Source organism: Trachypithecus francoisi, unplaced genomic scaffold (assembly GCF_009764315.1).
Source record: "Trachypithecus francoisi isolate TF-2019V2 unplaced genomic scaffold, Tfra_2.0 Lachesis_group15, whole genome shotgun sequence".
Lineage (NCBI taxonomy): Eukaryota > Metazoa > Chordata > Mammalia > Primates > Cercopithecidae > Trachypithecus > Trachypithecus francoisi.
In genome coordinates this window covers 636061-780239 of record NW_022681460.1, presented here as the reverse complement: position 1 = coordinate 780239, position 144179 = coordinate 636061, and the positions used below count along the sequence as shown (strand labels likewise).

The following is a 144179-nucleotide window of genomic DNA, read 5'->3' as shown; positions in this document are numbered from 1 at the left end:
CAAATGTCCATCAATGTCAGACTGGATTAAGAAAATGTGGCACATATACACCATGGCATACTATACAGCCATAAAAAAGGATGAGTTCATATCCTTTGTAGGGACATGGTAGCAGCTGGAAACCATCATTCTCAGCAAACTATCGCAAGGACAGAAAACCAAACACCACATGTTCTCACTCATAGGTGGGAAATGAATAGTGAGATCACTTGGACACAGGAAGGGGAACATCACACACAGGGGCCTGTTGTGTGAGGGGAGGGGGAAAGGATAGCATTACGAGATATACCTAATGTAAATGACGAGTTAATGGGTGCAGCACGCCAACTTGGAACATGTATACATATGTAGCAAACCTGCACATTGTGCTCATGCACCCTAGAACATAAAGTTTAATAAACAAACAAAAAAAAGCAAATCAACAACAAAGATAACTTTCAAAACTGTATAAATACATAGAAATTAAACAATATGCCCTTGAATAGCCAATGGGTCAATGAAGAAATTAAGAAGAAAAATTTAAAAATTTCTTGAAATAATTGAAAACAGAAACACAACATATCAAAGCCTATGGTATACAGCAAAAGCAGTATTAAGAGGAAAGTTTATAACAATAAACTCCTACATTTAAAAAACAGGTTTAAAATAAACAACCTAACAATGAACTGCAATGAGCTAGAAGAGCAAGAACAAATCAAATCCAAAAGGAGTAGAAGAAAAAAAAAAAATCAAAGAGGAAGTAAATAATATTGAAACTAACAAATATGAAAGATGAAGAAAAAAATGTTGGTTTTTTGAAAAGATAAATAAAATAGACAAACCATTAGCAACACTAAGAAAAAGAAAGAAATCCCAAATAAATAAAATTAGAAACAGAAAAGGAGAATTACATTTGATACCACAGAAATACAAGGGATCATTAGAGACTATATTTAACAACTGTATGTCGACAGATTGGAAAACCTAGAGGAAATGGATCAATTCCTGGACATGTACAACTTACCAAGATGGAACCAAGAAGAAACGGAAATCCTAAACAGACCAATAATGAGTAACATGTATGACTATGTAATAATAAAAAGTCTCCCAACAAAGAAAATCCCGGAACTAGGTGGCTTCACAGTTGAATTATACAAATTTTTATTTCAATTCTTCTCAAACTATTCCAAAAATATTGAAGAGGAGGGAATTCTGCCAAGTTCATTCTTCAAGGCCAGCATTACCCTGATACCAAAATAAGACAAGGACACAATAAAAACAGAAAACTATACGTCACTACCCCTGATGAACACAGATGCAAAAATCCTCAACAAAATACTAACAAACTGAATGCAACAGGAAATCAATAAGATTATACACCATGATCAAGTGGGATTTACCCCAGGATGCAAGGATGGCTCAATAAACACAAATCAATAGACACACTACATCACATCAACAGAATTAAGGACAAAAACGATATCATTTCGATAGATACAGAAAAAGCATTTGATAAAATTCAACGCTGCTTCATGATAAAAAGTCTCAACAAACTAGGCACTGAAGGAAACAAACCTCAACACAATAAAGGCTATATGTGACAAACCCACAGCTAACATAATGGTGAATGGGGAAACACTAAGAGCTTTTTCTCTGACATCTGTAACAAGACAAGGACACCCACTTGTGCCACTCCTATCCAACACAGCACTGAACGTCCTAGTCAAGAGCAGTTAGGCAAGAGAAAGAAACCAAGGGCACCCAAAGTGGAAAGGAGGAACTCTAATTGTCTGTTTTCAGACAATATGCTCTTATATATTTTTTTTTAAAAAAAAGACTCCAGCAAAAATCCCTTTGAACCGATAAACAAATTCAGTAAAGTTACAGAATACAAAATAAACATATAAAACTCAGTAACATTTCTACAGACTAACAATGAGCCCGTGGAAAAAGAAATCAAGAAAGCAATCCGATTTAGCTACAAAAATATCAAATAAAAATAAAAATACCTCAGAAGAAGTCTAACCAAGAGGGTTAAAGATCTCTATGAGGAAAATGATATTCTACCCTCTGAAGGTAGAACAGTGGAATCTAGAGACAGGAAAGGGTGGCGGGAAGGCAGAAAGGGAGAGGTTGGCTTATGGATCCAAAATTACATCTAGATAGTAAAAATGAGGTTTAGTGTGCTATAGCCTTGTAGGGTGACTATAGTTTATAATTTATTGTATATTTTCAAGCAGCTCGAAGAGAGGATTTTAAATATTCCCAGCATTCAGAAATCACAAATGTTTGAGAAGATGGACATGCTAATTACCCTCATTTGCTAATTACACATGATAAACATGTATTGAAATATCACACTGTATCCCATGGATATGTACCATAACGTGTCCATTAAAAACAATAGTTGTTAAAAACCCAAGGGCCATTTCTCATTTGTCCTATGTCAATGTCGTGGTCCATTGGTGGAGACCTAGCCATTTGCAAGTAAGACTATAGTCACCTGAGTTGAAAGCAAATGAATCGTCACAAAAACTACCACTGGCACCAAGTCTTCTTTCCAGAATTTCCTGCCCACAGCACTGCCACAGTCACTGTGGGCAGGAAAGACACACTAGCAACCAAGTTTCAACCCCAGCACAGTGGATGCTTTTATTTCTCTGATTTGGAATAAGTGCGTGTTCATAACTTACATTTACTCCAACTGTCCCCTTGCTTAAATAGTTCCTTAAGGATGACTTCCTGTTACTAAACTCCAACAGCTTCTGAGCATCTGTTATATTCTCCAAAGTAAATAAAAAGAGAAAATGTGTTGAAAGCCTGATAATGTTCACTTAAGAATCCAGCACGATGTACCGCTTGAAATGGACACTCCCCCTTGTTCCTTTACATGACTTTTAAAGTAACCCCAGTTATTACACATAATTGAAACCATAATTTCTGCAATACCATTAGGTCCACAGAGGGTGGGGCCAGGGGACTTCAAAGTCTGTCTCTGAATTTTTTTAAAAAAGGAAAGCTTATGAGAGTAGGTAATGAAAATAAATATTCAGACAACTCGAAACAGGGGATGGTGACACATAAAGCTCCAGCCTGGCACAGGTGTCCAGCCAGTGAGGGTGGGGACACAGACTCGTACGGTCCCCACAATCCCCCAGAAGTGCCACAGACATGTGGGTGACCTGAGACAGAGCCAGGCTCCGAATTCCAGGAGTTGTCTGGCTCTTGTGCACCCCATGTGGTCCACAGTGCACGACGATGCCCCACGTCACCAGTCCCGATGCAGAGCACAAGAATGTCCCATGTCACAAGCCCCCGCTGCAGAGCATAGCCCGAAGGTGCCAGCCCAGCCTCCTACACACACTGGCCACCAAGGCACTGCCCTCCAGGAAGGAGGACCCCAGAGGTCGTGGCAGGGTGAGGTTCTGCTCTTCATCATCCCCGAGCAGAGGGGAAAGTCCCAGCAGACATTTGGGGAGCCTCTACAGGTGGCTCTGGGACTCTGAGCAGAGGTTCAAAGATGTCCTCAGATACGCGAGACTCAACCCTAAAACAGGCCATTCTTCCAGATATGCCCAGACTGGAACCTACGGAGGCCATCCTTCCTAGCTTTCCTCTGGAAAAGCAGGCTTAAAAGGCTAAAAGGAGCCACCAGGAAGAGGGAAGTCCTATCTTTAAAAAAAGAAAGACTTTTTTTTTTTTAAAAAAAGGCATTGAGGCTCTGACCCATCTGAGCACAGAGTACGTGCTCGGCAGCATCTGTCAGAGCAGAGCAAGCACACACATGCTCTCCATACCCTGTGCTCCCGGCCCCCGTGGTCCCCGCACCCATGCTCCCCACCCCTGTGCTCCTGACACCCGTGCTCCCCACACTGTGTTCCCTGCGCCCATGTCTGCTCCTCGAGCTCTCTTCCACTGATTTCCTCTCTACGTCCCTCTTGATAGTCACTCTCACCTCGAATCACCTGGCTAAATGGAGGTAAAGAAAAAGTCTAGAGTAGCACTTTGGAGGACAGAGTGGAAGTGGCTGTTTACCAAGCAGGGCTATGAGATGAGCGCATCTGAACCCCATTAATCCTGACGGTCAGTTGATTAGCCCTGTCCAACAGCTGGGGACACTGAGGTGCAGAGGGACGGGCTTGCTTACCCCGGACGATGCTGACAGTGTGGGCCGAGCCCAGTCCCACAGCCACCAGGAGGAGGCTCCCGAGTGGGCAGGCGCGGAGGTACAGCCCAGAGAACGCTTGGGACCTTGGCACAGACTCCTCAGGAAGGAAACAGAGAAAGGTCCACAGAGACTCAAGCAGCACAGAAGAAGGTCACCCACAAGTTAAAAATAGATGTTTGTGCCCGGCGCGGTGGCTCAAGCCTGTAATCCCAGCACTTTGGGAGGCTGAGACGGGCGGATCACGAGGTCAGGAGATCGAGACCATCCTGGCTAACACGGTGAAACCCCGTCTCTACTAAAAAATACAAAAAACTAGCCGGGTGAGGTGGCGGGTGCCTGTAGTCCCAGCTACTCGGGAGGCTGAGGCAGGAGAATGGCTTAAACCCGGGAGGCGGAGCTTGCAGTGAGCTGAGATCCAGCCACTGCACTCCAGCCCAGGCGACAGAGCGAGACTCCGTCTCAAAAAAAAAAAAAAAAATAGATGTTTGTGCTTTATCGTCCCAGCGTGCTAAAAATCCAGCTCGCTCACACGAACGGCCTGACGTGAGCCCGGCCTCCTTCAGCACTGGGCTAAGCAAGAGCCGCACCTGCTCCTCTCCCGACAATAGCAGGCTCAGCAGCTGTTCTTCAATGTACTTGACACCCTTCTGTGACGATTAAGCTACACTCTGTCGACACTGGGTAAGTTTAATCCCAACACAGCTAACCGTGTCATTCTGCAGTGAACAAACAACATACTTTGGATGATTCTGTCACTGACAAAGACCCTGAATCTCCCAGTAAAGCTTAGTGACACGACTTACCTTTCTGTTTTCATTTCAGGTACACTGGCCCATAAGGTCTAGTTTACCTGCTGATAATGCCTTGGAAAGACCACCAGGGGGCCCCACACCATTTTCAGCTTCATGGGGATGTGAATTTCCCTTTGATGACAAAGATGATGGGGAAATAAAACAAGGATCCAAAACAGATGCCTGTGTGTTTCCTGGGAGTGATAAGGCCAGGAACTGCCGCTCTGTGTCAGGTGAGGGAGTAACAGAGAGAATGACACCAACTCCTGAGACAGGACCTGAGCATGGTGCAGCCACCGCCTGTGGCCACGGAATTTCCAGGGAATGCAGGCCCCAGTTGCATGGTACAGCCACCATCTGCGACCACAGAAATTCCAGGGAATGCAGACCCTCAGTCACATGGTACACTTACCATCTGCGGCCACAGAAATTCCAGGGACCGCAGACCCTCAGACACATGGTACAGCCACCATCTATGGCCATGGAAATTCCAGGGAACACAGACCCTCATTCACATGGTACAGCCACCACCTATGGCCACGGAAATTCCAGGGAACATAGACACCAGTTGCATGGTGCAGACACCACCTGCAGCCACAGAAATTCTGGGGAATGCAGACTCCAGTCGCATGGTGCAGCCACCACCTGTGGCCATGGAAATTCTGGGGCATGCAGGCCCCAGTCTCTAAAGTGTTATTTGTTTTATGAACTTTACTGCAGTGAATGTGGAAGAGTTTCTCTCTGTGCAGAGCTCAGTACCCAGAAGGGAAGTCGGCCCTAGGAATGCCTTCCTCCTCTTCAGAGCTCAGGGCCCAGGGCTGACGCCCTTGGGAGGGGTCCTTGTGTGGCAACCGTGCCTGTGGAGGGTGCCCCAACACTCACCGTGCACCTCCTAGGAGCGGAGACTACAACAGGGAGCCAGAGACTAAGCTCTGCTCAGACAACAGTGAGCTGATGGCCTCCCACTCTAAGTTCCAACTGCACGGAGTGTGTATTCCATGAATGCTTGTTAAATGAATGATTCATGTAAGGTCGTCTGTGCTGACCTTTGCTGGTCTGCTTACTGTGGGCTTCAGAGCATAGACCTCATTCCTGGAGCAGCCAGTTCTTCCCAGAGTGAGGGCTGCTGGAGTTTGGACAAAGTGCAGGGCTTCTGTCCTGCAGAAACGTGCTCAGGACCCTGCGCTGGGCATGCTGGGGGTCTCTCCAGCAGGAGATCCCCAGTCCTGATCTTGCAATACCAGTGAACCCCAGGGGAGTCCCAAGTGCTCAAAATCAAATAAATGTCCGTTGTGATTTAACATATCCATTTTAGAAGAAAGGGCAGATTGCCACCTCCCTCCTCAAACTAGGGACCATAGATCGATCCACGGCCCTAACTGAGGCTCTGCCTTAAATCCTGCTAAAACTACCAGCCGAACACTCAAATTTGCATTAGAGTTAAAGGAAAAAAACAAACTAACCCAAACACCTGTAAGAAATGGTCAAATAACCTGTGATACACCAACCCAAAGATTAAACATTAAAACAATGAAGTAGCAAGATATTAAAAGAATATAAACTCTATGTACATCACGGCTCAAGGTTCTAAAATTACACAGAGACAAATGGAATGGAAGAGGGATAGGTTTACAGATACATATTTTATTTTTTAATTTTTAATATTACTCCTCTAATGTATGATTTGACTAACCAGATGATAATTCAGCCAAAAAAAAAAAAAATCAAGTATGCCTATAGATAAATATGTAAAGAATCCTTCTTTCTGATGCCAGTGGAATTAGTTTGGGTCTGGCCCACAGTCTTCAATCTTTTAATGGAGACACAAAAACGATCTTTCAAGCTTCTAGAAAAAAAAAAAAAAGATTTAAAACCAGGACCCCAGAAGAAAAGGACCCGCTGTGTATCACAGCGTCTCTCCACGCCTCTCCACCCCGGACAGTGCTCCCTCTTTCCCCATTTTCATACCTACTGCACAAAGCACTTAGTAAAGAACTATCTCAATTCATGAGTCGCACAGCACAAAGGGCCGATGTCGCTGCCAAACATACCCTGCAGCCCCAAAACGAAGCAGCAACCCCCAGTGAAGGAAGAATGAGAGGCTGCTGGTTGTAATTTTAAATCTCACAACTCAATGTCTTTGCACTTTCCTGCTTTGTTGGTTTCAAGAGCTTATTAAAATTAACCCCCCTAGTGGATATTGAAGAAAAAAGCAGGACGGTTGTGCAGGCTCCGAAGAGGCAGAGCCCTCGTTCCGCGGCCACCGCTGTCTTTCTACCCACAGCAGACGGGTTAACAAATTAGTCTCCCTTAGAGGGCACTGTTTATGATCATCGCGAACAAATGGATGCAATTGCTTCTTTTGAGATGTAACAAGTTTTGGGCCCTCAGCAGAAAAAACAAACAAACAAACAAACAAAAAAACAGGGCACTGGCACAATAGTCATAACCTCTGCGTGACACACACACAGAAGGAAAATTAAAGCCGTGGAGGCGGAGGCGTTCGGAAAGGGAAGGTGGAAGCAGGAAGGACACCCACAGAATAGAGTGGTCGGTCCCCTCTTTCCAGGGTAAACACCCATTTGCCAAACTAAGCCAGTGACCACAAGCAAGAATTTGCTTTTTTTTAAGGCGTCGAGTAACGATGAGAAGAGCAAGAAATGAGCTTCATAATGGGACTGACAGGGCCCTAGGCTGGTGACTCAGTTGATGTGCACAGCTTCAAAACCCGGGTTCCTCAATGCGCTCCCTCTGCAGTTCAGGACAGCACTACAACTCACCCCATAAATCACTGCTTAAAAAAGCAGTTCTAAAAAAAGAGACGACCCATTTGAAAGCAGCTGGAGGAGGACGACAGAGAGTGACTCTCAGAATCCAACTGCTTGTAGCCTCGGAACCATAACAAGAATATGAAACTAGTGTGTCCAGTGTGAGGCAGAACAGAGATGCTGTCACGGCTCTCAGGGGGCTGAGCGGGAAGCCCATGGCTCAGTCCCCACAACGCCCTAATGGTGCCCGGAGCAGCCCACAGGCCTGTGTCTTTCGTGTGGGTTCACCTTCCTAGTTTCCTGGGTACATTCAATGTATAGCCTTTATTCGCCAAGAAAAGAACATTCAAATCAAACTACTGTCATAACTGAAGGACTCTTAACACTCCAGTCCACACGTTCAAAAGCCCACAAATATCAGTGCTGCCACTGTGCAGGTAACAATGTTTTGGATGCATCATGCACGTAACCAGTAACGATGTTTTCATGTTTTCCCTAGCCATCTCATTCAGGATACTTAAATATCTGTGACGACTTGACACTTAGTTATCTGTGACTTTCAGATAGATTTCACAAGGCTACCTGGCCAAGAAGGCCTCACCCTCCTAATCCCGGGCACAGGCGCTCCTACGTGCCCCTGGGGCCTGGGGCGCGCACTCTCCATCACCTCCCTCTCTTCAATGTTAAATGTCCTCCTGGCGCGCCCGCGTCGTGGTCCCAGGCTTGGGCCCCTCCTGGAGAGCCATTTCCACATTGCAGGGCAGAGGAAGCCCAGAGCCCGGGCTGCGGCGCCGCTTACGCCGCCAATGGGCGGTGACGGGCGGGGCCCGAGCGCACGGGAGGGGCTGCGGGGGCGGGGGCGCGGCTCGGGGCAGGAGCAGGGAAAGGGGAGGGAAAGCACAGAGGCTGGCGTGGGGGGCGGGTGTGGGCAGAGCACCTACGCGGGAGTCGTCGTATGTGGGGGCCGCGCTAGCGGTGGGGGAGGTCGCAGATGTGGGGGTACTGCCACAGGTGGGCGGCGTCCCTGCGGGTGGGGCCGCGTTGCTGGTGCGCGAGCCTCGCGGGTGGGTTGGAGGACTCTGGTTGGGGGCTTTAGAGATGCCCGGAGAGCCACAGGTGGGGGCAGGGGCAGCGTCCGGGGGAGGGAAGACCGCAGGGGGGCGAGGTCACAACGTTTGCTGGGTGCGCCATGGCGGGGCGGAATAGAACGCGGGGAGCATCTCCCAGGGGGGGCAAGGGAGACCCTGAGTGGCCGCGAACGCCAGGGCGGGTAGAAACCCCGCAGTTGCTGGGAGCGCCCATGGCAGGGGCGGGATGGAATTGGGGCGCGGAGACCCTACCTGGACGCGGAGGCTCGCAGCAGGCCCCGCTGCTCCTGCTGTTGTCGGCCCGAGCCCGGCCGCTCCCACAGCTTCTTGTTGGCCACAGGATTCCTCCGGGGGCTGCGCTGGGAGCCCCGGGGCGCGGCTTCCTCGATCCCCGCCCCCAAGTTTTCTCTGCACCCTGAAGTCGGGAAGGAGGCACAGAGAGTGGATCCTTCAGGTGGTGGGAAAAGCTGAGCGCGGCGGCTTAGCTATGACGAAACTGAGATTTCCCCGGCCCACGGGGCTGTGGCACTCCTGGGCCACCGGCCCGACCCTTTGGGAGAAGAAGCCTTGGGGTGGATGAGGGTATCAGGGCGCGACCCTCAGAGACGCCTGGGCGCGCGAAAGTCAGAGTGGGGCAGGAGGAGGCGCAACAGGACTGGCCTGGCGGGGAGGCGGGACGACCCTTCCTCCCCACGGAAACGCGCGCTGCTGTACACTGTGCCCGCCTTGGCTGACTTCACTGGCCAACTCCACGTGCTGAAATATGCACATGCAATGCGCTGTGCGGTTGTCCATCCACAGCTTAACAGCCTGGTGCCGGTTACCCTGCGAAGGGAGAGGGGGCAGACCCCACAAAAGCAAGGGCTTATGGAGCCCCAGTTCCTTCAGTGCTTACCCCACGAAGTAGGGCTGCCAAACGGCCCCACTCCAGGGCTTACCGGAGGATGGTCCTGCGCAGTAGGTGTTTGTTGAACAGATAAGAGACAACAAAAGAGACTAAGAAGAGGTTTGTTCTATGAACCGTTGAAAGTGAAACAATCGCAGAGGAGAGTTTCGCCAAAGGGCAATCCTGGGGAAAAGATGGAGAGGCATGGATTTTTCTTGGATGTGTGCCTCATCCTGGGGCTCATCCTGCTGGGCATCAAATAGTCATTGCAAAAGAGGAAAAAAAAAATAGGCTGCGGACAATGCTGGATGTCTGCTCTCCCCCATGGCCAGAATTAACGGGGAAATTCCTAACCCCTCGTGGTCCTCAGAATCACCTGTCCTATGCACACCCCCACTAAACCACTGAAGTCCAGTTTCTGGGAGCGCAGCCAGGGAATGTGTATTTTTAATCAAACCACCTAGGTTACTCTGATGAGTGCAAAGTCAGAAAGCGCTGCTCTCATGCACTGAGCCTGAGCATTATTCTAGTAATAAAAAAGGAGAGGAGTATCCTGGGTGTCTTAAGGTGGCAGTTGAGTGGCCTTTGCCTTCTGGCGGGCAGAAAAGCAGACCGAGGCTCTAAGCACCTGCACCCACCGCTGGGCTCAGGATCTGTGCTGGAGAATAGAAGGGCTAATTTAATTATTCATGCCTTTTTAGAGCATATTACATGTGGAGAAGGTGGGGCACACTTAGTTTTATTTCAACCAAATACCCCTTATCTCCTTATACAATTGATATTTTTATATTGAACATTAGGGGATGAGTCATTTGTCATCAGATTGTCTATAATACAGAAAACGATAGACACAACCTAACAGTTCAAACATGATGAGTTAAATAAATAATGGTAAAAATAGACGCTACAATAATATTTAGTGCTGTTACCGCTACGAAGATAAGTGTCTACTGACATGGAAATATGTTCAGGACATACAAATAAGTGAAAAGGCAGGCCTAGACACAGTGCAAGCCTGTGCGTGCGAGTGTGTGTGTGTATGAGTCTGCATACACGTGTAAATGTTTTTGAGCATTTTATTTCCCTTTTTTTTTTTTTTTTGAGACGGAGTCTAGCTCTGTCGCCCAGGCTGGAGTGCAGTGGCGCGATCTCCGCTCACTGCAAGCTCCGCCTCCCGGGTTTACGCCATTCTCCTGCCTCAGCCTCCCCAGTAGCTGGGACTACAGGCACCAGCCACCTCGCCCGGCTAGTTTTTTGTATTTTTTAGTAGAGACGGGGTTTCACCGTGTAGACCAGGATGGTCTCGATCTCCTGACCTCGTGATCCACCCGTCTCGGCCTCCCAAAGTGCTGGGATTACAGGCTTGAGCCACCGCGCCCGGCCTATTTCCTTTCTTTTGTTTAGTATAGGTAATGCCATTTTTCTCTCCGATGAACAGGGATTGTTTAGGGAATAAAAATACTTAATTAAAAACAATAAAATTTAGAGTGTCAAGACCCCCAAGGTTACGGATTTTGTTCAAAAGTTTGTCTGTAAATAAGGGCTTCGGTCAGGATGGTCACTGACGGTCCTCACACATCTGTTCTTATGAGTTTGGCCCATTGCTCAGTCAGTCAGGGAATTAACATATATTAATATATACCTGTACGTAAGATGGAAAAGAATAGCTCTGACTCTGTTTTTTTGGCAAGTCATGTATTTTAATGGTGCTAAAACTAGAGGTTTGCTTTTTTTTTTTTTTTAAATATTTGGCCTTAGCAATGAATCGTCTAATTCAACAGGAAGATATTCTCATGCACGCCCGTGTGAAGAGACCACCAAACAGGCTTTGTGTGAGCAACATGGCTGTTTATTTCACCTGGGTGCAGGTGGGGTGAGTCCGAAAAGAGAGTCAGCAAAGGGAGATAAGGGTGGGGCTGTTTTATAGGGTTTGGGTAGGTAAAGGAAAATTACAGTCAAAGGGGGGTGGTTCTCTGGTGGGCAGGAGTGGAGGTCACAAGGTGCTCAGTGGGGGAGCTTTTTGAGCCAGGATGAGCCAGGAAAAGGAATTTCACAAGATACTATCATCGCTTAAGGCAAGGACTGGCCATTTTCACTTCTTTTGTGGTGGAATGTCATCAGTTAAGGCGAGGGAGGGCATTTGTAATTCTTTTGTGATTCTTCAGTTACTTCAGGCCATCTGGGAGTATACTTGCAAGTCACAGGGGATGCTATGGCTTGGCTTGGGCTCAGAGGCCTGACAGATATTACATGCCCTGCTGACCCTACAGCTTCTACCCAGTAGGACCTGAGGTGTGTGTTTGTTCTTTATTGTCCCCTGACAGATGACTCCAAACTGTGGCCCACACCAGCACACAGTTATACCACAGGAATGATTACTCCTTGGCCAGGAGTGCAGGCTTCACTGGGCCCTCTGCCCCAGGGGCTCTCCGCGGCTGCAGCAGGTGTCTGCTCAGGGCTGCCATGTCTTCTGAAGGCTCAGGCTCATCAGGGGAGGAGCTGCTTCCACGCTCGCTTCTGTGTTGCTGGCAGAATTCTATTGCTTGCAGGCTGTTGGACTGAAGGCCCCAGTCTCTCCGTAGCATCAGCCTCAGGCTACCCTCTGCCCTGGGCAGGTGACTGGCTTTGCCAGAACTAGCACCTATCAAGAGGCAGGGGGAGAGTTCCAGTGGACGGAACCTGCAGCCCCTCCCAATCCAATCTCAGGAGAGACCGCCATCTCTTTTGCCTGGTTCTATTCATTAGAAGTGAGCCGCTGAGTCCATCCCTCTTCGAGGGTCTGGCTGTGAACACTAGGGGCAGGGGCCAAGGGGAGCCACTTGGGAGGGGAGGTGCTGCCTGGGACCTGCCTAGGACAAGGTGAAGGAGAACATGCATAGGGACAGACGCCCTTCCCACTTCCCCTCTGTGGTGAGTGCAGGAGTTGCGGATGTGCCCTAAAGGAGTTGTGGCATCCCAGGCGGGAAGCAGCTCCCAGCCATGAGGGCACCATGACCCAGTGCCCCAGCATGTCGGGCTGCACATTTCAGGGCTACCTGAGCTGCAGCCTCTTCCCCTTCCCTGCTGTCTCTGCCTGTGCATGGAGTGGGCATCTCAAATCTGCAGGGACCAAACTGAGCTCAGGCCTCTGCACCCCCGCACAATCTCCCACCGCTCAGTGTTCCTCAGCTCAGCTCCTGGTGACTCCATCTTCCCAGGGGCTCAGGCTGAAGCCTTGCAGTTCTCCTCCACCCCGGCATCTAAGTCCCTCAGGAAAGTCCCTCTTGACTCTTCGTTGCATCTGGAGCCACTGGGGCCAAGCCACCACCTCTGACCTGGACCGGAACAGCCTCCCTCCCCATCCCCTGCTCTGCCCCCACCTCCACCCCACCTCCATGCCTCAGGTGTCCTCAACTTCAAAGTCAGGGTGCACCTATCAGGATGTAATTCAGGCATCTTCTCTGCTGACTCGGAGTCACAGGCCCCACACATGGCACACTGGCCTGTCCTCTGGTCCCTTCAGATCCTGGTGCTGCCTAGAGGCCCATGCAGGCACCCGACAACCTCAGGCCCAGCCTGCTCTTTCCTCAGCCCAGACCCTCTCTCCCGACTCACTCTGCCCACCTTCCTCAGGTCTGTCCTGCAACGTCTCCTGCATGGTGAGGCGTCCGCAGATCACCCTCTTAGAAATTTTGGGCTCCATGCACACTCCTGTTCCCTCCCTGCTTCTCTTCAAACATCTTCATCCGTGTCACACATGGGGCATTTCACCTATCTGCTGGGCTTCTCCAGAGGTCCCCCTGCTGAACTCTGAATGCCATGGATTCAGAGATCTTTGACTATTCCCTGCTGCAGGCCCAGGGCAGCAGCAGAGCCCAGGACAGAGTGAACCCATCATGGGTGCTGCTGAATGAATGAATGAATGAATGAATGAAGGAGTGAGTGAGTGAAGGAGTAAATGAGTGAGTAAATGAGTGAATGGGTGAGTGAGTCAGTCAGTGAATGAGTGAGTGGATGAGGGAAGGAGTAAATGAGTGAGTAAGTAGGTAAATGAGTGAATGAGTGAGTGAGTGAGTGAATGGGTGAATGAATAAGTGAGTAAGTGAATGAATGAGTCACTTAGTGAATGAGTGGGTGAATAAGTGAGTGAGTGAGTGAATGAGTGAATGAGTGACCGAGGGAATAAATGAGTGATGAGTGAGTGAGTGAGTGAATGACTTAGTGAATGGATGAGTGGGTGAATTAGTGAGTGAACAAATGAGTGGGTGAGTGAGTGAATGGGTGAGGGAAAGAGTGAGTGAATGAGTCAGTGAGTGAACAAGTGAATGAGTGAGTGAAGAAGTGAGTGAGTGAATGAACGAATGAGTGAGTGAATGAGTCAATAAATGAGTGAGTGTGTGAGTAAAGGGTGAGTGAATGAGTGAGTGAGTGAATGAGTGAAGAGGTGAATGAGTGAGTGAATGATTGAGTGAGTGAATGAGTGAATTAATGAGGAAATGAGTGAGTGAGTGAATAAGTGAGTGAATGAGTGAATGGGTGAGTGAGTGAAAGAGTGAGTTAGTGAATGGCTGAGCGAGTGAATGAGGGAATGAATGAGTGAGTGAATGGGTGAGTGAATGAGAGAGTGAATGGCTTAGTGAATGAGTGAATGAGTGAGTGATTGAGTGAGTGAATGGGTTAGTGAATGAGCGAGTGAATGGGTGAGTGAGTCAATGGGTGAGTGAGTGAATGGGTTAGTGAATGGGTGAGTGAATGAGTAAGTGAATGAGTGAGTGAGTAAAAGGGTGAGTGAATGAGTAAACGACTGAGTGAGTGAATGAGTTAACTAGTGAATGAATAAGTGAGTGAATGAGTGAGTAGGTCGCTCAGAGGAGATGAGGACCGGAGCTGCCCTCTGACTGCTACAGTAGACAGGAGCTGAAGGAGGAGTCTGAAGGGTGGGATGTGCCCACTCGGTACATATACCCTGATCCACACATCCCCAAAGAAACCCAATCTCACCAGAGTGGTCTCTTGAGAATTATTAGTAAGAACCTTTTCTCCCAATATTTCATATATGCAGGATGATTTCTTACTTTCCTTTAAAAGGCCAATCGTTTTTTGGACTTGGAATTCTCCACTGCTGGTCCACGCCACTGTATTCTCACAAAGGGGCATCCCCCGAGTTGGAGAAAGAGTCATTCCCAGGAATGGATAAAATCCAGAAGGGCATCATCAGATGGGGCAGCTTCTCCTATCATTCTCCCCTTCCTGCTTGGGTTACCCTGAGTGACTTGGTTTGGAGGTCTACAAAATGCGGACATACCAAATTTGGATAAAAGCCTAAGCAGTTGAAGAGGTTGCAGTGCTAGCAGGAAGGTCTTTGGCTCCCGGCATCCTCCTCCCCTCCAGTCTCTGCTGGACCCAGGACTCTGACTCCACCTTCGGCCTTGGGGGTTTCCTTCCTTCCTTCCCAGCCACTGAGCCGCCTTGGGCTAATCTGCAACCTCAGAGGCGCAGCCCTCCTCCTTTCCTCCTGCCTCTTCCTCCGTTCCCACTTGCCTTCTGCTTCTTTCGGGACTTTGGAAAGTCCAAGAATAAGCAAAATCATAGACCAGAAAACGCTGCCTTCAGCCCATTCCCCTCCCACAAGCTTCCCTTCAGATTCCTTGATCTTTCAAAATTATTTTGCTTTGTATCTAGATGCTAAACTTTATTTTTTATTTTTTATTATTTTTTTGAGGCGGAGTCTCGCTCTGTTGCCCGGACTGGAGTGCAGTGGCTGGATCTCAGCTCACTGCAAGCTCCACCTCCCGGGTTTACGCCATTCTCCAGCCTCAGCCTCCCGAGTAGCTGGGACTACAGGCGCCCGCCATCTCGCCCGGCTAGTTTTTGTATTTTTAGTACAGACGGGGTTTCACCGTGTTAGCCAGGATGGTCTCGATCTCCTGACCTCGCGATCCGCCCGTCTCGGCCTCCCAAAGTGCTGGGATTACAGGCTTGAGCCACCGCGCCCGGCCTAGATGCTAAACTTTACATAGAAAAGAGGTGGAGTTGATTTCTCGGCTGGGTACAGTGGCTCACACCTATTATCCCAGCGCTTTGAAGGCTAAGGTGGAAAGATTGCTTGAGGTCACATGTTTGAGACTAGCCTGAGCAACACAGGGAGACCTCCTCTCTAGAAAATTCAAACAAAAGAAAAATTGGCCAAAAGCGATGGCACATCTGTAGTCCCAACTACGTGGGAGGCTGAGGCAGAAGGATCACTTGAACTCAGGAGTTTGAGATTACACTGAGTTACGATTATATCATTGCACTCCAGCTTGAGTAAGAGAGTGAGAGACTGTCTCCTAAGAAAATAAAAATAAAAAGTGCTGGAATCCATATCCAAGCCCACAGTCAATTGCGACATGTGGATCTTTTATTTTTATAATCCGCCTCTCTTGTCTAAGTGCCAAATGACACTCCCATTGTGTGTAACTACTTCCACCTTTGTCTGGCTTCTCTTTCTTTATGTATTAAGAATCACATTTCATGGCCGGGCGCGGTGGCTCAAGCCTGTAATCCCAGCACTTTGGGAGGCCAAGACGGGCGGATCACGAGGTCAGGAGATCGAGACCATCCTGGTCTACACGGTGAAACCCCGTCTCTACTAAAAAATACAAAAAACTAGCCAGGCGAGATGGCGGGCGCCTGCAGTCCCAGCTACTCGGGAGGCTGAGGCAGGAGAATGGCGTGAACCCGGGAGGTGGAGCTTGCAGTGAGCCGAGATTGCGCCACTGCACTCCAGCCTGGGCGACAGAGCGAGACTCCGTCTCAAAAAAAAAAAAAAAAAAAAAGAAGAATCACGTTTCATAGAGTTATGAGAAAATAAATAAATAAATCAGCTGTGTGCCGTGGCTCATGTCTATAATCTCAGCGCTTAAGGAAGCTAACATAATGATTGCTTGAGACCAGCAGTTTGAGACCGGCTTTGGCCACATAATGAGATGCTGTCTCTACAAACAATAAAAAAATAAAATAAAACATTAGCAGGACATGGCACACCTGTAGTCCCAGCTACTCAGGTGGTGGAAGCCTGAGGATTGGTTCGACCCTGGAAGGTTGAGACTGCAGTGAGCTGTGATCATACCACTACACTTTGGCCTGGGTGACACAGTGAGACTCTATTTCTAAATAAGTAAGTAAGTAACTAACTAAATAAATTAATTAATTAATTAAATTAAATAAAAACATGTGGAAGCTTCCCAAGACTTTGATGCAGAAACAGGTTGCCCTGAACCAATTAAAATTAATATCTAAAAACTGGAAATAAATGAAAGAAGAAAGTTGCATTATTTCTGTAAAGTATGAGGCCATTACAAGTTTTACTTTCTCTAGGACATTTTCTCAGTGGTGTCAACTGAAGTCTACTTCACAGAATGACTTCATCTCCTGAGCACGTTGGAGAACGATGATTAAAAAGACTTCCTGGCACTCTGATACTTTTAGTGTCACATGGAAGCACCAAGAGTCGTCTGGGTGAAATAGGTGGTATTACAGCGGAAGACATTGGTTTGTCCTTTCACGAACGTCATCGGAACATTTCCCTAATGACTAGCGTTATGTCAGAAAATAAGCGGAGAGAGATAATTCTTTACTGGCAAATAAGTTACCTAAATTTCCCAGTTAGAAAAACAATCATGATTTTAGCCATGTCAGATGAGGTCAGATATGCCCTATGCTTCAGTTATGGAATGTTACCTCTGAATATTGATTGACAGGTATCTTCCACAGCCTGTGACCTGTCGCTGTGTACAAGCTTGAATTCATAACTACCAGCCCTTGAAGCTCCCTTGCTGCCCACGCTGGACTGAAGTGGCTCCCGACTGAGGTATTCAAGGGAAAACTCACTGAAATATTTGAAACCACTGCCATCAACAAGAATGCTCTTCCTGTGTGCCAGGATGTACACGCAGAGCGTTTTCTTCTTCTTCTTCTTTTTTTTTTTTTTTTGGAGATGGAGTCTCACTCTGTCTCCCAGGCTGGAGTGCAATGGTGCGATCTCCACTCACTGCAAGCTCCGCCTCCCGGGTTCATGCCATTCTCCTGCCTCAGCCTCCCGTGTAGCTGGGACTACAGGCGCCCGACACAGCACCCGGCTAATTTTTGTATTTTTAGTAGAGACAGGGTTTCACCGTGTGAACCAAGATAGTCTCGATTTCCTGACCTTGTGATCCACCCGTCTCAGCCTCCTAAAGTGCTGGGATTACAGGTGTGAGCCACCATGCCCGGCCTCAGAGAGTTATCTTGTTAGTTGTATACGCCAGCATCTCGCAGGAGCTTTTACCTTTTTTGGGTGTCAACTTTGAGATTCTGATGTAAGCCACAGACCTCTTCCTCTGCCTGCAAGAACACCCACCCACAACCACCTGTTGACTGGTTTAGAGAACTCCTGAGCCTACAGCCGCGTCCACCTACAGGAGGAGGAGTGAAGCCCAGACTAGGGACAGGGTCAGAGCTGCGGTCACTCATCCAGGGGTGGACAGCTCTGCATTCTTGGGAGAGCCCAGATACCCTCTTCTCTTGGAAGGCCAAGTCCAGAGCCTAGGTGGTCTTTGAACCCAAATAGACTTTGTGGTCTAGGGAATGAGAGACGCATTCACCAGGGGAAGAAATTGGGGATCTTGGTCCTGAGTTTGTGGGGCAGACTCTTGCCATTTTCCTCCCCCTTTCCCTGCCATGCCTTATTTGAAAAGAGGTCACTTCCATTTCAGTGAACCAAGATGGAGCCACTGCACTCCAACCTGCGCAACAGAGTGAGACTCTGTCTCAAGAAAAAAAAAAGAGATCACTTCAAAACTTCCCTGTTCAAACAGTTGACCCTTGAACAACAGAGTTTAAACCGCGTGGGTCACTTACTTACACATGGATTTTCTTTCACTTCTGCCATCACTTAGACAGCAAGACCAACCCCTCCTCCTCTCCTCCTCCTCAGCCTACTCAATGCAAAAATGAGGAGAAGAACCTCTATGATGAGCCACTTTATGAATAGTAAACACATTTTTGTTATGATTGCTTTCCTCTAGCTTACTTTACTGTAAGAATACACTATACAATACATATAATACACAAAATGTGTGTTAACTGACTATCTGCGAGATCACTGAGGATTCCACGCAAGAATAGGCTATTAGTACGTTCCTTTTGGCTGGTCAAAAGTTATTGTCCGAATTTCAACTGTGTGTCGGGTTGGTGCCCTTAATCTCTGCATTGTTCATGTGTCAATTGTATTGCTTAAGAGATGGTCATTGGAACACTCTTTAGGGACTATTTTTTTGTTTAAAAAAGTTTTTGCCACAATGGGTTACTCATTTAGGGCCCTAGGATTCCTCACTTCTGAGCTCCTGCTGCCATAGACCAAGTGCTGATCATTTTTGTTGCTCAACATACTTGTCACTTCCATCCGTCACAGAACCCACTCCGACCTTCCAGGAGCTGCTCCTTCCACTGCCTGTGATCCTGAGAGTCAGCACGTCCAGTCAGGCCAAGTAGCGAGATCAGTCCTCTCCTCTGCCCCAGTTCATGGATGGGCACAGGATGCAGGTGGTGGGGGTAGTCCACCCGGTTCCTGCTAATTCCAATGGATCATAAGGTGGGGAGAGTCAGCTTGCATAGTGAAACCAAAGAGAGCCGCGAGATGGAGAGTGAGAGTGAGAAACCAAGAGAGTGAGATACACACACACACACACACACACACACACACACAGAGAGAGAGAGAGAGAGGAGAGAGAGAGAGAGAAAGAGGGAGAGTGAGAGGGACAGAGAGAGAGAGAGAAAAAAAAAGTCAGAGAAGCAAAGACACAGAGAGACATAGAAAGATGGAGAAAGAGATGAGAGGAAGAGAGAAACAGAGACACACACAGAGTCCTAAAAAGAGACAGAGACAGAGCAACCAGGAGAGAGACACAGAGAGGGAGAAACAGAGACAGACAACGTGAGAGGCAGAGAGAGATGGAAAGAGAGATGGGGAGAGGGACGGAAAGAGAGAAGCAAAAGCACAACATTCCTTGAATTGCTTCTCCCTGAGGTCACCATTCTATTTATGCACTTCCAGTCGCCACCAGGAATCTTTTTTTTTTTTTTTGAGACGGAGTCTCGCTCTGTCGCCCAGGCTGGAGTGCAGTGGCCGGATCTCAGTTCACTGCAAGCTCCGCCTCCCGGGTTTACGCCATTCTCCTGCCTCAGCCTCCCGAGTAGCTGGGACTGCAGGCACCCGCCACCTCGCCCGGCTAGTTTTTTGTATTTTTTAGTAGAGACGGGGTTTCACCGTGTTAGCCAGGATGGTCTCGATCTCCTGACCTCGTGATTCGCCCGTCTCGGCCTCCCAAAGTGCTGGGATTACAGGCTTGAGCCACCGCGCCCGGCCTAGGAATCTTTCTAAGTCACCTGTCCTCCTTCCTTCCTCATCTTCCTCACGCACTCTTACTAAAACCTCCTGAAATCTGCCTTCCCAATGACAACTCCTCCTTGAAATGTCACCACTGACTTCCAAACAACCAGCCAATAAAAAAGGTTTTTAAAACAATGACTTCCGGCCGGGCGCGGTGGCTCAAGCCTGTAATCCCAGCACTTTGGGAGGCCGAGACGGGCGGATCACGAGGTCAGGAGATCCACCATCCTGGCTAACACGGTGAAACCCCGTCTCTACTAAAAAATACAAAAAACAATCCGGGCGAGGTGGCGGGCGCCTGTAGTCCCAGCTACTCGGGAGGCTGAGTCAGGAGAATGGCGTAAACCCGGGAGGCGGAGCTTGCAGTGAGCTGAGATCCGGCCACTGCACTCCAGCCCAGGCTAGAGCGAGACTCCGTCTCAAAAAAAAAAAAAAACAATGACTTCCACCAGTTACTCAGTTTTACTAAAGTTATGGTACTGTTTCTTAACACTTCTCTCGAAAATTTTTCTCTTTGTTTATTATCTCTTTGCATGAATTCACATGAAAATAGAGCACATATTATAGTGAATATAGACTCTAAATGATGTTTTGTGTTGACCTTATTATTAGTGATAAACACTGTATAAGTAATTTATTTTTGTCATTTCTTTCTTACTATGGTTTGAAAGTGTCCCCCAAATTTCAAGTGTTGGAAACTGAATCCCCCATGCAGTAGTGCTGAGGGGAGGGATCTTTAAGGGGTGATCAGGTCATGAGCGTTTCAACCTCGTGAGTGGACTAATGTTGTTATTGGGGGAGTGGATTCCTTATCACAAGAGTTGGTCTGTTACAAAAGTGAGCTTGACCTCTCTTACTCCTTCATGCTCTCTTACCCTTCCGCCTTCCTGTGTGATGACACAGCACAAAGGTCCTTGCCAGATGCCCAACACCCCTTAACCTTGTAGTTCCCACTTCCAGGACTGTGAGAAGTGAATCTCTGTTTTTGTAAATTACCCAGTCTGAGGCACTCTATTAAGAGAAGCAGAAAACAGGCTAAGAAAAAATGTTTTAGGATCCTCTTCCCTCACAGTTGCAGTGAGAAGTTTATAGGTTTGTTTTGCTTTGTGGAAGATAAAATGCTAAATAGTAGGCATAATTTTGAAGGTTTCTCTTTCCATCCAAATATTTGATTCATTTTAAAATTTCTGTTACACTGAGTTATTGACTGTCATGTGCGTCCGTGTGCAGAGACCACCAAACAGGCTTTGTGTGAACAATAAAGCTTTTTAATCACCTGGGTGCAGGCGGACTGAGTCTGGTAAGAGAGTCTTCGACGGGAGATAAGGGTGGGGCCGTTTTATAGGATTTGGGTAGGTAAAGGAAAATTATAGTCAAAGGGGGGTTGTTCTCTGGCGGGTAGGAGTGGGGGTCACAAGGTGCTCAGTGGGGCAGTTTTTGAGCCACGATGAGCCAGGAAAAGGAATTTCACAAGATACTATCATCCCTTAAGGCGAGGACCGGCCATTTTCACTTCTTTTGGGGTGAAATGTCATCAGTTAAGGGTGGCACGGCATTTACATTTCTTTTGTGATTCTTCAGTTACTTCAGGCCATCTGGGCATACATATATGTGCAAGTCACAGGGGATGTGATGGTTTGGTTTGGGCTCAGAGGCCTGACATTGACCTTTGCTTCTGATGCCTCAGAGATGTCTCAAAGAAAACCACGGAGGAAACCTCAAGTATCATGTAGTCTGCCTTATCTAAGTGCCCTCTGGACTTCGAGAAGGCTCTTTCTGTGAACCAGAGAGCTAACAATGTAGCCCAGCTCAAGACACTTTCCTGGAAAAGCTTTCAGAGCATAGCCATTCCTGGGGAGCATCACAGCGTTTAGACTTCACAACAGGCACCAGAGAGCAGTCAGAAGTCCATGGAATATTTTGCCTGAATTCCTTCCAGCATTGTGTTCCAGGAACCTTGAAACTCCACACACGATCCTTGCTTGTGTCTCTCTCCAAGCCTGTCTGTGAATAACCCACTCATCCTTCCAAGCTCAACTAAAACGCCATGTGACAGAAACAGTCGGTTCAACATCTATCTCCTCCTCCTCTTCTGACCAAGGCTCCGCACTAAATGCTTCATTCCCCAGCTGTCTTTGTGCACCCATGTGGCCATGTGGGTCCACTCTGGCCCATGTGATATAAGTAGAATTGTTGAGCAGCAGGACATCCAAAAGGACTCCTTAAAAGGAGCCAAACTACTGAGTATGGCTTTTTTTTTTTTTCTTTTTCCTGCTGCTTTGAATGCAGCTGTGATTGCAGGAACAAAGCTACTCTCTTGGGGCATGAGGTGATCTAGAAGATACAACCACCTTCAGTCAAAGTGCCTGAGGGAATGATAGGAGAAGCTGGACTCTCTGATAAGATCACAGATCCAGTGCACAGGGGAGGATTGCCTGCCTTCAGATTCCTTTCATGTGAAAAGACAGACCTTTATATGTCTGAGCCTCTGTTAGCTTGTGTCTTCTGTTTTATGCAGCCAAACTTAACCTTAACTGCCACACACCATCTACTTATATTTTATGATGCTCTCTCTAATCTCTTAGGTAATTGTGTCCCCCTAGAAACCTATGGAGAGCTGAAGGGGTTTTAGGATCTTGGAATCCACCCTCTTCCTTTGGTACAAGAGGACAAAAGCCAGAGAGCAGTGCGATGGCTGAGGCGTGCTATTGTAAACCAAAAGGTACCTGAGACTGATCTCAATCCATGTAAAAGTTAATTCTGCCAAGGTTAAGGCCATGCTTGGAAGAAAAAAACACGGAATCAGAGAAACAGTCTGTGGCCTGTGCCTTCCTCCCAAGATGATTTTGAGGGCTTCAGTAGTTAAAGGGGAAGGGTGGGCTGAAGAGGAAGGGTGGGCTGGGGGGAAGGGTGGACTGGAGGGAAGGGTGGCCAGAAGAGGAAGGGTGGGCTGGAGGGGAGGGTGGGCTGGAGGGAAGGGTGGGCTGAAGAGGAAGGGTGGCTGGAGGGAAGGGTGGCCAGAAGAGGAGGGTGGGCTGGAGGGAAGGGTGGGCTGGAGGGAAGGGTGGGCTGAAGAGGAAGGGTGGGCTGGGGGGAAGGGTGGACTGGAGGGAAGGGTGGACTGGAGGGGAAGGGTGGGCTGGAGGGAAGGGTGGGCTGGAGGAAAAGGGTGGGCTGGAAGGGAAGAGTGGGCTGGAGGGGAAGGGTGAGCTGGAGGGGAGAGAGGGAGCCTGTGGTCTTCCTCAGGTTGCGAGAGAGCAGATGGGGAATCATCAGTTATGTCTTCATCTCACATGCGGTAAATCAGTCCTTTACATAACATAAGGTGAACATAGACCAGCTTCCTGTGGAGATATGTAACCCTTTATCTGTAGCTATCTGCTTAGGAACAAAAGAAAAGGCAGTTTCTTGCATGATTCAGCTTCCAGCTTAATGTTTTTTTCTTTTTGGCTGAGAATTGGGCTCCTGAGGCTTTATTCTTCCCTGCAAACTCTATTGTATGTGAAAATTGTTGTTCAGGATCTAAAGTTGTTTACTTACTCCAGCTACATCCCTTAGCTCAATTTCCGTTTGGAGTGACTTCTGGAAGGCTGGAATTGAAATCCACCAGGGCCCATTTCAAGGTGTTCCCAACATCGCCTGGGAAAAAGGAGCCCGAATACGCTTCCCTGTGGATGCAGGTCAGTCATCATAACGCACAGAAACAGCGTTGACCTCAGCCTGGGGCCATTGTCCTGAAAGGGGATTCTTCCCAGCTCGGGCCTGAGACTGATCCCTGAGAAGCGGCCGCTCCATCCCTGAACCCTTCCTGCTTGTGTCTCCTCACTTCCTAGTGATCACGGCATTCAGGCTCAGAATGCTGCAGGCCTATCCCACTGGAAGCTGCTGAGGTGCCTCCTGCCACACAGGACGCCCGACACAGCAGCAAGATCAAGGGACCAGCAGGGAAGAGGCTGCAGTCATTTGGGGGAACAGCCTGAAAAGCACCTGGAGCCTGGTGGCAGGTGGTCCCACCTCCTCCCTAATATTAGGTCCCAGAGAAAATGACAATATGTACAACTCATGTTACCATTATTAGCAGAATCTTTTTATTCTTTCCTTAATTTTTTGTCATTAAATTGAGCTCAATATGCCCATTTTCTTTTCTTTTCTTTTCTTTTTTTTTTTTAGAGAGTCTTGCTGTGTTGCCCAGGCTGGGGTGCAGTGACGCGATCTCGGCTCACTGCAAGCTCCACCTCCCGGGTTCATGCCATCGTCCTGCCTCAGCCTCCCGAGTAACTGGGACTACAGGGGCCTGCCACCATGCCTGGCTAATTTTTTGTATTTTTAGTAGAGACGGGGTTTCACCGTGTTAGCCAGGATGGTCTCGATCTCCTGACCTCATGATCCGCCTGCCTCGGCCTCCCAAAGTGCTGGGGTTACAGGCGTGAGCCACCCTGCCAGGCCTATAGGCCCATTTTCTGCTTTTAATGCCACCAATACATGAAAGTCCAGAACTGTTTCTGTAAAAAATAGTTTCATTTTCATTATTTTATTTTTCATTACATTAATTCTATTATTTTATTCTCTTTGTATTTTTTAGAAGAACTTCAGCGTGAGAGGGGCTATCCCTGCTGCCTTGTGGCTGCAGAAGGATAGAGAAGGAGCCTCTCCAAAAAGGGGTTACATGAAAGCCCTGAGGCGAGATACTCACTTCAAAGGGTTCAAGACAAGGACACTCTGTTCTGTGCGGTGTGGAGACAAGGGTGAGTGCTCCTCCGTGGCACCAACTGGTTCCCTCTTGTCCTCAGCTGCCAGTGCCCTGGGACATGTCATTTGGACAAAACACTTTTCCATGTCCTGCCCTCCATTCCACGGAGGCAGGAGAAAGGGGTCTGGAGGCAGGAACATAAGGCCGATTCACCCTGACTTTGGAGAACTAAATCAAATGGAAACTCTTGGGCTATGACAGGAAATATCCTCTCCATTTCCACAGGGCATCCACCGAGTCCATGACTTTGTCCTTTGACTTCATCCTCTTCATTTACATAGGGTGCACACCAAGTAACCAATGGAAAGCTCTAGAGGGGATCTGAACCCCAGAAACTTCAGTAACAGGCTCCCTGTGCTCAGGCGCTCCCACCCTGTGGAGTGTGCTTTCATTTTGCGTCAGTCTCTGCTTTGCTGCTTCATTCTTTCCTTGCTCCATTTTTGTGTTGTGTCCAATTCTTGGTTCAAGGCATCAAGAACTGGGACACCTTCAACCAGTAACATTATCTTAATATCTTGCTTTAAAACTGAATTCTGCTTTTCATCTGTTCACCTAGTTTTTAGAAAATGACAATGAAATACAACTTGGAACTTACCACAGCTTAATACGAGGGTCAATATGAGCTATACAACAGGTTTGATGTTTACAAGTTTGCAACATTTTTTATTACTCTTTCATTTACAAACTACAATAAATATTTTATTTTTTATGTTTAATTATGAAATAAATGACACATAAGAGTCTATAAAATTTGGGTGGGCACGATGGCTCATGTCCGTAATCCCAGCATTTTCGGAGGCTGAGGCGGGTGGATCATTTGAGGTCAGGTGTTCAAGACCAGCCTGGCCAATATGGTGAAACCCGTCTCTACTACAAAAATACAAAAAGTGCGCTGAGCATCATGACAGGTACCTGTGATCCTAGCCACTCAGGAGGCTGAGGTGGGAGAGTTGTTTGAACCCAGGAGACAGAAGTTGCAGTGAGCCGAGATCGTGCCGTTACACTCTAGCCTGGGCTACCTGAGCAAAACTCCACCTCAAAAACAAAAAAATAAACGAAACTGAATGCATAATCCGATAGATTAATAATTGCACTGATGTCATCATCCATTAGCATCGAGTGTATTGAAATACTACAATATGCCCTTCCTTGATCACCTGGATCTCCCTTCTTCACCCAGACATAGGACTAATGTGTTAATGTTTGTCTTGCTTTTCATAAGGTTTATCATTTCTGTGTATATTATGAAGCAGTGTCATATATAATGGTTTGTGAACTGTATATGGAATAGCAGTGTATTTTTCAGCAATTTCCTTTGTTCACTGTAATTTTTCATTGTTGATGCTTCTAACCGCAGTTCATTTTCACAGCTGTATCATATTCCACAATGTGACTATGGCAGTTTTTTTCTTTGATACAGGTGTATTTCGATGACTTTCAAGTGTTTTCTATTTCTACAATCACCGTCTAAATATTCTTGCCCCATATGTGTCTCTTGGAGAAGATAGTGCAAGGACATTTCTGGGGCAGACATGCCTGAGAAGGCAAGTGTGAGGCCACAGAGGGGCGTGCCTAGCTTTTTATGAAGTACAGTTTCTTTTTTTTTTTTTTTGAGACGGAGTCTCATTCTTTCGCCCAGGCTGGAGTGCAGTGGCTTCATCTCGGCTCACTGCAAGCTCTGCCTCACAGGTTCACGCCATTCTCCTGCCTCAGCATCCCGAGTAGCTGGGACTACAGGTACCTACCACCACGCCCGGCTAATTTTTTTGGATTTATAGTAGAGATGGGGTTTCACCATGTTAGCCAGGATGGTCTCGATCTCCTGACCTCGTGATCCAACCGTCTCAGCCTCCCAAGGTGCTGGGATTACAGGCGTGAGCCACCGCGCCCGGCCAAATTACTGTTTCTTAAGAGGAGCGACAGCAATGGATACTTTGCCAGCAGTTGATCTTTTCCAACTTTGGGATTTTTGTGGCTCTGCTGAATTTGTTTCTTGAATTATTGGATGTATCCACAGTACTATGTTTACTTATGTTTTGTAACTTTTTGCACGTGGACTTATCTTCCTTGGAATTTTATGTGCGGAGATATTTTGAGGACAGGATTGCATTGTTTCAGCAAAGACATTCACTCACATGGGGCAGAGGTGAAGTTAGCAGCCGCCTGGTCCCACGTCGATTTGACCCATGCTCTCCAGGTCTTCCAGCATGAACTCCTGGAGGACTGTTTCTCATCGGTTCTCAGGGTCAGTGGTTTTCCCTCCACCCAGCACCAATGCAGGGACAGGTGCTCTCCTTGCTGCTTCTGCTCTGAGGTGGGCTTTGATTTGAAGTCTAAGATGTCAGATTTCTGACCTCATTTTGGAGAGACATCCGGTTTTGTTTCTGATGCCCCATCCTCTGTGCCACTGTCCAAACAGAAAAAAAATTCCACTTTGGTTCCCGCCAATTCTTTATTGACTGCTGTGGATTCCATCCTTCAATGCCAGCTCAGTAATGCACTTACAAAGATGCATTTTTGCAGGTTTTACCCAACATCTCAGTTGTTTTTGTTGGGAAAGCTATTTAGTGTCCCTTATGTTGAAAATTGGAAGCTGGCAACACCGTAGGTAGAGAGCTGCTCTTACCCCTTTCCATCGTCTTCATGCTGGGTCCAGACCTTCTTTTCCTCTGTGATTAAGCTGCCACAATGGGCCGGGTACGGTGGCTCATGCCTGTAATCTTAGCACTTTAGGAGGGCAAGGTGGGTGAATCACCTGAGGCCAGGGCTTCAAGACCAATCTTGCCAACTTGGTGAAACTCCGTCTCTACTAAAAGTACAAAAGATTAGCCCGGCATGGGGGTGCATGTCTGTAATCTCAGCTATTCAGGAGGCTGAGGCAGGAGAATTGCTTGAACCAGGACCTGGCAGGTGGAGGTTGCAGTGAGCCGAGATCACGCCACTGTACTCCAGCGTGGGCAACAGAGTGAGATTTTGTCTCCAAAAAAAATATATATATATATATTTATTTATTTATTTGAAGTTTTATCCAATGAGAGCTGGTGTTCCGGAAGACCTCATCTAAATACAGAATCAGAATGGGGGGCCCATGTCACACCTGCCATTTTTTCATCTTTACAGCTGGGCTTTTCTTGTCTTCTCTGCTGGACTCTGCTGTTTCCCACAAGGTCTTCAGAGAGTCTGCCCTGAATCCTACAACCAGGAGATGAGAAGCACAGAGTGACACCAGCAGGAGAACATAAAGATGCGGTGACAGTTGTCCTCCTCCTGCAGAGTCCAGAGCAGTGCACTCCTACCGCTGGTGCCCTAGCTAAGACTGGGGGCCAACAGGCCCGATGATAGTCTAGGAGTCCATGATAGGCTGTCTCCAAGTTGGGGAACCAGGAAAGCTGGTAGCATTGCTCAGTCCATGTCCAAAGGACTCAGAATCAGTTAAGTCAATGGTGTAACTCTCATTCTGAGGCCAAAGGCCTGAGACCCCGAAGTTCTGATGTCAAAGGCAAGAGAAGGATGTTTCAGTGTCACAAGGAGATAATTCACCTTTCCTCTTCCTTTTTGTTCTATCTGGGGTCTCAAGCAATTGGATGGTGCCTGTATTAGTTCATTTTTGTACTGCTATGAAGAAGTACCTGAGTCTCAGCAATTTATAAAGAACAAAGAGGGGTTTTTTGTTGTTGTTGTTGTTGTTGTTGTTTTTGGAGACAGAGTCTCCCTCTGTCGCACAGGCTGGAGTGCAGTGGCACGATCTCCGCTCACTGTACGCTCCGCTGCCTCCCGGGTTAATGCCATTCTCCTGCCTCAGCCTCCCTAGAATCTGGCACTACAGATGCCCGCCACCACACCCGGCTAATTTTTTTGTATTTTCAGTAGAGACGGGGTTTCACCATGTTCGCCAGCATGGTCTTGATCTCCTGACTTTGTGATCCACCTGCCTCGGCCTCCCAAAGTGCTGGGATTACAGGCATGAGCCACCGCATCCAGCCAAGAACAAAGAGGTTTAATAGGCTGACAGTTCCACATGGCTGGAGGTGCCTCAGAAGGGGAAGCAAAGATGTCTTTCTTCACATGGCAGCAGCAAGAAGTGGTAAGCCATAAAACCATCAGATCGTGAGAACTCACTCACTATCATGAGAACAGCATGGCAGTAACCACCACCATGATTCAATCGTCCCCCACCAGGTCCCTCCCACAACATGTAGGGATTATAGCAACTACAATTCAAGATGAGATCTGGGTGGGAACACAGTCAAACCATATCAGTGCCCATCCACGTTGGGTCAGGGTGGATCTTCCTTATCTCAGTGTCTTCCAGAAACACCCTCACACTTAAGCCCAGAAACTGTGCTTTACCAGCTATGTTAGTATCTCTTAATCCAATCAAGCAGACGTCTAAAATTAACCATCAGAATATTTATGCCTGATGCATGGCTAAAATTTCAGGATGAAAGCTATGAGATTTCTATTTGTGTTTGTATGTCTATTAATGTATGTTCTGTGTATGTGAATTTTCTTAACTCTGGATAGCATTGCAAAATTCATTTATAAAATCCTCTAAAAGTGTTCTATTCTAACTTGGCTTGGAAAAAAAAATCATTTATAAATAAATATTCCCCAAACTCCTAGAAATATAGGAACCGATCCAAATGTTTTTCAGGTTAACATGATTTGGATACAACTTAGTTAAATAAGATAAATTTAATATTTTTTGTGTAATAAAACAATTATGTCTTCAGAGTTATCACTATTAAATATAAAACAAACAAGTTTCTTCTTTTTTTTTTTTTTTTTAAGATGTAGTCTCTCTCTGTCACCCAGGCTGGGGTGCAGTGCTGCAATCTTGGCTCACTGCAAGCTCTGCCTCCTGGGTTCACGCCATTCTCCTGCCTCAGCCTCCCAAGTAACTGGGACTACAGGGGCCTGCCACCACGCTCAGCTAATTTTTTTTGTATTTTTAGTAGAGACAGGGTTCCACAGTGTTAGCCAGGATGGTCTTGATCTCCTGACCTCATGATCCGCCCACCTCAGCCTCCCAAAGTGCTGGGATTACAGGTGTGAGCCACAGTGCCTGGCCAACAAACAAGTTTCTATTCTGCTTGAGTGCTTACAAGAAGCTAATATTATACTTACTAGATAATTAGAATCAAATCTATAAGCTTTAAGATTTTAAGTCATCATTCTTATGAAAAACATTATTTCCTTTTTTTTATGGTGAAAAGATACACATCTATTTAGAATCAGCCAGCTGGACTCAGTTTAGATGATCCCAAGTTTGTTGGCAACATCTAAAGCATTGTAATCAGGAGCCACTCGAACATATGTCTTCTTCTCTCCATCAGGCCGAATCAGGATGTTGACTGTGGCCACATCCACGTCCCAGAGCTTCTTCACAGTCTGTTTGATCTGGGGCTTGTTGGCTTTAACATCGACAGTGAACACAAGCGTGTTGTTGTCTTCTATCTTCTTCATGGCTGACTCAGTGGTCACTGGAAACTTGATGATAGCATGGTGGTCAAGCTTGTTTCTCCAGGGGGCGCTCTTCCCAGGATATCTGGGCTGCCTCCGGAGTCGCAGTGTCTTGGGACGCTGGAAGGTGGGTGAGGTGCAGATCTTCTTTTTTGGGGGGGCTGTGGACACATTTCAACACTGCCTTCTTGGCCTTTGCTTTGGCTTTGGCTTTAGGAGGGACAGGAGCTTCCTTCTTCGCTTTTGGTGCCATCTTGTGAAAAGCGAAAAACATGATTTCAATAATAAGTTTTTTGCAGTAAATCTGCCTAATAGTAGTTTCCAAAATACTTTTGGTAATTTTTAACCTTAAAGTTAAGCTAACTAAAACATTTCCATTAAATATCTAGATCATTTATAAATAAGATACAATACTAAAACATTAATTACCGGACATAAGTAATTCAAGTTTATATACTTTTGGCTTCTTATTTTTACAGAGAAGCCAGATACTTTGGCCTGTTAACAAACATGTTTTTGCCTACCACACTGTACTATGTACTATGAGAAACTACCACACTGTACTGTGTACTATGAGAAACATATGTACTATGAGAAAACACATCCCAATGTTGGGAGATGGTATACTCATACATTTTCTAATCTACTACAGAATACTAATATATGACAGTTTAAACCGGTCTATGTCCTAGTTTTCACTGGAAAATAAAAGTATTAAAATTATAATCAATATATGTAAATAAAACTACTAGAAACAGGCCAGGTGCAGTGGCTCACATCTACAATCCCAGCACTTTGGGAGACCAAGATGGGTGGATCATGAGGTCAGGAGATCGAGACCATCCTGGCTAACACGGTGAAACCATGTCTCCACTAAAAATACAAAAAAAATTAGCTGGGCACGGTGGCGGGCACCTATAGTCCCAGCTACTCAGGAGACTTAGGCAGGAGAATGACGTGAACCCAGGAGGTGGCGCTTTCAGTGAGCCGAGATCACGCCACCGCACTCCAACCTGGCAGACAGAGCGAGACTCTGTCTCAAAAAAAAGAAAAAAAAAACACTCTAGAAATAATAGAATAACTAGAAACAACTCTATGCAAAGTATATAAGAAAAGTAGGGCATGTTTTGCAAGAAAAATAGGATGTAATAATTTATAAGGAAAACCATACAACATATACAAATGAAAAGAGATACCTAACCTTCCCAGTGTTATATTTGTATGGGTAAAATGTTATGTTTTCAGAAATTATATAAAATTCCTGGAAATTTGTCAACGTCCTCCTTATTCATGCTATGTGCTGGTATAGAGTTATGAGTCATAATTCCAGTTATTATTTTAAATCCTGTATACCACAGGAAAAAAAATCAGATATCTTTGTCAGTTGTGGTATAATGAAATCTCATCAGATCTTTCATCACAGCCATTTTATACCTTTTGTCATTTAGATATTATTTCCCACTGATGCTTTCCTGATAGCTCCTGCAATCAGCTATAGGTCAGAATGCTTGTCGACAACACAGGACTCCCTCTGAGAGCCATCCATCTGCTCACCAAGAGAAATGCGTATCTGAGTGCCTCATTGGGAGAGAGTAACCAGCAACTCAAAAGAATGAAATCATTTGTCTCTTATGTACCTATGACCTGGAAGCTCCCTGTCTGGCCTTCTCTTCAAGTTGTCTCACCTTTCTGGAGTGAACCAAGGTACATCTTTCACATATTGATTGATGTCTCATGTCTCCCTAAAGTGTGTAAAACCAAGCTGGGCCCCGACCACCTTGGGCCCGCGTTGTCGGTACCTCCTGTGGAGGCATCACGGGCACATCCTCAAACATGGCAAAATAAACTTTCTAAAAAATCTGAGACCAGTCTCAGATTTTCAGGGTTCACACATGTAATGTAGGATGTCAATGTTTATAAAACAGACATTATTCTATCTACTATTAAAAAGATGTTGCCAATTAACCTTTGACTTTCTCAACAAAATAAAAAATGTCAATGAGGTACAAATAATATATTTAAACTTAAATAATGTTGCATGTTTTAATATGCCTACTTTTCAATTTTTCAATACTATTTTTACTAATTTAACACTGTAAGAAAAATGAGTAATGAAAACATGAATAAAAGCGTTTACAGGGAGTGCACATGTTTCCTCCAGCCTCTGCCCATCTCCAGCTTTCATCCCAACTGTCCTGACAGTGGCCCTAAGCATTTCTCCTTTCTCTATACCAAGATCTCCCCGCAGAAGCAAACCCAAATCTTATCATGTGTTATGACACGCTGTGATGATGAGCAACCAAAGCCTCGAGGAAGGGATGCTTTTGTAAAACAAGACTTGCAGAATATAACGTGTGAAGTAAAGCCCATGGCAGAGCTCCCTTTAGCACCCGGGGAGCAGACAGGAAGCTTTGGCCTCACCTTCCTCACTGGCCCGCAGCCACGTCTCCCCAGGTCAGTCTTGAGGACAACGAAACTCTGATCTTCACTGTAGACACACTACCAGGTGCTCCAAAGCCATTGCCTCTTCTTGAATGGGTCCTGAGGAGAACAAAGCTCTGGTTCTAATCCTAACCCCAATCCTGTCTCTAGACTTTGACCCTGACCCTAAACCCTGATCCCTACCCTGGTCCCCAATTCTGACCCTGACTTTGACCCTGACTCTGATCTTGACCCTGACCATGACCCCACTTCTAACCATACTTCCGGCCCTGACTCAGACCCAGACCCTAATCCTAACCCTAATCCTACTATTATCTTCACAATCTATCTCTAATCTTATCCCCTACTGCTAAATAGCTGTACACAAAAGCACTTTTTAAATTATTTAACTTCTTTTCCTTGAATTCTCTAAGGATATCTTAAAGGAGATGTCATTATGTATTTTGCAGTCCCTCTGAGTGGTATGGCTTCAGATAGGAAGTTCTAATACTTTGCAAGACATAAAAAGTTTGGAGAGCAACAGGACGGGGTTGTTAGGGATGCATGTTGGCATTCACAATAGTCATTGGTGCTGTTCTCCAAATATTTTCAGTTCAGTTTTTATGAATGCATTCTGACTATTCCAACCCACCTGCTTAAATTTTTGCATGACCACATAGCTTTTTTTTTTTTTTTTGCCAATGGAGGTGAGAAGAAATAACATGTGACTTTTTCAGGAGAAATCTCTAAGAACAGAGTTCTATTCAGCATGCTTTTTGGTCTTTTCTATAGCAATAATTTCAGCAATATTAATAGCTTCAAAAACTTACTTAGCTATTAGGTTTTTTAAAATGTCTTTTGTCTTCCAGTTTGTAAGCTACACTGATCAGGACTACAGAGTTGAATTATTAGAAGTGATAAAGGAAAGATAATGCTTATCTTTTGAAAATATGAATTACCTGTTTAATGGGCACAAACAAGTTTTGTTCTATTCATCAGGTAATAAACAAAACTTTACACGAAAAGTGACAGTCAGGGAATGCAGAGAACACACAACTGACTTCATGGCAGGAAGATGCTTAGTGCTAATTCAATGTTACTACTTATTAGCTGCAAAATATAATTGTATTTGAGGCTGGGCGCGGTGGCTCAAGCCTGTAATCCCAGCACTTTGGGAGGCCGAGATGGGCGGATCACGAGGTCAGGAGATCGGACCATCCTGGCTAACACGGTGAAACCCGTCTCTACTAAAATATAAAAAAATTAGCCGGGCGAGATGGCGGGCGCCTGTAGTCCCAGCTACTCGGGAGGCTGAGGCGAGAGAGAATGGCGTAAACCGGGAGGTGGAGCTTGCAGTGAGCTGAGATCGGCCACTGCAATCCAGCCTGGGCGCAGAGCGAGACTCCGTCTCAAAAAAAAAAAAAAAAATTGTTTGAAAATCGGCGGGCGCGTGGCTCAAGCCTGTAATCCCAGCACTTTGGGAGGCCGAGACGGCGGATCACTAGAGGTCAGGAGATCGAGCCATCCTGGCTAACATGGTGAAACCCGTCTCTACTAAAAAATACAAAAAAACTAGCCGGGCGACATGGCAGGCGCCTGTAGTCCCAGCTGCTTGGGAGGCTGAGGCAGGAGAATGGCGTAAACCCAGGAGGCGGAGCTTGCAGTGAGCTGAGACCGGCCACTGCACTCCAGCCTGGGCGGCAGAGCAAGACTCCGTCTCAAAAAAAAAAAAAAAAAAAAAAAAAAAAAAGAAATTTTTATCATGGACACTAACCATCATTATGGACACAGGATGGCCATTGAGCAATGAGAAAAGATGGCGGTCATAACAACCAGCAGTGCCCATGGCACATCTGCCAGTGTGCAGTGACTATCAGCTCCGACTGATCTGGATGTCTTAACGGCTTCATCTGTGAGTGACAGGATTGCCTTGTGTCAATGGCTCTCAAACCTGGGTGCTTGCTTGAATCTCTTAAAGAACTTTCAAAAATATGTTCATCACTAATTCACAATTATACTCTTTAGGAATTATGAATCTGGGTGCTCCTGTATTGGGTGCATATATATTTAGGATAGTTAGCTCTTCTTGTTGAATTGATCCTTTTACCATTATGTAATGGCCTTGTCTCTTTTGATCTTTGTTGGTTTAAAGTTTGTTTTATCAGAGACTAGGATTGCAAACCCTGCCTTTTTTTGTTTTCTTTTTGCTTGGTAGATCTTCCTCCATCCCTTTATTTTGAGCCTATGTGTGTCTCTGCACATAAGATGGGTCTCCTGAATACAGCACACTGATGGGTCTTGATGCCTTATCCACTTTGCCAGTCTGTGTCTTTTAATTGGAGCATTTAGCCCATTTACATTTAAGGTTAATATTGTTATGTGTGAATTTGATGCTGTCATTATGATGTTAGCTGGTTATTTTGCTCATTAGTAGATGCAGTTTCTTCCTAGCCTCGATGGTCTTTACATTTTGGCATGTTTTTGCAGTGGCTGGTACCAGTTGTTTCTTTCCATGTTTAGTGCTTCCTTCAGGAGCTCTTGTAGGGCAGGCCTAGTGGTGACAAAAATCTCTCAGCATTTGCTTGTCTGTAAAGGATTTTATTTCTCCTTCACTTATGAAACTTAGTTTGGCTGGATATGAAATTCTGGGTTGAAAATTCTTTTCTTTAAGAATGATGAATATTGGCCCCCACTCTCTTCTGGCTTGTAGAGTTTCTGCTGAGAGATCCGCTGTTAGTCTGATGGGCTTCCCTTTGTGGGTAACCCGACCTTTCTCTCTGGCTGCCCTTAACATTTTTTACTTCATTTCAACTTTGGTGAATCTGACAATTACGTGTCTTGGAGTTGCTCTTCTTGAGGAATATCTTTGTGGCGTTCTCTGTATATCCTGAATTTGAATGTTGGCCTGGTTTGCTAGGTTGGGGAGGTTCTCCTGGATAATATCCTGCAGAGTGCTTTCCAACTTGGTTCCATTCTCCTCATCACTTTCAGGTACAACAATCAGACGCAAATTTGGTCTTTTCACATAGTCCCATATTTCTTGGAGGTTTTGTTCATTCCTTTTTACTCTTTTTTCTCTAAACTTCTCTTCTCGCTTCATTTCATTCATTTGATCTTCAATCACTGATACCCTTTCTTGCAGTTGATCGAATCGGTTACTGAAGTTTGTGCATTTGTCACGTAGTTCTCATGCCATGGTTTTCAGCTCTATCAGGTCATTTAAGGACTTCTCTACATTGGTTATTCTAGTTAGCCATTCATTTAATCTTTTTTCAAGGTTTTTAGCTTCTTTGTGATGGGTTCAAATTTCCTCCTTTAGCTCGGAGAAGTTTGATCATCTGAAGCCTTCTTCTCTCAACTCATCAAAGTCATTCTCCATCAAGCTTTGTTCCATTGCTGGTGAGGAGCTTCATTCCTTTGGAGGGGGAGAGGTGCTCTGATTTTTAGAATTTTCAGCTTTTCTGCTCTGTTTTTTCCCCATCTTGGTGGTTTTATCTACCTTTGGTCTTTGATGATGGTGACGTACAGATGGGGTTTTGGTGTGGATGTCCTTTCTGTTTGTTGGTTTTCCTTCTAACAGTCAGGATCCTCAGCTGCACGTCTGTTGGAGTTTGCTGGAGGTCCACTCCAGACCCTGTTTGCCTGGGTATCAGCCGCGGAGACTGCAGAATGGTGAATATTGCTGAACAGCAAATGTTGCTGCCTGATCGTTCCTCTAGAAGCTTCATCTCAGAGGGACACCTGGCTGTGTGAGGAGTCAGTCGGCCCCTACTGAGGGGTGCCTCCCCGTTAGGCTGCTTGGGGGTCAGGGACCCACTGGAGGAAGCAGTCTGCCCATTCTCAGGTCTCAAACTCTGTGCTGGGAGAACCACTACTCTCGTCAAAGCTGTCAGACAGGGACATTTAAATCTGCAGAGGTTTCTGCAGACGTTTGTTTGGCTATGCCCTGTCCCCAGAGGTGGAGTCTACAGAGGCAGACAGGCCTCCTTGAGTTGCGGTGGGCTCCACCCAGTTCGAGCTGCCCAGTCGCTTTGTTTACCTACTCAAGCCTCAGCAATGGTGGGCAACCCTCCCCCAGCCTCACTGCTGTCTTGCAGTTAGATCTCAGACTGCTGTGCTGGCAATGAGCGAAGCTCCATGGGCATGGAACCCTCCAAGATAGGTGCGGGATATAATCTCCTAGTGTGCAGTTTGCTAAGACCCTTGGAAAAGCACAGTATTAGGGTGGGAGTGACCCGAATTTCCAGGTGTTATGTGTCAGGGTTTCCTTTGGCTAGGAAAGGGAATTCCCTTACCCCTTGCACTTCCTGGGTGAGGCAACACCTCACCCTGCTTCGACTCTCACTCGGTGGGCTGCACCCACTGTCCAATGCGCCCCAGTGAGATAAACCTGGTACCACAGTTGGAAATACAGAAATCACCCCTCTTCTGTGTCGCTCGCTGGGAGTTGTAGCCTAGAGCTGTTCCTATTCGGCCATCTTGGAACTGCACAGCTTTAGCTTCTTTCCAGGTAATGCTGCATCTGCATTTAAGACCAGAGGCATTAACATGGGTTAAATTGTGAAACTGTCTAGCATTAGATATGGCATTAGCAACTAGGCAATCAGCCATTTGATTTCCTGCAGTCAGAGGTCCTAGAACCTGAACCCAAACCCTAACCCGAACCCTAACCTGAACCCGAACCTGAACCCAAACCCTAACCCCAACCCTAACCCTAACCCTTACCCTCACCCTCACTCTTGTCCTCGCCCTCGTCCTCACCATCGCCCTAGCCCTCACCCTAGACCTCGCCCTCGCCCTCACCCTGACACTAGCCCTAGCCCTCGCCCTGACCCTGACCCTCGCCCTGACCCTAACCCTAACCCTGAACCTGACCCTCACCCTAGCCGTTACCCTGACCCTGACCTGAGCCCCAGCCATTACCCTGACCCTGACCCAAGCCCCAGCCATAACCCTGACCCTGACTTGAGCCCCAACCATAACCCTGACCCTGACCTGAGCCCCAGCCGTAACTCTGACCCAGAACCGAGCGCGAGCCATAACCCTAAACCATAACCCTGACCCTAACCCCAGCCGTAACCCTAAACCATAATGATAACCTTAATCCCAACTCCAACCCTAAACCGTAACCCTGACCCTATCTCTAGCTCTAGCCATAACCCTAAAATGTAACCCTGACCATAACCCTAGCCCTAGCCATAACCCTAAACCCTACCTATAACCCTAATCCAACTCCAATCCTAATCCTAACCCCAAATCTAACCCTAACCCCAATCCTAACCCCAACCCCTAAATGTAACCACTAACCCTGATGGCTACCCTAACTGTATGCTAGTAGCTACATTTGTGTTGATTATGTCAGTGTTCATTATTGTGAGCATTGTATTGGGTTGCAGCTTATGTGGGGAGTGAGGATTTGTAACGTTTTCGTTTTTAGGTAGTGTGTTAGCATTACAGATGTATGGTACATAAGTACTGTGGGTGTTGTATTCGTATTTCAGATGGCATGTCTGCATTACGAAGAATGCCTTTGTGTTCTGAGGCTGCAGTATGGACCTTACACTGCAGCCATCTCGCCTTGGGTGGGGAGAACCTCAGTGCATAGGATTTAGAGGGTCTTTTGGTTTCCAGTTTTCTACACTGAGCCCTTCAAACTAGTCTGTGACCCTCTAGATTCAGGGCTGCAAACAGGAAGGATTTTGCTCACCATGGATGTGGTCCTGAGTTGTCCCAAAGTGAGATAGTGCCCCCAGGGTCTGTGTTGAGGAGAACGCAGCTCTGCCTTCATGGTGTCCCCCTCCTGGTCTTTGCTGAGAAGAAAGCAGCCCCGCCCTTACAGTGTCCTCCGTGTCTGTGCTGGGGAGAACACTGCTCTGCCTTTGCTGTGCCCCCAGGTCTGTCCTGAGCAGAACGCAGCTCTGCCCTCACGGTAACCTCTGGGTCTGTGATGAGCAGAATGAAGCTCCACCTTCATGGTGTCCTCTGGGTCTGTGCTGAGAAGAATGCAGTTCCGCCCTGGCATAGGCTATGCACGGCTCTGGGAGGCAGGCAGGTGGCGGAACCTCAGGAATCTGAAAAGGCGAACTCGGGCACCCCCTGCTGGCGGCCGGGCACTGCAGGGCCTGCTTGCTCATGGTGCTGTGCCCATGTGACACCTGTTGGCGACCAGGACAACTGTAGGACCCTCTTGCTCACAGTGCAGTGGTCAGTGCCCCGTGCTATTGGCTGGGACACTGCAGGGCCCTTCTGGCCGCTGGGGGCGCTGCCAGACCCTCTTGCTCACAGTGTAGTGGCAGCACGCCCCCTGCTGGCAACAAGGGCACAGCAGGGTCCTCTTTCTCATGGTGTGGTGTCCGTGCGCCCCCTGCTGGCAGGTGGGGACACTGCCCGGCCCTCCTACTCACAGCGTAGTTGCTGTATGCACCTTCCTGGCAGCTGGGGACACTGCCTGGCCCTCTTTCTTGCCGTGTAGTGGTGGCACGCCACCTGCAGGCATCTGGGGGACTATGCAGGGCCCTCTTGCTCCTGGTGTGAGGCTGGCACCCCCTACTGACCTCTTACTACACCACTTACAGTTGGTGCACCAGTAATTCAGTGCCATCAGTTTGGGAAATTCAAACTCAAAAGGAGCTATCGCTGGAGAGAGCTGATGTCCCAGTTCTTGTCTAACTTGGCAGAAAGATTTTCACCAGGAGGCAGTACAAAGATGGCAGATAATTTCATTGAAAATAAATACAGTGTAAACAGCTTATTGTAGAAAAAAATAGGTACGACCCAAGGGAGGAGTGGGCTAATTGTGCAGGAAAACAGGCCAAGAGTCCTGTGCAGGAAATTTTATTTTGGGCTTCACATTCACGCCTCTGTCTCAAGTCTCCACCTGTTTTCTCTGTCTGGTTTTCCTGCTCCTGCCTTAGATCCCTAACTTTGCCCACTTGGGCTTGTGGGACCCCCTCACTGTTGGTTGGGGCACATGTGCAGTGATCAATCCAAATCCACTCTGGGACTGGGCTCCTTCCTGCCATCTCAGGAAGGTCTCATGGTGGTCACGTCTGTACCTACTGCAAATGCCTATCTCTTTTGAATGTCCTCTGCCTTAATCTATACTTATGGTGCCAGGTTTCTCTTAAGAATGTCCCCTTCGTCCTACTTATTGGCATGTAGCCAGCAATATTCTTTTTTTTTTTTTTTTTGAGATGGAGTCTTGCTCTGTCACCCAGGCTGGAGTGCAGTGGTGCAATCTTGGCTCACTGCAAGCTCTGCCTCCTGGGTTCATGCCATTCTCCTGCCTCAGCCTCCCAAGTAGCTGGGACTACAGGTGCCCGCCACCACGTCCGGCTAATTTTTTGTATTTTTAGTAGAGGCGTGGTTTCACCATGTTATCCAGGAAGGACTCGATCTCCTGACCTCGTGATCCACCTGCCTCTCAGCCTCCCAAAGTGCTGGGATTACAGTCGAGAGCCACTGCACCTGGCCTACAATTTCTGGAAGAAAACATAGAAGAAAAGCTATGTGTCTTTGGGTTTGGTAATGAATTTTAACAAATGACACAAAAAGTTGATACACACAGAAGAAATAATAGTGTAGATTTTTTAATATTAAAAGTTTACACTCTGGAAAAGACCTTATTAAGAGAATAAAAAGACAAGCCATATATTGAAAGACAATATTTGCAAAATACAAATATGAGAATTTGTATTCAAAATATGCAAAACAAAAACCTTAAAACTAAACAATAAGTTAAACAGCCCAATCAAAAATGCACACAGATCTGAACAGACACCTCACCAAAGAAGATCTACAAATGGCAAGTAAACATACAAAAAGATGCTCAACATAGTACAGAACTGAAAACCACAATGAGATAGCAAAGCTGGTATATATCTGTTAGAATTGCTAAACTCTAAAAAAAATGACAAATTGCTGGAGGAAAGACAAGAACTCTTCATTGCTGGTGGAACACAGTGTAGAAAACCATAATATGCCACCTCAAAATATAATGGTAGGAATCCAGAATATGCCAACCCAAAATATGTCCCTTTGGCTTAAGAATTATTCCAAGATGATTATTTTGAAAAAATGCCACAAAGGAAGTTCTGAAAACAGAGTAGAAGTTACCCTTGTGTAAGGAAAATTTACATCTATAAAGGAAATCCCCATTTAAAAGCTACCTCTCTCTCTCTCCACCAAGAAGAGAAGGATAACTAAATCACTGAAGAGTCTTATCAACGGAGAATGCACGCACTTAAGTCTGTATATCAAACCTTACCTACTGTCCTTTTGCTGGTTACCTTCCCATTACTGCACCTCAAATCTTCTTTCTTTAAGTTGAAGATAGTATTTACACTTGAATTGAAAGCCAACTTTTGGAGATTTACTCATTTTTCCCTGGGTGTCTCCCATGTATCCATAAGGTATACATGTTTTTAAACTTTTCTACATTTTTCTCATTTTAATCTGTCATTTGTTACAGAGGGTCCCATCTAAGAATTCTGAAAACAGAGAGAGAAAATTATTTTTCTTCCCCTATTACAAGTGGGGCAGTTTTTTCCAAAGCTCAACAAGTCTCACCTTACAATCCAAAAATCACATTCCTAAATATTTTAGCAAATACTTTGATGTTATTTCCAAACAAAAGCTACCATGTAATTATGTACAGAAGCCCTATTCATAATGACCACAGGGAAAAAAAGGAATCAGAAAGTCTTACAATAGATGACTGTGTGGGAACCCACTCAGACATAAAAAATTGTTATAAAGATTATTTGAATGAAAACATTTGAGATACTGAAGATAAAGGAACAAATCTTACCAGAACTTACTTTATCAAATTAGAGCAGAGCTCCCAAAAAATACAGCTGCCATTAACACCATCCAAGGAGTTTCTTGCAAATTCAGCTGACATGAAGACAGCCTAATCATTCCCATTAGCATTGATAAATGAAAATGAAATCCTAACCTCCCATATGACTGAACAGATCCATGGTTCAATTACCTCTCCCCAGGTCCCTCCCATGACACGTGGGGATTATAGGAACTACAATTTGAGATGAGATTTGGGTTGGGACGTGACCAAACCATATCATTCCACCCTGGCCCCTCCCAAATCTCATGTCCTCACATTTCAAAACAGAATCATACCCTTCCAACAGTCCCCTAAAGTCTTAACTCATTACAGCATTAACTCAAAAATTCAAGCCCAAAGTTTTGTCTGAGACAAGGCAAGTCCCTTCTGCCTATGAGCCTGTAAAATCAAAAGCAAGTTAGTTACTTAGATAAAATGGTGGTACAGGCATTGGGTAAATACACACATTCCAAATGGGAGAAATCGGCCAAAAAAAAGAGCTACAGTCCCCATGCAAGTCTGAAATCCAATAGGACAGTCATTAAACTCAAAGGCCCAAAATGATGTCCTTTGACTCCATGTGTCACATCCAGGTCATGCTGATGCAAAAGGTGGGCTCCCATTGCCTTAAGCAGTTCTGCCTCTGTGACTTTGCAGGGTACAGCTCCTTTCCCAATTGCTTTCATGGGCTAGCGTTGAGTGTCTGTGGCTTTCCCAGGCACACAGTGCAAGCTGTCAGTGGATCTACTATCCTGGGGTCTGGAGGACAGTGGCCCTCTCCTCACAGCTCCATTAGGCAGTGCCCCAGTGGGGACTCTATGTGGGGGCTCCAACCTGACATTTCCCTTCCACACTGCCATAGCAGAGGTTTCCATGAGGGCTCTGGCCCAGCAGCAGACTTCTGCCTGGACATCCAGGCCTTTCCCTACATCCCCTGAAATCTAGGCAGAGGTTCCCAAACCTCAATTCTTGACTTCTGCACACTTACAGGCCCAACACCACGTGGAAGCTGCCAAGGCTTGGGGATTGCACTATCTGAAGCAACCACCTGAGCTGTATGTTGGCCCTTTTTACACACGGCTGGAGTGGCTGGGACACAGGGCACCAAGTGCCAAGGCTGCACACAGCAGGATGGCCCTGGATCTGGCCCAGGAAACCACTTTTCTCTCCTAGGCCTCTAGGCCTATGATGGGAGAAGCTTGCTGTGAAGACTTGTGACATGATCTGGAGACATTTTCCCCATTGTCTTGGTGATTAACATTCAGCTACTTATTACTTATGCAAATTTCTGCAGCAGGCTTGAATTTCTCCCCAGAAAACAGGGTTTTCTTTTTTATCACATCATCAGGCTGCAACTTTTCCAAACTTTTATGCTCTACCTCCTCTTGAATGTTTTGCCACCGGATACCCTAAATCATCTGTCAAGCTCAGAGTTCCACAGATTTCTAGGGCAGGGACAAAATGCCCCCAGTCTCTTTGCATAGGAAGTATGACCTTTACTCCAATTCCCAACAAGTTCCTCATCTCCATCTGAGAGAACCTCTACCTGGACTTTATTGTCCATATCACTGCCAGCATTTTGGTTAAAGCTGTTCAACAAATCTCTAGGTAGTTCCAAATTTTCCCACATCTTCCTGTCTTCTGAGCTCTCCAAGTCTCTAGAAAGTTCCAAACTTTCCCACATTTCCCTAACTTCTTCTGAGCCCTCTAAACTGTTTCAGCCTCTGCCTGTTACCCAGTTCCAAAGTTGCTTCCACATTTTGGGGTATCCTTATAGCAGCACCCCACTCTCTGTGGTACCAATTTACTGTATTAGTCTGTATTGGGCTGCTATAAGGACATGCCCAAGACTGGGTAATTTATAAAGAAAAAACATTTAATTGACTCATAGTTCTGTAAGGCTTGGGAGGCCTCAGGAAACTTACAATCATGATGGAAGGGTAAGCAAACATGTCCTTCTTCACATGGCAGCATAAAGGAGAACTGCATAGGGAAGTTGGGGGAAAGCCCCTTATAAAACCATCAAATTGCAGGAGAACTCACTCATGATCCCAAAAACATCATGGAGGTAACCACCCCCATGAGTCAATTACCTCCCACTTTGTCCCTCCCACAACACATGGGGATTATGTGGACTACAATTCAAGATGAGACTTGAATGTGTATACAGCCAAAAAATATCACAAGACATCAAAATTAAATGCAATGTGTTATCCTGTATGGGATCTTGGAACATTAAGTTTAAAAGGACATTAGTTAAAACTAAGGAAATCTGAATAAAGTATGAACTTCAGTTAATAATAATGTATTAGTAATGGCTTATTAATTATAACAAATATACTATATTAATATTAGATGTTAATAAAGAAAAATGGCTATGGTGTACATGGGAACTCTGGGTGCAATCTTCGCTTTTTTTTTTTTCTAAATCTAAAACTTTTCTTTTCTTTTCTTTTCTTTTTCTTGAGACAAAATCTCTCTCTATCACCCAGGCTGGAGCGTAGTGGCATGATCTCAGCTCACTGCAACCTCTGCCTCCCAGGTTCAAGTGATTCCCCTTCCTCAGCCTCCCAAGTACCTGGCATTACAGGTGTGCACCACCACGCCTGGCTGATTTTTGTATTTGTAGTAGAGATGAGGTTTCACCATGTTGTCCAGGCTGGTCTTGAACTTCTGAAGTTCAGTGATCTGCCTGTCTCAGCCTCCTAAAACTTTCCTAAAATAAAATTTTATTGTAAAAAAGGGATCATAGAGGAATATTATGAGTAACTGTATGCTAACAAATTGGATAACCTAGATGAAATAGGCTCATTCCTAGAAAAAGACACAAACTACCAAAACTGACTCAAAAAGTAGAAAATCTGAATAAATGTATAACAAGAGATTTAATTAGTAATTTTAAAATTCCCACAAAGAAAAGTCCAGACTCAGATGGTTTCACTGGTGAATTCTACAAAGTGTTCACAAAATCAAAATCAAACATTTACAAATTGTTCCAAATAATAAGAAGGAATGCTTTCCAATTTATTCTATGGGGTCAGTTTTCACCTGATATCAAAATCAGAAAAGGACATCACAGAAAAAGAAAACTACAGTACAATATGAATAGAGACACAAAAATTCTCAAGAAAATACTAGCAAACCAAATCTAGCAACACATAAAAAAGACCACACACCATGACCAGGGAGATTTATCACAGGAATTCAAGATTGGTTTAACATTCCAAAATCAGTCAATGTAATAAACAATATTAAATGGACAAAAGCCATATGATCATGTCAATAGATACAAAAAGAGTATTTGACAAAATATAACACACTTTATGATGAAAAGCACTCCACAAACTAGGAATAGAAAGAGACTTCCTCATCCTACATAGAGAAAATCTACGAAAACTCACGGCTAACATCATACTTAATAGTTAAAGACAATGATTTACCCTGAGATCAACAAGAAAACAAGAATGTCTACTTTCACATCATCTATTTAACACTGCACTATAGTTTCGACCCAGGACAGTTGGCAAGAAAATAAAAGACATGAGATTGTAATGCAAGAAGTTAAAGTATCTCTATTCACAGATGATATGCACATGTATATAGAAAATTCTAAGGAATTCATAAAAATACCTTATCAAAGTTAATAAATGAGTTCAGCATGGTTTTAGTATACAATACCTGCACGCAAAAATAACTGTATTTCTAAACAGTAGCAATGAACAATCTAAAAGTTAAGAAAATTCCATTAACGATAGCATTACAAAGGACAAAATAGGAATAAACAAAAGAAGTGAAAGATTTACGCATTGAATATTACAGAATATTGCTTAAAAAATAAAGAAGATCAAAATTAATGGAAAGACATTTCATGCTCATGGATTAGAAGACTTACTTTTTTCTTTTTTCTTTTTTTTCAAAATGAAGTATTTCTCTGTCACCCAGCCTGGAGTACAGTGGTGTGATCACAGCTCACTGCAGCCTCAATCTCCTTGTCTCAAATGATCTTTCTGCACCAGCCTATTGAGTAGCTGGAACTACAGGCATGCGCCACCACACCTGGCTAATTAAACAAAAAAAAAAAATTGTAGAGATGGGGTCATTTCTATGTTACCCAGGCTGGTCTTGAACTCCTAGGTGCAAGTGATCCTCTTGTCTTGGCCTCCCAAAGTGTTGGGATTATAGGCAGGAGCCATGGCACCCAGCCAGAAGACTTAATATTGTTAAGACAATAATACTCCCCAAATAGATCTACAGATTCAATATGACCCCATCAGAATCTTAGCTGCGTTTTCTGTAGTAAACAGCAACCTGATCCTAAATTGAAAGGACTCACTATACCCAAAATAATGTTGAAAATGAAAAACAGAGTTAGAGAACTAACACTTTCCTTTTTTTTTTTTTGAGACAGAGTCTCGCTCTGTCGCCCAGGCTGGAGTGCAGTGGCCGGATCTCAGCTCACTGCAAGCTCCGCCTCCCGGGTTTACGCCATTCTCCTGCCTCAGCCTCCCGAGTAGCTGGGACTACAGGCGCCCGCCACCTCGCCCGGCTAGTTTTTTTTGTATTTTTAGTAGAGACGGGGTTTCACCGTGTTAGCCAGGATGGTCTTGATCTCCTGACCTCGTGATCCGCCCGTCTCGGCCTCCCAAAGTGCTGGGATTACAGGCTTGAGCCACCGCGCCCGGCCAACACTTTCCAACCAATTTCAAAACTTACACATAGTACTAACATATAGAGGTATAAATGACCAGAGTAATAGAATTAAGAATCCAGAAAAAACCCTTACATTTGTCATCAATTTATTTATTCATTCATTTGAGACAGGGTCTTGCTCTGTCACCTAGGCTAGAGTGCAGTGGCATGATCTTGGCTCACTGAAAGGTCCATCTCCTGGGCTCAAGCAATCCTCTCACCTCAGCCTCCCAAGTGGCTGGGACTACAGGTGCACACCACCACGTCTGGCCAATTTTTGTATTTTTTGTAGAGACAGGGCTTTGCCATATTGCCCAGGCTGGTCTCTAACTCCTGGATTCAAGCGATCCACCTGTCTCAGTCTCACAAAGTGCTGGGATTACAGGCATGGGCTACTGCACCTGGTAATCAATTTATTTTTGAAAAGAATGTCAAGACAATTCAATGGGGAAAAAGTAGTCTTTTCAACAAATGGTGCTGGGACAACCGCATATCCACATGCAAAACAATAAAGCTGGACTCCTACCTCATGCCATATATAAAAAGTAACTCAAATTGGATTACAGACTAAATGTTAGCTAAACTTATAAAACTCTTAGACAAATACATAGAATTAAATTTTCATTACTGGAGTTAGGCAATACTTTCTTAAATATGATGCCAAAAGCATAAACAACAAAAGAAAAAATAGATAAATTGGTCTTCATTAAACTTAAAAACTTTTGTGCTTCAAAGGACACCATGAAGAAAGTGAAAGGTTAATCTATAGAATGACAGAAAATATTTGTAAATCAGATGTCTGATAAGGGACTTGGTCCAGGCATATTAAAAGTAAACTCTTAAAACTCAATAATAAAAGACAACCCCATTAAGAAGTGGGCAAATAATTTGAATAGACATTCTCCAAAGAAGATGACCAAAAAACACATGAAAAGATGCTCAACCTCCTTAGTCACTAGGGAAATGCAAATCAAAAGCATAGGGGTTACTACTTCAGACTCACCAGGATGGCTGCAATAAAAAAGAAAACATGTTGATAAGAACGTGTAAGAATCTTAACCTTCACACATTTTTGGTAGGAATGTAAAATGGTGCAAATGATTTTGTCAACAGTCTGGCAGTTCTTCAAAATGTTAAATGTAGAGTTACCATATGACCCAGCAATTGAAGGTTAACTAGAAGCCATGTTCAGAAACATGAAAACCCCGAGGATAACACCAGCAGGCACTCAGTGGAGACTCTGCTTTTGCTCCAGGCAAACAGGATGTTCCAAGGGACCAAGGGAGGCCAGCATCTGCTGTAAGCACACAACCCATTTAAAAGATGAAGAGTTAAGAACTCCGGAAAGGCTCGTGCCTCATCGCTGCTGGGCCTTACAGAGGAGGCGCAGGATATGAGGTTTGGTCCAACCCAGCTGGCAGGGCTGGCTTTTTCAGTTAAAATGGGCCCAACAGTGTTGGCTAGGTAAGGAGGACAGAGGGCAGGCACTCCGAACAGGGTCAAACTTGCCTTCCCTCACATGCCTGTCACCACCCTGACCCCAAACTACGAAAGTCTTCAGTCCTTCTTCTCTAATTCAGAAACCAAAACTGTTTATGAATGATATTTCTGGAGTCACAGGGCTCTGGCAACATAAATCTATTTTCATCATTCAACTTCTATACTAAAGGATAATTCATCACGATTACCATCATTATACAAAGTTTTCTTGATACGTAAGAGGGTCTATCTAAACTTACCATATGTTTAAACAAATCAGAGCATGAATGATTCTAGAATGTATAAAACTCTTTCTGTCTAAAACAGAAATCCAAAATCCTTTTGGCCTGCCTGATTGCCTGGTTCTTGATTTAGTATGTTTTGGACAAACCTCCTGATCGTGTGAGGGTCTCTCACTGTCAGCACAAACAGGGCTCATATTTGGTGTGTACTTCAAGGCTGGATATCTGTCTTCATGCCCTGAATTAAATCATAAGCTTCCTGATTGAAAGTGACCTTCTAAGCCTCTACACTGATGGCTCAGAGAGGGTGAAAGACGTTCTCAAAGCCACAGAGAAACTTGATTCCAGGCTGGAAATAAAATCCTTATTTCCTGACGCTGCCCCAGCGCTCCAACTGTGTATGCATTCTTCTTACCACTGAAAACATAGTCTCCTGCTGGTTTCATCTTAAACTCAGTTATTACTGACTTAAAAACTTTAGGATATCACGCTTTTGCTGATGAAGGTGCAGCTCTGGCTCAGAACCATCCCCAAAGGAACCACCGCACCGTTGCTCAGTCTACGCATGAAGTAGCCATCACCTGCATGTTGGACTTATGTTTGCATTTCCTTCACGAGCATCCAAAATAATGAAGAGGAGAATTTTAACAGTGTTTTCTTGTACCTAGGTCCTTTTACACTAGGGAGGACCCTTAGGGCCTGAACTCACGTGATGGTCTTTAACAAACCAAAGGGAGGGAAGCTCCTGGCCATTTCCATCACTCATGCAAAGGTCCATGCCATGTTGAAGCTCTCATAGCTACTTGGGCATGAGATGCACATATATTATTTTTAATCTTTAAGCCACTTGGGAGCTGTAGCGTCCGCTTTATAGAGGCAGACAACCCAATGCCCCATTCATGGTCATCCTGCTCACTCTCTGCCACAGTGCCTGACTCAGTTCCCTCCCAGCTAACCTCCCCCTTCAGGCTGGTTTTCACAAAAAAGCAAAATTAAACTTGAAGGGCAAATGTTTCTGACACTGCATTTCTATTGTCTTTTGTCATTTCCTCAAAATACTCGTGTTTTTTAAAAACATTCTTTTTCTCTTTTGCACCCAAATCAAGGTAGTGTTGCCTGAAGTAGTCGGAGAAGCTGGGGAAAGTAGCAAGTTTCAATGTAGATACCCCCTCCCACATGTACAAGACACACAAAAAGGGAAGTCCAGGTCTAGGGTGACACCCAAGGTGCTGCCAGAGGACAAGAAGATCAGAGCACACCTAGTCATCTCTGGGCCGCTCACGAGGGTCCCACACACGGACGTCTAACTGTGCACATCACCCGACCAGAAAGAAAACCACTCTAATGTGTTAGAAGACATTCTTCCAGGCTTCTTTAACATGTATGTTTTTAAAAAATTAGGATCGTACACTTATATTTTTCTTTATGGTTTGAATAGGGCTATATAACCACATAGTTCAACATTCAAAAGGTATTTAGTGAAATCTCCGGCTACCCAGCCCAGTCCCCAGAGGTAACCAATGACTTCAGCTTTTAATGTGCCCTTCCAGAGATTTCTTATGCATATGAAGGCAAACAAATGTGAACTGTCTCTATCTTCTCTCTTTTCTAAACAATGGTACACACTACCCACACTGGCCCACTTCATGCTTTTTTCATTTAATTGGAATATTTTGAAAACAGTCTTTTGCTGGATGTTCATAGTTCTACTGGGGCAGTACCCCTGATTCACAGCTGCCCCTGAACTGGAGAAAGATTACGTCTCATAATTATAAGGTGCCCTCAGAGATGTGACAGACTCCTGTCACACTGGCCAGCAAAGAACCAGGCTGAAGACCCAGGCATTAATTTATCAGTCAAAATTTGCTGAAGAAGAGGCCACTTCCCAGACCCCAAGCAGCCATATATTGAAAAGTTTTAATTGCCATATTATGAGTGGCAGGAAACTACTGTGGCTTACCACTGACTACAGGCACACAGCAGGCACTGGAATCTTCACTGAATTAATGAATTAAACCTGTTGACCAGTTTTTTTTGTTGTTATTTATTTGTTTTTTGGAGACAGGGTCTTATTCTGTTGCCCAGATTGCAGTGCAGCAGTACTCACTGCAGTCTCAACCTCCCACGCTCCAGCAATCCTCCCACCTCAGCGTCTCCAGTAGCTAGAACTATAAGCTCACAACTACCACACTCTAATTTTTTTTTTTTTTTTGTAGAGACAGGGTCTCACCATGTAGCCAGTGCTGGCCTCAAATTCCTGGGTTCCAGTGATCCTCCTGCCTCAGTCTCCCAAATTGCTGGGATTACAGGCGTGGCCTGACTTGACCAGTTTTAAAATAAAACTCTAAAATTTTATTAAATTGATGTTGGCTGACAATGTCAGAAAACAGGAAGACAGCACAAGGTTTGAGCACAAAGCCATGAAATGTGTTCCATGTCCCTTATAGAGCAATGAGTCCCACCAGTCCGGCCCTGTGGACACTGCATTTGCCCTAATCTTCCCCTATCTGGAGCCAAATGTCAGCATGCAGGTGAAGGCGTTTTCAAACAGCAAAAACAGTGAGGCAATGTTTCAAAGAATACTTGCACACGGTGACAAGAAGCAAGGCTGTGTTTTCTTGCAAAAGGCTTTGCTTCCAAATAACTCAAGAAAGAAGCACTGAATTGCTCTGACCAGCTCCCCCCTTCTTCTGGTCAGACTTGGGTGGGAGCCACCGGGTCACACACACTAGGTGGTGTTCCACACTGGCGACTGCATGGCAGGTGCTGCGTCTGTTGCAGGCAGGTGGATTCTCCTGAGAGTCTGAGGACTTCCCACCCACTCCCCATCCCACATCCTTCCCTTCAGCAGAACAGACCTTAGAAAGAGAATGTCTGAGAAACCCTATTCATGAGAGGGCAACCCCAGGAACCACCAGGCCACCAGGGTTTCAGAAAGGCCAGGAGTTTCACAGAAGTGTCCTCTTGAGAGGCTGTGTCTCTATTTGAACTCACTTCTTCAAGCCAGGTAGAAACTTACTCATTGAATCCATATTTTCCTGTGCTGGGCTGAATAGTAAAAGAAAATGTGGTCTCCACTTTATCCCCAAGAGAGCTTGGTATACAGTAGATACTAAAAGCATTTACTAAACGACAGGTGACCAGCATGAGGCAGGCCCTACCTTTGTTCAAGGCCTCTGAGCACAGCAGGAAAGGGGCCCAACCCAGGGCTCAGGAAGTCGCATCCCACGGGACAGACAGCAGTGAGCAGTGAGACATGTTGGCCAGGCTAGTCTCGAACTCCTGACCTCGTGATCCATCTGCTTTGGCCCCTCAAAGTGCTGGGATTACAGGTGTGAGCTACCACGCCCAGCCAGAAGTGATATTTTAAAAGGGTTTAAGGGCTCAAGGAAGCCTTTACAATGTAGTAAATTTAAACACACACACACACAAGAACACAACACCGAATCTGCAGTGAGATCCCAATTAGGTCAGAAATTACTTTGACACAACACAGCACAGATGGGCAAGGCCCCTGGGCTGGGAATCCTGTCTGAGCCAGGAGCCACTCAGGCCAAAGAAGTCCGGACTTCTGGGCTGGGCCCAGGCAAGGTCGTTTCAGAAAGTTCTAGCTCCTGCTCCTCGAGGATATTCCTTGAACCAGAAGCATTCCCTGGAGCCAGCTGGAGATGTTCTACACCAGACTCGGAGTCCAAATCTGCACTCTCACGAGATTCAGGGTTCATGTGCACATTAAAGGTTGTACAACGGACCTGTCTTCATGCGGCTGATGGTTTGCTCGAGTCAGAAGTTAGACAGTAATCACACATGCAAATATGTAATTGCAAACTCTGAGAGATGCAAAAGAAGACTGGAAAACACAGGCCCTGATTTAAACTGAGTGTATAAGGAGTGGAAATAATCAGGTGAAGCGTGAGGACAGACAGCATTTCATCCCATGGCACAACCAAAGGAGCCTGGAGAGTCCCAGGAACGAGGACGACAGTGTGGGTGGCCAGGCAAGCGGGAGCTTGTATGTGTCTGGGATGCTCCAGAGAAACGCTGACACAGGGAGTTGGCTCCAGGACGTGCTGGGGGCCTTCAGGTGTCTCCCACATTCCCCCACACATCCAGGTGGGTCACAGGGTCACGGTATCACCACATCAGAGGAAGAAGACCCTCAAGTCTCCCTGTCAGGGTGGGGTCACATGCGCAGCTCTAAACCATTCACTGGCAGGGGCTGAGACTCGCCTTAGACCGTCAGAGCCCCTGGCCTAGAGCAGGGTCTGTTGGGAGGGGATGGCGATGCTGGCCTGCCATCCAAGCCCAGGCACATTCCAGCTGTAAAGGAGCTCACGCATGTGCATGGCAAACATGAGCCGCCTCGGACCTTCAGGCCAGGGAGCACACGTGCACATCTGTGTCCTGTAGGAAACTAAGAAACACAGAAAGAACTCCACGTAGGAAAAGAGAGTGCGACGGGTCTTAAAAGAAATACAGGCGGACATCCTAATGAGGAACCTGCGGGAGCGTGGGAGCCGGCAGTGTTTGCTATGGAATGACTTCCTGGGCTGACACGTTGGGACGGTTTAAAATCGGGCCACACACCTATGAGTCAGATGAGGTGGAGCCTGGCGCCTGCCCAGGTGCTGTCCACCCAAGATCCAGAGTGATGATGGCCCAGCTCTTGGCACTTGCAGAACTGCCCAGACGAGCATCGTGTCAGACTGCCCAGGGTGACAGCTAAATCCACTGTACCCTGTGGTCCCCTCTGAGCAGAGACAGTCCCTGCAGAGGGCTTGCCACTGGTTCATGCATGTGTTCTTCACCGACGCACCCAGCCCTGCTAAATGTAGGAGTTGGGGAGGGGTAGGGGTGGAGGACATGGAGGTCTATGAACATGGTCTCTGTCCAGAAGGGATTTACCGTACAGGAGAGAAGACAGAGTCTATGCCGAGCTCTGTGTGCATGCTCTCTTTAATCCTGATGGCAACCCTAGGGAGATGCCATTGTTCCCACTTTACAAATGAGAAGACTGAAACCTAGAGGGGTTTAATAACCTGCCCATAGTCACAAGGCTAGTAAATGAAGGAACTGAGGCTGAATTCAAGAAGACAATTTTGAAAAGACCTAAAGGGCTACAATAATGGGAGAGAGAATTCCAAATGGAAGGTCAGATACAAGGGATGCCCTTTGTGGGAAGGAACACCCCAGGTAGGAGGAGATGCCCCTCACGGAGGGAATGGACAAGGATGGCCCATCAGCAAGGGAGCAGGATTAACGGGCCAGGGCTACTCCAGAAACAAGTGAGGGCTCAGGAGACTCTATGCTGAGAGTGGGGGCCAGGGGAGGGGTGCTAGGGGGTTGGCCTTGGCCCAAGTGTGTGAGGCATGAGCACAAGCTGCTCATCTGTCCCTGCCTTCACAAGACTTTCCTGAAAGGTAAATTCACTTAGGCAGATGCCTGGAACTCCAGCCTGTGGAAGAAAGTGGGGTCCCATTCCCATTTTAGCTCATGATACATGGAGGAATTAGGCAGTTCTGCATCCGAGCTGTGCTGCCCACTGGGAGGGGCTGTGGGGATGCAGACTGGGTCACTGGAGTTGTACAAATACAGACAGAAAATATAGCAAAGCTGCAAAGAGCCAGGCTCTGAGTGGACACACCTGGGTTCCAGTCCTCACCTGTATTGGCTGTGTAACTTTGGATAATTTATTTAACTTCTCTGATCCTGTTCCCCATTTGTAAAGTGGATAAAACATTCATCCCAGAGTAGTGGTGTGAATCTAATATGAGTACATGTTCTGTGCTCAACATAGGCCCTGGTGAGAGAATAAGACCCCAGCCAATGGGAGCAATTCACGTGCTCAACTTGCTCACCAAGCTGTTTGTTCTCCCCCAGGCCTAGAGATGGGTTCAGCATCTTACAGCCATCCACAGGGATGGCTGCTGAGCCCTTCTCAAAAACCCAAAGTTGCAAGCACAGTAAAGGGAGACCTCTTGCATGTATGGAATTATAATAGTGCAGAATAGTAAGCCTGTTTTGGGCTCACACTGTGGGCCTGAGCTGCTGGTAGATTCAGCCTTCCTGCAGCTAAACCACAAGCCCTAATCTCTGAGTAGAAGCCACTGCTTTCCTAGGCCTGTCTCTTTACTGCTGGCAGGTGGTTGTTTTCAGGGCGTTTTTAAAAAATGAATCTTTTCATAATTCCATGAGCCAAAAGCTGTGTTGAGTGTGACCAGAGCCCACAGCTCTGGGTGGAGATAAAGAGTGGTAGGTTCTGCCCCCACCCCCTAAGCCACACAATTCAACAGGCCTCTGCTAGGTGATGTCCACACCAGGGTCCAGGGTGGGTGGGGTGGGTCACCAGGAGTACTCTGACCTCAACGGCAGGGCTGCTGAAGGAGGTGGATGAGGTGGCCAGGCCTGCAGTCCTGGGCCTGTGCTCCCTGCATGTATTAGTCTGTTTTCATGCTGCTGATAAAGACATACCTGAGACTGGGAAGAAAAAGAGGTTTAATGGGACTTACATTTCCACATGGCTGGGGAGGCCTCAGAATCATGGTAGGAGTTGAAAGGCACTTCCTACATGGTGGTGGCAAGAGAAAATGAGGAAGATACAAAAGCAGAAACCCCTGATAAAACCATCAGATCTTGTGAGACTCATTCACTATAACGAGAACATAGTGGGGGAAACCGCCCCCATGATTCAAATTATCTCCCACCAGATGTCTCCCACAACATGTGGAAATTCTGGGAGTATAATGTAAGATCAGATTTGGGTGGGGACACAGAGCCCAACCATATTATTTTACCCATGGCCCCTCCAAATCTCATGTCCTCACATTTCAAAACCAATCACGCCTTCCCAACAGTCCCCCAAAGTCTTAACTCATTTCAGCATTAACCCAAAAGTCCATATCTAAAGTCTCATCTGAGACAATGCAAGTCCCTATGAGCCTGTAAAATCAAAAGCAAGCTAGTCACTTCCTAGATACAATGGGGGTACAGGTATTGGGTAAATACAGCGATTCCAAATGGGAGAAACTGGCCAAAACAAAGGGGTTACAGGGCCCATGCAAGTCTGAAATCCAGTGGGGCAGTCAAATATTAAGGCTCCAAAATGATCTCCTTTGACTCCAGGTCTCACATCCAGGTCATGCTGATGCAACAGATGGGTTCCCATGGTCTTGGGCAGCTCTGTCCCTGTGGTTTTGCAGGGTACAGCCTCCCTCCCAGCTGCTTTCACAGGCTGGCACTGAGGGTCTGTACCTTTTCCAGGCAAACAGTGCAAGCTGTCGGTGGATCCACCATTCTGGGGTCTGGAGGACTTTGGCCCTCTTCTCACAGCTCCACTAAGCAGTGCCCCAGTAGGGACTCTGTGTGGGGGCTCCAACCCCACATTTCCCTGCAGCACTGCCCTAGCAGAGGTTCTCCACGAACATCCTGCCCCTGCACCAAACTTCTGACTGGACATTCAGGCATTTCTATACATCTTCTGAAATCTAGGCAGAGGTTCCCAAACCCCAAGTCTTGACTTCTGTGCATTTGCTGGCTCAACACCACATGGAAGCTGGCAAGGCTTGGGGCTTGCACCCTCTGAAGCCACGGCCTGAGCTGTACATTGGTCCCTTTCAGCCATGGCTGGAGCAGCTGGGATGCAGGGTACCAAGTCACTAGGCTGCACACAGCTTGGGGACCCTGGGCCAGGCCAACAAAACCATTTTTTCTTAGGCCTCTGGGCCTACGATGGGAGGGGCTGCCGTGAAGATCTCTGACATTCCCTGGAGACATTTTTCTATTGTCTTGGGGATTAACATTCGGCTCCTCATTACTCAAGCAAATTTCTGCAGCTGGCAAGAATTTCTCCTCAGAAATTGGGTTTTTATTTTCTATCACATTGTTAGGCTGCGAATTCTCCAAACTTTAATGCTCTGCTTCCTTTATAAAACTGAATGCCTTTAATGGAACCCAAGTCACCTCTTAAATGCTTTGCTGCTTAGAAATTTCTTCCGCCAGATACCCTAAATAATTTCTCTCAAGTTCCAAGTTCCACAAATCTCTAGGGCAGGGGTAAAATGCTGCCAGTCTCTTTGCTAAAACATAACAAGAGTCTTCTTTGCTACAGTTTCCAACAAGTTCCTCATCTCCATCTGAGACCATCTCTGCCTGGACCTTATTGTCCATATCACTATCAGGCTTTTGGTCAAAGTCATTCAAAATGTCTCTAGGAAGTTCCAAACTTCCCCACATTTTCCTGTCTTCTTCTGAGCCCTTCAAACTTCCAACATCTGCCTGTTACCCAGTTCTAATGTCGCTTCCACAGTTTCAGGTATCTTTTCTGCAATGCCCCACTCTACTGGTACCTATTTACTGTATTAGTTCCTTTTCACACTGCTGATAAAGACATACCCCAGACTGGGAAGAAAAAGAGGTTTAATTGGACTTACAGCTCCACATGGCTGGGGAGCCCTCAGAATCACGGTGGGAGGTGAAAGGCACTTCTTACATGGTGGCTGCAAGAGAGAATAAGGAAGATGCAAAAGTGGGAAACCCCTGATAAAACCATCAGATCTCATGAGGCTCATTCACTACCACGAGAACAGTGTGGGGGAACCACCCCCATGATTCAAATTCTCTCCCACCGGGTCCCTCCCACAATTCCTCCATAAATGCAGGAATTATGAGAGTACAATTCAAGATGAGATTTGGGTGAGGACACAGCCAAACCATATCACTGCACCTGCCCCGTCTCCACCAGACAGACCTGACACAGGGCCAAACACACCCACACCAGCATTCATGGGCAGGATCAGAGGCTCAGGCTGCTGAGGAGAGGGTCTAGGATGCATGAGGGCATTTAGGAAGCAGCTCATCCCTGAGTGGGGTCCTTCCTACAACCCATGGGGCCATATCCCTGGGGAACTGCTACCAGCTCGCAGTGCAGGACAGGTGAGTGTGGGCTCACAGGTAAACCCTTCTGAGGGGCAAACCTCCTTGCACACAGGGACCTGGGGCTGCTCATATCCTGAGGAGTGGAGTGGAGCCTCCTCAACAGTGAGACCCTCAAGGGACAGACCTCCACACATGCAGGGACCCCAGCTGCTCACCTCCTGAGGAGTGGAGTGGGGCTACATCAACATACCATTTATCTCAATCACATCTCTCTGATGTCTGCTGCTCCTGTCCATGCAGACACACAGTGTCACCTTCCAGGTAAACTATCCCACCTCTGGCAAAGGAGCATATTCATGCAGTTTTTAAACAAAAGAAACCCACCTGAGGTGGTACAGGATTTAACACTCAGCACCAATCACTCGTGTGCCACTGCATAGCCAGTTGACTGGCACCAGTGGGCCTCACACAGGACCTCATGCATATGCGTACCATCTGTCTTGTCTCAGAAGCTAAGGCAAAAAGAGAGATCTGATATCACAGAACTAACTGATTTGTAATCCAGCTTTTGACAAGCATACTGATGTGATAAGACAGAAAATAAATGCACCTATTCAGCAGGCGGGCTTTTAGGAGGAGCAGAGAAATTCCCACAGTGCTCTGACAGCCCTCGAGACAAAGGCTTCACAAACACTCTCCCGTGAGTGCAGAAGGGATGAGCTGCCAGCCAGGCAAGCCAGGCACACCTCCCAGGCTGAAGGTGGAGTGTAAGCTCTTGGCTCTGCCGGTATCCACAGCTCACCACGAGTGAAGCTGCTGTGAGGTCTTCATTCCACACATGAAGCTCAGGCACTTTTTCCAAGAAAGATTGTCCAACTTTCATTGTACACAAAAAGCCCTGGCACAGAGATGTCCTGGGACATCTGGCACAGTGCCAGGCCTGTTCTCATCTCAGGTGCCAGCTTCTCCCACAACATCCAGCCCACCAGCAGGGCCCCAGAGATTGGTCAGCTGGTATGAATTCAAGGAAAGCCAGGAAATGCATAAGAGCAGCCAATCAAACCACAGAATTAGAAGAAGCGCTGTGAAAGTCCTTCACACATCAGCAGCGGGGACCCTAAATTTTGTAAGATAAAGGATCTTTTCCAATTTTGATTAATCAACAAATAGCTAATAAGCTGTGGTTGAAGGCCTCCAGGATGTACAACTGCCTCACCCCAAATCCAGATGGGGTCACAGTCTCTGTGTACACTGGAACCAGGAACAATCCCGGTGCTGAGTCGTAGGTAAGATCAATGACGGAGATCACCTCCATAGGGCAGATTTGCATCACTGAAAGCCAGTGTTAGTGGGGCATGGTGGGGTGTGCCTGTAGTCCCGGCTACTCAGGAGGCTGAGACAGGACACACATAAGCTGCGGTTCACTTACACAATGGAATACTAAGCCTCCATCAAAAATAAGGTCTACTGATACATACAACACAGGATCACTCGAGCCCAGGTGGTTGAGGCTGCCGTGAGCCATGATTGCATCTCTGCACTCCAGCCTGGGCAACAGAACAAGACCCCATCTCATAAATAAAGCCATCATCCTAAGTGGCTAAAGGTCATGAGCATGAGTTTCTGTGTGAGTAGTCAAAACAGCAAGCGTATTATGTGCTGAATGTGGCCATCAGAGAACATGGGTTAGAACATCTGCTGGGAACAGCCCCCACCTCCATCAGCAGGACACACATAAGCTGTGGTTCACTTACACAATGGAATACTAAGCCTCCATCAAAAATGAGGTCTACAGATACATACAACACAGATGGATCGTGAAGACATGACATTGAACTAGAGAAGACAGAAAGTGCTCAGCCTAATAATAAACTGGTCTTTGGCAAGAGACCTTGATAGTGGTTACCTTGGGAGTAGGTACTCACTAGAAAAGGGCATAAAGGAATCTTCCTGGATGCTACAATGATCCACATCTTGATCACCAAGCTGTACACTTAAGATGAGTGTACTTCACTGTAATACACACATTCACTGAACACAGCAGACACTATCGTTGGGCTAAGGGGATCTGGGACAGCTTCCTGAACAGGCAGTGAATTGAGCCCTGAGGCAGGGATGCAGAGCTGAACTTCCACTGGCAAGAGTAGGAAAGGTTCAGCTTGCTGGGAGGTCACAGAATGGGTGGGGGGGAGCGGGGGGGAGGGAGGTGACAGACACCTGCAAATAGAACTTTCCTCATTAAAGTGGTAGTTTGATACTGTGATTTTCCCCTGATATGCATTTCTCCCCTTTTTAGAAATTCACTATCTCCATCTTCCTCAATTTTAGCAAGGTCTATCCCACAGCCTCCCTTGCAGCTAGATGTTACCACCAAAGCAAGCTCTGGCCAATGAACCTAAGTAGAAATGATGATCTACCCATTATTCACCACCCCACCTTGCCCACTGCCTGTTGGCCTAGGATTAGCAAGCAGTGGAATGCTTGGCCCTGGGTGGGAAGCTGTGGGTTAGTGCAGGGCCATTGAAAACAATATGCTAAGAATAGATAAGGCTCAAGGACAGTATCTCTAGCTAGTTGCACTTTTAATGAACTCCAGTAGTCAAGGACAGTATCTCTAGTTGAACTTTTAATGAACTCTAGTAGGCGCCAAGAAGGCAGACAAATAAGAAAGAGCTTAGAGACAAGGAACTAAGCAGAAGGTTACATCTGGGTGCAGAAAGTTTGTTTTGCATTGTGTTATTTTTGCTGACGTGGGGTTTATGGAGTATAAATAAAGTGAGGCGGAGGCTCTAGGTGCGGCCGCCATGTTCTCTGTTTGTCTTTGTCTCTTGTGTCTGTTCATTCTTCACCACCCCCAGTGCAGTCCTCAATAAGTGGCACAGTGAGCAGGGTCCGCACGGGTGAGTAGTGGGGAACAAGAAGGGGAACCCCCTAGGAGCGGGTAAAACCTGGGGATTGTTAAGGGGAACCTTCTTAAGCTTTCATTATGGGGAATTCCAGTTCCTTGGCCTCAGAATATTTAAGATTATTACAAGGGCTTTTACTTTCAATTGGGGTTGATGCAAAAGAGAGAACTTTGTGGAAATTGTTTGCTCATGTGGAACAACATTGTTCTTGGTTTCAATATCAAACTGAAGTACAATTAAATAAACGAGAGTGGCAACAGGTTGTTAAGACCCTTTGTTAAGCACACCAGCACGGTGATGTAATGTCGGCACCTTTATGGGCCCTTTGTGCTTCTATTACCCAAGCTTTGGAGCTCTTAGAGACAGACTCTGAAAAAGGGGGAAATGGGGATGAGGAGTCTTCGAAGTCTCTGATAGCCATTTCCCCTCCTTTAGATAATCCTGTAGCTGGTGGAAACGGTCCTTTGTCTGATGATGTGTCTCATGAAAAGGAATCAGAAATTCAAAAGGAGCTTCAGCCAGTTGTCCAATTGCTACAACAAATTTTACAATTACAGTTATCTCCCCCTCAGCCTTCTCCACCCACTCCTGTTTTTACTTTTCCTGTGGTCCATCTACCCCCATCGGCACCCAAGGTGGAAGAGGAAAACAGTTTTCCCCCACCGCCACCGCCGGTGGAAATGCTGCCTCGTTCAGGCACAGTTTTTACTGTCCCCGCTTCTACTGCTAAGGCTGTAATTGAGGTATTGGATTCTCAAGAGGATGAGGATCCTCTACAATTGTTCCCCATTACTAGGCAACCTTTTGGCCCTAATGATCAATTTCCTCAAGGAGGTATAAATGTGCAGTATAAGGTCCTTCAATTTAAATTCCTTAAAGAAATGAAGGCAGCTGTTGCTAATTATGGCCCTCAATCTCCTTTTGTCATGGGGCTTCTAGATTCTTTCTCCTCTGAGAATTTGTTTTTGCCTCTTGATTGGGAGACTTTGGGGAAGGCTGTTTTGGACCGCTCTCAGTGGCTTCAGCTACACAGTTGGTGGCTGGAAGATGCCAAAGAACAGGCTCGCTGTAATGCCGCTAGAAATCCTCCAGGGCCAACAGAGGAGCAATTAACAGGTACTGGTCAGTTTGCTACAGTAGCGGCTCAATCTGGACTCCATGACGTGGCATTATCACAAGTTAAAGGACTGTTTTTAAAGGCTGGGTGTAAAGTAGAACCATTGGGGAAACTGCCTTGTCTTTTGTTAAGGTTTTGCAGGGTGCCAATGAACCTTATCCTGATTTTGTTGCTCAGCTCCAAGATGCTGTAATAAAGACTGTGGGTAGTGGGGCTGCAGGCAAAATCCTGATAACCACACTAGCCTTCGAGAATGCTAATCAGGAATGTCAGAGGTTGTTGCGTCCTCTCAAGGCTGCTGGAAACTTACAAATAGAAGATTTTATTAGAGCCTGTGCAGGAGTGGGAGGGGCTGCCTATAATGCACAATTGTTTGCTGGAGCTTTATCTAAGGCACTCATGGGAAAAAAGGGAGTTTGCTTCCAATGTGGAAAGACTGGTCATTTTAAAAAGGAGTGCCCTAAACTATCTAATAAGAGCGACTCCTCAAGAGTAGGATCTAAAAAGCTTCCCACTGAACCCTGTCGTTGCTGCGGCAAAGGGCGACACTGGACTAAAGAATGTCACTCTAAGGTAGACAAAGATGGTAATCTTTTAACCTCCAGATCGGGAAACTTGCAAAGGGGCCCTTCAGCTTGGGGCCCCAACAACAATACAAGCCCTCTTCATTTGCAATTTCCAGTCAGCTCGGGGGTCCAGCATCAGCAGGCCAGTCAGTCAATGTTAACCCCCAATTTTCAGTAGCTCAGCTTTTATCTGCTACTTCTGGTAGCGCCGCTGCTGATGTGGTGATTTTGCAGGCTGTCAAACTCACCCTGGAAATGGGAGTTGTTAAATTGGCTACAGGTGTTTTGGGGCCATTACCTCCACATACTGTTGGATTGCTTATAGGACGCAGTAGTAGTATTCTACAGGGTTTACAAGTTCATTTGGGTGTTATAGATTCTGATTATAAAGGGGAAATTCAAATTATGGCACAGGCTCATAAACCCATATCCCTTAAAGGGGGGCAGCGGATTGCACAACTTCTTTTATTACCCTATTTTCAGTTTCCTTCACGGGGACAAAAAAGAACTGGAGGTTCTGGAAGCACAGGTAAACATATTTTTTGGGAAACTTTAGTAATTCAACAAAAACCTTTGTTTCCCCTCAAAGTAGACGGACAAATTTTTCAGGGCTTGGTCGACACTGGAGCTGACATTTCTATTATTGCCTCCAACCAATGGCCTTTACAGTGGCCTAAACAGCCTGTTGCTGTTTCTCTTACTGGATTAGGTTCTGCCTCTGAGGTGTATCAAAGTTCTCAATCCTTGAGTTGTCGAGGGCCAAATGGTCAAACGGCCCAAGTCCAGTTTTATATTGTTCCTATTGCCCTAAACTTATGGGGGCAAAATTTATTGCAACAATTTGGAGCTTTTGTTTCTATTCCTCATGTCTCTAATTCTGCCAATAATATGATGTTCCACATGGGCTACAATCCCCTTAAAAAATCTTTAAACATGTAGCCACTGTTCAGCAGCCTCAAGCCCTTCCTTTGACGTGGAAAACTAATGTTCCTATATGGATTAAACAGTGGCCTTTAACACGTAAAAAGCTTGAGGCCTTGGAAAACTTAGTTCAGGAACAATTATCCTTAGGTCATATAGAGCCTAGTACTTCTCCATGGAATTCCCCTGTCTTTGTAATAAAGAAAAAAAACGGTAAATGGAGACTATTAACAGATCTTTGTGCTATTAATGCATGTATTCAACCCATGGGATCTTTACAACCTGGCCTTCCTAATCCTTCTATGATTCCTCAAGATTGGTTACTCGTGATTATTGATTTAAAGGATTGTTTTTTCTCTATTCCTTTGCATCAAAAGGATTGTGAGCGTTTTGCCTTCTCTGTCCCTGTTTTTAATAATTCTCAGCTACTTTCATGATATCAGTGGAAAGTTTTACCTCAAGGTATGTTAAACAGCCCTACCTTGTGTCAAGAATTTGTTCATCAGGCCCTGGATCCTGTTCAAAAGTGTCATCCTTCTGTTCTTTTATATCATTATATGGATGACATTCTTCTTGCTGCACCTACTAAAGAAAAGCAGCAAGATGCCTTTGCATCGTTACAAACTCAGCTTTCTTTATACTCACTTAATATAGAAAAAAAAATTCAAGTGGATTTTTCTATTCAATATTTAGGTTATACCTTGGGAGCACAAAATATTCGACCCCAAAAGATTCAAATTCGATGTGATCATTTAAAAACATTAAATGACTTTCAAAAGCTTTTAGGAGACATTAATTGGATGCGTCCTGTGTTAGAAATACCAATGTATCAATTACAACATCTTTTTTCTATTCTAGAAGGAGACAGTCACTTGAACAGCCCACGTCATTTAACTCCTTTGGCTTTACAGGAACTCCAGCTGGTAGAAGAGCAGCTTCAAAAAGCCCATTTACATTATATCCTTCCTGACGTTCCCCTTTCCTTGTGTTTATTTCACACTTTACATTCTCCCACAGGAATGATTCATCAAATTGGCCGTTACAATGGATCTTTTTGTCCAACAAAACATCTAAACGCTTGACTACTTATGTTGATCGTTTAGCTAAATTAATCATCAAAGGACGACATTGCTGTCGACAACTCTGGGGAGGAGATCCTTCCTTTATTATTTCTCAATTTACTCATAGTCAGATTACTTATCTTCTTTCCACTTCTGATTCTTGGCAAGTTGCTTGCACTTATTTGTCGGACAATTTTCTACCCAATATCCTAAGTCTCCGATTTTTTCATTCTTTAGACAGCATTCTGTATTGCCTTTCTCACCAATATCTATATTTCCTGTTCAAGGTCCTACTTTTTTTACTGATGCTAGTAGTAATGGTAAAGCTGGATATTGGAGTGTTCATCAATTTTGAGTTACAGTTTATCCTTATCCCTCGGTGCAACAGGGAGAACTGTTTGCTATTCTCATGGTTTTACTTGATTTCCCTTCCACCAGTTGTAACATTGTTAGTGATTCTCAATACGCCGTTTATGTTACTTCTTATATTTCTCAGGCCACTCTACCTCTTTGTGCTACTTCTTCTCTTCAAAAACTCTTTTCTTTATTGTCTTCTGCTTTGAGTCAATGTTGAGCTCCTTTATTCATCACTCATCTTCGTTCTCATTCTCAACTTCCTGGACCGTTAGTTCATGGTAATGCTCTGATTGATTCGCTTTTAATCAGCCACCTGCAGGCTGCAGAACAAGAACATACTCTACATCACACTAATAGTTCTGGCCTTCAACGACGGTTTCATTTAACTCGTAAACAAGCTCGTTCTCTTATCCGAGCTTGTCCTTCTTGTGCTCCTTTAAGCATTCCATCTTTCCATCCTGGGGTTAATCCACAAGGTACTCAAGTTAATCAGATCTGACAAATGGATGTCACACATGTCCCTTCTTTCGGACGATTAAAGTATGTTCATCATACCATTGATACTTTCTCTCATTTTCAATGGGCAATTCCTTTGCCATCTGAAAAAGCTGACTCTGTTATTACTCATCTCTTAGCTTGTTTTACCATCATGGGCATTCCTCTTATACTTAAAACTGATAATGCTCCTGCCTATGTCTCTTGTAAATTACAAATTTTCTTTTTTTTTTTTTGAGACGGAGTCTCGCTCTGTCACCCAGGCTGGAGTGCAGTGGTCAGATCTCAGCTCACTGCAAGCTCCGCCTCCCGGGTTCATGCCATTCTCCTGCCTCAGCCTCCCGAGTAGCTGGGACTACAGGCGCCGCCACCTCGCCCAGCTAGTTTTTTGTATTTTTAGTAGAGATGGGGTTTCACCGTGTTAGCCAGGATGGTCTTGATCTCCTGACCTCGTGATCCGCCCGTCTCAGCCTCCCAAAGTGCTGGGATTACAGGCTTGAGCCACCGTGCCCGGCGTAAATTACAAATTTTCTTACAGCAATACAATATTCGATGTCTCACCAGTATCCCGGGCAACAGTCAAGGTCAAGCCATTATTGAGCGTGCAAATTTAATCTTAAAAACGCAGCTGCAAAAACAAAAAGGGGGAAATGAGTCCCCCAGAAAGCAGATACTGAAGGTTCTTTTTACCTTAAATTTTTTGAATCAACGGAGACAATTGCAGGACTCTGCTGCCGTAACTTATCTTTCCTCACCTCCCTTGGCAATAGTCCCCACTGACAATTTAAGGGTTTGGTATCCTAATGAAGAGGCTAAGTATGCTCAAGGGCAAGTTCTAAAACAGGGATGGGGCTATGCTCTTATCCTTACAGGGAACGGACCTGAGTGGTTTCCTACAAGGCGATTGAAACCCTGTTGAAAAGAAAACCGGACTCAGCATGCACCTCTTCTTTTGTTGGATGTGCCTCGGTGGGGGACTTATTTCCCTTAGTGAGGCTTTGTATGAATATTGGACTTATATTCCCTTTCCACCCTTGTATCAGGGAGTCGCCTGGGGGGAGGCGGAAATTAAGGTTTTCACCAATGACACTACTTGGATGCCGTCCCCCTATATGGACAAGGACAATATAGAATGGGAAACGGGAATAATAAACAGCACATACCAATTTGGAGTGGAAGGACTTCCGATTTGCGTGGGAAATAGTCCTCATTGTCTCCGGAAATCGCATGAAGCTTGGGCTGTTCGCTATAATCATAGCCATGTGGCTGCTAACACTGTTATTATTGTAACTAGAAGCTTTCAGTATAACCATACTGTATATAGTAATGAGACTATTCCTAGTTCCTTACCTTTTTGTCCTATCCCAGAGGTTTCCCCTAATATTGAGGTGCTGGAGTGGCAGCACTGTCGGGGAACTAAGCCCCGGATTTTAATAGAGTACAATGGGCTGCAAGTAACTGATTGGAGTGTGCATGGTGATTTTCAAACAAAATTTAGTCACATACCTTTGAAATGGCACCAGGTAAATAAAAGTATTGCCGCTGATGGTAATGAGACCTTGGTATGGCATGAAGGAGGCTTGTCGCCACCTATGCCTCATCTTAAACACTCTTTACAAGTACAGAGTCATCTTTGGAAGTTATTAGCTGCAGGTGATGCTATTAGTACTTTTGTGGGAAATATGTCCCTTCATCTTTCTAACCCGAAGAGCTATTATCATATTCACTTACAGTGGAATACCTCCCGATATATTATTGCTTGTGTCCGAAAGCCTTACCTATTATTAGGAGGGAACTTGACGTGGGATAATGATATGGGGATTGTTAATTGTAAAGATACGTGTACATTTTTGTCTTGCCTCAATCATTCCTGGTGGCGCAGTTTTACGGGGGATATTTATATCCTCAGGGCTCATAAAGAAATTTGGCTACCTGTCAAACTTATGCAACCGTGGGGGGCATCACCTCTTGAGACTTATATTTGGACGTCCCTTCAGCGGACCCATTGTGCCCTTGGACTTATAATTGCCTTGGTGATGAGCCTTGTTGCCATTGCCTTCACTGTGGCTGTGGCAGGGCTCGCACTACATCAAAGCATACAAAATGCTGAATTTGTACAGCAATGGCACGAACAATCTCACCAGTTGTGGCTGCAACAACGGAACATTGACTCCCAACTTGCTGAAAGATTGGACAACATGGAACGTGGCTTGGAGATCAGCTCACTGTCCTCAGTACTTGGATAACACTGCAATGTGATTGGAACTCTACTCAATTTTGCGTAACACCTGTGCCTTTTAATATCTCTCAAAATTGGACCAAAATCCAAAAACTATTAATAGGCCATAAAAATATTAGTGTGGACATCCATAAACTCACTCAAAACATTTCCAAAGCATTTCAACAACAATTACATGTATTGTCCGGAGCAGCTACTATGCAGGAGCTGGGTCAACGCCTTGCTGCTCTTAATCCATGGACCCAGGTGAAAACATGGATTTCTACAATCTCTGGAAGTATATTGCTTTGGGCGCTTGGATTGAGTCTACTTCTCCTGGTAATCTGATGCTCCCTCTGTCGCATCCAAAAACAAAGGAAAAAACAGGAACAAGTATGGGCTACCTTTCTAAGATTGAGGCAAAACAAAAAGGGGGAAATGCAGAGGCCATTGAAAACAATATGCTAAGAATAGATAAGGCTCAAGGACAGTATCTCTAGCTAGTTGCACTTTTAATGAACTCCAGTAGTCAAGGACAGTATCTCTAGTTGAACTTTTAATGAACTCTAGTAGGCGCCAAGAAGGCAGACAAATAAGAAAGAGCTTAGAGACAAGGAACTAAGCAGAAGGTTACATCTGGGTGCAGAAAGTTTGTTTTGCATTGTGTTATTTTTGCTGACGTGGGGTTTATGGAGTATAAATAAAGTGAGGCGGAGGCTCTAGGTGCGGCCGCCATGTTCTCTGTTTGTCTTTGTCTCTTGTGTCTGTTCATTCTTCACCACCCCCAGCGCGGTCCTCAGTAGGTTAGGGATGGCAGAGTGGCCCTGTCCGCCCTGGAGCATTCTTTCAGCCTGGACAGTGAGTGTGTTTGGAGCTTTCAGCTGCTTCATTTTAGTTGTGCTGTATCCAAAACTGTAGTAACTGAAACCAAGTGTGTTCTCAATTTCCCCATGGATATGACTCTGGAAGAAAAAGATTTAAGGAGAACAGATGGGACATTGTAGAACCTACAATGTGCAGGGCAGCAAAGTCTGTAATGACTCAAGTTCTAAATAGCACAGCTATCTGGTGGTAACAAGGTGGGATTTGTATTAAGACTGCATTTATGCAGCAAGCATAAATGTAACCATATGATTTGGTTAATCATGTAAATGGGGGTCCGGTATCCCCATGAGCCATCTTGTGCCTAAGTAGCAGGCCCATAATATTGTCTGATTCTCTCAGAGGGCCATTTATCATTTTTTCAATTTCTTACAGCTATGCTTCTCTTTTCATGGGAAGCAGAGACAGGGAAGCCCAGGAGTTCACCTGTTTTTATGGGCCGTAGGAAGAAAGATGGTTTAATAGTGCCAATAACACAATTACCTGCCTACTGGTCAGGTAATTTGGCGCAAGCTCTATGCCTACATATCCAGTATAATCCAGTGGGGGCTGTCCAGTCCTGGTTGGACTCCAGGTGGGTCCACACGGTTTGCAACTTTGGGAATTTACTAAATGGATTTCTCTCTGTGTGATCTGAACTCCATCAAGTGACTGTTTTTGTGGTACCATTATACAGTTTCTGTCTCAGACAACTAAGTTGTCCTATGGGGTGAGTGAATTCTTTTCCTTCTCTAGCTATGCAATATTGTCCAATAATTGAGGCTTTTAGGACCTAGAAATTATCAGGGTGATTCTTTTGAGTTGGGAATTCATCAGGAACTGGGTCTGTAGTTATTAATTCTCGGGCTTCCCATGGCCATTGATCTCCCATTACATTTCCTCCACATACATAACATGAAGTGACATTGAGAGACTGGGCTACATGCTCGGCTAATTGTAAAAACAAATTTCTTGTTTTTCTTGGAATTTCTACTGGCACATTTAGTTCATCATAGAAAGTTTGAAACACTGGCTCAGAAGAGCATTTGTAAACTTCTCCTTGAACCAAGATATTTACTCGAGGATCCAGTCCAGCCCCATCAATTCCTAAGGTCACACACTCCTCTTTTTTCCAGCGAGGATCAAGGGGATTGGTTATTACTAGCTCTAAGGGGTCACATTGTCTCTTAGTACAGGAAGGGCCATTTTTTCCTTTCTGAAGGTGGACTGGATCCTTTTCCTTTTTTTTTTTTTTTTAAATCTAAGTGGCGTAAATGACACAAGACCAACATTTACATTTATTTCCACATAGTCTTAATTTATGACAGAAGTACTTATTTTCTGTCATACAGCCTCTTTTCTAATTAAGAGAACCACACCTTATTCCTAACATAATACTATTAATGACAGCACAGGCATCAAATTTTAACGTGACTTGTTTGGGCACCCCTTTTTCTTCTGTTTTGGCTAACACTTTACTTGTATCGTTTATGAGCCCCCACCAGTCCTCAGTCCTTAATCTTATTTTTCAAAATGTGGTCATGGAAGGCTCAGATGGAGAATAACACACATCAGGTTGGTCATTTCCTGGGCTACATACCTTGTATAGAATAACATTATACAAACAAGTTCTTTTTAAAGAGTTCCAGTACACTTATAATAACCATAAAACAATAGGACTGTAGCAACCTCTTGACCTACTTCAGTGACTTGATGCATATACTGGGAACAGTCCTCAGTCTGGGAAGGTTAGTTGAAGTCCTTACTGTAAAAGTCCAAATTTTAAGGAAAACGAGTCCTGCAATGAGTTTCCTTATGCTTCGGCCGTGCGTGGACCAATCAGCTTCCGAGTGTGACTGGAGTAGGGCTTGTTGTCAAAGCTGCTCCCGTCCACGTACCGCTCAGTCTACTGATGTTTAAGGATGGTCTTGGAGGTTGGGCCTGCTAGAAAAAACTGAGTCCAACACCTCTACACAGTTATGTTTAACTGGGTTCTCAGATACCAGGAGCAAGGTGGTGGGGTTTAGGGTGTTGCAAACTTCAATGGCTATGTGGAGATTTTCACATAGCAAGTTTTGGTACTTGGTTAATCTAGTATTTGTTAACCAATGATGTCTTTTGGTAGTCACTAAGTCACCACAGCACAGGGGACCTTTATATTCAGGTTTTGCCTAAGGGTTACTTTATCTGCTTCTTGTGCTAACAGGGCTGTTGCTGCTAGGGCCCTTAGACCTGGGGGCCAGGCTTTGGAAATCCTGTTCAGTTGTTTTGAGAGATAGGCCACTGGCCTTGGCCAGGGCCCCACAGTCTGGGTTAAAACTCCAACTGCCATTTTTTCTCTTTCTGACACATAGAGTGTAAAGAGTTTTGTCAGGTCAGGTAGGCTAAAGGCTGGGGCTGACATGAGTTTTTCTTTTAACTCATGAAAAGCTCGTTGCTGTTGGTTGTAATAGATGTAGTTTATGTAATCTACATTTTTATTAACTGTCACCTACTAAAATATCCTGCAGCTATTTGATTTCAAGCTTTAAATTGATCTGGTGTTCTTCGTGGGACTTCATTTGTGTCTAAATAGACATGAGAGTCAAAAGCCCCATAAGGGACTTCTCTCGCTTTACAATGTCTTATTTTTTTTCCTTCTGGTTGATGACATGCCAGGGTGAAAGGGATAGCCAATTGGACTAAAGTGCGAGCGCCACTCCAGTTATTCGGCAGAGTGCCCAGTAAAGGTCCACCACAATAGCACCACACATCTGCTTGGGGATGAACAAGGGCTGACTGATTGATAAGCTCTTGAAAATTCTTAAGCTCACTGCATCCTTTCAGGTCTCCAAGGAACACTAAGTTTTCTCCCTGTTGTGAGAGACATTAAGTGAACTTAGTTTTGGGAGATGGAAGCTGGATGGCCCTCAGGGGCTGACTCACAGGGTGCTGGACTTTGGGATATAGCAGAGAGAGCTTGGCATGACTTATTACTCCAGGCTGTAGAATCCTTGAAAAGAGCTACCATGCAGCCCACACCTGGTCAACTGGAGGACCACCTTAGTGGAAAGGGGACAATCTGGGCCCCTGGCCTGCCATGTGCACAAGCGTAATAATTGCTTTTGTTTAACGTGCAGATGGAATATTTGATCTATTTTAACCAGGCATTTGCATCTTGGTATCCTGTCTTAATTGCTAAAGTTTGTTTTAAGTCTTTAACTTCTATGATCCTCTAGTAAAATGAATGTATGGTTTTAGGAAATCACAAAAACCAGTTGGGGAAGGCCATCCTTGCTCTTTAGTGGTCCACAGAATGTTGGACCAACTGTGGCATGAAAGCTCTTCATCGGGGGGCAACACTCCTGGTTGGCACAGGGGTCTTTATCGAAATCTCCCTGGATTAAATGGTCCTAGTTTACTAATGCCCAGTCTGAGTCAGGAGGGACAGAAGTACTTTTCTGACGTAGAAAGCTGTCTTTGGGGAGGCCGAGACAGGCGGATCACGAGGTCAGGAGATCGAGACCATCCTGGCTAACACGGTGAAACCCCGTCTCTACTAAAAAAAAATACAAAAAATTAGCCGGGCGAGGTGGCGGGCGCCTGTAGTCCCAGCAACTCAGGAGGCTGAGGCAGGAGAATGGCGTAAACCTGGGAGGCGGAGCTTGCAGTGAGCTGAGATCCGGCCACAGCACTCCAGCCTGGGCAGCAGAGCGAGACTCCGTCTCAAAAAAAAAAAAAAAAGAAAGCTGTCTTTGACTTGGCAAATCCTCACAAGGTATAACAAAGCAAGCATTAAATGCAAGAGTTTGAGGTGAAATTGACTTGGTTATGTTAATAACTAGATGGTCAGCAATAGAACGAGGAAAGAAAAAAGAGTAATAGAATAGATGCAAAGAGTTAAATTTTTCTTAGCTTTAATTTGGTAGGGTTTTCCACTGGGACTATGGCCCATGACTCTGGAGGTGATGGCGCTTTCTTGACTCGGGTGTGATGAGTCCGTCCTTTTTTTTCTTTCCTTAGGATACTTCTGAACTGGTGACGTGTGCTTACAATGAGGTTTCCTCTAAGAGTTTTTTTGTTTTTTTTTTTACTTTTTTTTTTTGTTAGCAAAGCAGTTGCTGCTACAGATTGAATGTATTTGGGCCATCTGTGGGTTACCGGGTTAAGGATTTTTGATAGGAAGGCCTCAGTGCTTTCAGGATAAGTCCTTGTTTACACTGACAACAAAGTGGTACTGGAGTGTTATAAGGTTACAGAGAATACCTTCAATTATCAATTATAGGTTTTAAATTTACCTTGGCTTTTAAAGGAATAGGGTACACTTTCTTTTTAACTACTTGTATATCTCTCTCTTTGACTTTCCTTTTGCCTCTATCTGTTCTCTCTGCCTCTTTCTTTCTCTCTCTCTCTCCTTGACTCCCTCTTTGTCTGTCTCTTCCTTTCTGTCTCTTCCTCTCTCTCTTTGCCTCTTTTCCTCTCTGTCTCTTTGCTTTCTCTCTCTCTCTGCTGGTCTTTCCTTGCCTCTGCCAGCCACTTATGCTGCTGTTCTCTCAACCACTGTGTGTTGGGGGCAGGGGATCTAAAATCAGCTGTAACCAAGTGTCTATGTACAGGAACTGCTCTGGGTTCCCTGGCTTACAGGTTACCTTTGCCATACCTTTGAAACAAAGGACCGCTCCAGGCTTCCTTCTAATGGTCAACCTATTTCTAATGCTGGCCAGTCTATCTTACACAAAGTTTTAAGTTTTCCTAGAGTCATAGTACTCCATAGTCTCCTTTAAATTCTTTCTTGAAATTTTTCAATATAGTTCCTAGTAGGGTGGGCTTATTTGTGCCTGACCTATGCTTCTTTGAGACAAAACACCATGCTCACACCACACGCACACCACAAAACAAAGAATGGGTAAAAAGGGCACACATACACTTTTGCAGTTTGCACCAAACTAAAATCAAAACCAAAATCAGAGTATCCAGAAATCCAAGCCAGGTCAAAACCAAAACCAAAGTATCAAGCAGTCAAAGTCAAGTCAAAAACAAAAACCAAAGTGCCGGTACAGGCACACGAAGGGTGATCAGGCCATGCTTCTACTCAAATGGAGTGGGCAAGTTCCCAAGACCAATCCTGTCAAGCAATTCAAACCAAGTCAAAGCCAAAACCAAAACCAAAGTGCCAATAAAGGCACACCATGGGTGATCAGGCCATGCTTCCACTCAAACGGAGGGGGCAAGTTTCAAAGACTAGTCTCACCAAGTTTTAGATGTCCAGCCTCCAAGTGCCTGTTCCTTCCCGGTGTTCAGCTCCTGCATTGATTCTCCATGGGGGCCTGCCACACACTGCTCTGGCGAGGTGTCCCACCGGGGCAAATGCCTACTTGGGAGCGCTTTCAGGATCCACGTTGCTCAGGCTGGTCGGAGTCCCCCGCAGGGACATTCCACAATAAGTTGCAGACAAAACTCCTCAAGACACCGAGTTAAAGAAGGAAGGGGTTTATTTGGCTGGGCGCATTGGCAAGACTCCTGTCTCAACAGCCGAGCTCCCCAAGTGAGCAATTCCTGTCCCTCTTAAGGGCTCACGACTCTAAGGGGGTGCACATGACAGGGTCGTGATCGATTGAGCAAGCAGGGGATATGTGACTGGGGGCTGCACACACTGGTAATTAGATTGGAGCAAAATAGGATAGGAATTTTCACAGTGCTTTTCTATACAATGTCTGTAATCTATAGATAACATAACTGATTAGGTCAGGGGTCGATCTTTGACTACCAGGCCCAGGGTATGGCACCAGGCTGTCTGCTTGTGGATTTCATTTCTGCCTTTTAGCTTCTACTTTTTCATTCTTTGGAGGCAGAAACTGGGCATAAGACAGTATGAGGGGTGGTCTCCTCCCTTAAAAGGGTAAAGTCAAGCTGGGAACTATGTCAGACAAACCTGCCTCCCATTCTATTCCTAAATAAGATATAGCTACCAAGATAAGAGGCTACAGACCTCCCTTAAAATTTGCATACAAGGAAATTCCTTGTGGAAAAAGGACGGACAGAACTCAAAAGTTATCCCTCTGATTGCTTCCCCTCCCCTACTGTTTATGTAAAAATGATGATTCACTGAGCCAGACTAAATTGCATATTCAGTGGAAGGCTGATCAAGGACTCAAAAGAATGCAATCTTTTGCCCCTTATCTACTCATGACCTGGAAGCTCTTGCTTCAAGTCCCGCTTTACCTGTTTTACCTGAATTACACATACTGATTCATGTCTCATGTCTCCGTAACATGTACAAAAGCAAACTGTACCCTGACCACCTAGGGCACATGTTGTCAGGGCCTTCTGAGGCTGCCATGGGCGCAACCTTAACCTTGGTGAAATAAACTTTCTAAACTGATGGATGCCGGATGCGGTGGCTCATGCCTATAATCCCAGCACTTTGGGAAGCTGAGGCGGGCAGATCACCTGAGGTCAGGAATTCGAGACAAGCCTGGCCAACATGGCAAAACCCTGTCTTTACCAAAGACACAAAAATTAGCTGGGTGTGGTGGCACATACCTATAATTCCAGCTGCTCAGGAGGCTGAGGCAAGAGGATCGCTTGCCCAGGAGGCAGAGGTTGCAGCCACTGCACTCCAGCTTGGGTGACAGAGCAGGATGCCATCTCAAAAAAGAAAAAAAAAATTGATGGAGAGTTGAGATAACTCTTGGTTTACAATGTAAATGTTTATTTAAAAACAGACATTATTTTATGTACCATTACAAATATACTGCTACTCAACTGCTCGGGAGGCTGAGGCAGGAGAATGCTTGAACCAGGGAGGCAGAGAGGTTGCAGTGAGCCGAGATCGCGCCATTGCTCTCCAGCCTGGGTGACAGAGCGAGACTCCATCTCAAATAAAACAAAAAGAAAACAAATATACTGCCAATTAAACTGTGATTTTGTCAAAAATAAATGTTGATGACTTTACTTCCATTAAAGCCACTGTAGTAGCCAATGGAAAGCTTCCTTTTTGTCCTCTGAAGGTTCACTGAAAAGTCAACTGACAAAAGGCAAATTAATTGGAGAAAGGGCATACAAATTTATTAACTTGCACATGGGGGAGAACTAGAGTGATTTTGCTGAAGCCCCAAATGGGGTTCAGAAGCTTATATACCATCTTGAGGTTACAGAATGGGGGTTTGGATTGTGGCATAACAGGTTATGGAAGTGGGAGACCTGGTTGACAATCACGGTCTTGTTATGCAAATGAGACCTCACAGGTAGAAGTCCTCAGAGAGAACAGCTGGTACATGTTTCTTTCAGAACTCTGCAAACCAACAGTAAAATTTGAAACCCTCCAACCTACTGATGGACCCTCTGCTTGCCCAAGGGCATTCTTAAGTTAACCTGAAAAACCACTTCAGGCAATGACGGGTGGGGGTTTGCCATGCCTCATAATACACACCTCCCTTGGAATTCAGGCACAGCAAGCCAGCATTAAGGTTAAAACAGAGACCTTAAGACTGACAGAAAAGACTCTTGTGCAGAGGCTTCTTCATTACCTTCAGGGCACACAGGATTCTCGCTTTCCACCGTACGGTCCTCACTTTACCTGTTCAACCTTCATTTATCTTTCACTGCCTACTCCTGGGTAACACTTGGCCAGCGCACAGGTTTCCCACATCCTGAGGACACCAGCGGGCAAGGTTTGAGTGAGGGCTCTGCCTCGCTGGCGGTCACCCGCAGCCCCACAGCACGACATGAGCAGAGGTGAGGGGAGCGCCCTCACCAGCTGCGACTCTCGCAAAGACCAGAACCATCCCTGCGCACTCGGAGGAACCAGGTAAGCGGCTGGGAAGCACAGGCGCCAGGGGCGGGGCCAACGCTGGGAGGTTTCCTCTGCCCCGCTCCCTCGCTTGGGTCCTGCAGCCCGTTCTCGTCAGACGCGTTCCCGCCTCCTGCCCTCCGGCCTGACGCCCGACTTCCGCCTTCCGGCCCGGCTGTGGGCTGCGCCCCACGCCCCACGCCAGCCCGCCCCTCACGCCAGCCCGCGTCCCCCCAATGGCTGCCGCCCGGGCTGGGCCTGTGGAGCTGGGCTTCGCCGAGTCGGCGCCCGCGTGGCGACTGCGCAGCGAGCAGTTCCCCAGCAAGGTGGGCGGGCGGCCGGCATGGCTGGGCGCTGCCGGGCTGCCCGGGCCCCCGGCCCTGGCCTGCACGCTGTGCCGCCGCCCGCTCTCCTTCCTGCTGCAGGTGTACGCGCCGCTGCCCGGCCGCGCGGACGCCTTCCACCGCGGCATCTTCCTCTTCTGCTGCCGCGAGCCGCCCTGCTGTGCCGGCCTGCGAGGTGAGCCGCCAGACGGGGTCGTGATGGGGCCATGCCTCCCAAGCGTGCGCGTTAATTCCGGGAGCCAGGAGGGAGACGGCGGAAAGCACCGTTGTCCCCCTATCCTCGAGCTCCCTCCCCGCCTTGCCCCAGGAGCACCTTCTGCCGGGCCCTTCCAGGATGTCCTCATTTTTTTTTTTTTTTTTTTTGAGGCGGAGTCTCGCTCTGTCGCCCGGACTGGAGTGCAGTGGCCAGATCTCAGCTCACTGCAAGCTCCGCCTCCCGGGTTTACGCCATTCTCCTGCCTCAGCCTCCCAAGTAGCTGGGACTACAGGCGCCCGCCACCTCGCCCGGCTAGTTTTTGTATTTTTAGTAGAGACGGGGTTTCACCGTGTTAGCCAGGATGGTCTCGATCTCCTGACCTCGTGATCCGCCCGTCTCGGCCTCCCAAAGTGTTGGGATTACAGGCTTGAGCCACCGCGCCCGGCCTGATGTCCTCATTTTTACTACACAAGCTTCTAACTGGCCACGCGCATCGGTAGCCCCCAGCTTTTAATCCGTGGGTGCTAGGTATGGTGCTATTCAGATAATAGAAATTGTCTTGGAAAGATGGGTCCCAGTAGCTTTTTTGGCAGTCGTTCTTAACGATCAGTCTTACTAATTTGATTAACTCAAACCAGCTCCAGGAGGCAACTCAATTGCGTGTACCAGACGAAATCTAGTTTCGGGATTTTAAAAGCTTATTCCTGAAAGCAAAAACTTTCATTTTTTAAAAAAGTATTTTCAGTTTTATGTGTAGAGGATGAAATATTTGAACTGCTGTTTTGTTTGAAGATACAACTTTTCTCTGCATTCTTTTAGTTTTTAGGAATCAGCTACCCAGGAAAAACGATTTTTACTCATATGAGCCACCTTCTGAGAATCCTCCCCCAGAAACAGGAGAATCAGTGTGTCTCCAGCTTAAGTCTGGTGCTCATCTCTGCAGGGTTTGTGGCTGTTTAGGCCCCAAAACGTGCTCCAGATGCCACAAAGCATATTACTGCAGCAAGGAGCATCAGACCCTAGACTGGAGATTGGGACATAAGCAGACTTGTGCACAACCAGGTGAGTAATCTTTTTTTAAAAATCTTAGTTCAGTTTCATCGCCTTTGTCAACCCAGATATTTCCAGGATAACTTTAAAGTTAAAATTAGGGAAGTGGTATAGTACTTCGAAATTTTTCATACCTGGAACACCTTTGTAAAAAAGAGGCTGTGAAGTCTGAATCACTGAGTAATGTCACCATATAGGCATTTAATTTATGACCCTTTATCTAAAATGCCAGAACTATAGGGAATATAGTACTTTAGAGACAACAAATTATTAGACTGTCTTCAAAATTAAATGATTACTAATAGTGCTGTCCTTTTCGTTTCAGATCATTTCGACCATATAATTCCAGACCACAACTTCCTTTTTCCAGAATTTGAAATTGTAATAGAAACAGAAGAGGAGATTATGCCTGAGGTTGTGGAAAAGGAAGATTACTCAGAGATTACAGGGAGCATGGGTAAGCAGTTTGAGGACTTCATCCATTAAGTGGTTAAACATAATGCTTGGAAGAAAGCTCAGTGTGTCTAGAAGAGAGGTCCCTCAGGTGAAAATAGAGTTCCTGGACTGTATTTTCTGATACCTATGAGGGGTGTTCTGCTCCCTGTAAAGACAAGGGTGGGTATCCAGATGGTCCCATGAATAGGGCTGCACAAGACGCTGGAGGCTTGGTAAGTTCCTCTGGGTCCCAGATCTGTTTCTCAGGTTGGGGTAGTGTGAGTGCCTAGCACAGTGTCGGGCATGCACAAGAGCCCCTTCAAAGTTTCTCTTTCATCTGGCGGGTTTTAGACACACAATTTTGTCAGTTTACTTACAGTGTATACTCTTGGGTAGTACTTGTGCTGACCAAGTATCTTAGAGGTTTATTTTATTATAGTAGCCAACATTTATCCAGCACTTACCTTACATACTGTTTGTGCATGAGCTCATGAAAATCCTGACAGCAGATCAGTAAGTCAGAAACTGCCCCATTTTGAAGGTGAGGAAATTGAGGTTCTGGGTATAACTTGCTTTGGTCACATAATGTTAAATTTTACAATTTGAGCCTTGAGCCGTACACAAAACCACCAAAAAATTAGATTTATAGACTCAAAATGAAAACATTAGCTTACTGGTTTGTAGTTAATACCAGTCCTACATTCCAAAACATGTTTGAGTCTTACTCTGTGCCTGACCTTGTGCTTGATAATAGGGATATGATGGGAAGCAACACTCCAGTGGTCAGATGCTCACAGTCTCATGGAGGAGCCCAAATAATACTGGGGGAAGATACATTCCATGTAATGACTGATAAGAGTATAATACAGGTGCCATTGGAACACATGTGACATCACTGAAGACTGCCTGGAAGGGACCACACGTGTGTTCATACCTGTACGATAAAAATGATCATGAAAATGCTTACCTTTAGGAGAAGGGAGAGCCTAGAGTAGGAGGATCAAGGATGAAAGCTGGACTTCAAATAGGCCTTATTAGTATAAATGTGACTGTGGAACTGTGTATTTTAAGATTATGAAGTAAGGTAAGTTAAAAAGCAATCCCTAATCATCAAAAGTAAAAAACTCTTGATGTAGTCATATAACCACACTAAGAACTCTTCTAGGTGACTTCAACACATAGGATAGTACATCTCTAGTGGAATATACCTTGAGAATGAAAAGAACGTAACAGTGTTAGTATTTTCAATAAACATGTTATTAATAAACTGTTGCTGTTATTTTGAGATGGTTGTGTGTATATTGGGGGGATAAAGGAAATGAGTAATTATGTTGGTGTTACTGAAAACTGAGGCGTTGGGCGTAGGAGGAAGATAATGTTGATTGTGTCTACGTACCATTCTCTCTAAAAGGAACTCCAGGCTCTTTGGAGAGGTGGTTGATACCAGAACTGGGTCAGGAAATGTTCATATAATGTGGGAACATGGTCATATCAAAGATTAAGGATGCCAGGAAGGATTACTAGGGCCATGTCAGAACTCAAGCAACATGAAAAGACTCCTGCTGGCAAAAGATGGACAGTTTGAACATCTGCAAGGACACTAACTGCATCAGATATGTTTAATGGGTTCAAAATGATACTTTAAAAAAACTCAGTAATCATCTTTGTAGGATACTTAGGAACAGACTTATTTTCAAATTGGTAAATAAAAGGAAAGAGTTTGACTTCTAGGGGTACATAATTATGAATAAAGTGATATGTGTGGGATTTACTTCAGAGTATTGAAGTTGGAAGTGGCAGAGAAAGGAAACACTGGACTTGGTAAGTGTTGAAGCTGATTAATGGTACATGATGGTTCATTATAGTATTTCCACTTTTGTGTATGTTCAAAATGTTCCAAAATGAAAGGAGAATTAAAAAGAAAAATGCTTCCTGGAGGTAGCTGTGTTTTACCTGAGACTTGAATTTGAGTTCCCAGATGAAACAGTTTGGCAGGAGGCAGTAGGGCCTGAGGGAACAGCGTTTACAGTGTCCTAATGGTTCCACTGAAACTTTCCTTGTATAATTGGTGGAACATCAATCTGAAGGCATCCTACACTTCCTCCATCCTCCTGATGGTGCAAGTGAACACCATCAGTGTCTTTCCAGTTTCATCAAAGCAGTTACTGTAGCTTCTCTGACTCAAGGTAGATCAGTTGTATTTTAATGTACATTACAAAGACTAATGGTTATACTTAGAGACATGGGTCTGTCGGGGACAGCAGTGGCTCAGGGTGGCTGTAATCCCAGGAAGAAATGTGGAGAAGGAAATGAACTTTTTTTTTTTTTTTTTGAGACAGAGTCTCACTCTGTCGCCCAGGCTGGAGTACAGTGGCACCATCTCAGTTCACTGCAACCTCTGCCTCCTGGGTTCAGGCGACTCTCCTGCCTCAGCCTCCCGAGTAGCTGGGATTACAGGCACCTACCACCACGCCTGGCTAATTTTTATATTTTTAGTAGAGATGGGGGTTTCACCATGTTGACCAGGCTGGTCTTGAACTCCTGACCTCAGGTGATGTGCCTGCCTCAGCCTCCCAAAGTACTGGGATTACAGGCATGAGCCACTGCGCCAGGCCAGAAATGGGCTGGAAATGAACATTTGATGACTGAGTGAGTGAGCCTACCAGCTGAGGATACTAATGATAAGAAGGGCTCACATTTGTTGGGTGTCCTGTGATGTGCTGGGCAGTCCTAAGCCCTTGACCATTCTGTTATTTTGAAGCTTTAAGGAAATGCACTAAACGGAAGCCCATATAATAGAGCTGCATGGAGTACCTGGAAATTCAGAGGGTCCAACTTGAATGAGCGAATAAATACAGAAAGCGATCTGACTGAAAGGGGGTCCCTCTCCAGGTGTGAATTGACAAGTTGTGGGGATTACTCCTATTTTCATAATAGTGACATTGATTTTTCAGGTGAAGCACTTGAGGAAGAACTGGATTCCATGGCAAAACATGAATCCGGGGAAGATATAATTTTTCAGAAGTTTAAAACTCAGATAGCCCTTGAACCAGAACAGGTAAAGTGGAACTCACAGCTCCTCACTGTGTTCTCTTCAGGCCATGTTTTATGAGTATCATCTGTGAGAAGAAATAACTTCATAGTAACACTAGTCTGTTCCTTAGGAGCCTATAAAAGCAGGCTTTTGTTATCTTGTTAGAGGAGTTCCTCACACAAATTGGCCATGTAGAAAGGTATTTTGCAGTGCTGATCCATTTAATAGTTACTAAAAGACTAAAGGTTATACTGTTTATCATACAGGGTTCCTTTTCTAAAGAAAGCGTCAGGGATGGGAGATGAATGAGATGTTGCCTGCGGTACATGAGGTTTAGGCACAAATGGCCCCCCTAAAAAGAAAAAAGGTTATTTTTGCCCATTTCCAACAGGTACCTTTTGGCTTGTAAAACAAACATGGCATGTTGACATTTTCTCCTTAACCTCCCCTACCATACACGTAAATCACGAAAGAAAAACCCATAAACCAGTCACTGGTTCAAATAAATACCCAGGGGTTTATAGGAAGAATAGATCTAGGTCTTAAACACTAAGGCAGTTTTTAGCAATGCGTATGCTTTCAGACAAAATACAGAAAACTACTCAGTTGCTGTAGGAAGCTTATTACAGTGAAATTTACTCATGTTTGTAGTAGTTTTCAAAACACTATGTTTCACTTGGTATTTGTCCCTCCTAAAATTTTTTAACTATGAAGGCAGGCCCAGACTCTGGGCAGAACTCTGCAATCAGAGCAGAGGCTCATTCTTAGTCCCTTCACAATATATTCATAGCACTAACATTCCAACATTAGTAGTAAAAGCATCATCTAGGAAATATATTTTGATGTCCTCTGAGTCAGATAAGCTGAAGTAGTCACTTTGAGGTACTGAGAAGGCATTAATGGCACACTGGCACAGCCAGGTCTGATGGGGGAACTGTGACATGCCTTTTGGGTCAGTGCTACATCAAGAGTAGGAACATTCATGGAGTAGATAGCATGTTACCATTGGAAACTTTTAGGTAAGGTATTGATTATTTCAACATGATCCTCAATTGATTTTAGATTCTTAGATATGGCAGAGGTATTGCCCCCATCTGGATTTCTGGTGAAAATATTCCTCAAGAAAAGGATATTCCAGATTGCCCCTGTGGTGCCAAGAGAATATTGGAATTCCAGGTATGACCTAAATAAGGACGATTTTAGTGTGTCATCACCATGATTGTTTTCAACATTAAAAACTTCGCCAAGGTGATTTGTGCACATGGGTCAACATGGCCGTACGGAAGGGTGGCCTAGGATGAGAACCGTCAGTTTCCTGCCTCGCCTTGGGGCTAGTTCCCTGGAAGGAACTGTCTTGTCTTTTTCTGTTTCCTAGTTTTCAGACACTGTCTGTTGACTGACTTCTGTGAAGATGAGTATAGCTACACTGCTCTCCACCTGCAGTGTGGTTACGTCATTATTGTTAGTGCCTCTGTTAACTTGAGTTATTTTAAATAATTTGTACCTTCCTTTCTTGTTCCATTAATTGAAGTCTTTGACTCCATACTTTATGAGAGGAGTCTTTACTGTTTAATCTTGGTTTGTGGATTTGTTAGAACAAATGGATATAAGCATTAAAGATAAATGTGCCCCCCTGCCCAAAAGGATTTGTTAGCATCAAAATACCAAAATCCATTTTGGGTGGAAATGCTCTTGAGCTATGGATCCACTAACCTTCCCAAAGTCATCGCTAATATTGGTTTGTTTCTTTGGGTAAAAAAGCAATTATGAGGACCATAACCAAAACTCTGCTTGGTTCTTACTGCCAGAGCTCTCAGTGTCCAAAATGAGGTGACAGGATGGTGGCTATTCTGCCTATTCACTCTTTCAATTAGACTACTTCTAAGATTCTTCTCTGGTCTCTATACCTACATTGACAGATGTCCTTTTTGTATTCATGACTAGTAATTAGTGTTTCTTGAGTCACGAGTAACAATATCTGCAATGATGCAAAGTAAAAGTTGCCTAAATAGAAGCCTCAGCCCTTTTGAGTGGCATATTAGTAATGAAAATATTCATTAACAGCCACTTGTGAACTTCTTTCTCAAATGGAAAACACCAAACAGAAGGTGAGAGGGGCTTTGAAGTCATAAGGAAGTTTTAGATTGTTAAAACGTGTTAATTGTATAATGTCTATAATCCTGCTTTGTAGTATGAGGATTGAAAGACCAAGATTCCTATAATCATCCTGGCTGAGAAGGTCTCTTAAAAGTAGTGCTCCCTGCTGTGAAGCGGCTTTCTAACTGTGCATCACCCTCTTCTCAGGTCATGCCTCAGCTCCTAAACTACCTGAAGGCTGACAGACTGGGCAAGAGCATTGACTGGGGCATCCTGGCTGTCTTCACCTGTGCTGAGAGCTGCAGCTTGGGTACTGGCTATACAGAAGAATTTGTGTGGAAGCAGGATGTAACAGATACACTGTAAAGGCATCTTAAAGCCTTGAAAAATGTTAATACTCTTTTATACCTTGCAATTCCATTTCTGGGATTTTATCCTAAGGAAATACTTATACCAAAAATAAAGGGGTGAACATGTTGAGAGATTGCTTACACAGTGTCTACGTATTAGTGAAACAAAAGTGTCCACTGAGAGAGAATTAAATAAATTTTGGTACATCCACCGTGGAAGGCTACACAGTCTTTTTTTTTTTTTTTTTTTTTGAGACGGAGTCTCGCTCTGTCGCCCAGGCTGGAGTGCAGTGGCCGGATCTCAGCTCACTGCAAGCTCCGCCTCCTGGGTTTACGCCATTCTCCTGCCTCAGCCTCCCGAGTAGCTGGGACTACAGGCGCCCGCCACCTCGCCCGGCTAGTTTTCTGTATTTTTTAGTAGAGACGGGGTTTCACCGTGTTAGCCAGGATGGTCTCGATCTCCTGACCTCGTGATCCGCCCGTCTCGGCCTCCCAAAGTGCTGGGATTACAGGCTTGAGCCACCGCGCCCGGCCGAAGGCTACACAGTCTTAATTATAACACATACATTGACAACCGAGATACCATTATAGGTGGTATTCATGGTTTGATCCTATTCTTGTAAAAATATTTGTACGTATGCACAGAAATCTGCAAAGATGTACACTTAGTGCACTGGTTACCAACGAATGGTGGGACTAACTAAAATGATCTTTTTACTTATATGTGCATTTCTTTTTCTAATAAAAATGGGTTATGTGCCTAATGAAGTCAAACTATCTCACTCTGAGAGCATTTCCCACCCTAAGTTTTTTAAAACACAAAGGAAAATACTTAGGTAAAACGCCAACAAACTTGTCTGATCATTAGCTGATTATCACAGGTTCTAGTATGTACTGGAAGCCCAGAACATTAGAAAAATACCAAACCTCAGGTTGGTGAGTATGAGAAACAGAAAACCCAGTAATTCTGAAGCAGCAGTATCACAGCTGGCAGGATCAGGAACAGTGGCTTTGTGATCACAGGCCTGGAACTGGAAGAGGCTCTACCTTCAGAACCGATCTTTGTCAGCCAGTGGCCCTGCTTACAGATGAGACACTGAAAGGCAAAAAGCGATGGTCTTCCCTTTCCATGTCAGCATTGTACACATGTTCCCTGTCGCATTTACAAGGCTTGTGGAGTGTAAGCCAGGATAAGGGTCTGGCCTAGGAGGCAGCAGCCTGAAGAAAGAAGGCCCTGAAGTCAGTTTTCAAAGGGCCGACCCTTGGCCTATTATGTTTCTGATACATTTGTTTAAGCAAGTGGCTCTGAAGACTAAGGTTCTTGCCATCCCCTAGTAGCTCATACTTGACAATTCCCAGTTTTCTCAGCACCAGTGATGCCTGCCCTGAAGACACTGCTGTTGATCAGTGCCTGAATACTGACGGCTAATTCTGATCAATTTCTCAGGCTTATTTCCTTAATCTACATTGGCTCACATTGTCCCCTAACACATCCCGGTTAACTGAAATGCATTGCCACCATAAATCCTCACGTTTTCATAGGTAACGTCACTTGCTAATATAATTGTCTATTTGGCTATTTTATTTGTAATTTAGAAATTTCTGTCCTAGTAGTCCATATTATATAAGTATGTATATGCAATTTGTACTAACTGTGTGTGTAAGATGCAGTTATACGTAGCACCATATGGAAAACTGCAGTATGGAGTTTCTCCCATGGGGAGGTTTGACACTAGGCTACTTAAGAGTTAGAGGGTACTAGTTTTGAACCTGGGATGGCTAAATCAATGAGAACCACCTATAACCATGGTGTCAGCCTGTGGCTACTGGAGTAAGTTGTCATCAACTAGTGATGAGTTGGTCACAGCACTTAGTAGGAAGCACGGTGGCGTAATGAAACCTGGACTAGTGGGGCCTTCATATCTAAAATGATGTAGTATTCTGCTTAGGCAGAATGTGTTAGTACGTTATGAATGCTAAGGGCTTTTAAAGCAAACATGTTATGGTCTTTCTGTGGTAAAAACTGTTACTTGATATGGACATTCTTGCAGGTGTTTTGGCGTACCCAGCCAAGCTGTCATTGGTGTTTATTCCAGTCAACCTCCGGAGATGATCCTAAAAGTTTACAGGGCCTTTCCGTTTGGAACTATCAAGAGGGAGACAAACTGGTCCAAATCACTAGAAAGAAAATACAACACCGACTTGGCATCTGTGTTAAAAAATAGCAACTATATTAAAAATAAACAGTACAATATAAAAAATTTAAATTAAAAATGCATTCAGCAAGTTGCCTTTAGAAATGTGAAGACACTTTAAAACACTACTAGGTAATGAGAAGGCTCCCCTCCATAATCATGGCTGCACAGACAGCGCTGTCCATGCAGCCACCATTTCTCAACACCTACCAAGTTTCACCATCTGCTTGGTTCAGATCCTGTCCAGCCACAGCAGCTCTCCTCTGCTGTAGAGAGCAGCATATTCAGCTTTGCCTTTTTATTTCAGATACTGAATATCCTTTGACAGTTTCAGATAGTACAGCCAAAAAAAAAAAAAAAGTTTTAAGTGTTTTTGGCAATCATATTGGTGATAGTATTTTTGTTACTCTTAAGAATGTTATGGTGGAGGTGGGAGGATGATTGGAGCCTAGGAGTTCGAGACCAGCTTGGGCAACAGTTGAGTGACTTTGTCTCTACAAAAAGTAAAAAAAGGTAACTGGGTGTGTTGATGTGCACCTGTAGTCCTAGCTACTCGGGAGGCTGAGGTGGATCACTTGAGCCCAGGAGTTTGACTGCAGCAAGCCATGATTGTGCCACTGCACTCCAGCCTGGGCAACAGAGTGAGATCGTGTCTCAAAAAAAATTGCACATATAACAGATAAAGTAATGATAAAGTAAATACGTAAAGCAAATGAGTAATTATGGGACATTCTAATTCATCATCCCGTGTCTTTAAGAAATAAAATTCTCATTGTAGAAGAAAGAGTATATATAATATAGAATTGGTTAAATAAAAACCCTGTGAGCTTTGAATTGGACATATTAATATTAACTCATTTTATCTTGAAAACTTAAAAAGGGAAAGAAGCAAGTATTTATCCTGCTATATGGAGTATAATCCTTTTATAAAAGTATTCATGTTAATAAATGAAAAGAAATGACTACAATGTCATTTCGCAGCGCACTAATGAGTTAATAGATCTAGGGATTACACGGCAGCTTCGAATTCGCAGGAAATACAGAGAATAGGGAAACTACACCATGAATTTCCAACTAGCAAACCCCAGACTATGAGAAGCTCTAAACACTAAATGGCCTGTACATTGGAAAGAAAAGAAATGGACAAGGAACTTCAATTATCTTTAAATGCGTGAGAGTCAGGACAACAGTTCCTGCTTGAGGGAAGCCAGGAGTGTGTGTCTGGACAGGACCGTAAGGACGGGCTTCTAGGACAGGCAGCAAAATCATGTTTCTTGACCTGGTTGGTGGCTGCAAGGGTATTTGCCTTTGAATAATACATTATGCTATACATTTGTTAGGTTTCCTGTATATGTAGCTACAACTATAAGAGATGATTTTTTTTTAAGTTATATACATCAAAGTCCTAGGCACTGATAGGAAAAATATTGGAAAGGGAAACATAAAATTACTATTTACAAATGATTACATGCCTAGAACTTTCAGTGCAATCAACTAAATCAGTAGTAATAGGAGTTCAGTAAACTTGGAAAAAGAAAAATATTATCAACAATACATTTTGACAAAAATTTATCAACAATAAATTTTAAAGTGTTAGGAAAAACTTCCAGTAATAAAACAACAGAAATGGTAATATCTTAAGGAAGTAATACTTATGAAATATAAAAGCCCTGTGTGAAAAAAATTATAAAACTTTACTGAAGAACATAAGACCTACATACATGAAGGGATACTTCTTTCTTAGATAGGAGATAATATTGGAATGATGTCTTTCCAAGTAATCCATACATTATTGGCATCACTAATGACTGGGAAACGCAAGAAAATGGCATTTCATACGCTGTTCTCTTTGGACTGCAATCTGGTATCAACTGATTAAAACTTAGAATGTATAGTCTTTAGTTCCTCTTCCAGGGAAGTTTACTACATGAATACCTGCACTCATCCAAAAAATACACATACAAGGATGTTCCTCCAGCGCTGTTTATGATATTGAAAAACTGGAGAGCATGTAAATGACTGTAATTACAGGAATAGCTCAGTAAGTGAAGGTACCTAACAAGAGTATCCTAGATTCCCAATCATTGAAATAGGTTTATGATATATTTACTGAAAAAGGGAAAGCTATACAATTGAATGTATTCTATCATTTTTTTCCAAAAATGGGATCAAATGCCATGCCCAGAGGATAGACAGAACGGGCTTAGAAGATACCACTTAGAAGAGACCACTAATCTGGTCATTATCTTGGGGAAAGAGGCAGAAGAGAAAGGAAGGAATGACCTCCCCTTTCTGATTTTATTCCTCTGAGTCACCTGAAGATGTAGTTTTACAATTCAAAAAAAAAAAACCACCCTAACAATGAAACCTAAGAACCCACAAATGTCCACCTGATATTCCATGAGAAAAAAACTGCAAAACAAGCAAAAAAAAGCTACTGCAGAGAGTTGGCAGCCTGTGGAGAGGGCATCAGCTTCTACACCTGAAGGACTCACTAATTTTTACCACTTACTAGCTGTGTAACCTCAGCCAAGTCCCTCAGCGGGGGCCATTATCTCCTCACCTCCAACAGAGGAACAAAACCTGACTGCAGCTCTGTGAGGATTCCAGGCACTGTATGGAAAGTACCTAGAAAACAGGAGTTGCTTAATGTATGGAAGGTAATAAATACACGTTTCCTGAGCAACTGTGAGTTCTGATCATTAATCTGCTTTCATTGAAGCATGTAATGAAATATTGACTGAAACAAGCAGACACCAAAATGGTTTCAGGCATTATATCTAAAATACAACTTTTTAGAAAACAGTATGATCACATGACTCTTACAAGGTATCATAACAACAATCTAACACTTTTATAAACTGCATTTATTGTACAGAGTACTCTGAAGAAAGAAAAAATATGTACAGCCATTCATTTTCATTAACACATGTATTCTGTCCTGCAATACTGGAGAGGCGGAATGTGTCTGGCACAGAAATAACCCCTAGGAGTTATGAATTAGAAAAACAACACTTTTAAAAAAGATTTTTACTTTTCTGGTACAAATATAAAAACTGTGGTTCACGGGGAAAAACATTAAAATTAAAAAGTCCAATCAATTGTAGAAGAGGTGGCTTTCACTCTTAAGAGTTTTCTCCCTCAAACCAACTTGTCAACAGCAGTGTTTAAAATCTACATATAAATAAATGGGCAGCGCTGCCCAGGTAGCAGCACAGTATGAGCAACTCACAGTCACACTGCGCGGTGTTCTCAGTGCACAAATAATGCCCCTTCCCGGCATCCCGTGGTGGGCACTTAACAGAAGGGCATCACCTGGTGCCGCAACCTGCAACTCAACATCCATCTTCTCACACCACCACCAGTTAAAGGTACCAAAACAAACTGATTTGTTTAGAAAAAAAAAAACGGTGGGGGAGGCAAGGGTACATGACAGCCATTACGTCGTCTTCCTGAATCCCTTTAGAATAGGGTAGATGTTTTCAAATGCTTCATAAATTTCTGCTCTGACTTTAGCACCTAAGAAGACAAGTTGGAGTAGACATAAGAGACCGAAATGGTACTTCTTAACATATTAAGAAGGTAAAATGATTATTACCTTAAAGCTGCAAGCACCATTCTCACCATACCCAGATTAAGGCACAGGCATGAAAACATTAATGGTGGAACCCCTTGTCACAAACTTATTTTTGTTTATAAAACAATACTTTTAAAAAATCATCTTAGTGACTCCAGCATCTCGCGTCCATTCTGTAGCTCAAGAGGCATGTGTTCACACTTCTCTCCTGGTCCTGAACCAGGCCCTAAGCTAAGCAGGACGGCAATAACCACCGAATCTTCTCCCAATTGCTGCCTTCAACTAAGCTCTTTTCTGAATCTTCCTTTCTTGTCTCATAATCATATTGCTGAAGAAACGTAAAGCTTCAGATAACGAATTCCAAGTGAAAACACCGTCTTCTATTCAATGCAGTGCTCACTCCTTACTGTAAATGGAAACCTGCTTGCAGGGCTGTGGTCAGACTTCCCTGCTCTCACTGTGCCTTTAGTGGGCACGTTTCTCATAAGACTTTGGGTGGGAGGCCTTTGTGCAAGAAGCTAGCCCGCTGTCCCAACACTGAAATTTCTTTTCAGCACTGAGGAAATGCCATACTCAAAACACAAACATTCAGACACTACTTCCTGTTACAACTTACCTGTTAATACGACTTTTCCAGAAACAAAAATAAGGAGAACAATTCTGGGTTTGATCATTCTGTAGATTAAACCAGGGAATAACTCTGGCTCATAACTGGAAGGAAAATTGCAAAAACAGTTTAGAGATTAAGAGCTTTGCGTGCTTTTCAATAAAATGAGAACCTGTACAAGGAAAAATACTGAATAAACAAGCAAACTAGTCAAGAGGTAAAGCACAGTTCTTCAAGCAGCATGAAAGGATAGAATAATTAAAGCAAGTGAGGCCAACTTTCAGTCATCAGCTGATAACCATTGGACGGGAGGCTATTTGTCCTCCTATCACTTTACCCTATTTCTACTGAATCTGGATTTTCTGATTTAAGAAAAAGAGCCCTGTAGTTATATCTGCAGTCTCTGATAATAATCACCTACTTTTATAGTCCTAATAATTACTATTACACACCTGATAACCATTTACTTCTAAGATCCGATACTGTAACTTTTAATCAAATCTCACACCTCCTTAAAATGAAATATTCTCTAGCTGTCAATTGTGGTCAGGAAATTCAATCACTCTGATACACTAGCCTGAGAATTAACCTATACCTGATTGAGCTGTCTGACTGAATGGACTACTGGCGGGTGTGTGTGTGTGTGTGTAATTATTATTATTTTTTGGGGGGGGGAAGGAGTCTTGCTCTGTTGCCCAGGCTGGAGTACAGTAGCATGATCTTGGCTCACTGTAACCTCTGCCTCCTGGGTTCGAGTGACTGTCCTGCCTCAGCCTTTCATGTAGCTGGGATTACAGGCATGTACCACCACGTCCAGTTAATTTTTGTATTTTTAGTAGAGACGGGGTTTCACCATGTTGGCCAGGCTGGTCTTGAACTCATGAACTCAAGTGATCCACCTGCCTCGGCCTCCCAAAGTGCTGGGATTACAGGCTTGAGCCACCAGGCCAGGCCTGGTACATATTCTTCTAAGCCTAGTAATCTCATTTTTCTTAGTTCAGAGAGACTGAAAACAGGATGCCTCTGTTTCTGTGTGTCTGATCTAAGACAAAATTCAGGACAGGCTTCTCTGAGGAAGAGTGGAATGGGTAGAAATATAGAACTCAAGTGGGAGCTTCCTAGGTGTAAAGGGAAATGAGTGTACTAGGCATAAAAGCTGCAAGTGCACTGGCCCATGGCAGGAGGAACCAAGTGAGCCCAAGGGGCACAGAGAACTAGTGTGCCTGTGGACAGACACCAGGAGACCATGAGAGGAGGCTGTGAGGTGGGCAGGGCTGCCTGGCTGTGAGTCTTCACCTGCAAGTAGCAGGGAAGATAATGAGAAAGTGGTTCCTATGGCTCAACTTCACACTTTGCTGGTAGATCTGACACAATGTTGACTAAAAGAGAAGATCCAAACTGGGGAAAAAAAAAATTGATACAAGAGGTTAGGTTAAATTCATGCATTCCAAGTGTATTCAGCAATCAAATGATAAAACATACAGAAGCAGAGTCAAATTCAGTGCAGTAAAGGGGAGTTATGGGTCCTGCTAAGTGATAAGGGAAGCAGAGGCTGGTGAGAGTGATAAATGTCACTGAGAACATCAAGAAGACAATGCAAGAATACATACAATTACAACCATGTCAACTGTTCTCACATACTGACTATTTTGCATGTGTTTTATTCTGAACAATGTTTAGATTATAAATGCATTGTTGCCAAAAGCAATCATAATACATTTCAGACTTACCTACTAAACTGTTGGTGGGTGAGCACAAGACCTTCTAACCTTATAGGAAACTTCACATCACAGCTCCCCACCATGTTCTGAATCTTGAAGTCCAAGAACTTAGCTGGAAAACCCAACTTCTGTACAACTCTAGCATATTTTCTTGCTGCCAGTCTGGACTGTTCTTCACTAGGGAAAGGAAAAAAGTGAGTTATTCATACTCACACTCAGCTAAAATACTTATTTAGACTAGTAATTTATAAAAAGTCCTAAACAGGAAACTAATAAAGTGTAAACTGGTCAGCCCCTTTGCAATAGGACAGACATTCACAATTTCCTTATAAAGTATTCCTGGATCCTTGACAGAAAACTATAGGTCTGCCAAAATGACCTTTCAATCTGCCAAATTATTGTAACCCTAGATTTTATGGATGTGAATTATCACCATCATCAATCATCACTATTTCTATATTTTAGCCCATGCATTTCTACTGAGAGGAAAACTAACAAACTTCATATTGATCAGAAAATGTTGATGAGATTTATTATTGAACAATGTATTCACTAATTATATTCTCTTTTATACCAAGACTCATCATGAATAGACATTCCTATGATGTCATTTGTTGAGGCAGTTCAGAGTTTACATAAGAAAAGCAGAATGTGGGCCAGGCATGCTGGCTCACGCCTGTAATCCCAAGCACTTTGGGAGGCCAAGGCAGGTAGATCACCTGAGGTCAAGGGTTCGAGACCAGCTTGGTCAACATGGTGAAACTCTATCTCTACTAAAAATACAAAAATTAGCCAGGTGTGGTGGAAGGCACCTGTAATCCCAGCTACTTGGGAGGCTGAGGCAGGAGAATCACTTGAACCTAAGAGGTGGAGGTTGCAGTGAGCCAAGATTGTGCCACTGCCCTCCAGCCTGGGGGACTCTGCCAACCAAAAAAAAAAAAAAAAAAAAGAAAGAGGAGAGGAGAGGAGAGAAGAGAACAGAAAAAAAAAAAAAAAAAAAAAAAAGAAAGAAAATAAGAGAGAAAAGAAAAGAAGGAAGGCCGGCCGGGCGCAGTGGCTCATACCTGTAATCCCAACACTTTGGGAGGCCAAGGTGGGTGGATCATGAGGTCAGGAGATCGAGACCATCCTGGCTAGCAGAGTGAAACCCCGTCTCTACTAAACATACAAAAACTAGCCGGGCATGGTGGCAGGCACCTGTAGTCCCAGCTACTTGGGAGGCTGAGGCAAGAGAATGGCGTGAACCTGGGAGGCAGAGCTTGCAGTGAGCCCAGATTGCGCCACTGCACTCCAGCCTGGGCGCAGAGCAAGACTGTCTCAAAAACAACAACAACAACAACAAAAAGAATGTGAAAATATTACCATAAAAAGACTATCAGGTGCAGGGGATCAGGAAGAACAAAAATCAAGCATATATATATATATGCTATGCTTTTAATTTTCAGGTAAATTTATTGGTGGTTTCTTGTCTTGATGAAACAGTCATCCAATTAGATATACAATATTCAGTTTTCAGATGCTCTGGGACAAAAAGACTAAATGCTGCATGAAAACCTTGTCTTGATAAACCAAAAGTTTCTGATATTCCATGCAGGGGAAAACAAGCAAACAAAAAGGCTCTTAATTAAAGAGGTTACTACTGCATGTTGTGGCCAAGGGGAAGTGAAAGGCAAGAACAGATCCTTGTCCTGCATTCTGAAAAAACTTGGAGACCAGGAGCCAGAATGTCCACAGCAATGACATTCCCCTCGCTGAAAGACAATTTCAAACTTCAGAATAAGCAAAAACATCCACAGCCCCCTTCTATGTGTTGACACCTCCAAGTACATTGGATACGCTTTCATTTAAAAAGTTTATTTGTTCAGTTCATTATGAATGTAATGTCACTACTTTTTCCCCTAGTTTTTGACTTCTATCAGGTATATGAGCTCTGTTTAGAACAGTCAGGGCCCCAGAGCACTAACCTTCAGACAGGATCACTTCAGATGCAGAATACAGGCAATGACATTTTATAACAGGGGTGCATTCCTTAGGATCTGTACAACTCAAACGCTCATAATGAACGCTAGTTCCAGTGAGACAGCAGGTTTCTGCAGTCAACACGTGTGGTGCTGTCATGCTGCCAGGCCCAGTAAGGTCTGCAAAGCCCTTACACCATTAGCTTAGAAGTGTTCTAATGCTTGACCAATTTTGTCTTCCATTTCAAGATGTATCTGTGTTATTTACAACATTTTTCACATAAAGGGAATTTTATTAATAGTTCTGATGTTGTATTACATCTTACTTAATTTTATTTTATTTTTTTTTCTGGAGACAGAGTCTTGTTCTGTCTCCCAGGCTGGAGTGCAGTGGCATGATCTGAGCTCACTGCAACCTCCGCCTCCCAGATTTAAGAGATTCTCGTGTTTCAGCATCCCAAGTAGCTGGGACTACAGACATCCACTATCACACCGGGCTAATTTTTGTATTTTTAGTAGAGATGGAGTTTCACCATGTTGGTCAGGCTGGTCTTGAACTCCTGGCCTCAAGTGATTTGCCCGCCTTGGCCTCCTGGGATTATAGGTGTGAGATACCATATCTGTCCATATCTAATTTTCAAGAAAACGAAATCACTGGTATCTACAATTAATACAATCAACCATTTTAATAAGAAAGCAGTAATAACATGTTAAAGTGCTAACCTAATAACCTAAAAACTCGTTCACAACCCATAAACCAGAAGAATGAATTTCTTACGGCTACCTCTTGGCTCCTGTGCACACCATTTTCCCAGAACTGAAAATCAGTGCCGTGGTTCGTGGCTCTCTTATCCTCATGATGACTGCAGCAAACCGCTAAAACAGAGAGAATCATTAGTGAGGTCGTGCCAAACTGCTCAATTTTGTTAGGAGAACTACACATTGACAAAAAAATCACAAGTGGTAGGAAGGACATAGTACATCTAGTTATCAAAATATTTGTCCTGTATTTCTGCATATCTGTACAGGATTTGCATACACCACATGTAACAAATATTCCTTTGCATAAGGAGCAGAAAATAATCAATTGTGACAAAGTTATACCAAGATCTGTATGTTCTTTCACATGAGCATTCCACCAAGAGAAATGTTTGCAAAATTTGGTTATGTTCTCAATAAATACCAGTGCTTCTGTTTCTACTTTATATTTGCTGCTTATCATGACTATAGCTTCTCTAATGATAAATTTTGTTTTATTAATATGAATTTTGAGGCAAATAAACCAATAAACGTTTTCTACCTTAATGGAATTAATAAATCAGATTACAAGCATATCAATATGTAATGAAGTAAAATCCTGCTTCCAATTGGCCTTTAGAAACAATATTAATGTATTAAACACATATAAATGCAAATTAGGAAAAAAACAGTTTTAACTTTTATTTTCTGCTTTTTATGCTTGAAACACATTAATTCTTTCAGAAAATTTTCTTGCTAAGATGGTAACTCATGGGGAAAATATTTCAACTGTGGGTTGAATTAATGGCCTCAGTTATTAGGTACATGATCAAAACAAGTAATTACTTTGAAACAACTTAAATATTTTAATACATTATATTTAATTATACAACAAAAACCTATACATTTCTAATTGAGATGACTGACAAACTAGATTGCTTTAACAATTTTTTTTAATTTTATTAATTTTTTTTTTTTAGAGACAAGAGTCTCACTTTGTTGCCCAGACTGGAGTGCAGTGGTGCAATCATGGCTCACTGCAGCCTCGAATTCCTGAGTTCAAGAGATCCTCCTGTCTTGCCCTCCCAAGTAGCTGGGATTATAGGTGTGTGCCACCAACCCCAGATAATTCTTTAAATTTTCTGATGAAATGAGGTCTTGCTATGTTGCCCAGGCTTGTCCTGAACTCTTGGCCTCAAGCAATCCTCCCACCTTGGCCTCCCAAAGTGCTGGGATTACAGGTCTGAGTCACCGTGCCTGGCTTTTAACAATTTTAGTTTAAAAACTGCTCTATGTCTTCCCTGTGATTTTATCAACATCTAAAAAAGCTAGCAGTATATAGTAGTTTATCTAAGTCCCAGGAAAAGCCTAGCTATTTTGCATTTCCAGAATTTCCTCTACTATTTCTGTTGGTTAAGTATCACTTCACTTAAGATCATAAAGTAATAAAATTATGTATTCAACTAAATATAATAGATGAAAGGTTAATTCTTAAAATGCTACATGTCATACAGACTCATTCTGAGTGGTTAAAAGGAGATTTTCAGACCCCTAGCTTAGCTATCTTTCAGATCTTAGGCGTTATGTTTCAGGGGTTTTAAAATGCACCCTAAATCCATTACTAACACTTCTCTCAACCCAGCTAATGTTTATCCAAATTACTTTGCCTACTATAGCTGGCAAACATCATCCCTATACATACACAAAATTCTTCACATGATCCCAATACAATATATATGTAACTTAGCCTGTTTTATAGACTGCTATATTCCCAGGGATTCTTATATCACAGACACTCAATAAAAGATACAAAACAATGCACATTTTACTTTAGATCTTCATTTTGTTGGTGTCAAGGAATAAGCATAACACAAACTCTTTGATATACAGATTTTTTTTTTTTTTTAAATGGAGTCTTGCTCTCTTTCCAGGCTGGAATGCAATGGCGCGATCTCCGCTCGCAACCTCTGCCTCCCAGGTTCAAGTGATTCTCCTGCCTCAACCTCCCAAGTAGTTGGGATTACAGGCACAAGCCACCACTCCCGGCAAATTTTTGTCTTTTTAGTAGAGACAGGGTTTCACTATGTTGGCCAGGATGGTCTTGGACTCCTGACCTCAGGTGATCCGCCCACCTCGGCCTCCCAAAGTGCTGGGATTACAGGTGTAAGCCACCAAGCCCGGCTGATTTTTCTTTTTTTTTTTAAAGAAACAGGGTCTTGCCATGTTGCCTGGGCTGGTCTTGAAGTCCTAGGCTCAAGCAGTTCTCCCTCCTCAGCCTCTCAAAGTGCTGGGATTACAGGCATTAGCCATCCTGCCTAGACTGATCTACAGACATTTGTTACATAGCGTGAAATACACTAAAATATAGAGACATGACAAAGAAGACAAAAAAGAAAAAAAAAAGAAATACATTAAAATAGATCTAACCTTGGGATTATATTCGGCATTTCGGGCACGAAGTGCAATGGTCTTTAGGTCAAGTTTACAACCAAGATTCACTGTGGATACAATATTTCTGTAAGAAATTTAAAAAGAAAACATGACTATTTAAATTACTTAACCTTCACTGGATGAGGTGTTAGAAATTATGCAGACATCTGATTATTTCAACCAGGCTTTAATTTTTTAAAATTGCTCACATTTATTGTTTAACAAGTATCATGCACATTGGCATTTTATATAGATTATTCCATTTAATACTTACACTGCACTGTGGCAGAAGCTACCAGCAATCCCACATTCAGATAGATAAGCTGAGGCTTAAAGGTGGTGCAACTTCCTCAGGATGCACGTGGCTCCCAAGTGGAAGAGCCAGGATTTGAGTCTGTCTCCAGAGCCATGCCCTTAGCCTTCTCACAGACAAACTCATTTCTCACCTGTGAGCTCTGAAAAGTCACCACCACCACCCTACTCCTTAAGTCACTTTTTTTTTTTTTTTTTTGATACGGAGTCTCGCTCTGTCGCCCAGGCTGGAGTGCAATGGTGCAATCTCGGCTCACTGAACGCTCCACCTCCCGGGTTCACACCGTTCTCCTGCCTCAGCCTCCCGAGTAGCTGGGACCACAGGCATGTGCCACCATGCCTGGCTAATTTTTTGTATCTTCAGTACAGACGGGGTTTCACCGTGTTAGCCAGGTTAGTCTCGATCTCCTGACCTCATGATCTGCCCACCTCGGCCTCCCAAAGTGCTGGGATTACAGGTGTGAGCCACCGCGCCTGGCAAACCTAAGTCACTATTTATTATGAAAATGAGTTCTCTCAAAGTAAGTATCTTTTGAAAAACAACAGCTAAGTGTCTTTAGCCAAAAAAAAAAAAAAAAAAGCAAAACCCTGCTTTCTCTTCTAATTATCTCAGTAAATAAGGATAAAGGGAGCCATCTGGGTCCACTGACCCTTTACATTTCTCAGTGTTCTTAAATCACTTACTGAATAACTTATATAAGGATAAAGATATACTAAAAAGCAACTCTATTAGAAATTTTAATAAAAATTTAAACAACAAACCTACATTTTCATTGTATAATGAAATTTACAATGAAATTATAAATTTTTCTGCTTATGAAAGTATATCTACTTGGCCAGGCACAGTGGCTCACGCCTGTAATCCCAGCACTTTGGGAGGCCAAGGCAGGCGGATCACGAGGTCAGGAGATCGAGACCATCCTGGCTAACACGGTGAAACCCCATCTCTACTAAAAATACAAAAAAATTAGCCGGGCGTGGTAGCAGGCGCCTGTAGTCCCAGCTACTTGGGAGGCTGAGGCAGGAGAATGGTGTGAACACAGGAAGTGGAGCTTGCAGTGAGCCGAGATCACACCACTGCACTCCAACCTGGGCGACAGAGCGAGACTCCGTCTTAAATAAATAAATAAATAAAGTACATATACTTGAAATGGGCAATGTCCTTTGAATGCAATTAACTGCGCAACAACTGTCTTGCATGGACCTGGAAATCACCATCCCAAGAATATGGAGTCCAGATTTCAAACACATAGGTTCAAATACAACAGGTTATAGCTCACTGTTGCTTCTGGTTCTTTTTCTCATACTGTCAGAATGCAATACTTTTGAAAACTTGATGGCTCCTAATTTTGTTCAAAAGAGAATGGCAGTCTATGATACACAACCATAAAGCCAATTAGGTTGATCCACACAATGTTTTCATTTCCATATCATCTCTTTCCTTCCAATCACCGTTGTATACACACCTGCCTTTAGCATTTGTCCACTGATGAATTACATCAAGTAGATTTTAGTACATCTATCACAACTTTCGTCACATAATTGTTAAATGTATTCTTATATGTTTTCATTAATTAAATATTTGCCTTAATCCCTCTTAAGTCTACAAGACTGAGAGGGCACTGAATTATGACGCAGGAGGGTTCTTAGTAGAGAGCAGCAGTTTAGGAAGGTGGATGACTTGATGCTCTGGGGAGTATCAGAACAACAAAGGCACGGCAAGAAACAAACACCTTACTGTACTGTTTTACTTTCTTATTTAAATCAGAAATGCAAACTTAAATTTTCCTGGGAGTCCGACAAGCATGCTGGACACATGGGAGCGGTACAGACAAGGGTGAGCTAAAAAGGGCTGTCTCTAAAATCACTAAAATTACTTTGTTTTTAAAATTGTGTGTGGGGTCAAACAAAATTGTGGAGGCAAGATTTAGGTCTTTGGGTAAAAGTCAGCATCCACGATTACACACCACTAAGTTCCAAAAATGATCAGAGATAGCTTATAAACAACAACCATATATGTAACAAGTTGAATAAATGCAAATAGGAAATACTAGATCTAAAGGGAGTATGAAGGAGGAAGGTATCTGTACAAGAAAACTGAGGAGATGCAGCGACTGCAAGTAACCTTTTAATTTGGTCATAAGCTTTCTAAAATGAAAAGCTGCACGCTTCTTATTGACTAGTATTATTTGGAAATATTTGCTGTTTTTTCAGGAAGATGAAATTATTTCCTATCCCTACTACCCTGTTACATATAGAACCCCCTTCACTTAGGCAGAAAAATCCATTTAGGACAAGAACAGTCATCCTCCTTTTGTGGGAAGGACACAGATCTTCAAAGATTCATATGCAGTCCCCACAGTAAAAATAAAAAACAAGAACTGCCAGAAATTATACTGATACTGTGACTAAAGACCTAAAATAGCATAAGGGAAAGAGACTACACAACATTGTGATTTGGTGATATCAGATACAGGGAAATGTCTATAATATAATAATAATGATAGTGAAAGTCAGATTACATTTTATTGGCTCAGGTATATAAACACAAATGACCACATTTCTAAGCCTGTTAAGAACCTTTTATTGAGGGCACTGACTAAGATGGCTTTGCTTCCCTTTCCCAAGTGTGAGATAAAGCAAATTTTGATACACAATTGCTATTAGTGCCATTCCCTCCCTTAATAAAAGGATCCACCAGAAAACAGAGCAGGAACACAACTCAAAGGGACTCCTAAGTGCGAGGAAACATAAAACATCAAGTACTCACTGCAGCTGCGGTACAATCCCAGAACTCTCCGAAGCCGGAGTGGCAGGAGTGATGGGGGTCATGGGGGTCACGGGGGAGGGATACAGTGGAGTGGTGCCCGGCAAGGGTGCAGTTGTGAGAGTCTGTGAGTGGAAGAGCTGTGGTGCCTGGCCTGAGGTTCCCTGTGTTGTCTGCTGGGATGTTGACTGCTGAACGGCTGCAGCGGCCACTGCCTGTTGCTGCTGCTGCTGCTGCTGCTGCTGCTGCTGCTGCTGCTGCTGTTGCTGTTGCTGCTGCTGCTGCTGTTGTTGCTGCTGCTGCCTTTGTTGCTCTTCCAAAATAGACAGACTATTGGTGTTCTGAATAGGCTGTGGGGTCAGTCCAGTGCCATAAGGCATCATTGGACTAAAGATAGGGATTCCGGGCGTCATGGCACCCTGTGGAAAGCAAGGAGAAAAACAGGTTAGGCTGGCTGCTGCTGAGTGTCTGTGGAAGTTTCTTGGTGGAACAGCAGGTGAGATGTGCAAAGACAGATGCCTTCTGAGAAAAATGGGGTTATTAAACTTTAATTACGGAAGAACCAGCTATTCTTATACACATCGCTTTCTTCTTTAATACCACACAGTGGATAAACATGAAGAAAAATGGATAAACTGAACTTTGGAAAAATTAAAAACCTCTGTTCTTTGAAAGACATCACTAAGAAAATTAAAAGGCAGGCCACAGACTGGGAAAAAAATACCTATAATACATACATCTGAGAAAGGAATGGTAAACAGAATAATAAAGAGCTCTGACAACTCCATAAAAGAAGATCCACAAATAAAATAATGAAAAAGGGTAAAATATGTGAAGGGCATATTACAAATGAAGATACAGGCACACCTCGGAGATACTATGGGTTATAGGTTCCAGGCCATCTCAATGAAGCAAGCAGCAGGAATTTTTTGGCTTCCCAGTGTCTACAAAAGTTATGTTTACACTATAGTCTATTAAGTGTGCAATAGCATTATGTCTAATAATATGTATATACCTTAATTTAAAAATGCTTTATTGCTAAAAATGCTAACAATCCTGTGAGCCTGCAGCAAGTCATAATCTTCAAGTCATAATCTTTTTGCTGATAGAGGGTCTTGCCTCGATGCTGACAGCTGCTGATCAGGGTGGTAGCTGTGACAATTTCTTAAAATAAGACTGACGAAGTTTGCTACAAGGACTGACTCTTCCTTTCACTGAAGACGTCTCTGTAGCATACGATGCTGTTTGACAGCATTTTACCCACACTAGAACGTAGTTCAAAATTTGAGTCAATCCTCTCAAACGCTGCTGCTGCTTTATCAACTACATTTATGGAATATTCTACAGTCATTAGTTCTTCACCAGGAGTCAATTCCATCTCAAGAAACCACTTTCTTTGCTCATCCACAAGAAGCAACTCCTCATCTGTTCAGGTTTTATCAAAAAATTGCAGCAATTCAGTCACATCTTCAGGATTCACTTCTAATTCTAGTTCACTTGCTATTTCCACTGCCACCTGCAGTAACTTCTACCACTGAAGTCTAGAACCTCTCAAAGTCATCCACGAGGGTTGGAATCAACTTCTTCCAAACTCTTATTCATGTTGATATTTTAACCTCCTCCCATGAATCACAAACGTTCCTAATGGCATCTAGAATGGTGAATCTTTTCCAGAAGGTTTTCAATTCACCTTGCCCAGATCCATCAGAGGAATCACTGTCTACGGCAGCTACAGCATATGTCCCTCCCTGCTTCCTTTCTTTGAGACGGGGTCTCCATTGTAGCTTTTAACTTCTGGACTCAAGTGATCCTCCCACCTCAGCCTCCCACGTAGCTGGGACTACAGGCACATGCCACCACGACCAGCTGATTTTCAATTTTTTTTTTTTTTGTAGCAACAGAGACTTGTTTTGTTATCCAGGTTGGTCTCGAATTCCTGCCTTTGAGTGATCCTTCAACCTTGGCCTCCCAAAGTACTGAGATTACAAGCATGAGCAACCATGCCCTGCTCTATTTCTTAAATAGTAAGAATTGAAAGTTGAAATTACTCCTTGATCCACGGGCTGAAGAATGGATATATTATTCAAGCAGGCATGAAAACAATATTAATCTCCTTGTTCTTCTCCAGCAGAGCTTGTGGACAACTGTCAGTGAGTAATATTTTGAAATCAATCTTTTTTTCTGAGCAGTAGATCTCAAGGAGCTTAAAATATTCAGTAAACCATGCTGTAAACAGATGTGGTCTCATCAGGTTTTGTTGTTCTGTGTGCTGAGAACAGGCAGAGTAGATTTAGCGTAATTCTTAAGGGCCCTATGATTTTAGAACAGTAAATGAGCATTGGCTTTAACTTAAAGTCACCAGCTATATTGGCCCCTAACTACAGTCAGCCAATCCTCTGAAGCTTTGAAGCTAGGCACTGACTTCTCCTCTCTAGCTATAAAAGTCCTAGATAGCATCTTCTTCCAGTAGAAGGCTGTTTCATCTACATTAAAAATCTGTTATTTAGTATAGTCGCCTTCATCAATAATCTCAGCTAGATCTTCCAGATAACTTGCTGCTTCATGTTATATTCTTACGTTGTGGAGAAGGCTTCTCTCCTTAAAGCTCATGAATAAACTCTGCTAGTTTCAAAATTTTCTTCTACAGCTTCCTCTCCTCTCTCAGCCTTTACAGAACTGAAGAGAGTCAAGGCCTTGCTCTGGATTACACTTTGGCTTAAGGGGATGTTGTGGGTAGCATGATCTTCTATCCAGACCAGGTAAATTTTCTCCATATAAGCAATAAGACTGTTTTGCTTTCTTATCATTTGTGGGTTTACTGGAGTAGCACTTCTAATTTCCTCTAAGAACTTTTCCCTTGCATTCACAACTTGGCTAACTATTTGGTGCAAGAGGCCTAGCTTTTAGCCTGTCTCAGCTTTCAACATGCTTTCTTCACTAAGCATAATCATTTCTAGCTTTTGGTTTAAAATGAGAGATGTGCAGCTCTTCCCTTCATCTGAACACTTAATTAAAGATCACTGTAAGGTTATTAATTAGCCTAATTTCCATATTGTTGTGTCTCAAGAAATAGGGAAGACCAAGGAGAGGGAGAGAGATGGGGGAATGGCTGGTCAGATTGTAGACATTTATCAATTAAGTTCCTATATTATATGGGTGCAGTTTATGGCATTCAATAATCATTACAATAGTAACATCAAAGATCACTGATCACAGTAACAGATAATAATGAAAAGGTTTGACTGGGCTCAGTAGCTCATGCCTGTAATCCCAACCCTTTGGGAGGCCAAGGCGGATGGATCACCTGTAGCCAGTAGTTTGAGAACAGCCTAGCAAACATGGTGAAACTCCTTCTCCACTAAAAATACAAAATTTAGCTGGGTTTGGTGGCACATGCCTATAATCCCAGCTACTCAGGAGGCTAAGGCAGGAGAATCGCTTGAACAGGGGAGATGGAGGTTGCAGTGAGCCGAGGCTGCACCACTGCAATCCAGCCTGGGCAACAGAGTGACTGCAAAAAAACAAAAAAACAAAAACAAAAACAAAAAAAAAGAGAAAAAGTTTGGTAACAATAACAGATAATAAAAAGTTTGAAATCCTGCAAAAATCACCAAAATCTAACCCCAAGTACACACTGTTGGAAAAATAACGCCAACAGACTCACTGGGTACAGGTTTATCACAACCTTCAATTTGTCAAACATGCAGTAAAGTCAACTGTAGTAAAGTGAAGTGGGCCTGTGTATGAGCGGCTGACAAGCACTTGCCAAGGTGCTCAGAAACATTAGTAATCAGGCAAATAAAAACCAAAACCACAGTAAAATACAACGAAGCAGTCACTAGAGTAAAAGTAAAAAGACTGACAGCACAAAGTGTTGGTGAGGATGTGGGGCAACTTAAATCTCTTATGCTGCGAAACAATACAGCCACTTCAGAAAACAGTTTGGCAGTTTCTTATAAAGTTATACGTACACTGATATAGGACCTAGCAATCCTACTCCTAAGTCTTTACCTATGAGAAGTAAAAACAGTACATTCAAAGTTTACACAAACGTTTATAGTGCTTTTATCCATAATAGCTCCAAACTGGAAAGACCCTGAATGTGAGCAACTAGAGAATGGATGAACTGTGGAACATCCAAACAATGGAGTGATACTTAGCTATACAATGGATTAACTACTGATATACAAACAGTATACCGGGCTAAGAAGTCAGACATACACAAAAAAGCATACACTATATGATTCCATCTATATGAAATTCTAGAATAGACAAAACTAATCTTCAGCACTGAAAAGCAGATTCAGTAGTCACCTGGGGCCAACAGAGTGACTATAAAGGGGAAGAAGGGACTTTTTAAGATAACTGAAATGTTCTGTAACTTATACACGTATATATAATTATCGAAACAGACACTTAAAATGTGTTTTTTGTATGTAAATTATATTTCAACAGAAGTTATTCATTTTTTTTTTTTTTTTTTTGAGACAGAGTCTAGTCTTGCTCTGTCCCCCAGGCTGGAGTGCACTGGCATGATCTCTGCTCACTGCAACCTCCACCTCCCGGGTTCAAGCAATTCTCCCTGCCTCAGTCTCCCAAGTAGTTGGGATTACAGGCACCCACCACCATGCCTGGTTAATTTTTGTATATTTAGTACAGATGGTTTCGCCATGTTGGCCAGGCTGGTCTCGAACTCCTGACCTCAGGTGATCCACCCACCTTGGCCTCCCAAAGTGCTGGGATTATAGGCGTGAGCCACCGCACCCAGCCTGAAACATTTTTAACGTAGATGGGTGGTTGAGAGCTTGAAATGTAAGAGGGGAAAAATAAAACTAGAAAATAATTTGGTGAGGGTGATTTTCAAAATCAAAGACCCTATATAATCATTTGGAACATTCTCATAAGTGTTTATCAAAAGATTAGGTGTTTATAGATATGTAACTTCCAAACAGACTCCCCAAATAAACACTATTGTGCCCATTCAAAACCTAATAGAACATCTCAACAAAATCAAGTTTAAAAAATATATTAAATCATTTTCAAAAACAGATCATTAAATGCTCTTCCTTGCCTTTTGATACCATCTCTTGCAGTTCAGATTTCCGCCCTCCCTATTTTCTCCCTCCTAATGTATTACCTGAGGGGAGGCCAAGCCCTGAGCGTAAGGCGGCAGGCTGTTGTTCTGATCCATGATGTTCACTTTCTTCTTGGCAAACCAGAAACCCTTGGGCTGGAACTCGTCTCACCATTCAGTTTTTTCCTAGAGCATCTCCAGCACACTCTTCTCAGCAACTTCCTCAATTCCTTGGGTTATCTTGACACCAAGAAACAGTGATGCTGCTTTGGAAAAAAGTCTGAAGTTTAATTTAAGGATCCAAGTAACCTATACAGTCCTATAAGCCACTTCCATGACTATACAAAACACAAACATGAAAACCAATGAAACTATTTTGGAATACATTTGTTTTTACCTTATAATCCCAAAGTCTTATTCCTTCCAGGTTTCCGGCGATTGCATGTAAAATCGCCAACAAAACAAAAATCATTTTGTTACACGTTTAAATACTCAGATAATGCTCAAAATCAAGCTGTCATAACCAGCATTAAAAACTTTTGAGGAAAAACACCTACAGAAAACTAATTCCTAAGCAAACTGTAATATCAGAGCAGAATATTTATTAAGTACTGTATACAAAGCACTGTTAGGCAAAGTTCAGATATTTAAATATCCCAATTTTACATCCTCTACAATGTCTTGGGCAAAAAATTAAGTAAATATTAAATTCGATCCAATATACTTCAGAGTGATCATTTATCAAGCTCCTACTGTAATGAAACTGTAAAAAAAAAAAAGCTGCACAAAGATAAAGCTCTGAATTTTTATAAACATAATAACCTTACGTCTTTAGAACACATTAATGCAAACTGTGCCTGTTATCTGACTATTCTTTTTTTTTTTTTTTTTTTTTGAGACGGAGTCTCGCTCTGTCGCCCAGGCTGGAGTGCAGTGGCCGGATCTCAGCTCACTGCAAGCTCCGCCTCCCGGGTTTATGCCATTCTCCTGCCTCAGCCTCTCCAGTAGCTGGGACTACAGGCGCCTGTCACCTCGCCCGGCTAGATTTTTATATTTTTTAGTAGAGACGGGGTTTCACCGTGTTAGCCAGGATGGTCTTGATCTCTTGACCTCGTGATCCGCCCGTCTCAGCCTCCCAAAGTGCTGGGATTACAGGCTTGAGCCACCGCGCCCGGCTTTATCTGACTATTCTTAAATCGTCATCGCTTTACTCACTATACATCTGAAATGAGTTTATAATAACATACTCTCACATAGAACTTAGAGGTCTCAAAGTTACAAATTATATGTCCAAAGACCCTTCAGGCACATGCACTTCAAGCATGTGCTGGTACAAAGTAGACACTCAGATATTTGCTGAATATATGAAAGACTCTGACGATCACTTTGAAAGAGCAAGGGCCCCCAAAAACTATCTATCCTATATACTCATCACTGAAAAACAGACCAAAAAAGAAAGCAAGCTGTGCTTCTGGAAATAAATATATCAAAGACATTTTTTACATTATACTTTTTTTGGACAGTTATCCTATAATAACAAAAGTGCTGCAGATGAGGATATAAAGATAGGAAGATGTAGTCCCTGGCACCAAAGTGTTCAATATGAAGAGTATGCAAATAATTACTGTAAAACATAGTATTATAATAGCAAGTATGACCTAAGCTAAGTTCTTGAAAGCAGAAACCAGCCTACATGTCTTTGTGATCTCTGCATCTAGCACGATGCCTGGAATACAGTACGTGATCATGAATGAGCCCATATACACCCCTGGAAGAGAAGACAATAAAGACTAACAGCCAATTACTATGAAGAGAGGGCAGTGTTTTCACAAAGCAGGGACCATCTAACTTGGGTCTCACAAGGTGAGTAGGAATTTACACATCAGGGCTTCAGACAAAAGAGAAATCAAGCAGAAAGAGATAACAGACTGAAAAAACATGCAGAATGCAGGCGATAAGCTTAGTATGACTGTATAGAAGGTCACTGCAGATGAGACAGCACATATTGGTGGGCTCATACTATCAGGAGTGTTAAATGTTACTGCATAGGCAATAATAACAGTCATGGAATTTTGGAAGTGCAGTATGAATAGATCTAATTTGGCAAGACTAGATGAATTTGAGAGGAGTAAAACTGGAGGCTGCAAGTTCCGCTTCAGGAATCTAAGGGTGAGGCAAGAGATAATGACGGCAGGATTTAAACCCACTGTAAGTATGACTAGAGATTTATTTATCCAGGACCTTCGGTGGCGTCAGGCCACTTTTTGCAAGTCAGTCTACAGAAGAAACCGTACGGTGATTACTGCACTAATTTATCTCAGAAAATAGTTGTTTGCTGGGGATCTTCAGATCTTGGAAATTGAAACATCAAATCCGATATTTTTTGGAGGCAATCAAATTAATTCTGCATAGCCTTCTAGTGTCTGTATAACTAAATGAAGCCCAGTCTTTCCACAGAAAAGCCTACCTAGAGATTTGGAAAACCCTGATGGCCTGAACCGAGAGATGGGAGGCCCCGTAAATAAATGGTGTGTATTATATCTTAAGCGCTACCGTGCCCGCTGTCTCAGGCTTCTGACAAAATACTTAAGTCTCAATGTTGGTAGCAAAACAGGCGGGCACAGACTAGGGTGAATCTGCCTTCTAACAAGGAGAAGAAGCGGATGGCAGGACAGGGCAGGGTAAACTTCGGGTCTTCGACCGCCGCCGCCCAGTCGGTAGTACCCTGCGCCCCACAATCGTACGATAGGAAGCCGCTTGCGGAACACAGCAGAGCAGGGCACCGGGCGGGAGCGGCGGCCGAGCGGCCGTTACAGGCCGGAACGGCGGCAGCACGAGAGGGAGGAACGTCCCCCGCGGGGCCTGCACGCGCGCCAATTCCTCGTCTCTTCCCCACCATTGCCTCCAGGCCTCAATGCAGTGGTCGCCTCCACCCGAACCCTCAGAAAAGAGTACAAGGTGTTACCTGGGTCGCTGCAAAGATCACCATGGGCCAGAGGAAACGAAGTTTCACAGCCGGCGGCCCAGGCGCCCGCCACAGCGAACCTGCCTGACCTCACTGGACTTCTGGCGCGCGTTGATAATGTCACTTCCGCCAGCTCTGCCCTCGGCTTCAGCGAGTTGCTCCCACTAGGGCCGAGGCCCTGCGACGTGTGGGCATAGGTCACTTCCTGTGTTTCCATAGGCGCGGAGCTTAAGGTAAGGAGGGGCGAAGCTCTTGAGGAGTTCCGGGGCGGGGCCGCTGTGCCGCAGCCGTCTCTAATTGGCCCTTGCTAGACGTAGGAAAGATCGATTTTTAAGTGGTGTATGTGTGTGTGTGTTTTGTTGTGGTGGTGGTGGTGGTTTAAAGCAACTAGCGGCGTTACCTTTGGCAAGTTACCTGACCTGTCCCCCGCAGTTTCTTCTGTAAAATTGAATAATGATAATAGTGCTTACCGTTGGGCTGTCGGGAGGTTGACAGAGATTGACAGTACTTGGCACTAAGTAAGTGCGTGCTCCTTACCTGTGCAAGAACGCTAGCTGATCTTCAAGGGTGTAGAATGACAAGGAACACTAAGCAAAACAAACGGCTTGTGTTTACATAGGTATTTATATTCAGTTCTGCCACTCCCATTTCATGCACTGTGGTCACAAGGCTCTATCCGCAGTTGTTTCTTACTGGGACTAGAACTTAGTGGGAACTGATTTTCCCTTCTGTAGTTCATTGTGGCGTAATCACATGCTATACTGCTTGTTTTCTTTGTACTTTTTATTATCAGTGAGGTTGTGAGCTCTTTAAGGATAGGAAATGTTATATACATTTTTTATTAGCCAGGAGAATTAACACGCTCACCGTTATTCGAGTTGGCGTTGCGCCATAGTTCTGCCAATTTTTTTGCATGGTCAGACTTAAATTTTCGTCCATTGGGGTGAATTCCAGTGTTTTCTTCGACGGGGGGTGGGAAACCTTTGCTTTTGTGTCAGCTTTTTTGGAATGGGCGAGACCCAACTACCAAAGGGACAAGCCGCCCTGCAGCCCTCCAGGAGCAACGACTAGCGCAAGATAGAGAGGCCGGGAGCGAACTTCAGGAGAAGCCGGAAGTGGCGTAACGTCCGGTCACGGCAGCCATCTGAAGCCGGAAGTGGCGTAACGTCCGGTCACGGCAGCCATCTCGCCGTGAGACAGCAGGTGTCGGAGCAGCAGGCGCAGCCGTGCGATGTTGTCTTCCATAGCCATGTATTCGGCTCCTGGCAGAGACTTGGGGATGGAGCCGCACAGAGCCGCGGGCCCTTTGCAGCTGCGATTTTCACCCTACGCTTTCAACGGAGGGTAAGAACCCCAGAGAGCTCCGCTTTCACTTTCGCCCCTCCCCCATTGGCTGAAGCCTGTTTAGGAGTCACCGGCGTCAAGGCGCTGCCCGGGTCCCCTGCAGGCCTCAGAACCCTGAGCTGAGTGGGTCCGCACAAGGCCGGGCTCCCTGCCGTCCTCTCATGGCCTGTGTTTCCTCCTTCAGGCTCGCTTTGCTCAAGTTTACTTGATGATTGCGGTGCAGCCTTGGTTTTTAGGGTTTCCCATCACAGTCCTGTCATGTGGGTTTGTGTGTGGACCGGAATTCCATGCTCCTTGCTGCAGTAAGACGGTAAAGTAGAAATTGAGACATAGCCTGTGCTCTGTGGAAGACCAAACTGGACCTCATGTAGACGTTCCTTATGCCAGCCGGCGAGGGTAAAATAAAGGTTTAGCGTCTGAGCCTTAAAAGGATTGTTTTTGGTCTGTGTTGTTGGATGCATAGCTACGTTGGTAGCCGAAACGTCTTAATTGTAGCCGCCTGACTTCTGTTACTTCTAATTGTAGCAGTTTGATCATTTTATTTCAAATAGAAAGTGGGATTGGTTGAGCAAACTTAGTTTCATAGATAAGTGCTTTTTTTTTTTTTGTCTGGCGGAGTCTCACTCTGTTGCCTAGGCTGGAGTGCCGTGACCTGATCGCAGCTCACAGCAAGTTCCGCCTCCCGGGTTCACGCCATTCTCCTGCCTCAGCCTTCCAAGTAGCTGGGACTACAGGCGCCCGCCACCACGCCCGGCTAGTTTTTTGTGTTTTTAGTAGAGACAGGATTTCACCGTTTTAGCCAGGATGGTCTCGATCTCCTGACCTCATGATCCGCCCGCCTCAGCCTCCCAAAGTGCTGGGATTACAGGCATGAGCCACCGCGCCCGGCTTTTTTTTTTTTTCTTTTTTTAACTTTTTTTTAACGTTTAGCTTAAGTTCAGGAAAACAAAATACTCAGAAGATGGACCTCTTAATATGTGTGATCTTGTATGTTATGGTCAAGTTTGGTTTTTATTTCAGTTACCAACTTTATCTTGAGTAATATAATTTTCCGTGGTGGCACGCCAGAGATACAGGGTTATAGAAAGATGCTCTGTTTAAGACTCTTGACAGGAAAGAGCTGTAAATTGAAGCAGTGGTTATAGTTACTAATCAAGCCTTGTACATTAAAATATACACACTCAATTTGAACGAACCGATGGTTCTTAAAGAAAACAAAAAGTATTGGCTGGGCACTGTGGCTCGCACCTGAAGCTAAGGCAGGAGGATCATCGCTTGAGGCCAGGAGTTCAAGACCAGCCTGCACAACATAGCAAGACCCCATCTTTACAAAAATAAATTTTAAAAACAAAGCAAAAATGTTAATTGGTTCCTCATAAATTTGAAATATTAATGCATATTTTTGGAGTGTGTTAGAAAGATAACGAAAGTCAGATTTTAGCCTTGGTTCTGCCACTAAAGGACAGTCAGGTCTTTGGGTACTTCTGAACTTCTTGAACCTAAATTTTCTTCCTTAGTAGCTTCATAGTTTTTGGTGAGAATCGAGAGAGATGCATTTTGTAAATTGCAAACCGTCATCTTATTTAATCAGCATGAAAAGTGGATGTTCGATGATGTTAGCATCCTAGGGTTATGTTAGACATTAAACTGTCAGGGTCAGAGTGCTGGTGTGAAGTTGAGCTAGGACTTAGCTATTTCACCACTGAGTTTATTGATGGTTTTCCATTATACTCCTTAGCACTTCCTGTGATGACTAATTAAGTTGTACATTGTAGGGAGGGTTATTAGACCCATTTCATAACACTATTCTCTATAAATAAGAATTTTCAGTGTTCAGTATGCCCTACTCATTACTCACTTTTTAATCCCTAGTAATCCAGTTTAAGCCATTACTGCCCTAAAAATTACTTAGAACTTTCTGATTACTTTTTTCTCAGTCATTGTTCTTTTTCTTTAGTGTTTACTGCAGCTGGCTTTCAAGCAGCCTTTGCTTCCACAAAATGAGACCTCATTCTCTTTTTCTACTCTGTCTTTAAATGTAGTTAAACAAGTCATTAGCCTCCTTATCACTCAGCACTATTTGATGTCTCATTGCTGGGAGGCTTACTCCCAAATCTGGTTTTCCATTTCTGCCTCTCATGAGTCCCTCAATTCTGGCTTCTTCATTAAAACATTTCTAACTGGTTTTTCGGCTCTCACAATAACTCAAGACAGCTAACAAAACAAAAAGCAAGCTAATTATTCCCCTCAATCTCCTCTTCTCCTTTTTTATTATTATTTTTTGAGACAGAGTCTCACTCTGTCACCCAGGCCGGAGTGCAATGGTGCGATCTTGGCTCACTGCAACCTCCACCTCCTGGGTTCAAGCATTTCTGTCTTAGCCTCCCAAGCAGCTGGGATTACAGGTGCCTGTCACCACGCCTGGCTAACTTTTGTATTTTTAGTAGAGATGGGGTTTCACCATGTTGGCCAGGCTGGTCTCGAACTCCTGACCTCAGGCAGTTTGCCTGCCTCAGCCTCCCAAAGTTCTGGGATTACAGGTGTGAGCCACCGTGCCCGGCCTCCTCTGCTCTCCTTTAAAATACTTTTTATAATTATGCCATTATTCTGCTCATTTAAGTTCTAAATCTTGGATGTCATAATTGGTTTTCCCAGTTCCTAATACATTTACGTAGCTATAAAAACTTGTCTATTTTGTGTGTTTGTGACGATTTCGGATTTACCTGTTCACCTTGTTACCTTACTATTGCATTAGTAGTATTATAACAGTGTTTCCGTCCCATTTCACATACTATGTTAGTGTCAGAGTAGTCTTCCTGAAACCCCACTTTGTAAATGGAACTTTTCTCTCTCTTGCATTTTTTTAAAAGACCAGGTCTCATGCTAATGCCCAGGCACCATCATAGCTCACTGCAGGGTTCAAGCAGTCCTCCCACCTCAACCTCCTGAGTAGTTACAACTACAAATCATTCTTGCTCAGAAAACCTTCATGATTTCTTGCTAAAATTCCAAAATCTTTAGCTTAGCAGTTGGGATTTTCTACAGTGGGAACCCTGTCCATCACATAAACCTTATGTCACTACATGTGTTTATGCAAAAATGGCTGCCTGATTGAGTTGCTTGAATGTACTATTTGAATTATTACCTGTTTGCCATTGCTTGCTGTTTATATTACCTGGAATGCCATCCTTTTCTACTTGAGAGCTTTAGCACAAATCCCTCCTCAGTGAAAATAGTGGCTAAAGTTTTCTAAGTGCTTACGTCTGTGAGGCACCATGCCTTTAATTTCCACTATTGCATTGAAGCAGTGATTATAGTTATCAGTCAAGCCTTGTACATTAAAATATACACACCCAAATATACACACCTGTGACACAGGTACTGTTATCATCAACTTGCATTTGGAGAATTTGCCTAAGATCACATACCTAGTAAGTAGCAAGAGTGGGTCTCTGTCTCATGTAATTCCAGAGCCCAGGTGCTTAGTCATTCTCTAGTGCCATAGCAATTACAGCTAACACTTACCAGAGGACCGGTTACATGTCAGGGACTGCTATAAGGGCTTTACATATTTGATTCTTTGAACACCCTATTGAGGTAGCAACTGAAGTGATCTCTGTTGTATTTATGATGAAATTGAGGCTTTGAGAAGTAACTACCCACAGTCTCATATCTGCTAACTGGGAAAGCCAGAATTAGAACCCAGGCAGTCTGCTTTTGGAATTCATACTGTAAATCTCTTTGATAAGCTGTCAAATTGTACAGCCACAGAGGAAGAAATTTACTGTTTGTCCGTTTATTTGTCATTGTATAAGGACTTGGGTATAAAGAAATAAGCAGTATATAGGCGGTACGTAAGGACTTGGAGATAAAGAAATGAGAAAGAAAGACAAATCCCACCTTCTCGAAACTCCTAGAGCTTGCATTGTGGTACCGCTGTCTGTAGTTGACCCTCAAGGGCGCAGACGTGGTGTTTACTTGTTCTGTATTAGTAGTACCTTGCACAAGTAAGCATTTAATGTGTTGGTGATGATAATTCATTGGCTTTTCTGTTATCTCCTGCCGAGGAGACTTTGCCCTGATTTAGGCTTATTAATAATTTGTTTTTCCAGGCAACTTGTAACCAGGGGTTCATTCTCTTCCCACTCATCTTTCCTCTTCCCCTTTCAATCCTGTTTTGTTGACATCTAGACTATTTGATCCCAGTATGTGCTATGGAGCATTCTTCTATTTGTAGGGATAGGATTACCACCCTGGAGAATTAATGTTGTTTTCTTTTTTCCTCAGTACTGTACTGGCAATTGCTGGAGAAGATTTTGCAATTGTTGCTTCTGATACTCGACTGAGTGAAGGGTTTTCAATTCATACTCGGGATAGCCCCAAATGTTACAAATTGTAAGTAAATATTTCTAAAGACATTTCACAAGGCCTTTGTAATGATTTAATGCCGTGAGAGTTTCTACTTCTAAATGATTTGTTTCATGAGTTTTTAAGTTGCTGTTGGGAGCATTTTTATTAGAAAACCATTTTCTAAGTTAATGTTTCTAATAATTCAATGTGCAGTCTTAAAAATATTTGCTATATTCAGGGTACCAAAAGTGCTTTCGGTAACCTAAATGTGTTCACCCCAGCATTTTACCGTGAAAATTTTCAAATGTGCAACAAAAGTAAGAGAGTTTCATGATGAAAACCCATATGCCATCACCTAGATCTTACTGTTTGTATTTTACTGTAATTACTTTATCACTTTTTCCATTTATACATTTGTCTTAGTCCGTTTTATGCTGCTGTAACAGAATGCCGCACACTAGGTAACTTATAATGGACAGAAATTTATTGATTTGCAGTTCTGGAGGATGGGAAGTCCAAGATTGAGGGGCTGGCATCTGGTGAGGGCGTTCCTGCTGTGTCTTAACATGGTGGAAAGCCAGAGAGAGAGAAAGAAGAGCGAGTGAACCCACTCCTGTGATAATGTCCATTCACGAGGGCTGAGCCCTCAGGACCTAAACACCTGCTCCCAACTCCCGGTACCATCACAATGGCAATGACATTTCAACATGAGTTTTGAAGAAAGCATTCAGACCATAGCACCATTCGTCATTCAATGGTATTTTTAAAAAATCTGCCTCCCCACACTGTTTTTTTTTACTTGAAACATTCATTTTAGAAATATCCTAAGCCATTGTATCCATAGCTCAGTTTTAGTAGGCTAGCTGTGTTTTTCCTAAAACGTGGGTTTTAAATTTAAAATTGCCAAAGATACGCTTTGCTCTACTATCTAACCAGCTCAGTTGTCTGAAATGTGCTTTTTACAGAACAGACAAAACAGTCATTGGATGCAGTGGTTTTCATGGAGACTGTCTGACCCTGACAAAGATTATTGAAGCAAGACTAAAGGTAGATGCTTTTGTACATTTCTACACTATTTCAAATTAATAGCAGTTCATTAAATTCTTTCAAGCCTACAGCATGACTATTGGTCAGAGTAGCTAGAGAGTCACTAGGTTAGTAGATGAATTACAAATATATGCTAGAAACGAAATGATATCATGAAGGCAGGGTCATTAAAGTAGCATAATGTGAAACCGTAGCACATTCCGCTTGTTAGTCTTGTATCACATGAAGGGTTCTCTCCCCTTCTAGAAGTAGCCTGGGAGGAGTTCTTCGGAAGATACTCTTCCCTCAAAACGAAGCAAATCAATTTCTATGGCAGGAGAGAGCCCAGGAAAGATTTGACACAGGAGCTTGGTTTGCATCACGATCAGCTGACAAGTTTTTCCTCTTTACAGTGCTGTGCTCTTAGTTGGCAGGATGCATGATCAGAAATAACGAAAGAATGAATAAGCCAGGAGCTTGGACGAGAGGCACAACATGCACCATTAACTTCTGTCACCTGACAGGCTTCAGTTGATAGCCAGCTGCCGGAAGTCAGGGGTGATCACATTCTGTTTTGCCTATTTGTGAATAACACTTGAAATTATTTACACTTATGAGTGGTTACTGGAGTATGTAATGTATTTATTTAACTGACAGATGCTTTTTGAATGTGTAGAAAGGATTTCACTCAGTATTTATCAATTGTTAATACTTTTTTAGAAACTTATATTGAAAGCTATAGTGACTTACATTTACTGGCATATTTATATGATAATTCCCAATGTTTATTTTATAAATGGGAGTTAGAAGACAAAAGTAAACATGTCATTGTTAATAAAACAAGGAATGGTGAATTCGACATAATGCACACCCCTTCCTGAAGTTTTTCTCTCATACTTCATTAGGTGGTGAAGTAAATAAATGTTGGTGCTTGGTTTCAAAATGAAATGGAATGATTTTTTTTTTTTTTGAGACAGAGCTTCGCTCTTGTTGCCCAGGCTGGAGTGCAATGGCATGTTCTTGCCTCACTGCAACCTCTGCCTCCTGGGTTCAAGTGATTATCCTGCCACAGCCTCCCAAGTAGCTGGGATTATAGGCACCTATCACCACTCCCATCTAATTTTTGTATTTTAGTAGAGACGGGGTTTCACCACGTTGGCCAGGCTGGTGTCGAACTTCTGACTTCAGGTGATCCACCCACCTCGGCCTCCCAAAATGCTGGGATTACAGGCGTGAGCCACTGCACCCGGCCTATGAATAATTTTTTATAGTTTTTATCTTGGAAAGACATTCCTCTGTAAAAATCTTATCCGTTGCTTATAGTGCATTTCTAATCATTTTTCAGGGTTTTGACATTGTTTAATTTTATGGTGCTAATTAGGTATCTGTCTATTTAGACACAGCGTCTCACTTTGTTGCACAGGCTGGAGTACGATGGTGCAATTGTAGCTCACTGTTGCCTTCATCTCCTGGGCTCAAACATTCTCCCACCTCAGTTGAGATTACAGGTGTGAGCCACTATGCCTGGCCATGAGGTTTCTCATTAGAGATGGTTGCTATATGGTTAACAAAAATTGGTGATCTTGAATTCATTTTGTGTTTATTATTTTTGTGAAGTTTCTCTACCAGTGGATAATGTAGGGTTCCCAAGGGTGTAGTAAAACTAGGATTTGCAGTCGCTGTATTGTCATGCTAAGACCCTGTTTTGGATGCTTGTGTTCTCTACTGTAGATGTTTGAAGGATCACGACCACTGCTGTGTATTAAAATCATGCAGAGTAAGGGTGCTACCCTGTGTCTTCTGTTCTCAAAGAGAGGGACTTACATCTGGGTTTGATCAGGGATTGGCGTAATTTTTTTCTGTAAAGGACCAGATAGTAAATATTTACAGCTTTATGGGCCATTTGATCTCTGTCATGACTATTTGTTTCTGCTTTTGTAGTGAAAAAGCAGCCACGGACAATATTCATAGAAATAGGGGATAGGCTGGATTTGGCCCCTGAGCCAAACTACAGGGGTCGCTTGCTGACCCCGGTCTATATGCCGAGTGAGGGAGAGAGATGGATTTAAACCCGTCTTCCTTAGGCCACTTCATGCGCCCTCTCATGGACATTAGCTCTTGGATTAGCAGTACCCAAGAGTACCCGAGATAAGGGTGGTGTGGAAAATAGAGCCTTTAAACCAGAGAGCTGAGGGCAAACTTAGTATTCCTTCCCTTGAAGTTTTATCTTAGTAATACTGTGTTGGTTGATCATGAAAGAAATAGGCATGCTTTCCCCTTTCACTGTGGTATGCATTTATTCACTTTATACTGTTGATTGTTCTAGTCTATAATAGCTTCTGCCTCTACATGCCTGTTAACTTTCATCAATAATTGCAGATGTATAAGCATTCCAATAATAAGGCCATGACTACGGGGGCAATTGCTGCAATGCTGTCTACGATCCTGTATTCAAGGCGCTTCTTTCCATACTATGTTTACAACATCATCGGTGGACTTGATGAAGAAGGTAGAATTCCTTTTTTCTGGAAAATGGTGGGGAGGAGGAGTTATTATTTCCTAGGTGTGTGTGTCTCCACCTAGAGTTGAAAAGAACCATAAATACCATCTGACACAAGTCTCATTTCATTTCTGATAATGAAAGTGATGAAGAAACTGAAGCTAAGTAGCATGCCTTCATATTTTCTTTCTTGTGTAACCGCTTTTATTTTTCTCTCAGGTTAACTATCTCTAATTGGCTCAGATTTCTTTAAACTTTTTGTCAGTTCCTTGTACATTCTCTGAATACAATTCATCTGGTTGTCAGACCTCACATACTAGGTGGATCTCTTTTCCCCTTGCTCCAGGATGGACCCCTGCCATCCTGAGATTCCCCCACCTCCTGTGCTCTCCTCTTTCTTGATTTATTTCCTTATTTTAGAGGCTTACCTCCTAAGAGATTTCTGAACAAAACAAAACCGGACCTTTTTGACGCTTTGCTTTTAGGATCTTTTCTTTACCCTGGTGTTCTGAAATTGTATAGTGATGTTCCTTGCCTAGAGTTTCTTATTTATTTTGTCCTCTTTCTCCACCTTCTTTCCTCTCCTTCTCCCCTACCCCTCCCCACCTTCTCCACAACCACCTGGATTATGACCTGGTACTTTATTTTTGACTCCACATGTTACCTATCTCTCTCTTTTTTCTTCTACTTTGTGAAGATTTCCTTACTTTTAGCTTTTCATCCTTTACTGATTGCTTTTATTTCTGGTGTCCTTAATTTCCAAGAGCTGTTTCTTATTTTTTAGCTTTTTTAAAAAAAATCCTGTTTTTGTTAGATGTTTTGTGCTTTGTATATTTCATCAGAGTGCTTTTTTTTTCATGTTGTATGTTCATATTTGGCCTTTGTCTTCTATGTTAGAGGCTTCCTTCAACTTTCTGATTTTTTTTTTTTTTGCTGTCCATTCACATTGAAGTGTTGTATGAAAACTTTATTATAAAAGTCCTTGTTTACATAGCTTGTCAACTGACAGCCATTAACTGGGTGCTTCAGTAAGCAGCATTTTCTTCAGATGAAGATTTTCTTTCATCTTTTTTCCTGGGGTGAGGTGGGACTACAGGAAGAGAAGCCTGGTTGGCATCTTTTTAGGCCTCGGAGGAGGAAGGGGCCCGATAGTCTGTGTTTTATATACATCAACTTTCCATTTCATGGGTTTTGCTCCTACCCTTTGCCACTCTAGAACCTGATCCCCTAAGTCCAGAGCCTCTGCTCATGTCTCAGGAGACTTTATTTACTGTCTTCTGTGTTGGTGGATGCAGGGACCTGGAGAGCAGTGCTCGATAGTGAATCCTTCAGGACAGCAAGGTCCACAGCTCTTTCCCTTGGTGTCAACCACTGTCAGCACTAACCTGTCTGTCTTTACTCTCTTAGCTGCTGTCATGCCTTTTAAACATTTTTCTCCCAAATTAAAAGTGGCTTTAGTTTTTCTGTAGTGAAAATAATCAGTCAGTACATGTTTATACATACACTCGTGCACACAGTTTTATATAAGTAGGACTTTGATATCTGTTTTTCTGTGACTATACATTGTCTATTATCAAGGAGATCTAAGCTGTATGCATAGTGATTTTTGTATGTTTTTTTTTTTTCTTCTGTTTTTGCTGCTGTAACACATAGTTTTTAATAGCTGACTTACACAGTGTGGCTGTACTGTCATCTACCTAACCAGTCCTCTAAAGGACATTTTCGCTTCCTGTTTTCTTGATATAAACAATATGATGAACATCGTCATACATACATTTTTGTGAACTTCTCCAGTTATGCTTGTCTTGCTAAAATAGACTTCTAATAGTTGAAGTATTGGGTCAGATAATTTTTTTTTTTTTTATTTCGTTGACTGTACCCTTTCTGAAGGACATGCCAGTACCCCGAGTACCTGATTTTATGTAACCTTCCCAGTATTAGAATTAACACATTTTGAAACGTGTTTTTCACCATTGAACAGTCTATTATTTTCATTTATATATATTTTTGGGCATGTTTTCATATGTTTATTGACTTTATAAGTTTCCTCTTTGAAGACTGATTAATATATTAACTGTTGCCCATTTCCTTATTTGCAGATTTTTTTCTTATTGATTTTCAAGAACTACATTCAACTGTGTCAAATGTCTGTAATATAGACGCCCCCAAGAGTGTTATTTGTCTCTTTTGGGCAGTGCCTTTTGCTACACAGAAATTTCTGTGTTTCATACAGTCTAATCTGTCAATCATTTCTTTATGACATTCAGTTTCTTGCCTTGTTAGAAAAACCGCTCCCATCCAAAGCTTACCTGTATTTCTTGTAAGACTTGTCTGATTTTTTTACATTGAAATTATTGTGCTTTTTGGATTTTACTTTGATGAGGAAAAGCACTTTGTAGTCAAGATTCATGCCATTCTACATTTATTTTTATTTTTATTTATTTTTGTTGTTTTATACTGATTTTACTAGTGTCTCTCTTCCTTCTTCTAGGGGATGTTTAAAGCTATGTTCTTGGACGTAGCCCACCCGTTCTTCGGTTTGTTTTTTTAGATTTGTTGTGTGTGGTTTTCTGAGATAGATCCCATGCTTGGGTAAAGCTTTTGGACCTCAATTTATATGTGGCACGTCGTCCTCATGAGAGATAGAATCTTTTTTTGCCTTTACACCTTACATCTCTTTCTTTGTTTGTATATTAAGGTTAGTGGATTGCCTGCTGTGATCTCATGTCTTGTCCCAAGCTTGCTTTCAGCAAAAATACTTCCCGCAGGTTCTTAGGGGACCTCAGATGGTGCCCTTCTCCACCAGAGAATTCAGTTTACACAATTCTTTTTTTTTTTTTTTTTTTGACACCAAGTCTCGCTCTGTTGCCCCAGCTTTAGTGCAGTGGCGTGATCTCGGCTCACCACAACCTCCGCCTCCCAGGTTCAAGCGATTCTCCTGCCTCAGCCTCCCAAGTAGTTGGGACTACAGGTGCATGCCACCACGCCTGGCTAATTTTCGTATTTTTAGTAGAGACGGGGTTTCACTGTGTTGGCCAGGCTGGTCTCGATCTCCCGACCTCGTGATCTGCCCACCTCGGCCTACCAGAGTGCTGGGATTACAGGCATGAGCCACCGCGCCTGGCCAGGTTTACACAGTTCTATAGTAGAAAACATACAAAGCTAACAGTGGCAGTTGTACATGGTTAGTAAGAAGATTGTCCCTGTATCACATCTCCCAGGGTACTGAGTTCTGCTATATAATGTGTTTTCCAAATCAGTTATGTTTTTAAAAAATCATACGTTGTAAATGATTCGTGATTTTTCATACCCAGAACACAATTGTTTTTAACAGGCCTTTTTAAAAATTGTATAATTACTTGTGTTCTTTTTAATAAACTCGAATAATATAGAAACATAAGAAGTAATTCCTTTCTTTTCTTGCGTCTAATTCAGTGCTGAAAGATAACCAACCACAGTTTGTTATTTATTTTTCCAGACTTTTTTGTGCTTCTACAAAGAGTTTTCTTATTCTTTTAAACAAAAATAGTATTGTGTTATACATGTTACAGAATTCTCTTCATTTTACTTTGTCTTGCGGATGTGTCCCTTGGACCTGTCTATATACATAGGTTGTGCTTTCCTTCAAGTTCTCCTCTTCATTAGCTTAGGAGAGCCAAGATATAAAGACTTTCTTATAAATTACTCTTTGAGTTTGGTTGATGTGCCCTACACAAACCTTATTGTCTCTCTCTTGTGTTCTCCCTACTCTCTTGTGGGTCCTTACCTACTCCCATGGCTTGGATTATTTTTGTGAATTCTCATGGTTTCCAACTCTTTTTACATCTGCAGTGGTTAATTCTCTTGCCATCTTTACCTGAAGATCGTAAAAATGCCTTTCTCCCTCTTACTCACCCTTTCTGTGTTAATATTGTATTTTAACTCCCAAGCATAGTTTACCCTTGAACGACACACCAACACAGGGGTTGGGGCTGTCTGCTGGGTGGTGCCTGTCCGATGGTGACTGTGTGCTGGGTGTCACCTGTGCGATGGTGACTGTGTGCTGGGTGGTACCTGTCCGATGGTGACTGTCTGCTGGGTGGTGCCTGTCCGATGGTGACTGTGTGCTGGGTGGTGCCTGTCCGGTGGTGACTGTGTGCTGGGTGTCACCTGTGCGATGGTAACTGTGTGCTGGGTGGTACCTGTCCGATGGTGACTGTCTGCTGGGTGGTGCCTGTCCGATGGTGACTGTGTGCTGGGTGGTGCCTGTCCGGTGGTGACTGTCTGCTGGGTGGTGCCTGTCCGATGGTGACTGTGTGCTGGGTGGTGCCTGTCCGGTGGTGACTGTGTGCTGGGTGGTGCCTGTCCGATGGTGACTGTGTGCTGGGTGGTGCCTGTCCGGTGGTGACTGTCTGCTGGGTGGTGCCTGTCCGATGGTGACTGTGTGCTGGGTGGTGCCTGTCCGGTGGTGACTGTGTGCTGGGTGGTGCCTGTCCGATGGTGACTGTGTGCTGGTTGTCACCTGTGCGATGGTGATTGTGTTCTGGGTGTCACCTGTGCGATGGTGATTGTGTTCTGGGTGGTGTCTTGTGTGATGGTGACTGTGTTCTGGCTTTCACATGTGCAACAGTGTGTGTGCTGCAGCTGTCACCAGTGCAACAGTGACTGTGTTCCAACTGTTCCCTGACGTTTTAGCCAAGGTGATAGTCCATTTTGTGTCACATTTTGACCTGATTTATTTTTGTGATGATTTGGGATTGTGATTGGATGCCATCCTTATGGATACTATTTTCTTCTTTAAGGAAAGGGGGCTGTATACAGCTTTGACCCAGTAGGGTCTTACCAGAGAGACTCCTTCAAGGCTGGAGGCTCAGCAAGTGCCATGCTACAGCCCCTGCTTGACAACCAGGTAACGATATGTGTCTAACTTGTCATGGTATTCATTTGAAGTACTTTCCTCCAAGTTCTCTTCATTAGCTTAGGAGAGCCAAGATATAAAGACTTTCTTATAAATTACTGTTTGAGTTTGGCAGATGTGCCCTACAGAAACCTTACCATCTCTCTCTGTGTTCTCCCTGCTCTCTGGTGGGTCCTTACCTACTCCCATGGTTTTGACTGTTTTCCTGTATTCTCATGGCTTCCAACTCTTTTATGTCTTTAGTGGTTAATCTCTTGCCGTCTTTACCTAAAGATCATAATCAATACCTTTCTCCGTCTTACCCACCGTTTCTGTGTTACCCAGTATTGTACTTGAACTCCCAAGCATACAATTGACCCTTGAACAACACAAGGGTTGGGGTGCCAATTCCCTGAGCACTGGAAAATCCACATATAACTTTCGACTCCCAGAAAACATCGCTAATAAGCCTACTGTTGACTAGAAGCCTTGCCAATAATGTAAACTGTGGATTATCACGTATTTTATATATGTATTGTGTGCTGTATTCTTACAATAAAGTAAACTACAGGAAAGAGAATGTTATTAAGACAATCATAGGAAGAGAAAATACCTTTACGATACTGTATTTGTTGATACTGTAAGTTTACATCATCTGTTTACAAGGAGAATCATCTGTCTGGAGTGGTGGACAACCACAGCTGCAGACCTCAATTTACAGTACATATCAAGCAATTCAGCCTTTTCTTGTAATGTCATAACTTTCCCTGCTTTTTGGGGAGCACTTCCAGCACCAGTAATAGCACTTTGTTTGGGTCACTTGTTATTTAAGGCTTATAATATTGCACTAAACACAATGAAAAACAAAGGAGAACTTTGAGAGATCACTTTAACTTTTTATAATCAATTTATGTGTGTTTTATGGTAGTAAATGATAAAATAATTAGTATCTACATATAGTTTATACATTTGTGACTTACCTTTCTCTTAATTTTTAAAATATTTTTAGGCTACTCAGCTCATCTGAGTTTTTTCAAATTGTTGCAGATCTCCAAAAATGTTTCAGTATGTTTATTGAAAAAGTTTATGTATAAGTGGACCTGACCAGTTGAAAACTGTGTTATTTAAAGGTCACCTGTATTTCTAAGTTGTCCCTCTTTTTGATTACTGCTGGCTAAATTCAGACCTACATTATTCGATTATTGGATTTATTTTCTAACATCCTTTCTGCCTACAAGCTTACTTCACTAATTCATCCTGCTCAGTTTTCTGAAGTGTGTTATATGTGTTATATATAGCTACTCCTCTGCTTATTGCTTTTTGACCTCATCTCCTGTCACCCACTACACCCAGACCTTAACTCTGCTTTTCTCAGAAAAGGTGTGCTTTTCCTGACTCCGTCCCACATCTCCAGTCTGGAATGTTCTATGCTCTTCAGTGTAGCCTTCAGCACTCACCTACTTAAAAGTCCTTTCTGCTGAAGCCTTTCTTCTTCTAGGAGACTTAGTGGACAACTGTTGGGGCTCTCCTGGCTCTTAATTTCTTCTTAGTTATAACAATTCTCTCATCACTTTGCTTGCATACATCCACCTCTCTAGGTCATGTGCTCCTCAAGAGTGAGAGCTTTGCCAGTGAACCCTTGTCAGATTTCTGGTGTGTGTGATTCATCCAGGTCTGGAAGGGTCTTCATTCCGTCTGAGGGACATTTTAATTTTGTGTAGCATTTTCATCACAAATCCTCGTACGCATGAGGGTGTTGGAAGAAACTTGAACCTTTCCTTTGTGCTTACTGTCACGTGACATCTCACCCGCGTTTCCTGTCCCACCAGGTTGGTTTTAAGAACATGCAGAATGTGGAGCATGTCCCGCTGTCCTTGGACAGAGCCATGCGGCTGGTGAAAGACGTCTTTATTTCTGCGGCTGAGAGAGACGTGTACACTGGGGACGCACTCCGGATCTGCATAGTGACCAAAGAGGGCATCAGGGAGGAAACTATTCCCTTGAGGAAGGACTGATCTGTGTGCTGTTATCACCAATCAGTTCAGAACTGGTTGATTTTGTACTTTGGAACTGTACCTTGGATGGTTTTGTTTATTAAAAGAGAAACCTGAAGTACTCATTGTGCTGTAACTTGTCTTCTCTAAGCAAGACAGATATAGGAAGTAGAATTTCTTTTAATTTTCTTCATTTTTCCCACCCTTTTCTATTTTTCTGAGATTTTTTTTTCTTTTTTTTTTTCGCATTTTAAGTAATGAAAACAGGTCGTGTTAGTTTTCCCTTACACTAATGAGCTAGGAATTTATCTGTAAAAGTTAACCTTCTGGGCAAACTTACCTTATGAAGAGGGCTCTGATATTTATTCAGCCAGCTTGCCTGAAGGGCCCTTTCAACCATCCCTAAGGGAGAGTATTTTCCAGGGTTTTATTAGGACTCTAATGGTTATAAATGAAATATCTTAAGATTTTTCACTTCTGGGATTGTTAAGCAGTCTGGAATAGCTATTTTGGAGAAAAATCTTCAACCAAAATAAAATTGTAAAAAAAAAAAAATAGGCCTTTATACAAAGTTTTAGCCAGAAATCTGGGATAATTTTTACAAGCACTTTTATGTTATAATTGAGACCTAAGTTTTGCTAGAGCCAAAGTTTATGTTTTAGATCTATTAAATACATTTTAACTCCATTATAATATTTGGGTAATTTTCTTGTTATTGAACAAGTCAAATTATACGTAACATCTGAGTTATTGTTTGCTTTGTACCAGAGCAACCTGTGGTATAAATGGAATTTTACTAAGTTGGTGGTTAATCTTAGATACCACTTTTGTTTATTTTGCCTTTTATAAATAATTTAATTCAAATTATCAAAGCTTCTAGTAGATACACATTGTAAACATTGCACAAACATTGATACTGTCACTATCAGAGGCATTGGGGACACCGCGGTAAGAGCTGGTTCATATTTCTCTTACAGTGTCTGTATGAGGATTCTCCAAAGACTCAGAACCAGTAGGATGTGTTTGTATATAGAGAGATGAGAAAGGGTTTATTAAAGAAATTGGCTCAATTATCGAGACTGAGAAATCCCACGCCTGGCTATCTGCAAGCTGGGGAACCAGAGAAACTGGCAGCATGGCTCAGTCCAAGTCTGAAGGCCTCACAACCAGGTAAGCTGATGGTGTAACCCTTGAAGTCCTGAAAATAAGGAGTTGGGTGTGAGGGGTTGCTAATCAAGTCCCTGGCTCGAGGAGAGACAGTGATTTCTTTGCCTTTGCCTTTCGGTTCTATCTGGGCTCCATTCAGTTGGATGGTGCCTGCTCACACTGAGGCTGATCTGCACTGAGTCCGCCAGTCCCCTCCGGAAACATCCTCCCAGAGAAACCCAGAAGTAATACTTGACCTGCTGTCTTGATATCCCTTAATCCAGTCAAGTTGACACCTAAAATTATCCCAATGTCCCAACTAAAAACTGTAGACGATCCCATTTCAGAACTACATTGTTTCATCTTTATATGTACCAGGTGTATTCTTTTTCTAAAGGATTTCCCATTTTGGAATTTTCTGTTTATATAAAGTTGTGTATCTAGGATTTTCTATAAGGTTCTCACCTCCCAAGGTTTAGAGGGAAGTTCTACAAATTGAGGAATGGTTGATGGCACATAATTAGTGTTTCATGATATTTTTTTACCAACTTCAGCTGACCTTGTTTTAATCCAGTGTTGCTGTAGACTTTGAACATGGTCTCCGTGTTGGAGTCAACATGACTTAGTCCAGAATGTGCTTGGCACATGTCTCCTAGAGCTAACCTGGCTACTGATTATGTGGGTAGCTTTTATAGATCGTTCAGGCACATTCCTTGTGTGGAAAGAAAACCTTTGATAAAGGTTAGAAGTAGGATCCATTCCTTTAAGAGTTAGCCTTGGAGATCCCATTGAGAAGCTGCTCTTACGTAGAGACTTCCTCCTCATTACAGCCTGCGGGGGGATTGGAAGTATCTGATAATCTTGTAAATGATTGATGGAAAACTGCGTGAGAGGTTGGCCATGACTCCATTTATACACACTGAATGCATGTGGATGTTTGGATTTGTCTTAATGATCAGACAGATGGCATAAATACTTTCTGGCAGTCTGCTCAGTGGGGCTGTGCTGACTTGGGAGGTTAGAAACAAACGGAGCCTGTGGCTGCCAGGTACCGCGCGTGCCTCAGTGTTTCCCATGCAACCATAGCTCCTGCTCTAGTCACAGTGACTTTGCAAGCGTAGCCAAGAAGAATGTAGACAACTTAGTAGGAAAACAGTATTTCTTACCAAAATGTCTTGGCCAGGCACAGTGGCTTATGCCTGTAATCCTAATACTTTAAGAGGCTGAGGTGGGGAGATCACATGAGCCCAGGAATTTGAGAACAGCCTGTGCAATATGGCAAAAACCCCTCTCTACCAAAAATTAAAAAATTAGACAGGGATGGTGGCACATGCCTGTAGTCCCAGCTACTCAGGAGGCTGAGCTGGAAGTATCACTTGAGCCCAGGAGGTCGAGGCTGCAGTGAGCTGTGATGGCGCCACTGCCCTCCAGCCTGGGTGACACAGCAAGACCCTGTCTCCAAAAAAAAAAAAAAAGAAGGCTCAAATATTACCTTGATAGGGTTCCTTTTTCTGCCTTTCTGTACCTGTTGCCTGGGTGAGCGCTTCATGGCCCCAAAGTGTATTAACATGCTTTCTGATTCTAGGTCTCTCATTCCTTGTATTTGTGAATTTCAAACTGTAAATGGGAGATTCCCTGTATCAGAATTACAGAGAGCACTTGTTCAAAATGAACTCCTAAGTTCAACAGACCTATTATCTCAGCCTCTGGGCTAGAAATCCCAGGTGATTCTTATGCGTACATAATTTGAGAACTTCTTTAACTCCTCATCAGTCAGGTTCAATCAGAGAAACAAGCCCTAAGAGACTTAAAAAGATTTATTTCAGAGTTTGGCCTCACATAAGAGGAGCTGATTAGATGATCTTTATGAGCCTGTTTCTATTTGGTCTGGGAGCCCCATAGCACAGGCTACTGAAGGGGCAGTGGTGTGAATGGAGGAGGGTCAACAGGCTGCATCGGGACCTGGGACCGTGGGGGCACCTGTGGCAGTCCCACTGCCTTAGACCTTTCACGTCAGTGATCAGGTACTGGCCTCCTTTGTCGTGACTAGATGTGCACCTGGCCCAAGAGCTTGGGAGAAGCTGCAGAAGGGCCTGGCAGGAGCTTCAGGAGCTGGGAGCCCATGTGCGGCCCGTGCCACCCGCTGAGTCAGCAGGTGAAGAACACGCATGAGCGGTGACAGCCCGTCATGCTCTGCTCAGCAGCACAAGAACAGATGGCTGTTGCCTGACTGGACCTTCTGCATCTTAGGCTCCCTTGTTTGAGTGCGAACCCACCAGAGTTGTCCAGGACCCATCAGTGGTCTTCATTACTGCATGAAGTCCAAGTCTTTCTTCTTTGCTTTGTGAAATTAATTCAAATTTAAAGCTGTTGGAACTTTAAATTATTCTGAGCCTTGAAAGAAATGTGGCTATGCAGCCTGAGTCATGTGGGGCATGCAGGCGCAACTTCTGCCTTTTTTCCCCCTGTAAATAATTAAGACAAAAGGGCACCAGATATAAGACCCCTCAAATCACTACTCCTCCTCACAGAGTAGTAAAGCAATCTTGAAATGAGCGGCCATCTGTAACCAATCAAATTGCTGTGGCGAATGCACTGGTCTTGTATGGAAAATGTGATCCTGCTAAAATTTCTAAGTGAAACCTTCTCCACTTTGAAACATTAACCTTACTGGTTCAGAGTCAGTGTTTCCAGGGGGCCATTCTCAAGATTTGCACTCAGATTAACTCTCTACTTAATCATATTTTCTAAATCTTATTATTTAAGGTTGACAGTTCTCAGATCCCTCCATGCCATCCTCATCTCCCCACCCAACTGCCTACCTCTTTGACTTCTTCAACTAGCTGGGCTGCTTTGCTAAGTGGGTGTGATATTCTGATTCTTCAGTGATTCAACTAACAGTGTCTGACTTCGTGTACTGTCCCCTTGAGCTTTATAAATCATACTCTTAAAGTCCAGATCAAGTTTTATTTTCTCTATTGAGATTTTCTCAACTTTTCTAGATTTCATGAATTTCTTCTGAGCTTCTATTAACTTGACACTTACAGTTTATGTTAAATATGAATGCAATTGTGTTTGCTGTTATTTCTTAAATATTGTCCCTCCCATTTACTTTTCTTATATACACATTACACAAAGTTTGGACACATAGGAGGCGCCTAAACCTATAAAGAGACATGGAACTTGCTTAAAGGATCCAGGAGTGATCCGCTTGTTGATGTTGATGGAAAACCCATCTTGCTACCTACTTCTGATTGTGAGAGAAACATTCAATCTGTGAGCAGGACAAACTTCTTTCCATCCCTCCTCTGGAGTTCCTAGCAGCAGGCCTGGGTCTAAACTTAGGAAGGAGCTTCACATCCTTTATTTCAAGTTGTCACTTCTTTGGAGGGATAGTAGCTCTGTCCAGGGGCAATGTGGAATGTTGGAGGAGCCTGAAAGCAAGTGGAGTTAGGAATACAAGTGTCTCACCGTCGAGTTCCGCTCAGCAGGACGAAGAGTATGGGTGCTTTACGTCACCCACAGGATCGCTGCTGATTTATCTGTTGACATACCGTGCCTGTTTTCTCCCTAGACAGGGAGGGTTCATAGTGTATGTGGATACATTTCAAAACAGCCACTTTGTATGGCCACTATGTCCAATGAAAGGAGAGGCCCGTGGCCCCACTCTTGCCATGAGCACCCTCCCAGCCAGGCTCTACTCTTGAATGAGTTTAGCTGCCAAATTGCTCTCCCTTGTCTGAAAGGCTCCTGGAACTTGTGGATCATCTTGGAAAAATATTTCTATAATGGGAAAATATTTTAAAAACAGCATGGGGCGTGAGCTGATGTCCACAGGGCTGATTGTTAGAAGGTATAGGTGATCGAAAGTGTGATCCTCCCACTTTGTCCTCAAGCCGACCAATGGCCTGACCTCTTCTGCAGTGAGAACTGCTGGAGAGTTGGCCGCGGTGGCTCAAGCCTGTAATCCCAGCACTTTGGGAGGCCGAGACGGGCGGATCACGAGGTCAGGAGATCGAGACCATCCTGGCTAACACGGTGAAACCCGTCTCTACTAAAAAAAATACAAAAAAATTAGCCGGGCGAGATGGCGGGCGCCTGTAGTCCCAGCTACTCGGGAGGCTGAGGCGAGAGAATGGCGTAAACCGGGAGGCGGAGCTTGCAGTGAGCTGAGATCGGCCACTGCACTCCAGCCGGGCGACAGAGCAAGACTCCGTCTCAACAAAAAAAAAAAAAAAAAAAAAAAAAAAAAAAAAAAAAAAAAGATTCAGGAAATCAAGGGACCTTCATTCTTCAACGAAAACCAGGCTCCACATCACTCTCCAAGAGGCCGCCAGGTGGCAGTGTTGACTCATCCTGCCTCTGAGAACTAGAGTTTTCTAATGCTCAGAAAACTGCTACCACAGTTTGCTAGTGCACAGACTTTACTGAGTGACTAGGAAGGGGCCTTGAGTCTAATCATAAATCCTGTTTCATAACGTGGAAGGAGGTACACCTTGTTGCTGTCCTAAATCTCAGCTATTCCCCAGATCAAAGTGGAAAGGACAGGAGACAAACCGAGCAAAATTGGTAGTAACCTATGCTCGAGGTGTCCTAGGTGTGTGTAGGGGTTGGGAGGTGGGTGGGTGGGGGAGAGGGAAAGGGAAGTGGGAGAGAGAGAGAGAGAGAGAGAGAAGGAGGAGGAGGAGGAAGAGGAAGGAGAAGGAGAAAGAAAAAGGAGAAAGAAGAAGAAGGAGGAGGAGGAGGAAGAAAAAGAAGAAGAAGAAAGAGGAGGAAGAGAGAAGGGAGCAGGGGACTGGTTGTGGTTTGGAGAGACAAAAATCAGAACACAGAATTATTTTGGAGCTATAAACCTTTATAAACAAGGAAAACAATGGGCAGAGAATACATTAAAGTGCTCTGTCCAGGTTGCTGACTAGTGGCTGAACAGATTAAGACTCAGTGTTTGGTTTTTCTGTTTTTCTCTCTCTTTCTGGGTTTTCTTTGTTTTGTGCTATCAAGTTCTTATTTCTTTTACTTCAATAAATTTTTTTTCAAATGAATCTAAATGTTATGATGATCTAAGGACACAAGTCGATAAATGCAGTTGAGATTCTTGGTTGAAGATTTTGTGTAGGTGATATTAGTAGAAAGTATCCACAACGTCATGGAGCAAGATCTCAGATTTACAAAGTTCTAGGTCCGCCTCGAGCTTCCAAAGTGTTGGAATTACAGGAATGGGCCCCTGCGTCTAGCCTTTATGTTGACATTTTTCACTTGCATTTTAGAATTGATTGTTGAGAACCTCTCGAGTGACCTAGAAGGTCAAGAGACTGCTGATCTGTCTGTGATCTGTGTGATATTTTTTTCTCCTCACTGAAAATGCTAAGAACATTCATTGACAAAAACTGGAGACATTGGCAAGCTCTTTTTTTTTTTTTTTTTTTTTTTTTTTTTTTTGAGGCGGAGTCTCGCTCTGTCGCCCGGACTGGAGTGCAGTGGCCGGATCTCAGCTCACTGCAAGCTCCGCCTCCCGGGTTTACGGACATTGGCAAGCTCTTACCTCTCATCCCATGGGACTGCACCAGCTTGCCTTACTGCTTCCTGGGAAGTTCTGTGCACAAATTCTCTGGGACCTTCTCAGGTTAAGCAAGACCTCCAGAAGACCTACCGGCCATCTTGCTCCTGAAGTTCAAGGCTCTGAAAGCCTTAAATGTCATGAAGCATGAAGCATTTCCAGGAAATCTGTGGTTTCCTCCTGAAACTTCTCAAGGATAACTTTTTCTGAACACTGCTTACAGCAACTTGATGGAGACCAGCATTTCCGAGGGCCCAGAGGAAGGATCAGAGAACAAGGACAGGGATAGGGAGATTTGGTCATTACAGTCAGAGGCCCATATGGTTTGCATACTCCTTTCTGGAGGCTCTAACCAATATGAAGAATCGAAGATGCCATCTGCATAATGAGAGCATTGGACACTAAAATATAACTTTTCCGAGAAGTGGAAATTTGCTTATTTATGTTGTTTATTTAGGGGTACGGTTAGGATATTTTATTCAGACAGTGTGCAATTTTTTCATTTTTTCAACAGTATTTCTGGAGCTCATATTATGTTCTAGGCACTTTCTGAGTCCTGGCGATATAGCAGTTAATAGAGAAATGAAATCCCTGCTGTCTTGGGAGGCAGAGCAGACAACTACACCAGAAAACCTCAGAGGGCTGTGAGGAGAATTCTGAGTGTGAGGTGCAGGGAGTGGGCGGGCTTCAACTTTAGACCATGAAGAACTGCACTGAGACTTGAATAACAAGAAAAAACAGTGATGAAAGCAAGGGTCTTGGCATCATCTCTGTGCCAGGCACTGGGGATGCAGCAGCAAACAAAACAGAGAATAAGCCCTCCTCTCAAGGTGTTCATATTATATTCTAAGTGGGGAAGAAATACAATCAGTCAAAGTGAAACTGTGTGTAATCGTGCATTTGAGACTCTGACAAACTCAGGGTGCTGGGGGAATTGAAGCAGGCAGGGTGGGAAGCAGGGGCTAAACTTTGAACAGGGACAACTGGAAGGTGATGGGCTTGGAGGGATGAGGGAAGATTGACAATGCAGACAAAAGCCAAAATAGACAAATGGGATCGAGTTAAACAAAAGAGCTTCTGCACAGAAAAAGAAACTACCATCAGAGTGAACAGGCAACTTACAGAACGGGAGAATATTTTTGCAATCTACCCATCTGACAAAGGGCTAATATCCAGAATCTACAAAGAACTTAAACAAATTTGCAAGAAAAAAATCAAACAGCAACATCAAAAAGTGGGCAAAAGATATGAACAGACATGTCTCAAGACATTTATGCAGCCAACAGACACGTGAAAAAATGCTCATCATCACTGGCCATCAGAGAAATGCAAATCAAAACCACAGTGAGATACCATCTCACACCAGTTAGAATGGCCATCATTAAAAAGTCAGGAAACAACAGGTGCTGGAGAGGATGTGGAGAAATAGGAACACTTTTACACTGTGGGTGGGAGTGTAAACTAGTTCAACCATTGTGGAAGACAGTGTGATGATTCCTCAAGGACCTAGAACTAGAAATACCATTTGACCAGTGATCCCATTACTGGGTATATACCCAAAGGATTATGAATCATGCTGCTATGAAGACACATGCACACGTGTGTTTATTGTGGCACTATTCACAATAGCAAAGACTTGGAACCAACACAAATATCCATCAATGACAGACTGGATTAAGAAAATGTGGCACATATACACCATGGAATACTATGCAGCCATAAAGAAGGATGAGTTCATGTCCTTTGTAGGGACATGGATGAAGCTGGAAACCATCATTCTCAGCAATCTATTGCAAGGACAGAAAACCAAACAGTGCACGTTCACACTCATAGGTGGGAATTGAACAATGAGATCACTTGGACACAGGAAGGGGAACATCACACACCGGGGCCTATTGTGGGGAGGGGGGAGGGATAGCATTAGGAGATATACCTAATGTAAATGACGAGTTCATGGGTGCAGCACACCAACATGGCACATGTATACACATGTAACAAGCCTGCACATTGTGCACATGTACCCTAGAACTTAAAATATACCTATACAAAAAAAAAAAAAAAAAAAAAAGATTGGCAATGCAAGGCCTGGGAAGGAACTTCTTGCAGGTAGAACAGAAACAAAAACGACACTTCCTCCATTCTAAGCCAAATAACCTAGTGGTTCTTCTCTGTGACTCAGAGTGCAATTGAAATCCTAACCCTGAGGTCATTTTGTGGAGGCCTCAAGCTTCTTGTTGTGAGATGTTTCCTGGTTCCCTTCAGAAAAGGGCTCTGACGGGGTTTAGCAGAGCTATTGCTGGACGACTTGGCTTGAGCACGTCTGGATATATCAGAACTTTGTCACAAGAGTGGGTTTTAGTTTTAAATTCCTTAAATAACCAACAATTGGGACATGGTTAAGTAATTTATGAAATGTTCACTACATTAAATATTTTCTGGCAGTTAAACGTGGTGGCCATGAAGACCTTGCAGCAACATGTCAGAATATTAAAGCAGAACGTTAAATGAAAATCAAAAGGATACAACATTGTACACACTACACACTGACTGCAGGTATGTGAAAACATAAAAATGCAGAAGAAGAACATCCAAACTAATGTAGTGGACTGGCCCCCTATAAATTAACTAGTGGACTGGTTCACTTTGTAGACCATTTTGGGACAAGATTTTATACATTTGGAATTCTATATTTAATAGCTCCCCTCGAATTTTTGCATGATTTTAAAAGACCAACCAAACTTATAATGTTTAAGTTTGATTTGGTGGCAGTCTAGCAATCAATTTAATGAAAAATATCTAACTGGAAACTTTGAGTTGGTAAAAAATCTGTTTGATAGATTATTTCACTTTTAAGTAGCCTGTTGCTGTCAATAGATACATCTGATCATCTCCTGATTAGTAAATATGAAAACTATTGTTTTCATAAGTATTAATAAGCCACAGATATTCTGGGGTGGGTTGCTAGCAGGAGGAAGATGCTGACTTGCTAACTGAGGAGTATGAGCCCTGTCAGTGCTGCTTCTGTACGTAAACACTGTTAGTTTAGATGATGGCCTCACCAAAATAATATTCTGATTTGTCTGCTTGATTATGAAAGTGCATAATTAGCAAGAAAAATCTGAGACGTTTTAGACAGACATAGACAAAACCTCTGGGTTGTCTCGAGAAAACCTGGAAAACACTTCTCTCAGGCTGCATGAAGGGGAAAAGGAGTTTTAACCTTTAGCACACGTTACAAAAATCTAATACAGCAAATGATATTGAGAAGCGGAGCGTTTCACTAAAAAATATCGGGCTAATAAATGCTTAGAGCCAGTATGTGAACACACACACACACACACACACTCACACACACACACACTCACTCACACACACACACACTCACACACACACACACTCACACACTCACACACACACACACTCACTCACACACACACACACTCACACACACACACACTCACACACACACACACACTCACACACACACTCACTCACACACACACACACACTCACTCACACACACACACTCACTCACACACACACACACACACACACACACGCACGCAGGAAAAAGCTGATGGAAAACAACCAAGCCCCTTTTCCATTGGAAGCTGTGGGTAATGCCAAGTGTTCACACTTGAGAATGAGACACAAACACGTTTTCTCTCATGTTTTTCACAAATGTGAAGAAACGATTATCAGTCAAGACTTGTCAGAAGATTTGGTGTAAGATTGAGGGCATATTTACTTTCTCTTATCACTTTAACAAGTCTATGTTGTTCCCATGTCCCTTACAAATCTACTAGAAAAATAAGTTTGGAATTTCAAAGTAGAAAACCCTTGGAAATGGGATCTTCAGTGGCTTGAAGTTTACACCCAGCCTGGAGCTAGGCCCTCCACATGCATCAGCACATCTCATTCTTGGGTGAAATTTTAAAAATTGATACGTAATATTTGTACATATTTATGGGGTACGTGTGATATTTTGTTGTTGCATAATGATCAAGTCAGGGTATCTGGGATGTTCAGCACCTTGAGTTCATCACCTTTCTATGTGTTGGGAACATTCCAAGTCCTGTCGTCTAGCTATTTTGAAATATGCAATACATTGTTCTTAACTACAGTCACTCTACTGTCGAACATCAGACCTCACACTCCTTCCATCTAACTGTCTGTACCCGTTCATCAACCTCTCTTTCTCTCCCCAACACATACCACCTTCCCACCCTCTGCTAGCGACCATTCTACCTTCTACTCAGCACATCTCTTTCTGACTCTTCCATCTGATGTGGGTAAGGGTATAAGTGCGTCTGTCCTGAATTAGAGTTGTTTTCTAGAGGGCACGATCTTATCTTTGTTTATTGTTTAAAGTGTCCAGCATGCTTTGATTTATTACTAAGCACGAGCTATTTTTTACTTGAATTTCTATAATGCTTTGTTCATTCATTCGCGTTTTTTATTACGGAAATGTCAAATAAGCTCCTTGTATATTTCACCCGCTTCAGTAACTATTTAAGGTAATCTTATTTTATTATCCTTGTTTATTTTGAAGTAAATCCTAGAAATCCTATAATTTCATTAGTAAATATTTTAGTGCTCCTAAAAGATAATGATCGCATTTAAAAATATAATCACGGCCGGGCGCGGTGGCTCAAGTCTGTAATCCCAGCACTTTGGGAGGCCGAAACGGAGGGATCACGAGGTCAGGAGATCGAGACCATCCTGGCTAACACGGTGAAACCCCGTCTCTACTAAAAAATACAAAAAACTAGCCGGGCGAGGTGGCGGGCGCCTGTAGTCCCAGCTACTTGGGAGGCTGAGGCAGGAGAATGGCGTGAACCCGGGAGGCGGAGCTTGCAGTGAGCTGAGATCCGGCCACTGCACTCCAGCCTGGGCGACAGAGCGAGACTCCGTCTCAAAAAAAAAAAAAAAAAAAATATATATATATATATATAATCACAGTATCACAATTGTGCCTTTAAAAATTAACTGTAATCCCTCAACATTCAATACCCAGTCCATGTTCAAATTTCCTTGATTGTCTCATAAAGGTGTATTAACATGTCATTCAAATCTGGAAACAAGCCTCTTTCTCTCTTTCTCTCTCTCTCTATTTCCTTGAAATTTACATGTCAAAGAATCCAAGTTGTTTGTCATGAAGAATCCTCCACATTCTAGATATAACTGATTGCATTCCTGTAGTTTCCATCCTGTCTTTTCCTATAAATTAGTAGTTAAATGTAGAGGCTTGATTAGATTATGTTCACTTTTTCATCAATAAAGCAAATTCTATTCATATAAATCTTATCATTGCTGGGATGAACAGATTAGACCTGTTTCCTTTTCTCTTTTCTTTTCTTTTTGAGAGAAGGTCTCCCTCTGTTGCCCAGGCTGGAGTGCGGTGGTATAATCATGGCTCACTGTAGTCTCTGCATCCCTGGGCTCAGCGGTCCTCTCACCTTAGCCTCCTTAGTAGCTGGAACTACAGGTGTGTGCCACTATACCTGGCTAATTTTTGCACTTTTTGTAGAGACAGAGTTTCGCCATGTTGCCGAGGCTGACCTCAAACTCCTGGGCTCTAGGGATCCACCCCCCTCAGCCTCCCAAAGTGCTGGGTTTATAGGCGTGAACCACAGCACCTGGCCTAGACCTGTTTGTATTGGTTAAATGATAATGTACTAGAAGAGAAATCTTTTTGTGATATGACATATCTTGAAGTATCATTGATTTTTGAGTTTGTGTCAATATGAGATAAACTTTAGTTTCTAAAAATAGTCACAAACTTTCTTCAGATCACAGAATCACAGATTTCAACTTGGGCAGGACTTGAGCGTCTCACTCATGTAGGTCCCTTTCTGCCTTCCTGGAGGTGCAGTCACCTGTCCTTTGCATGACCAAGTCCAGGATGAGGACCTAGTTACACACAGACAGGCCCCTGGTAAAACCTCTCACAATTTTCCAGCTTTCCCTTCACGGCATTTTTCTTCTAGGGTTGTTGTCTATGTTGTTGCTGTTGCCTGTTTGTAACAGGTTTCTGTTCTATCGTGTTACCCTCCTCTGTGTTCATAATACAAATACCTAACACATTTTCTAGACTATCTAGCCCTTTAACCGAGGTTTTTTTTTCTTGTTCTTGTGATTCTTTTTACAGCTAAGCTCTTATACTTAACACTCTGTTTTCTATGCCACTGATGGTTAACACTTTGATTTACATACTTTATTCAAGGGATAATAGTAATACTGTATTGTGAGTAGTCTCAGTTACCTCTGTGTCATCTTTCCTGCTGCTGTGTTGAGACTATTTTGGGGAGTATGCCTCAGCGACAGCTGTGAGCCACATTTAACCCACCAGCTGAAGTCTTGCCAAGTGCCCTTCATGTTCCCGCGTGTGCAGATGGCTCTGCCTGAGACCCATGGCAGCAGTAGGGTAAATGTGACTGGGGCGTCTTCTGGGGAGGCTCAGGTGGTCCAGGTTCCCTTTTAGAAACTTCAGAGTCAAGCTATTCGTAGTGATGACTCTTGCACGCTCCAGCTGCCTGGCCTATTCCCTACCCATGGGGGCTCAGATCCCTGATGGCCTTAAAAGGAGAGGGCTTGAGAAAAATGCCACCCTGAGTCAGGGTGTGGGCTGCACAGGACAGCAGCTTGTCTCTCAGAGTGATGCCAAGGGAGTGGTTTGCATGAAAGAGAGAGGGTTCTCCAAGACATCAATCTCAAAATAGCCTGGCCATCCTGAACTTCCCTTAATAGCCTGCCACACATCCAACACCCACAATCTTGGGAAAGCCTTTGTAAGCCTATTTGGACATTATGCTTGTGCCACTTTGAAGAGCAATTGAATTCCACCTATTATTCTGAGGCATAAGATATTTTTCTGTCCTATTTTCCTAAAACTAAAGCTATCTTTAAGTTTTGAGGGTATCCTCTTGCCTCTGTGGCCTGGGAATGGTGGAATGTGATGAGAGTGACGGGGTGGCAGCTGCACCCAGGATGCTGACTCGGGGTCACTGTCGGCTTCCGTTGATGTGGCCACCACACGTTAACCATGTGACATCAGTTTCTGGGCAGAAGCTGTGTCTTGCCTTCTGCAGTAGATTTTATCTCAAAGAATTGTCCAGAAAAGGAAATTTCGCCTGTTTATCTTAACGTCCTCGGTGACTGTATTCCAAAATAAGCTACCCTAGGAAAAACATTCCATGCAAGTATGGCAAATGGCCTGGGCTGTGCCACTGCTATTCTCCTTTCCTTTAGAGAAGTACAGCCGTGTCAAGTGTGTGTCCCCGAGGATTGCCTGAAGGAAGACTTTAAGAAGAGTTATAGATTGGAAGGGAGTTTGTGTGATTTTTCCCTCCAGAATGCTCTGAGCGGGGCTCACTCAGCAGGTACATGGTCTTGGGTCCTCAGAGAAATCCTCGGTTTTCCAAGGAGCCCTGAATGTTGATAAAACATCAGGTTAGAATGGGAGTCCAGGGGCGATAGGTTGGAAAACCTAACAAGAACTAGAAATTTACAAGAAGTAAGGTGCAAGGGCTGAGGAGATGTGCTGTTTCTTTACTTTTGCAGAACAGCTGTGCAGCCAGTCCCTGGGGTGGGCTCCTGTCTGGGGTGTGCACTCACAGGCTGCCAGAGTGAGCAGTGGAAATGCAGGGTAGGCTTCTCCCCTTGCCGCTCAGGCCGCTGTGCTCCGTGCAGCCTACAGGAGGCAGCCCAGCTCCTCTGCTACATGTACTGTCAGGGGCTGCTCACCTCCCCTCACTTTCAAGGGTCTCTGACCGTCACTTTTCTGGCAACAGCAAGTTGTTATCGTTGCCCAAAGATACTGAAGTGGTTGTAGGCTCTGGAATCCGAAAGAGAATCAGGCCTACCCCCATCTCTTCCTGTCTGTGGCCTCAGGCAATGATTGGAAGTCCCTAGGCCTTGCTTCCTCGCTTGCGAAATGCAGATGATAGCACCTTCCTCATAGGCGCCCAGTGAAGCATATGTGAGATAATGTTTGTAAAGCTCTTGTTCCAGTGCCTAACCCAGTATGTCCTCCGTGAATCAAGTTATTCCTGTTACGCCTTACATGCTATTCTCTCTGCGGGGACCCACAGCCGCTACACCCACCCCCAGCTCCCATGTGCCTGGAAACTCATATTCATCTGTCAAACGTGAGTCAAGTTTTGACTCAAGTGTGCCTCCCTGTGAAGCTGCCTCTGATCCCTCCCCTACCTTCTTTTTCTCCATCCATTTCCTAACCCTGACTCTCACTTTGCAAGCCAGAGAGTAACTTCTGACCCGAATGTCCATTCAAGTCTGTTATTCACTAGAGGGTAAGGACCTCCCTATCTTTCTCCCCTTGGCTCTAGCTCCATGGCTACCATTATTGCATACCAATTATTTGTTAAAATAATGAATTCAATCAATTCCGTGGTTTCTTGTGAATAAAACTTTGGCTGGCAGTGATCAATGTCTGATTCTTGAGGAATCCATTGTCACTAAATGCAGTTTTGGAGGAAGAACCTTCCAAACACATGGTGGGCAATGGGAGGAGATGAAAGGGATTTTTGTTAAAAAGTGAGGAACCACGGGGCTTCCGTCTCCTCCCCGCCCAGCGGGAACTTGCTCTCCATATTAAGTATTTGTTTTCTGAGCTTCGGTGCTTTGCAGCTGACCAGTGTCCTCCTGGGACCTGACGTGGCTTCTCCCCTTTGTCTGACTAGACACCCTGTTGGCCTTCCTGGAGCCTCCAACCCCTGGCCACTCTCCAAGGTCCCTTGCAGTCATTTTGCTGCAAATAGCCCTGAGATTCAGACCCTACTCTTCTCATCCTCTGCCTCTGTTTTGCAGTTAAAATTCTAAGTGTGCAAAATTTTATAAATGACCCCACATAACATGATGACTGTATTTTCAGGTCCCCAAACTGAGCTCACCAATGAAGGATTGATTTCCGATCTATGAACTGATTAAATGACAACACTTATAAAGTTGCAAATACTAAATCACATTTAATAATGTACTTTAAAAAATGTGTATGTAGAATATGATTTAAATTTAGAACCGTTTCAGAATACCCACAACATGGTAACCACACAGGTCTTGCGGTTATTCAAGCTTCAGTAATTCAGGTTTACAGATTGATATGGTTTGGCTGTGTCCCCACCCAAATCTCATCTTGAATTGCAGTTCCCTTAATCCCCACATGTCATGGGAGGGACCCAGCAGGAGGTAATTGAATCGTGGGGGTGGATACCATCATGCTGTTCTGGTGATAGTGAGTGAGTTCTCATGAGACCTGATGGTTTTATAAGGGTCTTCCCCCTAACCCCTCTGCTCTGCGCTTCTCTTTGCTGCCACCGCGTGAGGAAGTATGGGTTTGCTTCCCCTTCTGCCATGATTGTAAGTTTCCTGAGGCCTTCCCAGCCCTGCAGAACTGTGAGTCAATTAAACCTCTTTCCTTTATTAATTACCCAGTCTCAGGCATGTCTTTATGAGCAGCATGAGAATGAACTACTACAGTAAAATGGTGCCAGGTAGTGGGGCACTGCTGTAAGATATCCAAAAATGTGAAAGTGGCTTTCACAAATGTGTAACAGGCAGAGGTTGGAACCATTTGGAGGGCTCAGAAGAAGACAGGAAAATGTGGAAAAGTTTTAAACTTCCTAGAGACTTGGAGGGCCCAGAAGACAGGAAGATGTGGGAAAGTCTGGAACTTCCTAGAGTCTTGTTGATTGACTCTGACCAAAATGCCGATAGTGATATGAACAGTGAAATCCAGGCTGAGGTGGTCTCAGATGGAGATGAGAAACTTGTTGGGAACTGGAGTAAAGATCTTGCTATGCAAAGAGGCTGGCAGCATTTTGCCTCTGCCCTAGATATCTGTGAAACTTTGAACTTGAGAGAGATGATTTGGGGTATCTGATGGAAGAAATTTGTAAGCAGAAAAGCATTCAAGAGGAAGCAGAGCATACAAGTTTGGAAAATTTGGCTGGGTGTGATGGCTTATGGCGGTAATCTCAGCACTTTGGGAGGCTGAGGTGGGATCACCTGAGGTCAGGAGTTCAAGACCAGCCTGGCCAACATGGCAAAATCCCATCTCTACTAAGAATACAACAATTAGCTGGGAGTGGTGGCACACACCTGTAATCCCAGCTGCTCGGGAGGCTGAGGCAGGTGAATTGCTTGAACCTGGGAAGTGGAGGTTGCAGTGAGCCAAGATTGTGCCATCACACTCCAGCCTGGGTGACAGGCAAGACTCTGTTTAAAAAAAAAATTGGAAAATTTGCAGCCTTATGATGCAGTAGAAATGAAAAACCTAGTTTCTGGGGAGAAAGTTAAGCCCTTGGCAGAAATTTGCATAAGTAATGAAGAGCTGAATGTTAATCACTAAGACAATGCAGGGGAAATGTCTCCAAGGCATGGTTTCATTGGCTAGGCCCAGGGGCCCTTGGTGCCCTGTGTCCCAGCCCCACCAGCCATGTTTTAAAAGGGGCCAAGATATAGCTGTGGTCATTGCTCCAGAGGGTGCAAGCCCTAAGCTTTGATAGCTTCCATGTGGTGTTGGTCCTGCTGGTGCACAGAGGCAAGAGCTGAGGTTTGGGAACCTCTGCCTAAATTTCAGAGGATGTACAGAAAGGCCTGGGTGTCCAAGCAGAAGTCTACAGCAGGGGTGGAGCCCTCATAGAGAACCTCTGCTAGGGCAGTACAGAAGGGAAATGTGGGGTTGGAGTCTCCACACACAGCCCTCACTGGGGCACTGCCTACTGGAGCTGGAGTGAGAAGAGGGCCACCATCCTCCAGACGAATGAAAAAGGCTCCACTTTCTTTTTCTTTTTTTTTTTTTTAATGGAGCAGAGTCTTGCTCTGTCACCCAGGCTAGAGTGCAGTGGTGCGATTTCTGCTCACTGCAACTTCCACCTCCTGGATTCAAGCGATTCTTGTGCCTCAGCCTTCTGAGTAGCTGGGATTACAGGCATGCACCACCACACCCAGTTAATTTTATATTTTTAGTAGAGACAGGGTTTCATGATGTTGGCCAGGATGGTCTTGCTCTCCTGACCTCGTGATCCACCCGCCTCGCCTCCCAAAGTGCTGGGATTACAAGCGTGAACCACCACGCTTGGTCAGTATTTCCATTTTTTGAGTGATTGCAAATGGTATTGTATTTCAATTTTTGGTCCATGTGTTTATGGCTGGCATATAGAAATATAACTGATTTTTGTATGTTTGTTTTGTATCTGTGACCTTGCTGAACTCACTTACTAGTTTTAGGATTTTGTTTTTATAGGTTCCTTGGGATTTTCTATGTAGACAACCCTGTTATCTGCTAAAGAGAACAATTTTACTTCTTCCTTTGCAATCTGTATTTCTTTCATTCCCTTTTCTGTCTGGACTGCACTGGCAAGACCTTCCAGCACTATGTTGAATAAGAGGGGTGATGGCAGACACCCTTGCCTTGTTATACAATCTTCACTGTGTTGAATAAGAAGGGTGACGGCAGACACCCTTGCCTTTTTCTACAATCTTAGGGGGCCAGAATTTAGTCTTTCACCATTAAGTATGTTACCTCTAGGCTTTGTGTAGATGCATCTTATGAAGTTGAAGAATGTCTCCCTCTATTTCTGTTTTTTTCTGAGAATTTTATCATAAATGAGTGTTTGATTCAGTCATATGTTTTTTATGCATCAATTCATATGATCATGTGGCTTTTCTTCTTAAGTCTGCTAATATGGTGGAATATATCCACTAACTTTTGAACATTGAACCAGCCTTGTATTTCTAGAGTAAACCCCACTTCATCATAGTGTATAATTCTTTCAATACATTGTTGATTTATGTTTGCTGATACTTTGTTAAGGAAATTTCTGTGTATATTAATCAGGGTTATTTGTCTACAGGTTTTTTTTTTTTTCTTTTTTTGTAATATCTTTGTCTGCCTTTGGTATGAGGGAGATACTGGCTTCATGAAATAGAGAAGTGTTTCCTCCTCTTCCATGTCCTGGAAGAGATTATGTGAAACTGGTGTTAATTCTACTTTAAATATTTGGTATACTTCTCCAGTGAAACCATCTGGGCCTAAAGACATCTTTTTAGGGAGTTTTAAAATTGCAAATTCAATATTAAGAATTATAGGGCAATGAAATGATCTATTTCATATTGGGTAAGTTGTGGTAGACTGTATTTTTCAATAATTTGTCCATTTCTTCTAAATTATATTTATGTGTGTAGAGGTGTTCATAGTATCCCCTTACTGTGCATTTGATGTCGACAGGGCTTCTAGTGATATTCCTTGTTTCATTTCTGATAGTGGTTATTTGTAGCTTCTCTCTTTTTTTTCTTTGTCAGTCTTACTAGAGGTTTAACAATCTTATTGATCTTTTCTAAGAATAACCTTTTTGTTTCATTGATTTTTTTTCCTATTGTTTTTCTGTTTTCAATTTTATTGATTACTGATGGTTTCTTCATTATTTTCTCCTTTCTGTTTGCTTTGTGTTTATTTTGCTGTGTTCTAGGTTCTTGGGGTGGGAGCTTTGATTATTGATTTGAAACAAATAGAATATGTTTCTGACCACAGTAGCTGAGATTACAAGCAAGCGCCACCATGCCTGGCTAATTTTTTATTTTTAGTAGAGACCAGGTTTCTCCATGTGGGTCAGGTTGGTCTCGAACTCCCAACCTCAGGTCATTGGCCAACCTCGGCCTTCCAAAGTGCTGGGATTATAGGAATGAGCCACTGCACCCAGTGCATGTGTCTTTTTGGTAGAATGAATTGTCATTTGGATACATACCCAGTAGTGGGATTGCTGGGCCAAATTGTAGTTCTGTTTTAAGTTTTCCAAGAAATCTCCAAATTGCTTTCTATAGTGGCTGAACTAATTAACATTCCACCAACAGTGTATAATCATTCCTTTTTCTCCACAGCATCACTAGCATGTGTTGTTTTTTTGACTTTTTAATAATAGCCATTTTGATTGGTGTGAGATGGTAGCTCATTGTGGTTTTGATTTGCCTTTCTCTGATGATTAGTGATATGGAGCATTTTTTCACATTTGTTGGCTGCATGTCTGTCTTCTTTTGAGAAGTGTCTTTTCATGTCTTTTGCCCATTTTTTAATGGGATTGTTTTTTGCTTGTTCATTTGTTTAAGTTCCTTATAGATTCTGGATATTAGACCTTTGTCAGATGTGTGGTTTTTGAATATTTTCTCCCATTCTGTAGGTTGTCTGTTTACTCTGTTGATAGTTTCTTTTGTTGTGCAGAAGCTCTTTAATTATGTCCCACTTGTCAATTTTTGTTTTTGTTGAAATTGCTTTTGAGGACAGAATTACAAGTTCTTTCCTAAGGCTAATGTCCACAATGGTGTTTCCTAGGTTTTCTTCTAGGATTCTTAACAGTTTGAGGTCTTACATTTAAATCTTTAACCCACCATGAACTAATTTTTGTATATGGTGAAAGGTAGGAGTCCAGTTTCATTCTTCTGTGTATGACTAGACAGTGAACCCAGCACCATTTATTGATTAGGGAGCCTTTCCCCGTTGCTTATTTTCGTTGACTTTGTTGAAGATCAGATGGCTGTAGGTGTGTGGCTTTATTTCTGGGTTCTTTATTCTGTTCCATTAGTCTATGTGTCTGTTTTTGTGCCAGTGCCAAGTTATTTTTGCTACTGTAGTATTATAGTATAGTTTGAAGTTGGATAATGTGATGCCTCTGGCTTTGTTCTTCTTGCTTAATATTGCTTTGGCTATTTGGGCTTTTATTGTTCCATATGAATCTCACAATAGTTTTTTCTAGTTATTTGAAAAATGACGTTGGTAATTTGATAGGAATAGCATTGAATCTGTAGATTACTTTGGGCAGTATGGCCATATTAATGATATTGATTCTTCTAGTCAATGGGTATGGAATGTTTTTCCATTTGTGTCACCTATGACTCCTTTCAGCAGTGTTTTGTAGTTCTTCTTGTAGAGATCTGTCACCTCCTGGTTAGATGTATTCCTAGGTATTTTATTTTCTTTGTGGCTATTGTAAATGAGATTATGTTCTCAATTTGGTTCTCAGATTGAATGTTATTGGTGTATAAAAATGCTACTGATTTTTATACATTGACTTTGTATTCCAAAACCTTACTGAAATTGTTTATAAATTCTAGGAGCCTTTTGGTGGAGTATTTGGGATTTTCTAGGTATAGAAACATATCACCTGCAAAGAGAGATAATTTAACTTCTTTTTTTCCTATTTGTATGCCTTTTATTTTTTTCTCTTGCCTGACAGCTTTGGCTAGCATTTCCAGTACTACGCTGAATAGGAGTGGTGAGAGTGAGTGTCCTTATCTTGTTCCAGTTCTCAAGGGGAATGGTTCTAGTTTTTTGGCTATTCACTGTGTTGTAAGCTGTGGATTTGTCATAGACAGCTCTTGTTATTTTGGGGGGGTGTTTCTTTGATACCTAGTTTCTCA

The 144179-nt window shown here is 43.7% G+C and overlaps 3 protein-coding genes and 1 long non-coding RNA gene across 9 annotated transcripts; 2 read left to right on the top strand and 2 right to left on the bottom strand.

Annotated features, from left to right (window-relative positions):
• Window positions 1-29771: 29771 nt before the first annotated feature.
• LOC117096850 lies at window positions 29772-39876 on the bottom strand. Of its 2 annotated transcripts, none has more exons than XR_004442674.1 (3): window positions 38412-39876; window positions 32705-32824; window positions 29772-30536 (listed from the first exon to the last, which is right to left on the bottom strand). It is a non-coding gene; the product is annotated as an uncharacterized LOC117096850 (long non-coding RNA). The 2 variants fall into 2 exon arrangements; XR_004442673.1 differs by lacking the exon at window positions 38412-39876 and adding an exon at window positions 37000-37325.
• Window positions 39877-75230: 35354 nt separating this feature from the next.
• PDCD2 (programmed cell death 2) lies at window positions 75231-84883 on the top strand. 2 transcript variants are annotated; one of them, XM_033234171.1, is made up of 7 exons: window positions 75240-75622; window positions 76463-76705; window positions 77019-77150; window positions 80083-80186; window positions 81225-81338; window positions 82467-82829; window positions 83148-84883. In XM_033234171.1, the coding sequence occupies exons 1-6, from the start codon at window positions 75340-75342 to the stop codon at window positions 82623-82625; spliced, it is 1035 nt and encodes a 344-aa protein (XP_033090062.1). In that variant the 5' UTR covers window positions 75240-75339; the 3' UTR covers window positions 82626-82829; window positions 83148-84883. The 2 variants fall into 2 exon arrangements, with proteins under 2 accessions (XP_033090063.1, XP_033090062.1); XM_033234172.1 differs by lacking the exons at window positions 80083-80186; window positions 81225-81338; window positions 82467-82829; window positions 83148-84883 and adding an exon at window positions 77883-78407 and having other exon boundaries at window positions 75231-75622.
• Window positions 84884-87639: 2756 nt separating this feature from the next.
• Window positions 87640-107133, bottom strand: TBP (TATA-box binding protein). Of its 4 annotated transcripts, none has more exons than XM_033234167.1 (8): window positions 106954-107133; window positions 104052-104254; window positions 98918-99333; window positions 95833-95920; window positions 93452-93543; window positions 90719-90886; window positions 88998-89092; window positions 87640-88323 (listed from the first exon to the last, which is right to left on the bottom strand). In XM_033234167.1, exons 2-8 carry the CDS (start codon window positions 104103-104105, stop codon window positions 88244-88246), a joined length of 993 nt encoding a protein of 330 aa, XP_033090058.1. In that variant the 5' UTR covers window positions 104106-104254; window positions 106954-107133; the 3' UTR covers window positions 87640-88243. The 4 variants fall into 4 exon arrangements, with proteins under 4 accessions (XP_033090058.1, XP_033090059.1, XP_033090061.1 ...); XM_033234168.1 differs by having other exon boundaries at window positions 87651-88323; window positions 104052-104251; XM_033234170.1 differs by lacking the exon at window positions 106954-107133 and adding an exon at window positions 106456-106817 and having other exon boundaries at window positions 87651-88323.
• A 971-nt stretch (window positions 107134-108104) lies between these two features.
• On the top strand, window positions 108105-123168 carry PSMB1 (proteasome 20S subunit beta 1). Its single transcript, XM_033234166.1, has 6 exons — window positions 108105-108297; window positions 112585-112692; window positions 113613-113694; window positions 116053-116182; window positions 120955-121061; window positions 122879-123168. Exons 1-6 carry the CDS (start codon window positions 108185-108187, stop codon window positions 123062-123064), a joined length of 726 nt encoding a protein of 241 aa, XP_033090057.1. The 5' UTR covers window positions 108105-108184; the 3' UTR covers window positions 123065-123168.
• The last annotated feature ends 21011 nt before the right edge of the window (window positions 123169-144179 follow it).

Bases quoted from the DNA above. Each gene is read 5' to 3' on its own strand.
- PSMB1 (XM_033234166.1), top strand. From the start codon at position 108,185: ATGTTGTCTTCCATAGCCATGTATTCGGCTCCTGGCAGAGACTTGGGG. The intron at 108,298-112,584 runs GTAAGAACCCCA...TTTTTTCCTCAG, and splicing joins CCCTACGCTTTCAACGGAGG to TACTGTACTGGCAATTGCTG. The intron at 121,062-122,878 runs GTAACGATATGT...CTGTCCCACCAG, and splicing joins AGCCCCTGCTTGACAACCAG to GTTGGTTTTAAGAACATGCA.
- TBP (XM_033234167.1), bottom strand. From the start codon at position 104,105: ATGGATCAGAACAACAGCCTGCCGCCTTACGCTCAGGGCTTGGCCTCC. The intron at 90,887-93,451 runs GTAGCCGTAAGA...TCCTTTCCCTAG, and splicing joins GTGTGCACAGGAGCCAAGAG to TGAAGAACAGTCCAGACTGG. The intron at 88,324-88,997 runs GTAAGTTGTAAC...TTGTCTTCTTAG, and splicing joins TGGAAAAGTCGTATTAACAG to GTGCTAAAGTCAGAGCAGAA.
- PDCD2 (XM_033234171.1), top strand. From the start codon at position 75,340: ATGGCTGCCGCCCGGGCTGGGCCTGTGGAGCTGGGCTTCGCCGAGTCG. The intron at 75,623-76,462 runs GTGAGCCGCCAG...GCATTCTTTTAG, and splicing joins CTGCTGTGCCGGCCTGCGAG to TTTTTAGGAATCAGCTACCC. The intron at 77,151-80,082 runs GTAAGCAGTTTG...TTGATTTTTCAG, and splicing joins AGAGATTACAGGGAGCATGG to GTGAAGCACTTGAGGAAGAA.